The following is a 121,896-nucleotide window of genomic DNA, read 5'->3' as shown; positions in this document are numbered from 1 at the left end:
CTATCTATCTATCTATCTATCTATCTATCTATCTATATATATATATATATATATATATATATATATATATATATATATATATATATATATATAAAGCCCAACCCAAAGTTTGGAACCCTTAAAAGTAGCAGTATGACAACTCACCGCCCCCCCCAGAAATTGGTCCTGGATCCGCCCCTGCCCGCAGCCCGCTACTGGCGAAGCGAGAATGCTACTAAACACGCGGGAAACCCGGAAACGTACGCCAATTGTTATCGCTCTAACTCGCTTTGCACCGGATGCACTGCCATCTAGATTTTTATAAATACTAAAAAGATCATAAAGTATATCTGAGAATTCGAAATTCGTCTACGGATAGCCAACCAATGTTCAAATTAACGGAAATTTAGGACGTTGGGGAGACGTGATCCGTCCACTAAGGGGAAAAAAATCACGGTTACGTAACATGTTGAGACTCGAATGTGTTAATAATATAATTGTTTAATAAAGAGAACAAAGAATACATCCCCTGGTAAAAAAAAAAAAAAAGAGGAAATATAAGCAAAGAAATAGAACAAGAACATAAAAAATAAAAAAAGAAAGATATCCCAATGCCTTATCAGGGAGAAAATAAAGATAATGCAAATGGCGACTTGAACCGAAGTCAATGCCAATATACATGTTTTCATTTTCAGGAGAAGAAGAAGATGAAAAGTTATATTAATGTTTTCTTGAAAAAAGTAATGTTTGAAAGATATGAAGAAAGAAAATAATTAGTTTATTGTCTAATTCACGTTTAAAATGTTTACATGTCACTTTCAGATGTGATATAGAACAGATGTGATTATATAGGTGTATAATACAGTTCATAACATACGGTAAGTTCGGTTAAGAATTTAGTAATGAGGATATACAGGATCTCTATGAAGCAGGGATGATGACATTCGGTGACTGGATGATGCATCTTTTTGTTTGACAAGTAGCAGAATCTACTATACTGTGGCAAAAATGAAATTAAATCTTTTAGTTTTACGTCTCATATTTATCATCTTTAGGCTAAAGGGCAAGGTGAGAATGAAAATGAATAAAATGGTGGAATGAGAGAGATACATTCTAGTGGCTTGTGTGTAGCCCGCTCCCCTCAGTTCTTTGTCACCGGAACTGGAAGAGTCACAGGTCTGAACAGGCACTTTATACCATTTCACTGTGATTTTTGTCGAATTCACAATGAATTGGAATACAGTGCCTGTTCCGACCTGTGACTATTCCAGTTCCGGTGACGAGCGAACTGCAAAGAGAATATCAGTTTTAGGGATTAGGATTAGGAATTAGAATTCTGGGCTTTCAACATCTAAGGCCATTTAGCCCGTCTCGTTTTGAGGGATGACGTCCCTCGGCGAGCACACTATCCGGGGAAATGGAAGAAAGAAAGGATTGGGAAGGAAGGAAGCGACCTGGGACCTTTTAAGTTAGGTACCATCCCGGTCTTTTAAGTTAGGTACCATCCCAGGAAAACCTAATTCAGGGTGGCTGGCCTGAAAAAGCGTTTTACACCTTTCCCGAGTAGTCCCACTGGGAATCGAACCCGGGACCGACTACGCTATGGGGGGGCACCAAAATATCAGTTTTAATGACCTATGTTTAGCAGAAGGAGTCCAGCTCTTTTCTCTAAAAAAAATGTTACAATTTTGGTAATTTCTGTTCACATTCGGTTAGTTTAGAATGTTAGTTTAGGCTAGCTTAGGTTAGTTTAGGTTAGGTTAGGTTAGTTTATGTTAAATTAGTGTAGGGGTCCCGCATAATTTTCCAAAAAATGATAGAATTTTGCTTATTTCTATAATATTAGGTAAGTTTAGGTTAGTTCAGGTTAGCTTAGGTTAGTTTATGTTAGGTGAGGTTAGATTTGGTTACGTTATGATACGTCTAAGTACTTGCATCATTCATTTCTCCTGTAAATTTTGTTTTTTACGTGCTTCTAGACCCCTTGTACTAAACATACTCCGTTTCAATATACCTACACATATAATAATACCTATGAGCTAAACTTACTGAAAAGTGCAATGAGTGCATTTTTAAGATCATTTTAGCAAATTTTTGCAAATGTTACGAAAAGTAGTTAACTACTTCTAATGCGGTCAAAGAAAGAATTACCTAACCTTAAACTAACCTGACCTTAAACTTACTTTAAGCTAATAACTATTGCTATATCTAAAATCAACAAATCAAGATTTACCTAACAACATTTAACTCAAATGCTATTACTTCTTTTAATTTATTCTATGAAGAAATGAAACAAAAATTATGCATGCAAACTTTTTTCATAAAGTAAACGCAAACATCACATATACATTAAGTAAGCTACCGTACATGAAACGTTATCTGACAAAAAATCTTCCAGTAGTTAATCATTCCCAGAATAAATCTCTCCGGCATGTTTCAGCAAAAGCAAAAGCTGATCACTAATTCCCATATGTTCGCAAAATTTTCTCCTCCACAAATAACAGCTGAAATGTAACATGAGATTGTCGCTTTTATAAGTAGAGGGAAGACATCTTTTCAGCTGAAACCATACTTCTCTATATTTTGTGGGTACGCTCCTGTACTAGGATCTACGAAGTTCATTGAATGATTAACTGTGAGATGTTGCCAACATTCTTTCCTGAGGGAGCTGTATCCTTCCAGCAGCATTCGGTAATAACTGTCGATTTTTTTGTTTACGTGTCTTGATATAATATCGACAAGCAGGCACGTAGCCAGGATTTCGTGAAGGAGGTCCGTGACATGAAATACTGTGTTCATCACACCAGGGGCTCGATCATTCTAAACTATTTTACTGCAACAAATATTGGTTCGTTTAGCCAGGATTTCGTAACGGGGGAGGGGGGGGGGGGTGATATGAAATTCGGAAGGCTCAGGAGCTTGATCAATGTAAACTAATTTACTATCAACATATATTGGTTTGTTAGGGCAATAAAATTAGGATATGTTGGTAAGTATTTTAATAACAAACTATGAAGAAATCTCGAGTAATAAAAGAATAAAAAGGAATTGAAAAAGATTTTACAATTTTTACGCTCCTTTCTTTGTTCATTCAAATATAACAATTTTCCTTTCATTATGATCTCAACTAGTATGAAAAGTAAACATATTCACTATTATAAAATGTACATACTCAATAATGTCTTGTAAAATATTTTACAATATCTGCGTTCTTTTTTTTTTGTTGAATCAAATGCTAATAGAACTCCTTTTCCATATAAATTTTTGTTTTTATTATTCCGTCAACTACTGTCGGTTCCAAATGACAGGTTAAAGGAGCAGTAGAAAATTGTTTTTGAAATAACATGTTTGATTCTGCAAGGATGCGATGACGAAAAATTATGATAAAGATGTCCAGGCTGTTACTAAACGGCACTATGCTTTCGGAAGCTTGAAATCTCCCTGACTAGTAGCAGAAATTCTGAGAATTCTATAAATTTCAAATTCCCTAACTCTTCCAGAATATCTCGCTCACCTCGCCACCATGTATTGCAAGTAATACAAATTTCCTCATAAGAAAGAGTAACCAAAAGCTTCCTGTAGTTTTTTTAAATTATTATTTTTAACTCTGATCTTTCTTTTTTCATTTCATTTTGTTTCATCCTTCCTTTTTTTTTCATTTCTGTCTCGAAGGGGGGAATCCGGACCCCCCTGGCTACGTGCCTGTCGACAAGGTTAATCGCATTTCGGCTATTATTGGGACATATAAATAGAAAAATTTCATGTTTCCCGACATATTCCACCTACACTCCAGGTTTGCGATTTCATTCTGCGGACGTTGTATTTTCTACGAAAAAAAAAAAAAAAAAACCTTCGTCGATCTCAACAGTGTACCCTTCTCCACCAGTTACTTCAGATGAGTGTCGCACAATAATTTGCAAGCAAACTTCTCTACAAAATATGAGCCAGTCACTAACAGTATTATGCGATAATTTATTTACAAACGAACATTCTTGAATGATATTATCATATCTATGAATTTGTGTTAAATATAGCAATATGCAAGTAATAACACCTGCCTTATTTCAATATTTAAATGTGCTTTAAAAAAAGAGAGAATTTCTTCTAATAGATACCATTTTGTTATAATATGAACACGAACGATGATAATAAATGAAATGTAATGTAAATCTTCAACTTTTCTCCGTATGACTTTTTAAATTGAATTCATTTTGACAGCTTTTACATACCTTTCCAAATTTAAGTAATTCAGTTGATGCACAAAATCTATATGTTGTGCATTCATCTTGAAGAATTTGCGTCGATAATGTGAAAAAATATAATTTTTGAGTTGTTTTAAACCAAAAGGCTTCTTTAACTCTACAATATCCATTTTGTTTATTTAAAATATGACAATCGATAAATAAAATAACACGAAAAAATAAATGACTGTCGCATTTCCTAACTAGAAATTTATTATCGTAATCATAAATCATTACAGCAATTGGCTTGTTTCGAATTAGAAACAAAACAAAACAAATGAATAATGATTTTTCCTTTAAACATTGCAATTCCGATTCATGATTCGTTAAAAATCACTGGGGGAAGGGGACTATACTCAATCCGAGATAGAAAATGAGAGAACCCTGAAAAAACCTACCCCACATTGTGTTTGTTCGCCACAAAGTCTACTTGACGTAAGATGGGATCGAATCAAGGGGTTAAGTGCTGTATCACCGGACAAATTTTAGGAAATTTACCAGGTCAATTTGATAATTTGTTTAAATTTGTGTGGAAGAATGAGTGAAGGTCAGGAAAGGCGAATAGTAAAAGTTAAGAAAGTGGTTGTTTTTGATGTAAGGGGCATTGTATGTGGAGGCGGATTGACTATTTCGCGGATAGCTACACTTGTTTTACTATACGGATCCATAGATTGTAAAATGTACAACAAAATTTGGGCAAGTCTTTAATTTGCCTATTTCATGTCGAGAACAGAAGCCAACCAACCCCTGCAGGGCTTCTAACCCGTTCTTACCACTACTACTACTATTACTACTACTATTCTTACTATTACTTATACTGTGGATCCGTTTAGTAATATTGCACGCCTAATGTAACGTAATCTTACGTAATTTAATGTAATCCAACTAAATATAATCGAATGCAGTACATTTTAGTAACTTTTTTCGACTTTCAAATAGGTCCGGCGATACAGCACTAATGCCGAATGAAGAGATCCCACGCACCAGAGGCTAATGTTTAGTTGAAGGGGCCGGCCTTTTTCCGAAAAAATATTCTGTTAATGTTTCTTCAGGTTTGGTTAGATTAGATTAAGTTAAAGCTAATGATTTGAAAAATAGGAGAAAATATTGGGAGTTAAAAGAGGAAGATGAAGATCGACAAAAGTGGAAGAAACATTTCCAGGCCCAAATCTAAAATTGAAAAAAAAAATCCTTATTTGTCCCAGGACCTGCCAAAAGGCAGAATACATAATAATAATAATAATAATAATAATAATAATAATAATAATAATAATAATAATAATAATAATAATAATAATAATAATAAGGCTAAGTACTTGCATCATTGTATTTATGTGAGCTTATGTGAGCTTCCGGTAAGTATATATATTATCTCTCTACATTTCTCATTTCTACACAATGTAGTTCTATTGCACTCTTAAGTAAGTAGCACTTCACTAGAAATAATTCTCGTACACCAACTTAATATTTTAAAGCCCATTAAATAACAATTAGTATCTAAGGATAATTTTCTTTCATGGTTACTGAGTTGCGTGAAAACGAAGTTGACACAACGAAGTTATTTTTTTTTCTTCATTTCAGAGAAAATGGGAAAGATCAGAGAATTTACGAAAGCTGGTGTAGAAGAGAAAACAGATGAAGTTTGTTGCATTCGAGTGACGAATGCTTTCAAAGCGTTTGGAAAAGGGAAGTCTAAAGTTCCTGTTCTTACAAATCTGAATATGACTGTGAAATCAGGTCACATGTAAGTAAATGTGTCGACAAGGCACGTACGCAGGAATTTATTTCGAAAGTCATCCAAAGCTTTGAGGGGGAAAGGTTCAAAATCAATATGAGGATAAAATATATTAAAATTTGTAAAATTACCCCTAAAATTATACTAAATTTACAGAAAAGTCGAGATTTCGGAGGAAAGGATCTTGAATCTCCAGAATTCACTCCCTGCGTACTTCCTTGATGTTGACACAAAAACAGAACTCTTCTTCCTTATTATTTTACCTGTCTACAATGTTCGGTAATGTTTGTGTATCTAAGTTGTTGATACGCGATAGTTGCGATGTAATGCAGCTATTTAAGTGTACTAGGAACTTTGGTAAGGATTCATATACATTTAGATTTTTAAGATAAAATTCTTAGTTACTGGTCTTTAATAATTTGATGCAATACGTAAATACTTTTTCAGAAGCTGATCCGTTTGCGTCGGAATAAATTGAGTTGTTTACGTAAGGTACTGGTATTCCCCTTGCCATCCTTGACCATGCTCTAAGTGATGGTTACCAGTGTGTATCATTTCACAGTGCTGCCGTTTCCACTGCAGCAGACTTCCTTCCAGCTGGTATGAGGAGTATATAGTCCAACGCCTGCTAGCAGAATTTCCAGAGGCCATTTAATATGCGAACTCTAAAGCAAAGGATAGCCTCGAGCGGAATAGCATGGATAGCAGTTGTAACTGCGATGCGTTGATAGGATGCCAGTAATGTTTTGACCATGTGACTTGAAGCTTAATCTCGGCACAACTCCACACGATGAGTTTCGTCGTTATACAATACTGGTATTTTGTGTATGTAGACTGGAGATATGACATATTTTTGATAGTAAGAAGCATTGATATGCCTATATTTCGACCTTACAAATCTAGAGCTTCCATTTGCAGCAAAACCCAGAAGAAACAATAAAACATTTTAAGAAACTTTCTTGGCATTTGCACAAAGTTACATCAGCATTTTTATGAACACCTTGTATAGGTGGTGGCCTGATTTTTTCAACAGTCACGTAGATGTTTCGTCCAATGCCAGAACGAATTTCCAGCAATTACCAGCTAGGTGACGCTCGTACAGCCTTCTGTTCTTGCTCGTTTGCTCCGTGATGAACGTACACATACTTGACTTGAGGTACCCTCAATTTGTGATGGATTACATGATTCAGCATGATTGGACCATATGTAATCATTTGGACATAACTTATTGTTGTAATGGATTCTTACAGGGCGCCATATGCCGTATTTCCTTTACCACATTTCTTGTGAGTTTCACTAACGCCCTCTTTGGATACGATTTCGTTTATGATATGAATCGGGCAGAAGGTTGCTGTTCATAGCGTTTAACTATCATTAGTTCATTCTATGGTAAAGCCATTGCTCCGACACTGTTCTACTAAGCGGGAAATGCTACAGTTTGCACAGAAAAGAGCCATGACGTATCCTTTCCAAAAGTAATTGTCTTCGGCGGCGACCCGCTACAACACTTTCACTCTGCTACATAAAAGCTTAGATATTGATACTTATGTGTGTAGAATTTCATTGGTCTTTGAAACCCGGTTTAAGAGGTGTTGCTCTCTGCAAATTGTTCTGATCGAAACGAATCAGCATTTTTATGTAAGTACTACGCACCTTAACCTATGAATTTAAATATGACATTAGCGTTGGCTTTGTCTATAGTTCTTCTGAATTACACATCTATTTAACGTAAATACAATTATAAAGTTTGCTTAATGGTTGTTTTACAGACTGAAATGATACGAGGAAGGATCACTAAATAACATACATTTTCTTAACACAATATTGTACTAATCTCCAAAGTGGGAATTGAAGAAATAGTGCTTTGAATTTCACATTGTAGGCAGCAGTTGTTCGATCAGGCAGAAATATAAGTGGCAGAACCGTGAACTCCTAGGAAAGATGCGTGTATTACAGTCGTCAACTTGTGAAGAGCAGAAAGGTGTAGTTCGTTTTCTGTGAGCAAAAGGACAAAACTTGAACGAAACTCAGAAAGAAATGGTGTGAATGTATGGAAAAGACTGTATAGATTGTAGCCAAATGGTGCAAATTCATTTTCAGGTGGTGCTAATTCTTTCAAGAGGGCCGAATATATCTTGTGGATCGCCATGTGCCGGGCTCCAGTAACAGCGTCAAGGGAACATAATTTCACGGCAATTGAAGATGCAACTCGTAATAACCTGCGAAGCCATATTCGAAAATTGTCGAAGATATTCAACATTTCGTATGGTACAGTGTACGATGTGGTGCATGAAAACTAAAATTTCGTAAAGTGCTCGGTAAGTGCCAAAAAATCTCGGTAAGTGCCAAAATATCTCGGTAAGTGCAAAAAAATCTCACAGAGGTTCAAAGTGTCAGCGAATGATGACATACCTGGACTAATTGATATGTATGGTACGCTGAAGAGCATGCTTTCCTGGAAGGTATCGTTACAGATGATAAATCTTATGCATACCACTACATGCCTAAAACAAATCGGACATCCGCGGAAAGAAATCCAAGGTGACTCATTCTGCGAGAAAAGTGCTAGCGACTATATTGTGGGATATTCAAGGAAATCTACTCATGGATTTTCTAATACACTGGGTGACTGTGAATGATACATCGTATAAAGCATATTGACAAAGTTTCGTCGTGCGCTTCGTGACAAACACCCTATCATTAAAGTGGATCACTAAGTGTTCCCAGTGTTATGCTAAACGCTGCTTAAATAGTGTGGCGTTGCCAGATAGTGTCGAGTGTTCACTGATGCCAGATAATAAAGGAGGGAATCATGGAATTCTGCTTGGATACTTACTAGAGAAATTAGTTTTCGACTCTTACCGCAATTCCACTTCTCGAACTGCAATGTTATAATCCAGGCGTGTTCTTATTGTGACTACTACAGTAAACGTACAAATCTGGCAACAACGCATAATGGCGTTCTGCGCAAGTTTCGTCTCAAAATCTATTTCCTTAGATGTAAATTAATATTTAAATAAAATATTAAACATAACACGAAAAACGGTCAAACAATATACCTATTTCGTAATAACATCGTTACTTTAAAATACTTTACATATTCAAATAAACATTTCGTAAAACTGAGCACTTCTTGTAAGATCTTACAGCAAGTGCCATCTTGTGTGCTCATTGTAAAACGAATCAAATATTTTCTTTTATTTGTTGCATTTTTCGATATCAGGAGACCCAACCAAATGAGTCAGTGTCTTGTGCTGTAGCTGAAACATTACTCTATCTTATAGTACAATATTTATAATATGTAACGTTTCATTGCACAGTAGTTAAGGCAATGAACTAAAATATGTACTGACTTCCGGGTGGTGATGCAGCTTAATGCTGGAGATATCAAACTCCTTTAAGACAATCCACGAAAATACTTTATAACAATCCTGTGTTGCTGCGCCTATTTGTGATGAGCTACAGAAATTCGGCTCCTTACATACTTGATACGACACTCCCAGCCTATCATCAGTAAAGACATTCTTGGCAGGCCAACTTTTAATTCCGATGACAAAGTCTAATTGGTTCCCGAAGATGACTATACTATCAAAAGACGGACATCTATGAAAGGGTATTTTGAAACTTGTGCTACGATGGGAGAAATGTATTGAGAGACTTGGCGGCTATATTGAAAATATTCTTCTATAAAAATTGTTGTGTTACCTGCAGATTCGTCCTCGTATATATAATAATACTACAGATTTTGCGTTTTATTTATGCTGCCTTTAATGTTTCTTCCTACTGAAACTCAAATATGTTATATTATATAGAAAATATATATTTAAAAAGTGCAACTGATACTGTATGAGCTTCGGTGTTGCCTTTTGGCACAATTTTCGCAACACTTAATCGTAACACATAACAAAAACAATAACTTGCATCTACTCATATCATCTACCAAAATTATATGGTAGATGCAAATCCTTATGAGGAATTTTCGAAAAAATTGGGAGACATTTTTTAAATCTAAAAATTGATGCTGTACCATAACAAAGCCATCCATTCAGAAGAAACAGATACTAAAGTTTACACTAATCAAGTATGGAGTATGGTTAATGAGATAAAGTGAAAGAAACTATTAATTCTTTAACCTAATTTTTCTTTAACTATAATATTGTGTAAAACACTGATCTGGTAGGACCAGAAAGCAACGATTTAATAAAACACCATACTGCTATTTCTGTAAATATTTGTGAGACAACGTTGAAACCCAGTATGAGTCCGTATGGAGAGTGCTAAATTGGTAACATGAGTTCCGGTAATTTTTTTCAACTAAATGATAGGTCTAAAGATTAGAAATGCTATTCTGTGAAGATTACTAAATACTACAGTCTTAACTGAAAATCTAACTCCTGATTGTCGGCTCTCTTACTTACTTACTTACTTAAGCCGTCCTCTTCTACCTTCTGGTGTAAACGGGTTTCCAGAGAGCTTTCCAATCATCTGTTTCGTGCTATTGTCTGCACCGTCTTCCTTGGAAACTTCTTGTTCTTTACAATTTCTCGAATATCTTTCAGCCATGTTTTCCTCGGTCTTCCTTTTGGTTTCCTATAAGTTTCGCCTTGTATACTTATTTTACTATTCTCTTTTCATCCATTGTTGTTAAATGGCCAAACCATCTCAACTTTATTTTCTGTATTTTATCTTCCAATAAAGCTACTTTCAACATTTCTCTTATTTTGACATTTCTTATCTTGTTCTTCTGATTTTACCCTCCATTTTTCGCATAAACCTCATTTCCGTTGCTTGTAGTTTCTTTTGTTGGTTTGTATTTAAGGTCCAAGAATCACAAAAATATGTTAATATTGGCTTATGTATAGTTTTGAATACTGTTCTTTTTGTTTTTTGTTACTTCCTTTCTGTTCAGGAGCTGGTCTTCAACCCATTGAAACATCTTCTTGCAGCTGCTACTCTGTTAGAAATTTATGTGTCTATTTTTCCTTCTTTGTTTATTCAGGTTCCTAGATATTTGAAGTTATCCACTTGTTCTATTGCTTCATTTCTTATTTTGATGTGGTGCTGTTTGTCCTCTTTAGAAATTATCATCGATTATGTTTTGCCTATGTTTATTTTTAGATTTTTCTTTTTCAACTGCTCTTCCCACAGCTTTAAGTTATAATTCAACATTTTTTCTGATTTGGTTATTAGAACTACATCGTCTGCAATTGCTAATTCTGCGATTTTTACTGGTTTTATTTTCCAAAGCCTACTTCGTACCATTTGTTCTTGTGGCATTCTTACATAAACGTCATCTAGTACTAGGTTGAACAAAAAAGGACTCAATACACAGCCTTGTCTTACTCCCGATGTAGTTTAAAATTCTTCAATGTTCCATTACAAGTCCTCACGTAGTCCCTTGTTTGTCTACAATAACGGTGAATTATATTTGCTAACTTACTATTTACTTTCCTGTTTTTGAGGCTTTTCCATATTTCTTCTCTTCTGACAGTATCAAATGCTTTCGTTAGATCTATAAAGCAGAGATAGATTTCTTTATTTTGATTTATCCCTTCTTCTACGATTTGTCTTGGCATAAATATTTGATTTGTGTACTTCTGTTTGCTCTAAATCCACTTTGTGAATCTTTCAATTGCGGTTCGTTTTCCTTCCTTAGTTTTTCATAAATAATAATTGCAAAGATTTTAGCTACTGTACTTAGGAACAAAATCCTTCTATAGTTATTGGAGTCTTTGTTATCTCCTTTCTTATAAATGGGTACTATCACTGCGATTTCCCAGTCACTGGGCACTTGTTCCTTCTTCCGAATAAAGTTAAATAACTAGTAGCATCTTTCTTCCAAACGTACTACAACGATAACGAATAATTCTTATGTACTTTTAAGTATTATTTGTATTTACGGTCAAAATGAGCTATTTAAAAAGGCACAAGCTATCAAGTAGAAGAAGAAATTATATAAAAAATAATTTAAATATTTGGTATTATATTGATATTTTGTCTTATCGTTCCTATGACGATTTACTTGCTTGTTTTAATGTCGTTGCTATAGTAACTAGAAAGATATAGATGTAACGAGGAACCATCTTGTGTAAGCTGTATGTACAATATTGTAAGGAGTCGAAGAAGTTCTACGTTCAAGGATAATAATATAAATTTGAAATGCATTATTGCGTTGAATTATTCCAGATAATCTCGTGTATTGCACAAACATTTAGAATCAGGGCATATGTAACATAGTTCACGCCAGAATTGGCGTTACATATTATATGGTGCCGGAACCATGGACTTTGGAGATAAGTTAGAAGTAAAAGTAAACTATCTCGCATCATCACGGATTATTTATTGCTTCGTAATAAAGGGCCTATAATGAAAGTGAATACCGGAATTGAAGAAGTTGCTCCTGGAAGTGAAACTTCATCAGACAACAGCTAGGACAACAAATGAATTCCATGTCACAACAGATGGATACTAGGTTGCAACAAATGACAAAAAACATTGATTTCAAATTGAACACCAGATTGAAACAAATGGATTCAAAATTAGACACCAGGTTGGAACAAGTGACATAAAACATTGATTCCACATTGAACACCTCATTGGAATAAGTTACACAACAAATAGGATATGAGTTGGATACCAGATTGGAACAAATGGACTCCAAATTGGACACCAAATTAAAACAGATAAATTCCAAATTGGAAGTAACTGACAATAGGATGGAACAGATTGTTCATACCTTTGCATTAGTGAAAAGTACTGTTGACGTAGTTGAAACCCAAGTCAACGTACATGCCAATCAAATTCGAATACTTCAGGAAGAAATCCATACTGTTAAAGAGAAGATCAGTGCGGTCAACTGTAATTCTGATCCTACCCTCAATGCCGTGCGTGATGAATATACGAGACCTGAACCAAGACACTGAAGAACACAATAATTCATCCGAAATCTGTTCTGAGAGGAAATACACCATTTCAAATACGGAGAATGAAGAAAGGAGGACACCTCGCAGGAATCATATGTACAGAAAACGACATCTAAAGGTGAACTTCAGTGAGATAAGGTCATTAACCAAATTCAGTGGCAGATCAGAAGATATTCCTGCAAGTATATTTCTATAAAAAATTGAGTAAGAGTGCGAGTTAATAGGCATAGATAAGGCCAATTTTCTTAAGATAATACCGCATATTTTGTTACCACCCTGTTCTGTATGGTTTAAGGCAATTAGCGGTAATTTACGTGACTATTCTTGTTTTAAAAATGCCTTGCTAGCTAATTTCGAAAATGACTTTATGTTAGCAGACAGGGATGCTCAGATCCGGAATCGACGTTTTCATCCAAAAGTCGATAAAAGCCTTACCGATTTTGTGATCGCCGTGTATAATGATTTGAAACAAATCAATCCCTACCAACAGGAGTTGCGTATTATCGCCTCAGTACGAATATCACTGCCGTTTAAGCTTCAGCAAGTATTAATCTCGTCACAATGTATAAATTTCAATCGTTTAATTATGATTGTTCAAAATTATGAAAGTCAGATTAGATTGCAAAGTAATAGTAATAGAAATCAAGCTAATTATATTCCTGTTCGAAATATACATGTTAGAGAGAATTTTAATCGTAGTACAAGAGATAATGTTAGATTTACTCGTAACGACAATACGACAGAACCTAACTTCAGAAAAAACAGAAATAATAATAGTACCGTTTCTAGAAATAATGTAATTAATCGAGTTAATTACTCACGTACTACCAGATTCCGTAATAATTACCTAGATGGCAGGACTGTAATCAAGATTGTGCTATTCAATGTAACCTAATCGAATCTTTTAGTAATGTCACTTAACCTAAATGTAGTTGAATTGGATTGGATTAAAGCCACGTTAGCAATGGATTCGCAAGAATATAAAAACAGTAATTTAAACTTAAATGACAATGTTTTAAATCCTTTAAATGATAGTAACTAATAATAATATATATTTGAAAGTGTTATTCTTTTTGTGACATTAATTCGTTTTTGTTTTGTTTCACTTTGAATATTGTTCTGATTTCATTGTAATTCTACTTCGCTCATATTCTATGAATTACATCAATGCATTGATTCAAATATTGTCTATCAAATTTATGCTAACTATGCCCGAATAAATTAAATAGGTTAAGTTGTATTTTAATGTACACCAACTTTGTTGTTAATATGTTTAAATGCCATTGAATTAAAGAATTTATTTAGGACCTAAAAATAATCAACAAACATACCACATTTTGAATATCTCCTTATCGTCGGTAATTTTATAGACTTAAAATAAAATTGATTATTTAATAAATATAAAAATGATATTGAGATAAAATGAAAATGAAATGTTATTTTATGAATTGTAATTTTTATATATACGAGGGTTATTCAAAAACTAAGGTAACTATTGTATGTGAAATGTCTAACGGTCCAGAATTCTTTCTTTAATTATGAACAATGTAAAGAAGTTCCAGTAATTCGGGAGCCATTATACAACGATAATGTAAAATTCTTATGTACTTTTAAGTATTATTTGTATTTACGGGCAAAATGAGCTATTTAAAAAGGCACAAGCTATCAAGAAGAAGAAAAAGAAATTATATAAAAAATAATTTAAATATTTGGTATTGAGATTTTGTCTGTTATCGTTGCTATGACGATTTACTTACTTGTTTTAATGTCGATGCTATAGTAACTAGAAACATAGATGTTACGAGGAACAATCTTGTGTAAGCTGAATGTACAATATTTTAAGGTATCGAACAAGTTATAAGTTCGAGGATAATAATATATATTTGAAATGCATTATTACGTTGAATTATTCCAGATAATCTCGTGTATTGCATAAACATTTAGAATCAAGGCATATGTAATATAGTTCACGACAGAATTAGCGTTACAGTACCTAGATGCTTTAACGTTTCTGGAGCAATTCCATCATGTCCTGATACTCTTCCGGCTTTCATTTTCTTTATTACTCTCTCCAGTTCTTCATGTTAGATGTTATTTTCCGTTTCTTCTGTTTTGTCTGTCATCTTCTTGTGTCTGTTTTTCGTTTCCTTTATGCGCATATTTCCTTAACCTTTGCCATATGTTTTCTACTCTTCTATTTCCTTCTTATATTGGGTCCTCCTGTTTCAGTGTTTCTTCGCAGTATTCTCTTCATGTTTTTATTATCTCCTCTTCCTTAACTAATACTTCCCCACTTTATCATATATTCTATTAATTATTGTTTCCTTTTTTCTTTTCTCCATAGAATAACTTACCAGGTAGTGTACCATAGAATAACTACGTTTCCTTTGTAATTCTCCAGTAATCCTTTCCCAAAACCTTCCCAAGCTTCCTTTTTTACTTTGTATTAGTATATCTTTAACATTGTTTCTCTGTTCTTTGTATCTTTCACCGTCGGTCTCACTTTTCGTTGATAGTTTTTCCGTCTCTTCTTCTTCTCTTTGACTTCCTCTTGGATTTCTACAATCCACCATGCTGTTCTTTTAATTTGTGATTCCCCAATTTTGGATTTTCCGCATATCTGCTCTCTTCCTTTATGATTGTTGTTTTAAACTGCTTCCAAAGTTCTTTTACGTCCTCTATTTCTTCTTCTTGTAGTAATCTTCCAAGCACTTCTACTGTTCCTTATGCGTATGCTCTTCTAAGGCCTCCTGATAATTTCTTGATCTTTATTTTCTCTGTACCTTTCCTTTTTCTAGTGGTTGGTTTTCTTGTATCTTCTCTAGTAACTATTAATTCCAGTGCTAAAAGATAATGATCGCTCCCTATTTCTGGTCCTCTCATAACTCTTACATCCTTGATTTTTTCCAGTTTTCTCTAGACACTAATATGTAATCTATTATAGACTTCTGTTTATTTGATGGTTCTTCTCTTGTATACAGATGGATATTCTTGTGTTTACATTTTGTATTTATTATTACTAGGTTGTTTTCGAAACAAAACTCTATGATTCTTGTTCGATTGTTGTTTAGTATTGTTTCACTATATTGCCCTAATAGCCCATTATAATTCTTATAGTTTCTCCCAACTCTTCCATTTAAATCTCCAATTACTATTGTTGATATGTTGCTGTTGTCTTTTGTTTGTTGTAATGTGTCCAAAAATTCTTCTTTCTGTTCTACTGGGGCATCTTCACTTGGTCCGTACCCTATAACTACTTTTTGTGGTCTATATTTTTCCTCATCTAATAGGATTGTAAGTGTCGTAATTTCGTTCACAAACTACCAGTCTTGTGTTGTTTAGTATGTCCTCTTGTCTATACAACCTACTCCTCTCCTTGCCCTTTCGAATTTTAACACTCCTAAGCGAAATAAAGTGTGCCCATTCCCTATATTTTCTGCACCTTGTCCTTTCTATAATTTTCATTCCTATTCCTATAATTTTCATTTTTAGCTCCTTTGCTTATGCTGTTAGTTCTTGTTCTTTTCCTGTTAATCGTAGGACATTCCAGGTTCTAATCCTCTCTTTGTTGTTATCAGATCATCCAAACCGGCTCTCTGTTTCCTTGTTCTTTTGATGGTTAATGATTTCGGACATACGGGATATATTATCCTATCGTGATGAAGGGGTTGCCTTCTTTGGGTGCTCATGCTCACCTTTTTCTGGCTGTTGGTCTGCAGACTTCTTGTTTTACAGGGAATTAATGCCTAATCTCCCTCTTTTCTCACCCGGGCTTGGGACCGGCAATGGTGGAGTTTTGTCGGTTCTCATTTGGCTAAATCTTAGATTAGTTTTCTCACAGAATACTGCTAGAAATAAAGTGCAATGAATGGAATACGAAACTGATAATTGAATGATAAGTTTTAATTCCGTTAACTGTTTTCAGCATAATGAGTGTGAAAAAAAACTTGTGCTTCAGTTATGAGGCAATGAATCTAAAACTGTCAGAGGTGGTTACGGAAAACGCAATTACATTGTGTTTCTCTCTCTGTCTGATAGTCTGAAGTCAACTTCGAAGGAAACGACTTGTATAAGTAGGCCTATAAACGAATAATAAGTCATTAGTACTAAAGTGTGGATAACTGAATCTTTTACAGTACTTTAACCAGTTTTCTCGATTTCGAGGAAGGAGGGTCTAAAGTTCCAGGGGAAGACAATATTCATCACCTTCATGCTGGAAAATATCTTCAAAAATTTTGGGGAATTATAGAAGTTTGTGAACAAATTTCCCCACCCGGATATGTGTGGGATTTAGGATTTAGATTTCTGGGCTTTCGGCATCTAAGGTCATTTAGCCCGTCACGATTTGAGGGATGACGTCCCTCGGCGAGCACACAATCCGAGGAAAGGGAAGGAAGGAAGCGACCTGGGACTTTATACTCACAAATTACAATAATTTCTGGTTGTTTAAATTTTGATGCCCTACAAATGTATATTAATCGATAGATGCCATCAAAATGAACAAAATGACTGTTCAAGTGTAAATCTCTGCATAGATTTTGAGAAAAACTGATTTCATTACCGTTAAAATTATGTCGTTCGTTGCCAATCTGATGCAACAGTTTTTATTCTGTTGGAATCAGGGTAAAAGTGGATTTGAAAACGTAAGAGGACACATGACGTCACTCCGTCCTCCGTGCCGATCTTTGGGTATTGTAATTTTTTTAGGAAGTGGAGGGATGCTATAGATATCTTTTGGAAGCGGGAGAACGGCATCCCCCGTTCATCCCCACTTTTATCTCTGGCTGAAATAGATTATTCATTTATGTATTATTTATAAGAAGTACTAGGAGAAGTCAAAAAGTAAAGAGACCTGCAATTTCTCGCACTAGGGTTTGGTAACACTGTTAGTATCCAGCGTTGACCTAGTGTCTCTGCAACACGTTTATGCAGCGTGTTACTCTTATTCTCGCGTTAGTCGTTGGAGTGAGGAACACCGTTAAACATTGCAGCTCCATTGCCGATCTGAGCCAAGGAGGAAATGAGGGCAGTGATCACTTTTTGTTTGCGGAAGGTGTTAAACCTGCGAAAATTATTCGTCGAATGCAAGCGCAGTATGGTGGTAGCTGTTTATCGCGAAGCAAGATCTACGAATGGATAGAGCTTTTCAAACAGGGAAGAACTTCTTTATGTAACGAGGAAAGATTGGACAGGCCATCGACTTCAACGACTGAGGATAATTTGAAAGTCGTTGAGGGTATGGTGATGGAAAACAGACGAATCACAGTATAGGAAATCGCAAATACTTTACATATCAATCATGGTCATAAACAATTGTCCGCAAATTGGTCCATATAAAATTTTCTGACCGCAATGTTCTCTCTAGCCTCACTCTATTCTTAGAAACTTTTTGGTGATTATTTAATATGCCTTCTGATTAGAGGACATAGTCTCCCATTTGAGGAAAAAATCATTCTTCATTTAGTTCAGCAAATATTTATGACAAACTGTATAACTTCAAATTAACATTTATGAGGTACATTCATGTTTCTCTCTTAACTTTTGATCTAAACCGCAATGATTGAGATTTATTTATTTGCACGAAAATTTAACCGGATCCTTGATGGCCGATAACTGAAGAACCAAAGATCTGTCCAGGAAAAATCTCACATATGTACTAAACAAATCAAGGTCCTACCTGTATGCGAAGTTCAGTCAAGATTGGTTGAGATATGTAAAGAGCGTACCATATACCATACTTTATGTTCTAAGGTGAATGGTGCTAAGAGTACATGCTTAACATTCTACACTCTGTAGAAAAGGTACTTTTGTTAATTAGAAAATACAAAACCATGAAATATTCTTTGATCCTTGTGATTAAATATATTAGTTAAACACATGTCACAAGTATACATTAGTTACACACGTCACAGAAAATAAGAAAATATATTTATATGCAAAAGGTCCAAATTCGTACTCCTGGACACATAGAGGGGTAGGGGTATTATAAAGGTCTGGCAAGAGTACGCACTAACAATTGCCACACACACACACACACACACACACACACATATATATATATATATATATATATATATATATATATATATATATATACGGCCCATAGTTATTACACTCTCAACATTGCTTATACCAGCATTCTTGACACACCTTATTCTGAACCTAGTCGTCATCAAAGGTTTTTAAAGCAGAAAAACTTTTATTGCCTTCATTCACTTACTGTTTCTTCTTAAGGTGGAAGGAGATGAAAAATCGAAGGAGATTCCTTGGGTATATTGATCATTTTCCATTGACGTGTCATGAGTTTCTATTGATGAGATTTCTATAATCATTTTTATTGTTATTTTCTTTTTTGTCTCTGCTCTATCCAAATCAATTAATTACATGGATACAGTAAAAATTTCTGATGCTTCTGCATCGCTAATCTTGAAGGTTAGTCGATCTATCTGTAGGCCTATATGATTGCAGAAACGCCTTTGTATCTTTATTGAAAATTTTATGAGCACAATCTTACTGTAAATTATTGTAAACAATATTTTTGTACTGGTAATCAAGGATGAGCTAGTTCACAAAAGTATGTACGTATTCTTTGACTATACAAACATGAACTCTTGCCCTCCCTTTACACTATCAAACTTTTTGGGCGACATAGAGAAGTAATTGATAGGTACCTCTAGCACAGCCATACGTAGGCCTAAACCTTGCCTAACAACAATTGCTTTTAATGGCATTCATTATTACTTAGTTCCAATGACACACCTTGTATTAATACTTGAATTACCGAAATATTATACAAGAAATAAAAAAAAATCTTTATTGACTTACAGTAACTATACGAAATTCGGAATGACGATATTCTATTGTATATTATGGCTCTCTAAGATAATTTAGTCTTATGTCAGTTGTACAAGCAGTAGCACTTTTAAGCGCCAGCGTACTTCCAGTCTGTTTACCCTGTATCTTAAAAAAAAATCGAATGGAGGGCGAAAACTATATATGCGATAATATTTTATTTTTGTATAAATTGATTAGATTTTTGTACAATTTTTCAGATATGGGTTACTCGGACCCAGTGGTACAGGAAAGACAACGCTTATAAATTGTATATTAGCCTTAATGAAATTAGACGCTGGAGAGATTTTTCTTTACGGAAAGAGACAAGGGGATCAGGAATATGCAATTCCAGGTCCCGATGTTGGTTACATGCCACAGGTTGGTTGCCATTTCATATATTAGATGGTCATTGTTATATACACATTCTAATGATAAACACATTTGCATCTTCAATATTTTGCTCTGACGTCTTTGAATATATTCCGTCTTTGTGAATGAAACATTCGTATGACCACGTTACTTGTTGATCATAAAATTCTCCTGATCTTCCTTAATATAGGCCCTACTTATTTTATAGATTGAGATTTTAAACCTAGGAACATTTAAAAAATAGTGTGGAGTATGTATGATATATCTCTTGTGGCATGCATATATGGTATGTATGGTAAAGAAATAAAGCACGAAGTTTACGTTGCGACTCCAAGATTTGATCGACAAAGGAATTTGCAATATCCCAAAATATCTCAAGAATAAGTATATTAAAGGCACAACATAGATAATTATACCTACCTTACTTATTTAGACATATTTGCAAAATATATAGTAATTTCTGAAAACTATGATTTTATGTGTAGAACCATGGTACCACGAATCTCAATGAGAAACCACGGTAAGATTTAGAGCGATAATATTCATTTCCAAGGGCGATATTGGAGAAAAATAAAGATAAATAGTATGCAATTGTATAAAGATATAGCTTATAGTTGAGTTGATTTTAGTTTAGCGTCCCTTTAATCAGCGAGGCTATATGAGACGTGGTCCTACTGATTAACCCAAAAAAATTTCTAGAGAGGGGCATCTCCATGGTTGCTGTATCACGTCTGGTATATCTGGTATTTAATATTACGTATACATTTTTGTGAGCCAGAGGGGCGACCCCTGCCTTCCCATCGGGCGCCTATGGAAAAAAGGTGTTCACCATTTGAGTATATCAAAGAAATCTAAAAACACGGTGTATTTAAAGAAATTATTACACAAGTTACAAATCTCTCGCAGGACTTAACAGTTCGTCTAGTTATAAGGTATTATTTCAGATTGCTACACGACAAGCTTTTATGTATAAGTTTAAACATGGGAGGAAGGTAAATTAAGCAATTAGTTTACGTTTTAGTAGCTTACAATAGGGGGAAAGGTAAGAGTTTGTTTACCTTTTGGATTGTTCAGAGTGAACTGCATTGTAATTGGTGGGATTAGTTGAGAATAGCCAATCAGATGTAAGGGATCTCAAAAGCTGTCTTTTATCATTGACATTTTTTTTTCATTTTATTCATAGAGTCTTAGGAAGTCTAAAAAGTAGATAGTTAGCGAAACTGTTACACGTTTAAGTTTTTCAAAATAAAATATATTACTATGCTTAGTGGGTAATTAGATTTGAATCAAAATAAGTACAGAAAACAGAGCTTTTCAAGAAGGGGGATATTACAACTGGATTTTCAATAATTACATAAGAATATACTTTTCATGGAAATATCCCTGTTGTCTCGTTAAGTTATTTGATATGTTTTATGTCAAATCTAACTCAAAATTAAAATAAGTTTTATTTGCACTCACAGTAGAGAAAAAATATATTTGACGAACAGTATCACTGGAACGTACGTATTTTATACCAAGGTTCTTCGGGCGCTAATAACGCCAGAGGCAAACATACTTTACGAGAGGGAATCATATCATCTTCCATCATCTCAATATAAATGAATCGGTCGCTTATAGGACAGAAAACAATTCCTGTCGCTAATAGGACTGTCGTTTCTGGGACTAATTCTCGATCAGAGCCTTAGCTAGGGGGGAGCAGGGCGGTTGCCCCGGGCGCTGAAAGCAAGGGGGCGCCGAACGAATAAGAAGAAAGAAAAGGTGTCGAAAAAGAGTAAACGATGCGGCGCCCCGTAAAAGAATTGGCACCCTATTAAATCAATATTGTTATCGGTTTGCAAAGAAATACATTTGTTAAAAGTTTTTTTGCTCCCTCCGTTCGCAACACAAAATTTTCAATAAGGGTCACAGCAAGTTTTTACTTATTGCATCAAGAAAGTTATTATATATGATTTGTTAATGACGATGTGATATACAAGGAGTCGAGTAATGACTTATAGTGTACGCAGGAGCGTTTTCAAAATCAGAAACGGCAAAGTCTGAAATACGTGTTCAGCATTGTGGTGATGAATTTGCTTAGTTAATACGCTTTTCTACCCAATCGGATTAATCACGATGGTAAGAATGAAGGTATGAAAATGAGAGGAGTGAAAGGATGTACGCAAGCTGCTGTTTGCGCGGGAATACTAAAAATGAAAATAAACAACGGGAATAATAACATATTCGAAATCGTAAAGTGTGAACTAAAAGGACCAGAACTTAACCCAACGAATTTCGTCTTTTTCAAAGACTAATCACAATCAGTGATTTTTTTTTATTCCGTTGACATATAAAATCTTCCAGTTTGAAAGAATTTATTAGGATCATTTCTCCATCAATTAGTTGTACTACTAGGATATGTTTTCTGTGCATACCTATCAGTTGTGCTCTGTTTTATCTGTCTACATACACTGTAAAAATCGTTGTGTTATTTCAACGACATGCTTATGTGTTAAGACGATTGTGTTAAAATCTAACACAAACAGATGGTTAAACAACTCACCATTTGGAGTTGTATGTCAAATGCCGGTAGTTGAAATGACACACAGTCTGTGTGGTTAAATTAACACAAGTATAGAATCTTCGGTATTGTTTTCTGCGTGATTGCCAAATATGTTGGGCATCTAATTATAAAGGCTTATGAACTGAAGCTACAGACAAGCACAGTAAAAAGAAATACATAAACAAAACCACGTATTCGCAAAATTTCAACATGCAAACCGCGTGATGTGTTCTCAATTGTTTTACATAATGTTTCTGAAGAAATATGTCAACAGCAGAAACAACACGCACTATTGCTCACCAGTCAACACCGGTGACTGTTTCAAAAATGGCGAAATACAAGCAGAAACACGATTAAAAGGCAAACATATTATAAGGATATAGGTAACAGATTCCTATTATTCTTGAACAATATGTTGGTGAAGGTTGTGTTGGTGAGGACGACAAAAAAATCTTACGAAGATTGTCTAAATGAAGCATTCTTTAGTTTACTATTCTTATTTTAAAATTAGAATCATCAGTAAGCGTAAGCATACACACCACAAGCTTTCCCAACACAGAAATATGGTTACATCAACACCACACACGGAGTTATTTTCAACACCGAAATAGGAATCGTAGTAACACTGAAGTGGAGTCGAACTAACACCAAAAACGGTATGAATCTGGTGGTCTGACCTTAAATTTTAACACAGGGAGTGTTGAATTAACACCAAAATGGTGTTACTTATACGGCTTTGACCTTGAATTATAACACAGATTGTGTGTGGAAATAATAAGAAAATGATGTTGAAATAACACAGGGACTGTATTATCTTGATACTTGATATGGTGTAATATTAACACAAAATAATTAGCACAGTACACACTGGGTAACTTTCTTTATGCTGGTGCAACACCGCCACAAGTAACACTCAACACTTTTCCCTACAGTACCGACATTGACATGGTGTGGAATCAACACCAAAAATACTGACACAGATCCGAATTTAACACCGCTCAACACCGATTGTGTGTTAAAAACGTAACACACCCCGTGTGTTAAACGCCAACACCGCGGGGTCTGTGTTGAACTAACACCGCATAGTGATAGTCACGCTGGAACCACTGTCCTGTGTTAAAATTGAGTTGAATTAACAACCATTTTTACAGATAAAAAATAAACCTTCTGAATTTACGTTATATTGCACAAAATATTTTTTACAGTAAAAGAAGTAACTCTAAGCCTATAGAACTCGGAGGTTCAATGCCGCGTTCATAAAACCTTTCCAATGACATCTGTCCTTACCCAACTGAATCCAGTTTCTACTTTGCATTCCTTTTTTTGCGAAAACCATCTTAATATTGTCCTTCCATCTGCGTCTAGGTCTTCCTAATGGTTGTTTTCCGATTGGATTTCCAGTCAAAATTTTGAAGGCGTTTCTACTTTCTTTCATTCTCGCTACATAACCTGCCCACCTGAATCGCCTGGATTTGATAACCCTAACAATGTTTGGTAAAAGGTGTTCATTATGCACTTCCTCGTTATGAAGTTTCCGCAATTCCTGATTGCCGTTCCTCTTGGGTCCGAATATTCGTCTCAGGATTTAATTCTCAAATACTTTCAGTTTGCGTTCTTCTTTTCAAGTAAGCGACTATGTTTCGCAACCATACACAATAACAGGCATGATTATCGTTTTATATATTTTCAGGTTCAAATTCCTCGACACAATTCGCTACGACAAAAGATTTTGAACTTAATAATAACACGAATTCCCTCGATATTTAATTTCTTCGTGAATATGATTTTGGTCTGTTAATATTGATCCTAGATACTTGAAAGTATCTACTTTATCGAAAATATTATTTGATACTTTGACGCATCCATAATTTGCAGTATTACGATCCTAGTGAACTTCCATGTATTTAGTTTTTTATGCTTTTACTTCTAAACCTATAAGCATTTACTAATGTCTCCGCATTTCTTTGTATTGTTCTCCTATCATCTCCTGTCAGATTTACATCATCAGCATACGCCATAATGTGGTAAATACCATTCAGCTCTAAGCCCTGGTTGCTATCTTTGATTTTCGTTGTAGCGTACTCCAGAATAATGCTGAATAATAATGTCGACAACGCATCTCCTTGTTTCAGGCCATTCTCGACGAGGAAGCTCGTGAACAAGAATTTTCCTACTCGGACTTTATTTTAGGGATTCGTTTAAACATATCTTAATTAATCTAACTAGCTTTTTCAGTATTCCAAATTTTGCAAGAATGATGTATAATGTTTATCTCCTTATTGAATCTTAAGCCTTTCTAAAATCAATAAATAATTGATGTACCGGGGTATTGTATTTCCATTTCTTTTCGAGTATTTGTCGATTGGTAAATATCTAGTCCATAGTCGATTGATTTCGTCTAAATCCACGCTGATAATCTCCAATAATTTCATCCGCGTATGGGATCAATCTTGCTAATAAAATGTTTGAGAGGATTTTATAGAATGTTGACAGAAGAGAAATGCCTCCATAATTATTACAATTTGTTTTGTCTTCTTTCTTGTGAATTGAAACAATGATTTATTCTTTCCATTTTCGCTGTAGTTCCTCCTTGTTCCAGATAATGAGAACGAGTTTATATACCTTGTTCTACAATTTTCCCCTCTAGCTAAAAATAACAGCCGGAATTTTGTCTACACCCGTAAATTTGTGTTTCTTTAATTTCTTTATAGCAATTTCTACTTTTGTTTAGCTAGGCTCTGAAATTTATGTTTCTGCTGTGCATATTTCACTTTCCCCAAGAACATTAGTTTTCGAGTGCGTATTAAGCAAGTCGTGAAAGAAATCTTTCCATCTATTCAAGATGCTATTTGCATTACTACGAATTGTTCCGTCGTCTCGCGCGAGGTTGATACCCTTTCATAATTCGTTGATGCCCTTAAACATGTCTCGATTTTTTCATTTATTATTATCTTCAAGTTCATTAATTTAAGCTTTCAAAAAATAGCGTTTTTCTCTTCTAAACATTTTGGAAGTTTCTCGTCTGGCATCAACGAAATTTAGTGTAGTTATATCTTTGGATTTTGTAACCAACGGACTTTCGCCTATTTTCCCTTCTCCGTTAGTTTGGTGCATTCCTGATCGAACCATGATTTGTTCCTACGTATTTCCGCGTGCCTCAATTTTTCTCTTGCTGAAATTTTAATGCCATCCCTAATTTGAATCCAAGTATCCTCAACAATAGTGCTCTCAAAGCCTTCTAAAAACGAGAATATATTACACTTTAATCTGGTATTCCCCTCTCGCCTGGTTCTCCTCTAATTTCTTTAAACTAAACCTCTCCATTTTCAGATGATGAATATTCTCTTTATTTAAGATAATCTCTATCTCTTGTTATTTATGCTACCAGATAGTGTGATCAGTGTCAGCCGGATTATCTGAACGAACGTACATAAATTATGTTAAACTTTCTTCTTCTATCTACTAAAACAAGACAATTTGATTTTATATTCTTCCACCTGGCGAGGTCATGTCCCATGTGTATTTATGAATGTCGTGATGTGGGAGTTTGTACTCTTCACAATATGAGTTTTGAATGCTCCGAAGTTCACGAAACTAACGCCATTGTCATTGCTTTCCTTATGCAGATTTTCTTTCCCTATAACCAGTTTGAAAATATCCTGTTGCCCTACCTTCCATTGTAATCCTCTAATAGAATTTTCATATGATATTACGGGACTTGTTCGAATACCCGTGATACTTCTTAAAAAGTGTCTTTTATATCTTCATCCTTCTCTTCTGTTGGAGCATGTACATTTAAAACAATATGACACCAACGACCCTTAAGAGTAATGAAAGAAAGTCTATCATTAACTAATTCAACCCGTTTAATTGCTGATATTAAAAGAATCGAAATTAAAATGCTATTTGTGTGGTTACATACAGAATAAAGTTACAAAAGTTTACATTTATTACTGGAAATCAATGTTGTCACCCATCTGGAACATTTTAAAAGCACATAGTTTCTAATGTATTAAAATTTAATTTCTTTTCGATAGTATGAAACGTTACAAATAGATACACTGTAAATTTCCATAACTGATCTCCATGTGGATCCGTATATCAAGCAAAGGTAGTTTTGTGAAGTTTCACAAAAAGTCCAAAATACGTCTCTTGAAAACAGCTCTTATTTGTAAAAGAATACATAATGATCGCTTTTGGCTGTTGCAATGGTCTCTCCAGGCAGCTTGATAAAAAATCAACATAGCATAACAACAAAAGCTGCTTATTTTATATGCAAAAAAGAAAAAAAAACTTGGTGTGGTGAGTATAGGGAGCGTCGAATTCTATTTCGCCCCGGGCGCCGAAATCTCTAGCTACAGCTCTGGTACCGATATCAACTGCAGAATATGAACGTGAGTTCAGTGCAATGAATAAAATATTGAATGATATGAGGAATCGCATATAGAGATTGAAACACTTATCAATATCCTTTTTGCATCCACAAATGTTCCACTTTTGCCTTTCTTTAATGCCGACAAATGTGCGACAATGTGGATAAAATCGAGCTGTCACAGTGGTACAGACAATTATATCGGAAAAGCAGGAAATGTCGAAGAATTTTCACATGCATCTCGTCGTTTCAACAAAAATGTAAGTAATGGTTTTCTTTAATTTGTTGTATGTACATGTATTTTTGTATTACTACCTGTTTACTACATTTTCTCTTACTGTTTTGTTACTTTTGATAATTGATTATTTTGTTTGGGTAAATCCAGACTTTGTACATGAAATCAGAGGAGGCTCCAGGAAAGATACTTTTGGCCATCTCAGAATTTTGGACCCCTACTGCTCGTAATGTATATACAAATGCACTACACATTGTAATGCACCCATCCTTCCTCTGGTAAATTAACAAAATCGAACCCTGCTACCACGTGAAGTTATTTATTTCTTATTTTATTTTATTTTTACATGTGAATAAAAGACTTTAGAACTATAGGCTCCTTTCTCACAGTCGTTTTACTCTGATTAACATTCTACTAAATGCTTGAGTAATGTGTAAACTTCTGTATTCAAGAACACCTTCTAGGGTCTATCCACGGCTTAGAGCCGAAATGGACCAGCCATGATTGCTCCGAAGGCTTGTCTAAACACGTTCGGAGAAAGCTAGGTAAGGGAGAATATTAAGTAACCATAAGCTAGAAATTAATGTTTCAATGGAAATCAGCAAAGGAATAGTCTTAAATGATAAAATACAAATATATACAGAATAATAATAACTTGTACTTTATACTAAAAGTTTGAACTAAAGTGCAATCAACATACTTGCATGTCATTTAATTGTAATATTACATCCTCCTAGAAAAACTATGAGCTATATTTCACTGATATAACATAATAAAACATTCTCAAATGACACCGTCTCACGGTAGAAAATGCAAAGCTTTAACGGGTGAAATTTGGGTAAAGTTTTCTGAAACTGGAGCTGTTGTTGGTGCCACTTCTACTTTCCTTGAATAAATTAGGATATTTTAAAAATCAGTTCGAATATGATGTATATTTGACCCTACTTCAATTAAAGTTTTTGAGTATTGAATAAGCAGCTATTATTATCCTGGACTTACTTGCATTTTATCATTTAAGACTATTGCTTTGCTTGATTTCCTTTGAAATATTAATTTTTAGCACCATGCTTGTTCAAAATACTTTCTTACCTAGTTTTCTTCTAGTGTATTTGGGCAATTCTCCGGAAAAGTCTTGACTGGCTTTTTCGATATACATTGTGGATAAGCGTTTCTAAACCTAGAAATTATAATCACGCATAAGTCAAACTGTTAGTACGACGTTATTAACACAAAATAACGTCTTGAATATGGACCATAGTGTCTTATACAGGGTATCATTCATTATGTAGCCAAAATCCAGTGGTGAAATCTTCACACCTAAACAATAAAAAATACCCATAATGAACATAGGGCAAAAATCGCATTGTTTCAAAGTTACGAGATGCCGAAATCGAGAAAATTGTAACTTTGAGGCTGCCTAGCTCGAAAACTATGAGAGATATCAAAGTTGATTAAACAAATATTAGAGGAACTAGTACACTATCTATCTAAATAACCAAGTTTCAGATTTGGTACTTATCGGTGCAACGGATTTTATACAGGGAGCTGTGGTATAGATTCCTCTCTTCCACCTTTCTCTCCCAAATCATGTGCACAGATACGTCCCGAATCTGAAACATGGTTATTTAGATAATGTGCTAGTTCCTCTAATATTTCATTTACCACCTTTGCTATCCCTCATAGTTTTCAAGCTAGTAGCCTCAATGTTACAATTCTCTCGATTTCGGCATCTTGTAACTTTGAAACAGCGCGGTTTTCGCCCTATGTTCATATCGACTTTTCTTAATTGTTTAGGTGTGAGAATTTCACCAGTGGATTTTGTCTCCATAATAAATGAATACCCTGTATATACCTTGAATTTCATTTGGTACTACTAATTTTTTTCCCCGTAGGAATTGGCACTTTATGGTTCGTTCACAATACGAGAAACTTTACGATTTTTTGGATTAGTTTATGGTTTAAAGAGAGTCTATGTAAAGAATAGGATTGCGTTCTTGATGGAACTTCTGGAGCTTCCAAGAGGTTCACGTCTTGTAAACACTCTCAGGTAAATCAGTTTGTTTCTCGTATCAAGTTATCGTTACCATTATTTATTTATTTCAACTATTTTTTATTCTAACAAGGTACCATAGTTATAAATAGCTTTCGGAACTAATATAATTTTTCATAAATTCGTTTAGAAAGGATTTACAACACACTTGGAACAATACACTTTTATACGTTTATTTGCAGACAGTTAGAGGTATTTTTAAAGAATAATAAAATTTTAAGTAATAATAACTCACGGTATATATATCTTCATTTAATTTACCTTTACATACAGCACTCCATGTAAAATTTATAAAACATTATTTAGAAATATCCTGTTATATTTTCGTTTACCTAACGAATACTTTGGACCATGTTGATAAAAATAATTCTTATTAGGTCGTATGGTATCTGAAAAATCAAATCTTTCTTAATTAACAGAACCCAAACAATACAGAATGCAAAACATGATACGGATATTTGTACACAAGAGAGAATCACAACCATTTGAATTAAATTTAAAATTATTTCCATCTACCTCAGAGAAAAAACAGAAAATGGCCAAAGTCTGACATATGTTTTGCCATCATTGTATAGATTAACTCTTGATCAGCTATAGAAATGAAATATGACTTACAATGATGAAGTGAAATTAGGTATTTCAACGGATTTACACGTAGAAAATTCCACACCAGATGTGTTAGGCGTCCTTATGCAATTATCTTAAATTTTGATTAATATTATGTATAGGATACCTATAGAACCTGCATGAATTTCTTCAGAGTTGTGTAATCAAGTGGAATCACCAAAGTATTGACAAAATTTTAGAAACTCTATTGTTTTGTGGTACAAGAACTTAACAAAGCATATAAACCGACTTAAAGCAAAATATAATTTAACGAAATACTGTAATAAGTCTTCAGATGGAGACATTCTTGTTACACATCCACAGATACTTCCGATTTATAATATATAAGAAAGCGTGAAGAAAGTGGATAACATCTTAATACTTCATCCAAGATATTTTAAGAATAATTTGATGAGTTATAAGATCTTTGTTAATATATTATATACAATGTGTTTCAAAACAACACCGACAACGTTTGGGAGGTGATTCCTGGCACCAAGATAAGACAAAAAGTATAGACCAACTTGGGTGCACAAATACTTCCTTCCGGGGTTATAGGCTGCCAAAAACATAAAAAAATGAACTTTAAAGGTAAATATCTCCAAAACTATGGGATCTACCGTAGTCGGGTGGTCGGGTCAAGACTTCACTTAGAAACTAATATCTGCCCTATCCAAATATCCATGTTTCATAATCCTGCGGTACTTCCGCAACAATTTTTAGAGAAGGAGTTTCGCTACGGGCAAATAGTTTGAAGTACTTGCCAAATACTTCTATTAAAATTGTTGTGAAAGCACCACAGTATTCTGAAACATGGATATTTTCATAGGGCACATACTAGTTCCTAAGTGAAGTCTTCATTCGACCACAGTAGGTCCCATAGTTTTGTAGCTATGGACCTTTAAAGTTCATTTTTCATGTTTTCGGCAGCCTATAACTCCGAAAGGAAGCATTTGTGCAGCCAGGTTGGTCTATACTTTTTGTTTGATCTTGGTGTCAGGAATCACCTCCCAAACGTTGTCGGTGTTGTTTTGAAACACCCTGTATAATAGGAGTTCATCAAGATGGGTGATATTATTCTCAGATCAACATTGATGCTACATTGGGAAAAACATACATGTTGAAATCAGAGAGCATGATATGGGTGATAAATACCATGATGTCCCTGTATCTAGATTGTTGAAGCGTATGAGGCAGATAAGGCTTACAGATAATCTACAAAGCATTGATAAGACTTCTTGTTCAACAGGAATACATATTCGAAACATTCCTCATTAGAAATACAAAATCAACATTAATTATGAATTTACAATAGGCACTTTGGATAAGAACATAAATGATTGGCGCGTTCACAAAAATTTAATAAGTAAAGATAAGATTTTTTTAAGTAAATGGAAGAAATATAGAACAAAATCTTGCTGCCGGAGCATCGCCACCCAAAATCTCGAAGGACAAAAACTCGCGTGACCAAAAGCTCATCTTTCAAAACCTCGCCAAAACACCATGCATGAGTTCTATTATTATTATTATTATTATTATTATTATTATTATTATTATTATTATTATTATTATTATTATTATTATTATTATTATTATTATTATTATTATTATTAATGTTATAAGTACTTCAGTAACATTAAACCAGAAATGCTTACTTTATATACTAGGAGCTAAAACAATGACCGGTTCAAAATGAATGAATAGGTAAAGTAAACCCAATTAGGGGAAATCTTACGCGTTAAGTCGAACAGTTTTATTTCAAGTTTCGCTTGAGTGAATAGAGCAAGACTCTCCGATATAAGTAGAATTCCACGTTTTTCTTAACTTATTATTATAATATTGATTAAAATGTATTAATAATACATTTTATGTATGTCCTAAACTTTGGGTGTAATAGTCATCCCCTCATTGAATCGCCAAATTACTCTCCTGGTCGAGTTAAATTGTTTGATATAAATGTGAACTGCGAATTGTAACGGGCTTCAAAATTTATGCCGAAGATCTAGTTTCTCCCGGGTAAAGTGGGTTCCTATACACCTATAGCATCCTTAGATTGAGGATCGGGAAGGCCTCTGGATATAGAGGTTACTAGTGTGCGAATATACTGAATAACCAGTCGCGGACAGACGATAAGGAGTGGTCCTCCAGCTTAGGGGTTTTGTGTGAGGCTAACGTTATTTTTTAAAGAACATTGCTCAGGAATATTCACAGAAGCCTCAGCCCAGAACTTTGCACAATCTCAACAAAGTAAAGTGGTAAATCAGATTTGGAACATGGAATATAAGAAGTTTTTATAGAGTAGGTGCGTTAAAATCCGTAACGAGTGAGTTAGAGAAATACAGGATGGACTTAGTAGGAGTTCAGAAAGTTAAATGGGAAGAAAAGGGAGCAGTAAAGTCCGTAAATTTTATGTTCTTTCAGGGGAAAGGAAATAAACTAACTAGGAACGGGGTGTTTCGTTCACAAGCGAATAATATCAGCAATTAAGAGTGTTGAATTTGTTAATGATATAATTTGTTTTATTACTCTTAAGGTTCGGTGCGTGATATTAGTGTTGTGATATACATGCTCCAACAGAAGATAAGGATGACAATATAAAAGATAGTTTTTACGAAGAAGTAGAACGGGTCTTTGACCAACTCCCGCGATACCATCTGAAAATTGTGTTCAGGGATTTCAATGCGAAAGTAGGACGAGAGAATATTTTTAAATCCATTATATGGAATGGAAGTCCACATAAGGAAAGTAATGATAACGGCGTAAGACTCGTGAATTTTGCAACATACAAAATTATTGTGGAGAGTGCAAATTTTCCATATCGCGATGTTCATAAATATACTTGGACCTCATCAAATGGAAAAACACATAATCAAATTGATCTCGTTTCAATAGATAGAAGAAGATAGTCGAGCATAACCGATATTTGGTCGTTGAGACCGGTTCGGAGTAACACTGATCCCTACCTTGTAGCAGCGATAATACGAGAGAGATTATCATTCAATAAAGGAAATATTCAATATCTGAAAACGGAGAGATTTAATTTAAAGAAATTAGGTCAGAGTCAGGTGAGAGGGATTATAAGATTGAAGTGTCAAATAAATTCTCAGTTCTAGAAGGTTCGAAAAGCACTGGTGTTGAGAATACTTAGATTGAAATTAGAGGTAGCAACGAAATCTCACAAAAAAAAAAAAAAAAAAAAAAGCACGCAGAAGTACATAGTAACAAACATGGTTCGACCAGGAGTTCACTAAACTAACAGAGAAGAGAAAACAGGCAAAACTGCAATAGCTACAAAATCCAAACGATATAACTAGACAAAATATCGTAGACACCAGGTGAGAAAATTCCAAAACTTTTAGAACAAACAAAAGTGATTTTCTGAAAGCTAAAATTAATGAACTTCAAGATAATAGTCAACAGAAACACATTCGCGACATGTATAAGAATATTAACAAATTTAAGGCTAAAAAACCTAGCGCGAATATACTTGTATTAAAGAAAGCCGATGGAACAATTCTCACTGATGCAGATAACATCTTGAATAGATGGACAGATTTTTTTGGCTTACTTAACACGCAGTCAAAAATACTGATGTTCGTGGAGAAAGTGAAATGCACACAGCAGAACCGTATATTCCAGAGCGTAACCGAACAAAAGAAGCTGTAAAGAAATTAAGGAAACACAAATCTCCGGGTTTAGACGAAATTACGGCTACGTTAATTTTAGCTGGAAGGAAAAACTGTGGAACAAGATACAAAAACTCATTCTTATCTGGAACAAGGAGGAATTGCCACAAGAGTGGAAGAAATCAATCACTGTTCTAAGTCGCAAGAAATGCGACAAAACTTATTGTGATAATTATCGAGGCATTTCTACAAATCTAATGAATTCAGTTGGTTGTTGACTTTCTACTCATATGTTTCTTTGTTTTCTTTTGGTTCATTTTAGTTCCTTGCATTTGTTGCAGTCTTGAAATGCTATCCAATTTCTTTATGATTTTTCTGAGATACTGATGATGACTGTATCTGGACAAGAAGAAATATGTTGTGCTTATAAAATGCTGCCATGTCAAAGATTACTAACATATATAATATTATATTACATTGATTATCCTAAAATATTTAAAAAATAAAAAAAGTAATTTTATTAGTTTTGTGAAAAGAATCAAAGAACAATGGACATATTTTACACAAAGACCATCCTTGGGTTTCACAATAAAATTACTTTGAAGTACATATATATATATATATATATATATATATATATATTTTTATTCCAGAAGAATTTCAGAAAATGAATGTAAGAAACCAGTGACTAATTGCAAAGGAATTCACATTAACAGAAATATAGAATATTGAAGTATAGTGGAAGAAAGATCTATGTCCAAAACAAAAACTCATATTTCGTAATGCAACTTTGGTATATTAATGCAAGTTTGAATGAAGTTATTATCTGTTGCTGTACAGATTTAGCTGTTTTCGTTTGGGCGGATTCACAATACATGATTCAATGACTCTTTATGACCAATGACCAAAAACAAGATAATGGTGGTCATTTTGTGTGTGTGTTTTATAGGTTGATTTCTTCTAAGGATCGTAAATCACACTGACTCTCTTGTCAGATATTTAAATGTCAGATCTGGTCAAATATTTAAATACAGTCACAGTAAATATTTAAATACAGTAAATACAGACACGCTTAAAGATTTTAATAACAATGAGTAAAGTGCTGCCCCCAACAGAATGCATGAGACCTCCCCAATTTTGGTAACCGGTTTTGATCTTACCTTGACTGAAGCTTTCAGGAAATATATACACCACCCCTACTTTGTGGGTAAAGGTTCAAGTGCATCCCGGATTAGTTCAGTATTAAATACAAGACGGATTATTGTGTAAGGCACGTATTCTATATAAATACATTTTGTTTCTTTCAGTGAAAAAAAAAATCAACTATTATAAAATTTTGATCACTTACCCAATTGTCAAACTTGTATAAAATTTAAAATATCTATTTTTCTACAATTATGCAGTGCTAGTAATTGATGTATAAATAGTACTAAGTTCTAGAATTATCAATGAAGAAAGAATTTATATAAACAAAATATGAATATTGTTTTCTTTTTTTAGTTCTGGACAAGCCAGGAGAGTTTCTTTTGCTGTTGCTATGCTGCACGAACCTCGGTTAATGGTTTTAGATGAACCAACGGTTGGAGTTGATCCTTTACTTCGAGAAAAGTAAATATATTTTTATTCAATTATGATAATGCGAATAGGAATAAATAAAAGTTAACTGAGTATTAGTATGTAGCATATATGTATAGCTATAGCTATATAGCATATACGTATATGGCAGGGATATGCCAAACTTTTCACAAGTGGAGATAGGGGCATATCAAACAGATAATATTTATGATGAGCAAATAACATCTTGTATGTAACCAGAAGGAGACTCGCACGATGAAAATCAGTTGAAGATATGTGGAACTGGCCGGACTGGACACTTAATGTTTTATCCGTACCTCTCATTGGTACAGACTGGAAACTTCCTCTCCATGGTAAAACTTACACGTTTCACTGATGATCAAATGGAGGACAGGGAGGCTACAGAAATATACCTGGCCAGTAAAGTGAGTTAAGCAATATATATATATATATATTTTTAAATTACTAATCATGACAGGACACAACAAGCCAATGCCTTCATTCTACGGAAGTCCAACTCCATTTGAGCAAGGGTGCTAAGGGTCCTCAAGTTGTGAACTAGGTTGCCGTTTAAAACTGATCATGAATATGAATTACAATATCTCCTGCATCGAAAGTAATATTCTAGGTGTTAGAAGAAGCTTTACAGAGGCTCAACTGGTATATCATGGGATTAAGCAAATTAAAAAGAAAATCGAATTGAATTAAAAAGCAGACACCATCTATTACAGAGGATCGGAATGTGGTAAGACAGGCGATTTTGGATTTCTTATAAACGTAAAATTGAAAATCAATGTTCTGGAAGGTAGTACCTCTAACCGAATACCAAAGCTTGTTGTCACTTTTCTAGAGATACACATTAAAGAAGGAAGCAGTTCATAACACTGAAAAAAATAATGGTATGACCACTCAAAACCCTGGAGAGATGCTTAAGGTGATTTATCTACTGTGCAGAAAGCTAAATTCAAGTAATGAACCAGAAAGAAAAGAAAGTGAATGTAAAGACGGAACAGAGATAATCCTGCACTACAAGAAGAAATTGCAAACGCTATATATAAGTGACATAAAAAGAATAAAGCCACCAGGAGCTTTAGAGTTATATTACTGAAGGAAGCTAGTGAAGAAGTGGGAAAAGTCATAGCGCAGCTTTATATTAAATGTCTACAAAGCCATCAAATTCCCGAGAGGTGGGGAAGTGCCATTATCATAGTGCTTCATAAGAAAGGCCACAAAGAAAATCTACGCAATTATAGACCTACTAATCTACTCCATGTAGTTATAAATTACTAAAATATCGACGTTCAGATTAGAAAAACATATGCCTTAGCCAATCAAGAGAACAGGCTGGATTTAGAAGTGGCTACAAGACAATAGATCGTATTCAAGTAGTGAGGAATCTGTTAGAAAGGTCAAACGAGTATGAATTACCGTTATGTGTTACGTTCACTGACCATGAGAGCTTTCAATTCAGTGAAGTCTTCTACGGTTATTAACACTCTTAAATTAAGTGATATCGAAGACTCATTAAAAGTTATAGATAATATCTGTAAGCAATTCAGTGCAAACATCCAACTTTTTTGCTGTACAAAGTCTGTGAGAATAGAGAAGGAACCACAACTAGATAATTCCATTTTCCCCCAAGCTTTTTACAAACGTACTTGAGTATGTGATTCGATTTTTTAACTGGGAGACTAAATGAATAAACATAAATGGGACACTTCTGACCCATCTTCGTTTCGCTGATGATATTGCTCTATTCACAGAAAGTATTGCAGGCCTGCAGTATAAGATGGAAGCACTTATTTTGAAAAGAAAGGAAGTCAGATTGAAAATGAATATGAGAAAGATTAAGGTTATGCTCAAGAACTTTGCAAAGAAGTCAAGGATTGAAGATGAAACAGAGTTAGTAAAAGGGAATACCTACGTCTATCCGCCACATAATACATTCATGGATGACAACTTAATAGAAGTAAGTTAAGCTGGATTACATTTAGAAGAAATAGCTTCATATTCAAAAGACAATTGCTAATGTGTCTAAGGCGTAAAATTTTGAAGAAATGTGTTCTGCCACATGGATTAAAGACATTTGCTCTAACAAAATCAGACCACCGTCTGTAGACTACAAAAAGCCAAAGAGAGTTGTATGTTGTAATCACTTCGAAACGATTAGCATGGATCACAAAAATGACAGGAGTGATGTATATTAGCATGAAGGCGCTGAAGTGGCAATGAACTGGACATATTGCAAAATAGAAAGGGGGACTTATGAACAAAATCAATTCTTGACTGGATACCAAGAATCAAGAAATGACCTATGAATGTCTTCATACAAGGTGACATATTGAAATCAAGAACCACTGTGAAATAATCTATGAGTTGTCTAAGATAGATATTCGTGAAGTATAGTTAGAGAGAACCTCATCCAGCAGTGAATTAACAATGATTGAATCTCTCTCTTTCTCTCTGTGTATATATATATATATATATATATATATAATTTTTTCCTTAGGCATCCCATTTCATAAAACTCTCTTTTACTGTGAGTCTATGGTAAATCGAGAATATTTCTACAAAATTTCAAAGTTCTACACTTTTTTTTAAAATCTGGTGAATGGCTAGAAACATTCAGATCCTTCTTTCCCCACCCACGGATCTGATTTAGTAAACCTCAATCTCATCATCAGCCAGGATACATACAGAAAGTTTATGCAAAATTTCATGTTTCAATCGGAAGAAAACTATCAGAGTTGGGAATAAAAAATTAAGCTCCTTTCCCAATTTTAGAATCGCGTTTCGCAAAATCCTGTCTTACCTACAATCTAGGACGCAAGAAGATTTACACAAAATTTCAATTTTTAACGCCTACGGCCTTGGAGGCCTAATGAACACAATACGATCCTTAAATCATTTTTTGGATCGTATTATTTTATCGAAATCATGTATGATTGCTACCATGAATTGAATCATTCGCAATTGTTAGAATCCTATTCATACTACAAAAACGTGCCCGTCTGAGCGTAATGAAAATTCTCAATAGTTCACAGTCATGATAATAGGTGTCGTTATTTGTACTACTTACCTTTCTGGTGCCAATAAATGCAGCTAGGGTGCAGGAGTGCAAATCTAAAATTATTGTAAATATTTTATTGTAACTTAAAAACTGTATTTCATCAATTTAAGTTCAAAATAGAATAAGGGCGTAACCATATTTTCAATTGAGCATGGAAATTTGTTTACTTCTACAGTAATATATCGTGGTCATTTAATTGAAATTTAAAACCTCCGCCACCGTCCACATGAGTACTAATTATCGCATATCGTATGCGGGGAAAGGGACAGCTGAAAACGTTAAAAACGGTCTTAAGTGGTTCCTTTTTCTCGAAGGACCTTGACAAATACAAGAATTCATTGTTCTTTATGAGATATTTCAGTTTAACGACCCACGATTATATCATGCAGACTAAAGGAGATGGTTTCCTTCCTTATGTTTCTTCTGATCAGAACGAATTTTCACTGTATAGGAGAGAGAGAATATTCAACAAAAATATTTTTTCTTTATTGAAGACGTCGATGCAAGAAGGGGACATTTCCAATTTTACATTTGGTTCAGGATTGAAAAAGAAAAATAATATTAGAAATCTATTTACTCTAATTTAGCCTCCAAATTTTTTTGCAAAGAAATTTTGTCCCCATAATATCACATTTCTTTACAAAATGTTTGGAGGCTGAATGAAAATAAATTGCATTTTAACAGTTTTGTTTTTTCAATTGTGAATCAAGTCTGAAATTGGAACTATCCCCTTCTTGCACCGAGGTCTTCAATTCTTCTTTGAATGCTAATGATTTACCTTAAAATATTTTATAATTTTTGTACCACTTTCTATTAAAACAATTTCTAAAAGCTGCGGCTATTAAAGCGTTTCCATAATTATTTTTAGGATTTGGGAACATCTAGTTTCTTTATCGGAACGCAACGTCACAATGGTGTTAACTACACATTACGCAGAAGAAACTAGGCAGGCACATATGGTAAATATTAATTTTTATTTTGGTTAAATAATAATTAATTTAATTTCTTTTACAATTTCTATTTTTTTTTTTTTGTATCATGGAAAGCTACAGCTGTATCCAAATTTAGAATCTTATTTTTCTAACATGTTTTGTACTTTTTGTTCTTCTTTGATTTATCTTCTCAAAAATCAAAGACACTATCTATAGTACGAGTTCAACCGAACTAATCCGATCTGGATCAAACTTGACAGGTAGTATATATGCTATATAAGCTTTTAAAGTATTATGGTGTTGTTTCATTTCCGAATTATAGACATCAAAATTGAGATTTAGACTAGTCACATTTTTGCCAAAACAATTTTCATGAAGATTTGCTTTTAAAATCAATGAAGCGTGACTTTTTTCAGCAACTGGAAAACTTACGCTTGTTACTGATACATGTTCATGTTTGTAATACCATCTCAGACAACTCCAATAGATGTAATATGTTTACAGTAGATATTTATCAAGGTTCGGTGAAGTAATTCTAGTCAAAATATACATGGATTTTTTAAAATATACCATTTATTTTGAAATTACATATAAATATATAACATGTATATTATGTAATATTCCAAATAGGTGTAACATTACATGTCTATAGTCACATATACATAATAAGCATATGGCACATCCCGATATCATTAATATATCCATTTTAGAGTACCTTGTTTGGAAAGCTAGTTGCATTAATGTAATACCTCAGATTGTATCCCCCAAATTGCCGTCATGTCATGCATAATAACTTACTCTGGTCCTCTGGTCACACACATTTTGTATCATACATGCAGTACACTAGTTAGTATCTGTACACACACACACACACACTTTACAAAAATATAATTATCAAATAATATACATTATTGTGATAAGCTTTGCAACAGCACTTTCAAACTTTCGCCGATATGATTACAGAAAAAAATATCTCCATTTCCTTACCAGAGGGTAGCGTTCCCAAAACTGATGCAACGTTCCCTCTTTGTACTGTCATACTGATGCGTTGTAGTAAAAAAGAGGTTCCTCTAGCGTCTCCTGACGATAAATAAATGCGGTGACCGACTTCTTTTATAACATTAAGGCCTTCGGGACCCCATGAACCACCTGATTCGATAGCTATAGCGACAAAATGATAGTTGACGAGTAAATTGCTGTACTTCTTGCGTTTTTCTGTTTCACGGCGAGCAGCCAGGTTGCCAGCTTGTACTGAGGAAGAATGTAGATTTGAAGGGGCGAAGGTGTCGGAACAAGTAAAATTCCATAGCAGTGCTTTTCCTTTCTTCCACGGTATTAGGGTCATACCATCTAGCCTTTTGCCGTCTGCACGACTGCATTCCAACAGTTCGCATATAGAAGGAACGCCTGCTGAAATTAGTGCCCCCATGATAATGTCTTTGACGGTGGAGTGCCGAGAATCTGCCCGCACTATTGGCACAGGAGAGTCCATGAAGGCCCTTCTTGTTTACAACAATTCTACAGGCAGGACATCTGTGTTGCTCGCAAACATCTGTTCCCAAACGCAGTGCACTGGCAATTCAAAAACTGTCATTGGGAAGATGTAATCCTAAAGAAGGTGACGGGATAGCATGGAGCCAAGCGCCTGCTTCTAGAGATTATGTAGCTAGGAGTCTGGTTTTATCTTCTGGGTTATCGGATGACTGAAGTAGAGCTGAAAAGTGATTATTTATAAAAGGATCGTCCCAAGTGGATTGTAGTCCTCTCTTATCAAGATCAGGGGGATCTGATCCCACTATAGATGACCACTTAGCAATGCTATCATTGACATCCGAATCCGATACTAGGCTAAGATCTTGTTGGAGAATGGTCTCGATCAATGGCTTAGCACAGTAGAATGAAGACAGAAAGGATGAAATAGCCAGGTCCACGGCGCGGCAAATGCCGAGACCTCCGTGGTTAACAGAGAGGGACGCCTGTAACCAAGAGTTATTGTTGAGGGAACAATTCAGGATAGATTTTAGACCGGTTTTCAAGGTGTTGTCATAGCATTCCAGAAGATCAGCATCCCGCCAAGAAGAAGCACAGCGAAGAAAGTATAGCAGCCTTGGCATGGACAATGAGGCACGTAGTAGGTAAAAGGCAGAGTGAGCTGAAATCAAGGAAAGACGTGTAAAGAAGAATTTGTATTATATTAATGTAAAACTGAATGTAAAATATTTTATAGTTTAAACATTTTGTGTAATCAGAAATACAGTATCATGTATTTGTTCATGAGTTGTCGCAGGTAATTAGTTTGTATGCAATTTTTTTTTGCCTATTTCAAGTAATTTTTGTGCCCTACAATTTTTACTGAATCTGGTGACACAGCTTTGAAAATTAGCCCCATGGGCACCGACTAACATCATGTTCCAATTAGCTCATCAGGCATACAGCTTAAACAGACCTTCGAAACAGTGTTCGTACCATTACAAACGAGTCAGATATACACTAGCCACTGTCGTTGTCCGCGCCATCGATAAGGCGAAAACTTAGATTGACACTAACCAACAAGAATCGCCGTCTGGTGTGTACCGTTTTCTAAGTATATGGAATAACTTGGAAGATTTCATACATCGGATGTCATTTCTCTAGAAATATAGATCTCCTACGACAGTCGTAAATGGCCAGGACAGTGTCTGGGTCGTGATCAACATCTAGAACAGATTCCCAAACCACCCCTCTACCTGCAGAAGGTATTGCCGCTGCTTTGGTAGATGTGATTTCATGTTTTTCTTAGTCGAGGCAAAACCACCAATGCCGATTGTTATACACTGCATCTTATTTAAAATGCAACATCATGAAGGAAACATTGAAAAAATCCCAAATTTGCAGAATGTGTAGAGCATGGAAGAATAAAAATTGATAAGCACGACAGCACTGTGAAGAAACAGTGGCGCCGATTATTCCATCTGGTGACAGTAAGCAGCGTCTGGCCAGAGAACCACAGTTGAGCAGTAGACGAAGATTTGTATGACGTGAGTATGTATATACGGTCAAAATGATTCCTCGTCATCGATGGCTGTAATCTTTCAAACAGGTTTCGACCTTTGATCTCGGACGTATAGTTGTGTATCGTGAGTGTAATTTATGTTCATGCAGCATTTGTGCCCATACTGGACTAAATGCGGCCACAGAACAGCATACATGGACTTGGTTGCTCTATGATTGTAGTACACAGCGATATGCCTGATTCTAATGACTGCGCCATGTAACGAGCCGCGCGAACAAACGGATTGTGCATACAGCTCTGACGGATCGGACGCCACATTGCACACAATGGCGCAAGCACTAGATGGAGTGGTACAGCGCTCATATTCCCACAAACAGTTCTATATCGTCAGGCAGATGAAATATATTTGTACAAGGCCCATTGCTACGGCTTCTGCTAACTGCACAGCACAGCATAGGTATGGGAGACTACAGTAGTGTCGTGAACATCAAACATGGAGAGATGAATGAGAGGACATTCTCTCTTCGGAAGAATCCCGCCTCTGTCTGCATCTTCAAGATAGCCATCCGTATCTGCGCTACTGTGACATTACACTGGGTAACATTCGCATTTTGTATCGCCACGTTGGTCCATCAAGAGCTGTTATGGAGTGGGGTGCTATTGGATTCCGTGCTCATTCGTGTTTTCCACTTATTGGCGGCATTTGAGCATCCAGCGGTATATTGAACAAGGTGTTGGACTCGATTGTAATCCCTTTAGGAGGCCCTTCCGAGGATTACATTCCAGCAAGATAACGAGCACCTTAATGTTGCACATACTATCCTATGCTTCTTGGCTAGACACAATATCCCTCCGCGTGTTTCCAGAATCTCTCACCAATTGAGCATGTCTGGTCAGTGGTTTCAGAACGTCTCGCACACCTGCAAATCCCGCTAACTGAAGTTGGTGAGCTGTGGCATCGTGTCGAAGGCACATGACTTACCATATTCCAGAAGGACATCCAAAGGCTCATTCTTTTGATGTCTTGCCGTGTTGCATCAATTCTGATTGCATATACTGGTTGCATCCGGCCCTGCTCCGCTCTCGCCACGTTGACGTGTCTCACACAGAGTAAGTTAGTCGTTTGCTACTTGTACCATCAGGCTGTTGCCTACCAATATTGCCGCTGCTATCTTGTCGTTGGTAAGGTGTTGGGGCTCCTCCTCTTTCAGAGAATCTAAATTTTTTGACAGAGAAATTGTGCCAGAATGTAGGGTAGGGTTCGAGTCAAGACATCTGACAAGGTCAGGTCCAAGATCCAATTTTCAAATATGCCCCTTTGAAATTTTGAGAGACGTCTTGACCCGGATCAATGTACCCCATAAAATTGTTGAATCAATTAACTGTAAGTTGACAATACTACTATTTGTTAATTAATGATCAAGTTCGTGTGAAAAATTTGTAAACGTGCAATCGTCAGATCGTTTTAACATACGCTAACTCTACTTCGCAACTAAGTAGAACTTAGTTTTTATCGTTCGTCTTGCAAAAAAAAAAAAAAAAAAAAAACTTTTTCCAATTCACTTCTTTTTCTTCCTTTTGAAACAGGTAGGTGTGATGAGGGGCGGTCGTATGATAGTGGAAAGTGAACCGGATATGCTTTTGTCTCGATTCCAGGTAGATACTCTGGAAGAAGTATTCCTCAACATTGCCCGTGAAGAAGGTGATATTGATGTAGTTCCTTTAGGCAGCCGGAAGCGTTCGAGCTCTCTTAAAATACTGCCAAGTACAACCAAAAGAGGCAAGAGAAAGAAAGGCTCTTCAGATAAAGTTAGAAAGGTGCTAAATATTATTTTAAATAGTTAATCTTTACGTATTTGTGAATACTTTTATTATCATTGTTTCACTAGTTTAGTGCAATGTACATTTTATAGCAAAACTAATAAGTATTCCTCGTTTTACCGTGTACAAAAATATGTACTCACTTCTCCCCTCCGGTCGTTCATGTCTCATAAAATTCTGTATAAGAGATTATTTTATTCTGAAACCAAAATTTTGTGCCTTCACGCCCAATAATTTAGTAAAACAATCTAACCCGTTCATTAACATGGATTCCCCAAAATTACTGCAAGTTAATTAGCTAATCATTTTATGTGTAGTCTTTATGTCGAATGGTTTAAAAAAATCCCTTTCTTCCTTGTTACTGCCATTTTGAATTCTAGATCCATGCTATCCAATGGACGTCGAGTTCGCAACTTTTGTGCAAGTGATTGAAATATTTGTATATATACAGGCTGTCCTATTAATGTGTACAAAAGATTTAAGGCTAGATAGCTGATATCAAACCAAGAAAATAAGTCCTTTGCAACTTTCGCCAGAAGTCCATAGTTTCGGAGATATAGGGTGCCGTGGGAAAATGAACTTTAGAGATCTATATCTTCACTATCCTAAACGATAGAGCAAAGCCAGTGTGGTCAAGTCAAAGACATCGAATGTGCTCTATCCAAAAATGCTTATGTCGCAATCGTGAAACCCGTGTGCAAAGGATTCCCCAAAGGAAGTGAGGAATCCTCGTCAACTCTTTTCAGAAAGAGAGGTCTAAATTAGCGTGGTTCGAAGACTATAAAAACAGCAAACAGTAACTCGTTGTCGACAATGAGATATCTTCAACGAATTCAACATGGCGCGGGAATTTTCTAAGTAGCTATGTGCGGTTGCATAACTGCAACATTAGTAAGAGGTAAAAACATGTCCTTTAGTTACCATTAATGAGAGAGGAGGGCCATTCGAGGTGAATAGCAGCAGCACAGTGTGTGTATACCTGCAATAGGATTGGCGTGGGAACATGAATGAAAAGAGGGTGCAGTAACCCCCCCCAAAAAAATAGGGAATATGAGAAACTACTAAAAAGAACATGCAAATGAGGAAAAGTGCATACTAATCAGCATGCAAGTTGTACAGCCGGGGTATACAACTTGGAACAGTGGGCGAGCCAATCACAGAGCACTAAATGGCGACGCGGGCTTCACTGTAGGTATGCCATTTTTACGACAATTGAATAGTATAGTGTTAAATGATGGAACATGTTCATCGTAATTTACATCACAATGACACAAAACAACTGTTATACTGGTAACCAAAATATTTACTCACTAAAGAGGAGCAAATAATGTATTTAGTACTTTGTCGGTACATCTAACATCCTTATACCGAGGGAAATTTCCCCCTAGTACCTGCGCTTGCCAAGTGCTTGTCTTCAGAGTGTTACCACGCTTCGCACTGTGTGATCGATGGAAAATTTCCAGTTCACTCTTAACAGGTTTTGTAAAAAAGAAAACTTATAATAATTATTGCTTTAAATAACTGACCAGCGGGCCAGAAGATAAGGTTAGGCGGACCGCATATGGCTCGTGGGCCGGCTGTTGCACACGGCTGTTGTACTGATGAACCAAAATAACGTTAAACTGTGGTTGATGTAACTAATGGGTGGATGGAAATAAAAAGGAAACTTGCTTTCTTCGTATGCAGAGAGAGAAATCGTCCAGGAAACCCAGAAGATAGTGGCACCGAAATACCAATTGATTTCGTCCGAAGAAAAGAAAAACACAAGGAAAGCAAGCATTGATATGAGAACACCTTTCCTAAAAACACTCATTTGCTTGGAATGTAGTTATAGGTGGTACTGAAAAAAAAAACTTGCTGGGAAAGGCAACGAAACTAACGAAATTGTGAAATACTTATACTAATAATAATAATCACAGCTTTTTGCTTACTACCATTACACACAACCTTATACACACACACACAGAGCGTCTGTTCCAGCCAAGATTCGAATACACGGCTCTGTGATTGGAAGTCTAGTGACGTAAATCTTCCAATCACACAGACTAATACCCACGCGGGAGTCTTACAAATGTGTAGTTGTGTTTAATTGGGCTAGTGTCTTAGACCTCTTTTCACTTTTGTTGGATTCAAGTACACAAGCAGTTAACCTGTGAAGTGCAACTTAGAAGAACAACGAGGTGGCAGAATTTGTTCTGAAAGAAACAGATTGCAACCGTCGTATGCTGTTGTCCCACACGCGTAGAACAGAAGCTCTGTATGTGTGTAAAACATTAGTGAAAGAGGTTTTCTTTAACGACACGAAACACAAAATGTGCCTGACAATAACTGAATCATTTGCTCCTATAATAAGTAACATTTTGGCCCGATTACAGTGCAGTGCTGTGGTTTTCATTGTGTGAGTGGTGTACTATGTAAATTCTGTGATTCGAACGAAAGGGTAGTGACATATTCAGTGCTACAAGATGAATGGGTACTCGTTTAGTAAGCTAGTCGATATGCACGTAATTTATGGATGTGCTGAAGGTAACTCGTTGGCAGCACAACGCTTATACCGTGAGACGTTCCCAAACCGTCGGGTTCCAAATGATCGGACATTTGTTTCCATTGATAGACGTCTCCGGGAAACAGGTAGTTTCCGTGGAAACACGGATCGTGGAAGACCACGTGAAATGCTTCGACCTGCCGCCGAGGAAAGGATTCTTAACCAAATAGCACTGCAGCCAGAAATCAGCACACGCCAACAGAAGAAATATCCCACAATATTATTTGGAGTTTGTTTCGTGAACAGTTGTTATATACATGACACTCACGACGTGTACATGCTCTTAAAATGAAAGACTATTCCTCACGACGATGATTTTGTCGGTGGGTACTGAGGAAGTGCACGCGCAACCCATTGTTTCCAGCCTTCATTCTTTTCACAGATAAAGCTGGCTTTACGAGAGATGGTGTCGTAAACCTACACAATCGCCATTTCTGGGCCGAGGAAAATCCGCATTAAATTGCCGTAGGCCGCCACCAGAGACAATTTAGCGTAAACGTGTGGGTAGACATAATTGAAAACCAACTTTTAGGGCCATATTTCTTCCTATTGCGTTTAACTGGCGAGCTGTATCTCAATTTTCTACAGCATGAAATTCCACAACTAGAGAATGTACCTCTGGAAGTAAGAAGTTCCATGTGGTTCATGCAAGATGAGGCTCCTACTCATCTTCAGAGGCACGTTCGCGAACATCTTGATATTGCATTTCCAAACAGATGGATAGGAAGGGGTAGTCGATATGCATGGCCTGCTCATTCTCCCGATTTAAATCCATTGGATTTTCATTTGTAGGGACATGTTAAAGAAGTCCTTTACCCAAGGGAAATTCATGATATAGACGATTTGAAGCAACGTATCCAGGCTACTTTCCAGTCGATTCGTGATACACCTGAAATACTCGACAATGTTCGTCAGTCATTGCTGCGCCGTGGCCATACGTGTGAGCGAGTTGGTGGAGGACATATTGAGAACATACGACGAGTACACAGGAACGACTAAGGCGCATATTGGAAACATGGAACAGCAATTTGGTAAATAGAACCTGGTAATGGTGAGTACAATGTAGCTATAGTCTATCCCTATTTATTTCGTTTCTTTTGCCACATACTGGATACACATTTCTTTTCATTTTGTATTTACTACAGTGTTCATGTGCATGTTCTTTTTAGTAGTTTCTCATATTCCCTATATTTTTGGTTACTGCACCCTTTTCATTCATGTTCCCACGCCAATTCCTATTGCAGGTAAACACAAACTGTGCTGCTGCTATTCACCTCGAATGCCCCCCCCTCTCATTAATGGTAACTAAAGCATATGTTTTTACCTCTTACTGATGTTGCAGTTATGCAACCCCACATAGCTACGGTGGTGGATATACATATAAGGAATGGTGGGTATACATATAAGCGAGGGTAGTGAGAAGAAGTGGGTTTTGGAATGAAATGAGTTTCAATAGCACTTGTCACAGTTCCTACTAGTAACGCTCCACTTGTAAACATTATGTACAACTTTTGTACACTATGCAGAAATACACTGCCAGTGGAAAATAGCATATAACAGTCACCTTTCATATGTACTCACTTATTTTATCCTTCGTAATACATGTGTAGTGATTTTACACTAGTGATCATAATTGTAAACCTAAAATACAACTGTATTACGTTGTATTTAATTCTGTCGCTTGCAGAAATTTGTTACTTATAAATATTTCTTTTCATGCAAAGTATTCAAATTTACCTCTAAATCTTCCAAAATGTAGTGCATCAAAATTACACCAGCACCCCTTAATCCATTCTAGAGTGATATTATCTTGGTGCATGTTCAAATAATTGTACAGATCAATAATATGTCTACAAATTGATACGCCTTAAAAATATTGTGAAAAACCTGCATCAACCAGAGGCATCATTTAGGGGTGACAGGAAGGGACAATTGCCCTCTCCTGAGTTTGAGATTTATATAGATTTTATCAATAGAATAGTAGTAAATCATTGAAAAATGCGAAATTTTGCTTTTATCAAGGGGTCTTGCCCCGCCCCGAAGTAAAATCTGAAATGACGCTCCTGGCACCAACTCTACAATAATTGTATATATAGTTCCCTTCACGGCTGGACGAAACTTGGGAGCCTGTGCAGAATTGAGCCTGTAGGGAGCAGAAGCAAAGCGACAGTGAATTTTAGCGTAAACGAAGATGCTTTGGTAACTACAGTAGCTACTCATAATATGACTTAAGTACAAAAAAAAAAAAAAAAAAAAAAAAAGGAAGCTACAAGTATCACTCAATTGGCTCACAGAAACTGAACAGAATGCTATATCATACGATGCCTTATCAGATATAAAGAACAAATTCAGACAATTCATCAATCTTCTTTGTCAACATCTCTACAAGAATTTTTATCACGTGAATCTTTTATAAACCTGAAAACCCCGTGGGAAACATTTTCCAACTGTACCCGTGGACCAATGTTTATACTGTGGGAATAATTTCTTCACATATGTGAGCTGCTTTTTGGTTTAATAAGAGCAGTCAGACAGGCTGACTGGGATCTTTATTTGTTTTGTATAAGAAGGATAATTCCTTACATGTTTGAGTATGAACACCATAATTATGCCAGACATTTGACTTATTACTAGATCACAATGACGTCTTTACCCCTCACGCATCCACAAGCTGATACCTACCTTCGAACCTGTGGGTTGTCTGCCCACATCAGTGCTTTACCCTTCAGTAGTGTTGCAATTGATTATGTCGGGGAGAGAGCTAACAGAAGCATGAAAGATATAGGAGGCATCAAGAAATTCAAATTTAGTAAAAATGAAGGTGCTCTAAATCGATGGATTCTCTCTCAACATGTGCGTACTGGAGCACTCCAACGTTGTCGAAAATTCGCAGGAATCTGAGTAGACGGAAGTGAAGACACACGTGCTGATCTCAACCACAGCCGAATGAAGCGGGACCAAACTCATCTACATCAATTAGTTCAAGTATGTTATGAATGGGGTGTAAACCCATTTATACCATCATGTGTTACTGTCCTCAGTTCTGGAAGAGAACTTGATAGCACCGCTTCAAATCTTATTCTTGAAGCCAAGAGAGTAGGAGAGAACCTGGCTTATGAATTTATTGAGAACCGATTACAACAAAATGAAATCAACTTCTATGCTCCAACAAAGAAGACAAGAATACCATTAGTTAGTATGGCAGCAAGTAAAAGCGTAAAACTGAAAGAAAGATCTGTGCAAGTTAAAGAGTGACTGTGAATTATTTGCTCGATTAGCTATTATTGGTCAAAACCAGAAGCCCGACATGAAATATGTGACGAAATTTCCACTAAGGTCTGTTTCTCCATGTTTCACCACAAGTGATGGTGAAACGTTCAAGTGTAAGAAATCTGCTCTGGCCATTCATATTGAACAGAAATGTTCTATATTTAGTTGTGAAAGTCTTAGCACAATGCTCCTCTGGAATATCACGCTTTACAGGTTTCAATTCAGTAGAAGCATTTGTCGGAAAAGGAAAGATAAAACCGTCCCTTTTAATGTAGAAACACGAACAAACTCTTAAACGTTTTCAAATTCTTGGAAATATTCTGGAGCTGAATGCATTATAGAAATTCTTTCCGTGTTTCGTGAAGTATATGAGGGTAATATATAGTATAACTAATAGTAATGACGTGGGTACAACAAGGTAGAGTCTCATTTGCATGAGACAGCTTGTGCCACATTTGCTTCCACCAACTAATTATCAACTATGGCAGCACCTGCTGCGATCAAACTACCAAACACTCTTTAGAAACTCAGAAAACTCTTGTGGGTCCAGTGGGACGTGGCTGGGAAAGAAGCTGTGACGATTTTATCATAAAATAGACAACTGAAGACATCACTCCAGAAGAAATATTTAAAATGGTTAGCTGCTCTTGGACAAAGACAGAAACCTGTAGAAGAGAGGACTGTCAATGTGTGTGCGTCATACAAAGACTTCAGTGTACTGATGCAGGCACTTGCGTGTCATATAAAATCCAGGGACGTTCTCCGTCTCCAGGACCAGACTGTGCCACTGATTCATCCGCTGAGTGACCCGTTTGTATTACAAATTTGTAAATAGCTTGTGCAGATAGGAAATGCATTCGCTATTGTGTAATACCTATTCATAATGTGTCGGCGGCCATCTTGTTTTACAAGATTGCTCTCAAACGGAGTTTCATAGCATAATAACATACATTCTATGGCTTTCAAATTGTTATCACTGTAATCAGTGACAAAAACGTGCTTTTAAAAAAAATGCAAAGTAGATTTCATCATAATCAATGGTCACGAAATTCAACACTTTGCTCTCCTTAAAATGAGATGCTTTCCTTAGTTTCAAAGATAGGGAAATAACATTATTATCGTTACAAAGGCGAGATTCCAATCTATAATGTTTACTTCGATGCGATTTTCCATATCTCTAGTAGTTTCAAAGTTACTCGCCATGAAACAAGTTTAAGGAAACGAAGAAACCCAAATTTTGTAGATAAAGTTGCCATATTTAAAGATGGCGGCACTACATAAGAGTTAAACTTACTCAAATAACTTTCGACATTCATTACCTTTAATTTGACATCAGTGTGAAGATTTTATCTTCATTCTGTGATGAGATATAACTATTTAAGCATAAATGGGTGTGTTCGCGCGACCGCCATATTGGTGACATCATTTTTGGGGTGAATGGACATTTTTACAGGATGGTAATATACTAATTCTATTTCACCGTATTTTTCTCTATAAGAATCAGTCATAAAATTCAATTGACAAAGAAGTGCAACCTAGATCCCACCTAGCCGTCGGTCAATGAATTCTATTCGTATTATTTGAGAGTGGAACTTCTAAAATCCATGCACTGGGAATAAAATGATTTTTATTTGATGTGTATCAAAAAGCACTTTAACTAATTTCCATACATCCAACAGTTAAGACAAAATTACCCTCTTACCCTAAACCAGTATTGAGTTGATTTAAAGTTTCAAAAGAAATGTACTTTTCAATTATGAAAGAATGGCTAGAATTGAATAATGTAGCAGATCCTCTCGGTTAAACACACAAACATCAAATTCGCAAAGAGTTTCTGCAGTTAGGATAACTTATGAAAAGAGCTGTAGTCAATTTTCATGATCTTCACTTTTGTCCATTTTTTAGTTAATCCTGCAGCATTATAATAGATTTCAAGTCGTATTCTTTGACAATACTGAACACATCGACAATATAAGGTACTAGCCGATTACCCGGCGTTGCTGAAGATTTATCCGAACCTGTATGTTTTGTAACTTAGATCAACGTATACGGGTCAAAGATGAGATAAAGTATATAAAAGAGCTATAGAATATTATAAAATTGTGTGAAAAACGTAGGATAATGTGGTATTGCCATATTGATGAATAATGCGATGCTTGTTGGCGTTTCGTCGAGCCCGGAAACGCGAGCAAGTATTCATTATATAGTTCCTAACACAAAGCTATTAACATGGAGTATTACAACTGTATTCTGGAATGACATCTTCGCCTGTTATAGCAAGAAAACAAGGAAGTAGTGAGTTTTCGAATTCCTATGTTCACTTGGACAAAAATATTCAGTGTTGCACTCCTGCTTTTGTGATGAATTTATTACAACGGTGGCTGTGGATGTTTCTGAACATTTGAGCTCAGCAAAAAAGAAAAAAAGCACTGAGAAAAGTATTGCCCATGCAAGAAAAATAAAATTTGACACTTAATTTATTAGTATTATTAGGATGTAAGTGGAAACAACTCTGTTATTTGTATTCAGCATTTCCTTATGTAGCTGAAATTGATAGATGATTATAATATAACAGTCTGAAAACTGGTTCTTGTTTGAGAGTAAATGGTTTTGTCAGATTTCATAATTTTGCTAATTGCGTACTGGACAGGACACAGACTTGTAGTTATATAAAAATTAGTCTTAATAGATGTTTTAATTTCCATTGCACAAGCTTTGCGTTTAGTAATTCGATTTAAACTACTCGCTGAGTAAAACAATACGTTTATTATAAAATTTATTAACATGTAACAGTTTCGACGACTATTCACTTGGCTCGATAGTGTCTGATGAAGTGAATTGGCGAAACTGTTACACATTAATAATTTTTACAATTGACGTATTGTTTTGCTCAGGGAGTAGTTTAAATCGACGTTAAGGGTGTTGTAATATAAAAACATATTTATAGGGTTGTTAAATTGAATGGACCTGAACTAAACTAGAAAAATATTACCATCACATCACCTAAGAAATGTTCCTTAATTCCGTTAGATTCTTCTATCTTTCAAATTCATAGATAATGTAGTCGAATTTATTAAGTTACAAAAGAATGTGATGAGATTTTTATTTTCCAGAAACTAAAAATTGTACAATGTCGCTGTGCTTCATTAATTCATTTCATTGCACTGATTTGGAAGAATATACTTGTGATAATTCGTAGTTATGGGTAAGTGAATATCTTATTATGTTGTTAACTTCAGTTTTGCTAAAAATTAAGCTATCAGTGTGGCAGATTCAACTGAATAAACATTATTAGGAATTCTACTTATTAATTTAGCTGCTTGATATAGCATAGTGAAGAATACCTAAAATCGTATGTATTCATAATGGATTTTAATGTATCAATCTGAAACTAAATCATAGAAGAAATACAAATAATTTTGAAAATTTTGCCAAGTTAAACCACTACCAAGAAAATTTTAAATATATCTGTAAGTAGTTAAAATATAAATCCTTGTTTCATTTGATTGTGTATAGAGGTTAAATTTGAGAAGCATCAAATGCTTTTTTACAAAATGATCAGACAAAATGCGAAATTCTCTGGCAGAATATGCCTAATAGCCTATGCACCTTCCTGAGACCAAATAATAGTTAGAGCTAAGATATAACATGCAGATGAAATCAGTAACCTTCCATCTATTTTCACCATAAAAGACTCCAACTTAGGCAGAGTATTCTGATAGAGCTAGGGTTATCACACTATGAAATGCTAAAATATGGACACACTTTCATCAGGCTAGCTCAGTCTTTAAGTATTTAACTATATAGAATAGAAGATTGCACAGATATAGAAGAAACGGAGGAAGAAGCCAATGCAATGCGTTACAATTAATATTATACCGCACAATACATTCACAGAAAAAGTACCTGGAAGTTGCTGACAGTAGGCTAATATCATGTGAATATTCCTGTGACTATGTGTGACTGCTCATCGTCTTTTTTATTACACTTCTAGTCAATGTTGATTTATCCCTGAACAAGATATTTATAAGGAGGTTATGTGTTGACGCGATCATTCACAAAGAGATGTTGAATTCGTTGGCGATGATAAACGTAGTAACCATCCTTGTGCAATATGCGTCAAATTGAGTTAAAGACATACCAGTTTATACACTTATTCGTCAGTACTTGTAAGAGGGCTTCTTTGCACTGTTTCTATTACTGTATCGTCATCAATATCATGCATTAGATGTTCCTTCAGTGCTCTGGGAATGTATAAGATTCCTACAGGGTTCTAAACACATTATGAAATGTTGTGTGGTGGGAAATGTACCGATTGGGAAATCGTATTTGATATTCCTCCACAGCTTCGCTTACGCTACCATCATATAAAGGTAATCAAGAAAGTTCTGTCACTTTTTCACCCACCAACTTCGAACATCGGTATGTCACCCAAGACGTACCTGGAAGATTAAAAGTGGTCCCAATCAGCATCGACGACCTTCTGCAAACGTTCTGGAAGGGCATGGATTCCATCGCTGTAGAACTTGATGGGCCGTTAAGCGAAGAAAGTACTAAGTGCATTTTGGACTTCTACTAGGGATTTGAACTGACGTCCTGTAAGGTGATTGTTCAAGGAATAGAACAGATGATAATCGGACGGTGCAATGTCCGGGGAGCATGGTGGATGCAATAGTGTTTCCCATAAAAGGCGTAGAACCGGGTCATCCTAGCCAGGTGAGGCAGAGCGTTGTCCTGTAAGAGGAGGACGCACTTGCGATTCAGAAGTGCTGGCTCCAGAGTTTTTAGTTTTTCTTGAACGTGGCTCAAATACTGACAATACACAGTTGCATTGATGTTCTGGCCAGCTGGTAACAGTTCCCAATGCACGATGTCGCGAGCAGTCCACTAAACACACAGGAAGACCTTCTTCTGGTACAGTGCTGATTTCGACTGTTTTGGAACAGGTTCATGGGATGCTAACCAATTATGACGGCGGCGGGGAGTTTCGTACAGGACCCACTTCTCATCACATGTCAACACCCTGTCCGGAAAGGGCTCGTTCCTCAGACGAGACAGCAAAGAAACACAGGTGCCTGCTCGCATTGTCTTCTGGCCCGAATTCAAACCATGTTAGACCCATCGATCCACCTTGTAGTGCTTCCCAAGTTGATGGAAGTGCTGCCCAATTGTTTTTCTACTCACACTGAATTGTAGTCCCAGCTCCTCAGATATATGGCCACTTTTCGCCTGAATTGCTGCCTGAAGAATTTGATTTTTTTACATATGTTGGTCTTCCGGCATGTGGTGCTTCGAGTGGTTCGTCACCGTCCTAAAACTTGTTAAACCACCTCTGCACTGTCCACGTAGTGATAACATCCTCACCAAAGGACAGGCATATCTTTCGCCCAGTTGCAGCGACGTTTGACTCTAGTTTGATCTCGTACAGCATACACGCTCTTATGACGCTCTGTGGAGGTCCCATGTTCACTCTGCCCTTACGCAAGTTTATGGTGTAACTGAACTGCAACAGCCAGGTACCTCTACAAGGATATTGGACTTAGTCACACCAACAACTGACCTTCACCTCATCTCCATTCGCATTCAACTCACGGTGTGAGGATCAAAGACCTTCATAAAAAGCGACAGAACTTTCTTGGTTACCTTTATTGTACTCGAAAATGAAAACATCACCCGATTCTTCGTTGCTGAATTATCCCTCCATTTGAAGTGTAGGACACTTTAATTGCGCAGCTGCATCTGTCAGCATTCGACTACTTCTACTTACTTCCAAATGTTTGTTTACATCTCAATCGAACTCGAATAACGTAATGGCAGCTTGATATAACTTACACAATTTATTGGTGTTTACACCAGGTGACTTTACAGCTGAGTAATACTTGGTAGGTTCTGGATCGTTCATCCGAGGGTTAAGGTTTCGAGTCCGAGTAGGACCAATTTTTTTCGCAAACACGGGTAATTTAATTCTCCTCTTAGTCTTTACTATTTTATGGTTTTGCGTGTTTCACCTATACAGATATTTTATTTTGTATTTTGAATGTTTTATTAATTTGTCATACAGTATTATTTTTGTTGTTTGCATTCCGACCAAATTTGCAAATAAACTTTTTTCTTATATTAAACATCTTGAAATATGCGAAATATGTTGGTTGTTTTGTTAAGTGCAGCAACTCTAAAACCAATTCCATTAATTAATTTAAATTGGCTTCATCTCCGTCATTAAATTTTTCCGACCAAAGTCTGAGATAAGCTTTATTTTGTTCTGAACACGAATTTGAAGTTTGTCGCTGTACTCCCGGAATACACTTTACATTATTTATTCACTTTTAGACAGAGTCATAATTTATTCTTCTTTTCTTGTGATTCACTTCAAAGAAATGATACTTGGTCATGGATATCTTATTCTGTCGATAGGGAACATCCTCGCCTCTTGTGTATACACATCTCACTTGAATAAAAAGGTAACCAAGAAAGTTATGTCGCTTTCTGTGGAGGGCTGTGTTCAATTGCTCCTCACACAGTGAGTTGAATGCGAATGGAGAAAGGCGAAGGTCAGTTGTTGGTGTGCACCACCACTACCTGGTTGTGGCGATTCAGTTACACCATGAACTTGCGTAAGGGCAGAGTCAACAAGAGAACTTCACAGAGCGTCATTAGGGCGTATGCTGTACGAGTTCAAACTGGGGTCAAACGCAGCAGCTGAGCGGAAGACATGCCAGGCCTTTGGTGAGGGTGTTGTGACTACGAGGGCAGTGCAGCGATGGTTTAACAAGTTTAAGAACGGTAACAAAACACTCGAAGACGCAACATGTGGCGGAAGACCAACACATGTACAAAATTAAGATCGTCAGGCAGCAATTGAGGTGAACAGTGGCCAGACATGTGAGGAACTGAGAATACAATTCAGTGTGAGTGGAGGAACCATTCGCTAGCACCTCCATCAACTTGGGAAGCACTACAAGTTGGGTCGATGGGTCCCACATGATTTGACTTTGGGCCAGAATGCAACGCGAAATGCAACCTATGTTTTTTGCTGTCTCGTCTGAGGAAGGATCCATTTTTGGACAGGGTGTTGACATGTCTTGAGAAATGGGTCCTGTAGCTCCATTGTGCCATCATCATTGATTAGCATCTATGAATCGGTTCCAAAACAGCCGAAACCAGCGCTGCACCAGAAGAAGGAAAGAAGGTTCAGAAGAAGGACTGCTCGAGCCATCGTGCATCAGGAACTGCAACCAGCTCGACAGGGCATCAATGCAACTGTGTACTGTCAGTATTTGAACCATGTTCAAGAGAAACTCAAAACTCTTGAGCAGCACTTCTAAATCGCAGAGGCGTCCTCTGTTACAGAACAACGATAAAGCCCCACCTGGATAGGATGATCCAGGACACCATTCTACGCCTTGGATTAGAAAGACTTTTGCATCCGCCATACTCTCCGAACATTTCACCGTCACCATCAAAATGAAGATCGTCAGGCAGCAATTGTGGCGAACAGTGGCCAGACATGTGAGGAACTCAGACTACAATTCAGTATGAGTAGAGGAACCATTCGGTAGCACCTCCATCAACTTGGGAGCAATACAGCAGGAGCCATTTCTGGACAGAATGTTGACATGTGATGAGAAATGGAGTCCTGTACGAAGCTCCACTCTCCGTCATCATTGGAACCATGAACCGGTTCCAAAACAGCCGAAATCAGCACTGCACCAGAAGAAAGTCTTCCTGTGTGTTTAGTGGACTACTCGCGACATCGTGCATCGGGAACTGCTACCAGCTGGTCAGAACATCAATACAACTGTGTATTGTCAGTATTTGAGCCATGTTCAAGAAAAGTAAAAACTCTGGAGCCAGCACTTCTGAATCGCAAATGCGTCCTCCTGTTACAGGACAACGCTCTGCCTCACCTGGCTAGGATGACCCGGTTCTACGCCTTTTATGGGAAACACTATTGCATCCACCATGCTCCCCGGACATTGCACCGTCCGATTATCATCTGTTCCATTCCTTGAACAATCACCTTACCAGTTCAAATCCCTAGTAGAGGTGCAAAATGCACTTAGTACCTTCTTCGCTTCACGGCCCATCATGTTCTACCGCGATGGAATCCATGTCCTTCCAGAACGTTTGCAGAAGGTCCTCGATGCTTACGGGGATTATTTTTGATCTTCCAGGTACGGTTTAATTGACATATCGATGTTCTTAGGTGGTGGGTGTAAAAGTGACAGAACTTTCTTGGTTACCTTTATAAAAGGATATGTAGAAAACAAAAATCAAAGACCTACTAGGAAAATACTCTTTACAGTCAGAAATAATTTTCAGTGACCACATGATAAGTCTTGTAATTTACTGTGCCTCGACTGACAATTCCTTTCAACTTTCTTAACAGCACAAGGTAGGCATGTGCCACTTAGGTGTCCCAGCTACTTTATAGGTAGCTGACACTTCGCACATACGGTATTCATGTGCTAAGTATGCGTTTCAGCTACCTGAAGTTTTAGGTACTTGTTACACCTAATTGATATTTGCGACTATGTACCACAGATGTAGCATTTATATACCTTGCTTAGTTTCGCAGTGTGACAGTTATTTGTTTCTTATGTCCTCACTTGGGACATATATCTTTAATGTTCTAGGAACGTCCTCTAGGTGCATACTTTCTTAGATACTGACGCATAATTGATATCTGCAGCGACGCACGAATAACAACCCTAACAGCACGAGATGTGCTAAGCATGTGCCATTTAGGTGTCCCATCGACTTTTTAGGTACCCGTCACTTGCCACATATGATATTTATGTGATAAGTATGTACTTCAGCTACCTACAGTTTTAGGTACTTGCTACTCCTAATTGATATTTGCAATATCTACCACAAATATAGCATTTATATACCTGTCTGTTTCGCACTCTAACAGTCACTTATTTTTATGGCGTCACTTGAGACATTTATTTATCTGTCATGTACTAGGTACGTTCTTTAGGTACATACTGTTTCAGATACCCCAAGAGTACTAGATGTGCTAGGCATGCATGCGCCATTTAGGTGTTTTAAATTCATCTCCACCATTTGAAGCATTTGTTGCTTTTTTTTTCTAAGCGATTGTGTACTAGAAGGAAGAATCACATCAACTTTATTAGGTGACAACTGTCGGCGATCATTTGAAAGTGAATATGGAAGAAAGTAAATAGACGATCGTCATTTTGTTATAAAATTACATGGCGAGCAGATTTTATCTGATCCCAAACGGTTATCGTCGAATATACGCGGTTAAAAGAGCACTCTGATTAGCTGAATGCAAAAGACCTCAAGAATTTACCCCTCTACAAGCGATGTTCTCTTCATCACCTCCGTGTTCAAGTCGGAAGAGCACGCGGCTAGTAATCTAAAGATTGGTGGTTTGCGTCCACCTTGGGGTACGTTTTTTAACTTGTTTAAAGTGTTTTTTAGACTCACCTTATTGTAAACACATTACGCATATAGGCGATTTACTGGTAACATATTTTGGGGGAGTAATTTTGTGGTTCATTGACGCTGACGGCATGGGAACATAGCTAGAACATACTAGACACGTTCCTCAGGTACATGTCAGGCATGTGCCTAGGGGTGGACATAGACTATGACTATCACTTGCCATCCATGTGATTTCTCTCGGAGGTGCGTAAGGCACATGCTGGACACATTTCCATGTACCTGAGAGAATATGATGGGCATATGCGTGCTATGTAATTGTGCTGTTGGGGAGTCAGATTTTTGCATTTACTCATGTGCAGTAACATGCAACGGTTTCTCGCGCTTTCTGCTCCACTTCCTGTTCCTGTTTCAAATGGCAAGCAATAATACGTATCTGCGTGTCACTGTGAAGTAAAAATAACAAGCCTATTACTATAAAGTGGTTCGTGCCTGTGCAAATAGACAGGGTTGGTAGTGTAAAGAGTCATTATACCTCTTAATGACATACTTGTTTTATACCTGTTTTGTTTTTGCAGTGTCAAATTACTCTTGCACTCAGGTACGCACTTTCTACAACCATCTCAAACACCCGAACCCCTTCCCTTAAATAAGCAATACCCTTGGTGAAATTGATAATCTTGAGTACGTTCTTATTCTTTATCTCTAACATACGTAAATAGTTAACTGATCACATATGTATGAAAAATTCATCTTAATTTTTATTCATCAGTTATGTCATATATTTCTTCTAAATTCATCTTCCAAATTTAATGCATTTTTTGTTATTTTTCTCTAAGCGATTGTGGCCTAGAAGCAACAAATGCATCAAAATTAGGAAAGGAATTTAGAAGAAAGAGATGACATAACTGATGAATAAAAATTAAGATGAATCTTTCGTACGTATGTGATCAGGTAATTATTTTAGGGACAAAGAATAAGAACGTACACAAAATTATCATGCTTATTTAAGGGAGAAAATGTACAGGGGTACATTTAACAAGTGCCAGTTATATTCCTTCGATGTACTTGAGGTATATAAGATACATACCAGGCACATGCATAGCATATACTTAACAGCCCAAACAATGCTCTGTACGTGACTGGAATGTAGGTAAAGTGCTGCGGATGATATTCGCTTCTGCCAAAAACATACCTAGAACATACTACGCAAGTTTCCCAGGTACATGCCAGGCATGTGCTAGGGGCGGACATAGACTATGACCATTATTTGTTATCTACTTGATTTCTCTCTCATAGGTACATAAGGCACATTCTGGGCACATTCACATGTACCTAAGGGAACATGATAGGCATATGCCTGCTATGTAATTCTGCTGTTAGGATTAATTGTCATAATGTAAATAAAGCGTAAAGAATGCAATGTAATTTCAACTTATCAATGTATAATAAAACTATTAAAATTTAAAATAAAATAAACAAACATTTTGAGGTTCGGTAAACGCACTTTCAAGGAAGTGAAATCTAAAAATGAAAGTTAAAATGTCAAAATGTAAAAACAAAATAATGAACTTATACAGGTGAAAAGTAAAAAGGAGGGGTATTTAAACTAAACAAATGGTAAACAAAGTGTCAGTCATTGGGACAGTTAATTGTTGATCAGTCAGAACGGGCATTGTGAGTCGACCTTTAGACTGGATCCTTGTCAGTATGGACCTCAGCGTATACCATCAAACTTTCCTGTAAGTACTTCATTAATTATGCTAAGAAGCAACACATAACAAGTTCGTGCATGGAGGTCTTCCTCCATGACAGGCGTAAATTGTTAAAATTTATAATTTCTATATTTATATTTGTAATCTTTTCTCTATATGACTTGTTTCAATAATAATCGAGATGCATCTGAAGTAGTATTGTCCTTCTACCGAGGATAAACAAATAAGCAATATCCTATAATCATTTATTCAAATTAGCAACAAATCTCTTCTTTTAAAGTTACGAAACAAGGGTAAGAATTCAGGATGTTATAATAAACTAGCATCAATTACCCGCTTTGCTGGTTTATATTAAGAAAAAATAGTAATATGTTCGTAATATGTTTCTACTATTACTAAAGCGCTTCTTGATATTGGTCATTTTGATCATATATATATATATATATATATATATATATATATATATATATATATCCCCTTCCACAATTTTTGCGGGGCTGGATTTGGATTTAAATGGCATCAGAAATGTCACTGTTCATCTCAGCGACCTCAAAAACTATAGATTCGACACTAATATCGGTCATTTTCGAACATTTGTAAATGTCTTTCCCTTTCTTTAAGTTACATCGTCAAAGTGATATGACAAAAATCATATCATATTCGAACTTCATCTAGCCTGAAAATTTGATCGAGATCGGTCCGGTGGTTCAAGAGTTATTAAGTTTTATATATATATATATATATATATATATAAAACCTTCCTACCTCCTTCCCTAAGTTCTCTCGTCAAAGTGAATAAGTGAATAGATAAATACCATCCCAGGCCCGAACCTCATCTATGTTGACAATTTGACCGAGATTGGTCAGGTGGTTCAGGAGTGAAGTTACACAGACAGTCACTTTCATTTTTATCTTTTACATATATCTCCGCCTACCACTAACCCCCAAGTTGCACCGTCAAAGTTAAATGATAAAAATTATCTCAAGCCCAAACGTCATCTATGTTGAAAATTTGATTGAGATCGTTTGGGTGGTTCAAGAGTTATGAAGTTTTATTTATTTTTATATATTTGTCCCCTGCCCTACCGTCAAAGTGATAAGATAAAAACCACCTCGTTTCCGAACTTCATTCATATTCAAAATTTGATTAAGACCAGTCCTGTGGTTAAAGCGTGATGAAGTCACAAAGACGGTCACATTTATTTTTATTCTTTATATCCCCTCCCCCTCTCCGTCGTTGCTCCGGAAAAGTGAAATAACGAAAACATCCCAGGCCCGAACCTTACCTATGTTGAAAGTTTGGTCGAGATCGGTCCGGTGGTCCAACAGTTATTAAGTTTTATAGATTTTTATAGATTTCTCCCCTCCTCTCTTCCGCCCCTAAGTTCTACAGTTAAAGTGATATAATAAAAACCACCTAATATCTGAACCTCATCTACGTTGAAAATTCGGTTAAGATCGATCGGGTGGTTTAAACGTGATGAAGTCACAAAGACAGTCACTTTTATTTTTACATTTTTTTTACATATATTTCCCTCCTCCCCCTCTCCTTCGTTGCACTGCAAAAATGAAAAGAAGAAAACATCCTAGGCCCGAACCTTATCTATGTTGAAAGTTTGGTCGAGATCGGTCGGGTGGTCCAACAGTTATTAAGTTTTATATATTTTTATAGATTTCTCCCCTCCTCTCTTCCGCCCCTAAGTTCTACAGTTAAAGTGATATAATAAAAACCACCTAATATCTGAACCTCATCTATGTTGAAAATTCGGTTAAGATCGATCGGGTGGTTTAAACGTGATGAAGTCACAAAGACAGTCACTTTTATTTTTACATTTTTTTTACATATATTTGCCTCCTCCCCCTCTCCTTCGTTGCACTGCAGAAATGAAAATAAGAAAACATCCTAGGCCCGAACCTTATCTATGTTGAAAGTTTGGTCGAGATCGGTCGGGTGGTCCAACAGTTATTAAGTTTTATATATTTTTATAGATTTCTCCCCTCCTCTCTTCCGCCCCTAAGTTCTACAGTTAAAGTGATATAATAAAATCCACCTAATATCTGAACCTCATCTATGTTGAAAATTCGGTTAAGATCGATTGGGTGGTTTAAACGTGATGAAGTCACAAAGACAGTCACTTTTATTTTTACATTTTTTTACATATATTTCCCTCCTCCCCCTCTCCTTCGTTGCACTGCAAAAATGAAAAGAAGAAAACATCCTAGGCCCGAACCTTATCTATGTTGAAAGTTTGAACGAGATCGGTCGGGTGGTTCAAGAGTTATTAAGTTTATTCATTTTCACAAACATAATCACTTTCAATTTTAAAATATAGATTATAATTGCGTTAATGTCTTTTAAAATTACAGATTTATGTTGTCAGCTCTTCTTTTACCTGTAATACAAGTTACTTTGTTTTGCGTTTCTGTTGGCGGTGAGCCCAAGTTTGTGACAGTTCTTGTAGTGAACGATGAAACCACTGCAAAAGAGTGTGCCAATAATGAAACTACCTACTATAGTTGCTGGTTCATCAATTGCTTCAAACACGAGCATGAGAGAACAGTAAGTAGCAGTAAATCTATTTGAATCTTCACAACACAATTTGAATTATTAATAATACCGTATTTCTAATACTTGTTATACCATTTGGGTAAGTAAAATTTCATCAGAGGTGGGGCTTCAAACGCTGAACGTCATATTCTTTGCAGGACAAGTATTTGTTTTAAAAATATATCTTAATATAGTAAATGTTTTATTTCTTCCATATTGTCTTGCTTAAGAGGGAATTTAAGCCCTCAAACTCACTAGAAATCTAAGTCTACTTTTTATACAAATGCTGTTTAATTATTACAGGTAATTTAAGGTAGACCTATATATTGAAATGTCTTTATATCTAGCTGCAACTTAATTATATTATGAGTATGGATATCACCATAATATAATTACTTATCAGATTACCATTGGATTGTCACTAGCTTTTTGAGAGAACAATACTAAGTATATTATTATTATTATTACAAAGAGTGTTATTACTACTCAATTTGATTTATTATTTATTTGTCAGAAAATACGCTTTTTCTTTCATTGAGTGACTGCATATTGGATGAATTTTTGTTGAGTTGCTGCTCTTGTATTAATGTGGTGTTATTTGGTGAAAGGAATATTGGGATGGCAGACGTGGGTAATTTTATGTGTTAATTTACAGGGTTGCCAGACTATATGAACAGTAGAAATCACCATGCATAGTCCAGTTCTCGTTTTGTTCTGTTATTGTGTACGATCGTCGTAATTTGAGCATGAAAATTAAAACACTGGAAGAAATGCCACATAAAATAATTGAATATATGATCGTAGAAAGTAGCTGAACTCATATTGTATAGCTTTGAGATGTGAAAGAAAAAATAATTAAACATCTTCAGTGGCCATCTTTCAGCACTCGGTCTCTACTACATGGTGTAAAAAGTTTACGGTCTCACATAAGATCCATTTTACTGGATCATTTTGGTATGAAAAGGATATTTGCGGATGGGTGCTGCATTCTCTAACAATCGATCAGAAGGAGCAGTAAGTTAATAATTTGGAGCATGAGTTGGCGTTGTTTCAGCGTAATCGAACGGAATTGATGAAGCATTTACACACTGGAGTACAATAGTCAATCTGCAGAGCGGTAGCAAATGGATGAAAGCCGACCAAAGCACTCAAAGACATAGCGTTCGCCCGGCAAGATTATGGCTAGTATTTTTTTCGGATACCCATGATATAATATTTATGGGCTATATGGAGAAAGGAAAAAAAAACAATAGCTGGTGAGTACTATCTTACGTCATTGGATAAACTAATCCTGGAGATCAAGAAAACTCGACCGCATTTGAAGAAGAAACCAATCTTGTTGCATGCAGACAAGGCACGTGCGCAGTCATCCATAATTGCGATGGCGAAATTGGATTCTTTGGATTACGAATTGCTTCCCCACCCACGATATTCTCCAGATCTGGGCCTCAGCAACTACTATTTGTTTCCTAACTTGAAAAGATGTCTCCAGGGAAAGGGATTTTACACTATTGAGGAGCTCACATTGAAAATGAAGCCTATTTTGCACTAGTAGGAAGCGGATATTTCACCCTATACAGTAATCCAATGTTGCGTTTACAATGTTGTAACCCTTTAACTCCGGTCTCTTCTATGCAGAATATTGCGCATACCGCCTAAAGAATCGGAAAGTATTCATAAACCAATTTCATAAAGAAAATTGACTCAGGTCCTTTCTGCAATGATAGATTTGATTAAGTTCGATCTAAAAGAATTACATGAAAGTATTGAAATCAAGTAAAGAAGAAGATCTCTAAAGTGTAGACATATTAATGTTAATCCTTTTCAAGATATTCTGTAATTTTTAAAGAATACACAATTGCTATTACTTAAATGTGATTAAGTTAACCTTACCCTTTTTCTTTACAAACATATACATGTAAGAACTTTCACGTAAAAATACAATTATGACAACACTTCTATTGATCTGGTGTCTCTTGTAAACAACAAAATTAGGTTGCAATCTTACCATTTGCACAAATATATCAGATACATTATACCTTCAAAATTGAAGATGTCAGAAATTATAACTAGAATATGATATTACTTGCATAAAATAAGTTCTTGTCAACCAAGAAATAAATTCTCAACAAATGAAATACATAACTTTAGAGTAGCTACAAGCTCTATTCATTAAATTTATACTTCGGCAATTCAGATAAAAGAATATATTTGCATCACTGATTCAGACACTGAAAATTTAAAATGCAGATAATAGGAATATGAATGTACCTTACAGACAAATTAATAAAACACAGCTTAGTTGAATTGAAATTTAAAAAGAAGTGTATTATTTGCTAAGTATTTTTTTTTTTTGTTGTTAAATTTAGCTCTGCTTTTATTTCCTACAGTACATTTCCTCCTCACAATATCGAGTGAGCCTCTACTCCAGTGGTTTCCTCTGCTGACACACTTTACTGAATGTCCTCCACATTGCTACACACGGGACGTTTGTTTGATTTTTTAAAGTCAATACTTGTACATAGTGTAAAGAAGGTTGCTTCGCGTCTGTTTGAATAAAAGCGATTACTTCCTCCCCTGCGCTCAGAATGAACTAATCCGATCTTGATCAGCACGTCTGAAGTATACTATGTGAAGTATGAGAGTGTGTTTGTGTCTTTTCGCTGGGTACTTTTTTTTACAAACGCCATTCTAACCTCGGTAGTTTTCGGAAGGAGCATTCTAAAACGCTCCCAAATGTTTGTTTTCTTACTGGTCAAAAATGCCGCCAAATCTTTCAGTTTCGGGAGGATTATGTTGTAGCCCCTTACAACGAAAGGTTAAGTGTTTCAATGATGAGGAAGAAGTGCAGCATTAACGGTTGTGACATTAGTTTTACTTTTCTCAACATGTGATCGGCAATGTAAGGATTCCATGGCCCCAGCATCCGATTCTCCAACAAAAGAGATGAGAGTACGCCCGTGCACATGTTCGACCATACAGGCGAAGCTTCACAGAATGGCATGCAAGAGAATTTCCCGACCCAAGGACAGATGTCGAAACGCTTAAATGTGTTTTTAGGAGCACTCAACTGCACCTTCTGTAAAGAATTGAATCTTGAAAAGTCGTTCACGGCTAGCGATCATCACCATACCGACACCAACAGACGCGAACGCAAATGAAACGCTCGGAAGTTGTATGGGCGACTTCTGGTAAACCAACAATAGCGTTATATCCTACATTGAATGAAAAGTAGGTGTATCTTTCCGACTACGGCAAACCATCATGTAGCCTACAGAGACAGGTCCGATGCAAGAACCATTCCCGGAAGGGTACATTGTGGTCGCCGACTACTGTCACTGAGGCAAACAAAAGATTCATCGCATGCAGAACTGTAAAATCACTCGCAATACTGCCAGTAGGATACCCTGAGAACGATCTAGGAGCAGGAGCTGCCAGAAATGAGCGGAAACGAGATTAACATAGTTTGCATCCATGAAGACAAAGCTTTTAACAGACCTGAAGATCGTCCCTCGTATTTTTACCAGGATACGGAGGAAGCTACTGGAATACAGGCTACTGGAATTTCAACGAGAGACTTGTAAAGTATTCAGACTTAAGTCCAATGTACTTTTCTGGATTAGGACTGCCCAAAGCTCTTTGGGCAAGAGAAACGCGAACAAACTCTGCTAGAATTGCTACTTTATGCTACACTGCTAGATATACTCGACAACTAGGAAACAATTGGAAATTAGATATTTATAAATTTAGAAGTATCTAAAGAGAGAAACTATGTATTAGGTATCCAAACTACCTTGTGAAAAAAATTGTTAGTTAATTTTTTTTATTCTGTCTATAGAAATATCGTAAAAACTTTGATAAGGCAGTGGATAAAATTAGAGATGGAGATGCAATTATGGCTATGTATTTTGGACCTCTCTATACGAAGACATTGGATTCTATGACAGATCTAGGACTTACTATAGGTGATACTGTACCTAAAATTGAAGATATGCAAGTAAAAATAGTAATAGATCAATCAGGTACTTTTTCTTTCTAATAGTTCAGACTATATTCAGTAAATTTAATTATAACAGCGATAAATGTTAGCCCATACAAATTTTCATTATTTCTTTTGTTGAATTAAGATGGGAGTTTTTTAGTTTCAAACTTCCAAACTTCGCTATGAGTAAGTGTGGAAACTGAAAAGCCTTATAGTATAGCGTGTCCGTCAGTTTGTGTCCCGGCAGATGTCAGACCAAAAACAGTAAGACATAAAGATATTATTTTTTTTTTTTATCCATTCACCATTCAAAGAAGAGACTCAATTTCCACCCATATCTCTGTAATTAAATTGGAAGTTCTAGAAATTGATTTCTACTTCTGGTTTCAATATTGATCTGCATAAAATGGTAATAGGGTAATACAAACCATTTTAAATATGAATTCAGGACACCAAATACTTAGTATTTACTCTCAGCTTTTATTCTATTAAAACCGCAAGTAATAAATGTCAGTATAACCTCCAGTTTAAATATTGCTTCCTATATAATAAATAATTGAGGGACATTTTTTTAAAACTCGATAGAGCACAAAACATCTTTTTTACAATTGCATTTTTGTTCTTATTGTACATAACCTCTATCGAGTTCTGACAAAACGTTCATGATTTAGTATTCTATATACATGACACATTTCGAGATTTGTCAATTCTGGTTTCACAGCTGGATTGGTAGCATAAAAATCATACCTCTGTTTCTCAAAATTTGCTCTATCGAGTTTTGAAAAAAAACGGTCCTCAATTGAAAGGTACGGGGAAAAAACAAGGAATGTCCATTTATGTGCTTTTTCGGGTGCTTTGCCCTATTTGTTGTTGATTATTGGTAATATTTGACTGTATATATATGCATGTGTAGATGTAGAAATGTCCATGTAAAAAGGGACAAAAGATTTAATTAACCCTATTCTTTTTACGTGTTTTCAATATTAAAACACCGTTTTCTCGAAAATGCAGTTTTGTGACATTCCTTCTTTTTCCCCTTACCCTTCAATTGTTTTCGATGTGGGTTCGGCGTCCGAATGACATGTTCCATCTCTGACCTTATATCTCTATTGTAATCGGAAGTTATACAATACATTTACTACTTCTGATTTCAGTATTGAATTACATAGCTTCTAGTCTAGTCCACAGAATAGAGACATATCTTATTACAAAGGGTCAAATAGTTCTATTTTTTGATACGTTCTATAGGTCAGTCCCGTGGTCCAGAGTCCAAGCTTTCGACTTCTTAATCCTTGTGCGTTCGCCATGGTGCGTCTAAAACCTTGTGGCATTCGTGAATTCAGCTTATATGTCATATTTTCCTCCAATGTATCTTAGAGATAAACTTATGATTTAAAGATGTAGATTATCACATTTGTTACAACTTCGTAGGCAAATTGTTTTTGTAGAACAATTATATAGAGGGATGTAAAAATGCTATTTAAAAAAAATCTGTGGAAGTTTTTCGATCATACATCCACAACGTTACCTCGCGAGGTCCTGGAGAAAAATGTTTCAAATAAAAGTTGTACAATCTTAAAGTTGCTACTTTTTGTACAAATAATTATTTTGTACGAATAAATCAATGGCACTACGCTGTTCAGATGGGCTTTTTAAGTTGAAAATTTATACTAATTTTTATAAGGTAGGGGTGAAAGTAAAATTAACTTATTTCCTTAAGATCGAATAACTTATATGAAAAATAAAACGCACATTATAGGTATCATAATAGCACTGGAAACGTAACGGCAAAGTGATATTTTCAACTGTGACCTTTGTTTTGATTAAAACTAAAATTAAGTATTTTATTTCTAAAGAAAACTAATTTTAATTATCAGAAATAAAGATGATGAAAACCAATGTGGTGATCACATGTCAAATAACTGAAATCCATCTCGTTGATCATAGCTGTTTACGAACTATAATGAAAGAGAATTTAATTTAGTTTCAGCTGTAAACCTTTTCCTAGTTTTTAGTACTAGAGAAATCTAAAATTTTCTTCATGCATATAAAATCCTACTTGATCCTGTTCACTTGATATAGAAAGAAAAAGGCACAGAAAGTCGAATCATACGTAAAATTGTAATGATATTTTTCCTTTTGCTATTGTACTATCTAATCAATGAAAAAAAGCAAGGCGTAACGAAGAATCGAGCACCGTCGTGTAGATGTAAGTTCTGTATGGATCCAATGAGCAATGGAACAATATGTAGCAGAGCTTGTCTCGTGTACTGTGTAAATATGTGGCTAATAACAGTACATTTTAAGTTGTGAAAGAGCATAGTACTATTTTGCTCTATTTGTTAAGTTTCATGGTATTTCTATAGTGTCTTGTATGAACTGCAAAGAGAAAGATAATACTTTTATCGATTTTGTTAGGGATTAATACTTTAAAGCCTTTAAACACTTAATTAAATCGCGAGGTGGTAGAAAGATACGCGTACCGATTTGATTCACATAGTAAGGGACAAAATATACTATCCCGCGATAAACATGCACTTGGGCACCTGTATTGTGAAATATAATATACATTATGTTTTGCTATCGTTGGATAGGTATAATGGAAGACTTAAGCTCATTTCAAGATCTAAATTCGAGTCTTTATTGAACTTTTCTCTTCTGCTGGATACGGAAAATATACTAAAACTGATTTGGATACCCCGTAAAAACATAGTAAAAATACATTAATAACAAATTTAAAGATGTCATTCAAATTGAAGTATGGCATGGCACAGTCATACAGACCTATATATGGTACATTTTTTCAAGTGTGCAGAACTAAACTGCGATTATACTACGATTATTGTTTTTATGAAACTGTTTTTATATTAAATATATCCTGCTATATTCGAGTCAACACAGCCGTTTTTTTTTTTTTTTTTACCTATTGTTATGTTACGCCTAATTTTCATCAATCTGCATTACGTATTCTTTTACAAATAAGAGTTGTTTTCAAGAGACTTATTTTGGACTTTTTTTGGTTAAACTTGGCAAAACTATCTTTGGCTGGTATGCAGATTCACTTGGAGAACAGTTACGGAAATTTACAACTCTTTACAACGTTTCATACTATTGGTAAGAAATGAAATTTCAATACATTAGAAAATATGTGGATTTAAAATGTTCGAAATGGGCAACAGTGTTTTCCAGTAATAATTGTAAACTTTTGAAATTTTATTGTGTGTGTGAACACAAAAATACCATTTTAGTTTCGGTTCTTTTACAGTAAAAATATTTTGTAAAATGCAACAAGAATTTAAGACTTTGACAGTTCCTGCTCGCCATCTTGTATCTCACATCGACATTAACAAATCATATATAATATGTATATATTTTTGTAAGTAATAAGTAAATATTTGTGACTCTTATTTAAAAGTTTGGATTGCGAACGAAGTGAGCAACAAAATTTTTACCAAATCTATTTTTTGGCAAACAGACAACAGCATTGATTTAATAGAGCGCGACTACTTTTACTGGGAACCACGTCGTTTACTCTTTTCCAACACTTCCTTTCTTCTTGTTCGTTCGGCGCGCTCTTGCTATCAGCGCCCGGGGCAACAACCCTGCTCGCTCCCTCCTAGCTACGACTGCGAGTCAATACAGTAATTCGTATCTTACTGTGGATTAATCAGTTCCTGTGTTACGTTAAGGGGTCTCAATCCGCAGAAATTCACGGCAACGCAATGCAAAATATGCGTTTTAGTTTGCAAAAATCGGTATAGCCTTTGCAATTGTTTCTTCCAACTTTTATGTTGCGTTACAATCCAAAACATTTTGCGAAACCATACGAGAAAAAGAAGGATAATAATGTTATTTTTTTTTCCTTCTGTCAGCGTGCTTGACATTTTAAACAATAGTAACTCATCTACTAAGATCAGTCATATTAGATAATACTAGTATACTGAATTTTTCATATTTCTTTATAAGTAATACAATTTACCGACTGATTTCAGATATACAAACAATGTTTTTCATGAAATTCATGGTGTTCAAAGCATTTGAAAATTTTAGTATGCTACTTGGGAATCATTTTACATCCAAAGTAAAACTAAAAGTGCTAAACCAGTCAGCTGAACTGAACAACATGATTAAAAAGTACTGGAACTCTCCGTTTCTTCCTAGTCATATTAAGGAAGAATTTACGAAGTTAAAAGGAAAAGATGTATGTGATCCAGATTTTGAGATATCGCAGAACCTAACTGATTTTCTTACTAATCCCGCAATAGCATCACAGCTTAGTGAAGATGTAAAAACACTGTTGACTCTTCTACCTCACCGAAGAGATCTTTGTGAATTGGCCCAAGGAGACTTTGATTTACAAAATCTGAAACCAGTATACGTAAGTATTGTTAGTTGTACTGTACTCTGCTGATTCGTACAAATTAAATTGCAATGAAACCTAATCTTACTTTTAAATCCCAGCTAATAGTGCAGTAAATAAAGCTCAGATTTTAATGAAGAATGAAACAAATTAGTAACAAGCTGAAAATTGGTACAGATGTTGGGAATGATGTCCTAAACAACAAAAGTCCCTTGAAATCCCAGATGACCTTCGCCGCCATATTGGAAATGGCCGCCGGATGTGTCAAATGAACAATACCCAGATAAAAATAGCAATATCTTCGCTATGGTTGAACATAAAGAGATAAACTTAGTGTCGTTTTATAGAACATAGAAAACACAATATTTTTTAAAGGGAAACAATTTTTCATAAAACGCATACTCTTAGAAATATTTAGCTCTAAATTCTAAAATTACGAAAACTACCGGCAAATTGATTTAAAATTTTATTCAACTTAGGATGTAATTATTAACAAGTTAAAATTTGACATAGATGTTGATAAAGATTATTTAAATGACATGCTAAAATCCCACAACTTTTTCGTTCGCCATATTGGAAAATGTACAAATGTCCGAAGTAATTGAAAGACAATATTTTGTTAAGTGAAATACAAAATCTGGACCCGGCTAAATATTTGAGAAACTGTAAATGCAGTCGATCCGAAGCCAATTGGGAGCAATGGTGGTACAAGAGGGAAACATTATGACGTATTTAAGGTTGTTACTCCGCCATCTTGGTGACCGATATCTTGGAATCAACTTGTTTATTTTAAATGGCAACATGGTCGTGTGACATATTAAACAACATCCTCGTTCAAAGAGAAACCCAATGGTAAGGCTATTTTTCCAAAACCTACAACTATTTTGAAGTTGTGAATAGATTTACGAAATGTTATATGTGAAATACTGTGAAATGTGCTGTGCGAAGTTTCGAATTGAAGGATAAAGATAAAGTAAAAAGCAAGCTTTGTAATATCTCACATTACGTATTCTTTAATAACCAGGAAAAGAGAGAGCTAACACACATGAGACAATTACAATCACATGACATGTTCAACATGCCCATCGTTCTGTTCTATGCATATTCTTAACCTTGAGACACAGTGCTTGTGCACTCTGCGAAGCATAGTTGGTGATATTTGTTCACAGACAGTAAATATTCTCTTTTTCAGGTAGCCAATGTCAATAATTTTACACTGGTAAACAATAGCTTTAAAGTGCCCCCCAAAGATAGAAATCCAACCGAGGTAGTAGTCGGGGGATCTTGCTGGCCACTCAACTGGTCCATGCCGACCTACCCAACAACTGGCAAAGTGTTCATTGAACCATCGATTACATTAAGACCATAATGCCGCGGTGCCCCATCTTGTTGCCAATATTGATGAAATCACCCTTCCTCGTCCAACAAAAGTGGCACAACAGTGTTTTCAAGCATATCTCCATATTGTGCAGCAACCAAAGTCCCATCAATGAAAACACGTTTAATAAGTTTTCGCCCCATATTCGACACCACACCATTACCTTACCTGCATCTTGCATCTTTGATGCATCTATCCAATTAAGATTTCTATTGTCACAGTACCGGACATTTTGTTTGTTAATCTCACCTGTTACATAGAAATTTGCCTCATCACTAGAAACAATGTTATGAGGAAACTCTCGGTTACGAGCTATCTGGGTCAACGCCTACTTACAAATCTCCATTGGTTTATCTGAATCATCCTCTGGGAGCTTTTGTTTCAACTTTAATTTTTAGGGGTGCCACTTTTTCTTTTTTAACATTATTTGAACACTTTTGACACTAACATTATGTTCACTTGATACATGTCACACACTCTCCGTAGGACTTTTCACCAATAACCCAACACAGCTGCTGATATGTCTAGAATAGTTGCATTTCATGGTCGTCCTGATCGAGGTAAATCATCAATATTTCCCTTTGCCATGAACTTGCGGATTAGTTTTCGTACAGCACTGTCTGTCACCGGCTCGCGATTAGGATGTCGCTCTTTAAAGACGGATGTTATTGCTGAACTGCGTTCTCCAGTCAAAAGAAATATTTCGATTCTTTCCTCTCGAATTATCATCCTGTCCTACTTAGAAGGAAAAAAAGATAAAGAGTCAGTCGGTTACAGTCTATACAATGTTCCACACATAACAAAATTTAAGTCTAAATGATAACATATTCTAGCTTAAATCCATTCACAACTTCAATCGTTGCAGATTTTGAAAAAAAAAATGCTTTAAAGTAAGATTTCTCGGTATTGGGCAAAATGTTCAGTATAGAGCTAGTACAAATCTTAATTGGATGGATGCATCAAAGATGCAAGATGCAGGTAAGGTAATGGTGTGGTGTAGAATATGGGGCGAAAACTTATTGGACGTGTTTTCGTTGATGGAACCTTGGATGCTGCACAATATGGAGATATGCTTGAAAACACTGTTATGCCACTTTTGTTGGACGAGGAAAAGCGATTTCATCAATATTGGCAACAAGATGGGGCACCGCGGCATTATGGTCTTAATGTAATCGATGGTTCAATGAACACTTTGCCAGTTGTTGGGTAGATCGGCATGGACCAGTTGAGTGGCCAGCAAGATCCCCCGACCTACTACCTCGGTTGGATTTCTATCTTTGGGGGGCACTTTAAAGCTATTGTTTACCAGTGTAAAATTATTGACATTGGCTACCTGAAAAGGAGAATATTTACTGTCTGTGAACAAATATCACCAACTATGCTTCGCAGAGTGCACAAGCACTGTGTCTCAAGGTTAAGAATATGCATAGAACAGAACGATGGGCATGTTGAACATGTCATGTGATTGTAATTGTCTCATGTGTGTTAGCTCTCTCTTTTCCTGGTTATTAAAGAATACGTAATGTGAGATGTTACAAAGCTTGCTTTTTACTTTATCTTTATCCTTCAATTCGAAACTTCGCACAGCACATTTCACAGTATTTCACATATAACATTTCGTAAATCTATTCACAACTTCAAAATAGTTGTAGGTTTTGGAAAAATAGCCTTACCATTGGGTTTCTCTTTGAACAAGGATGTTGTTTAATATGTCACACGACCATGTTGCCATTTAAAATAAACAAGTTGATTCCAAGATATCGGTCACCAAGATGGCGGAGTAACAACCTTAAACACGTCATAATGTTTCCCTCTTGTACCACCATTGCTCCCAATTGGCTTCGGATCGACTGCATTTACAGTTTCTCAAATATTTAGCCCGGTCTAGATTATGTATTTCACTTAACAAAATATTACCTTTCAATTACTTCGGACATTTGTACATTTTCCAATATAGCGAACGAAAAAGTTGTGGGATTTTAGCATGTTATTTAAATAATCTTTATCAACATCTACGTCAAATTTTAACTTGTCAATAATTACATCCTAAGTTGAATAAAATTTTAAATCAATTTGCCGATAGTTTTCGTTAGTTTAGAATTTAAAGCTAAATATTTCTAAAAGTATGCGTTTTATGAAAAATTGTTTCCCTTTAAAAAATATTGTGTTTTCTATGTTCTATAAAACGACACTAAGTTTATCTCTTTATGTTCAACCATAGCGAAGATATTGCTATTTTTATCTGGGTATTGTTCATTTGACACATCCGGCGGCCATTTTCCAATATGGCGGCGAAGGTCATCTGGGATTTCAAGGGACTTTTGTTGTTTAGAACATCATTCCCAACATCTGTACCAATTTTCAGCTTGTTACTAATTTTTTCCTTACTTTTTGCTAATTTGACTGCACTACAAAGGAGACGGAGGGTTAGTGAATATGAAAAAAATTGAGTGAATTTCTAAATGAAAATATTATCGCTCGGAAACGAGAAAATCAGAAGAAAATATTGTATACACTAGCATCAATCTTGAACACCATGTAAAGGTCTGCACGAGCTTAGATCGAGCCAGCGGGCTTAAGTCCAATCCGGCCCGCGGACCGGACTCGGGCGTGCAAAGCTTATATCACTTCGGACCCGGGCCGGGCTCGGACCGTAAATTTTTAAAGATATGTCCATATTTGTGGTACCTTTTCGGGCCTAACTTTGTAACTTTGAATATACAATGAGACATCACAGTTCTTTCTGGAGAACTTTTAAAGCACAGCTGCAAAATCAAACCGCTGTAAATTAAGTGCTGTAAATAAAAATACGATTTTGCGTTAATTATTATGTTTCTGGAATTTGGGCTTATTTAGGGCTCATTTGATTACCATACGAGGTTGGGTCGGGATCGGGCCTAAATCCTGAAACGTATTTCGGTCTCGGGTCGGGCTTTGCCGGATCCGGGCTAAAAATTCCGCCCCGTGCAAACCTCTTACTCCATGCCTGAGATCAAGCCAGTGATTCTCTCTCGACAAGTGTGCGGTGTTCACTACTAATCGATTGTGTTCGTCGTGTTGGTCTTCTAATTTTGAATGGTAAAACTCTATTTCAGTAGCTTGGTGAAACAAACGACATTTACACAGTGGTGCCCACCCCCCCTTATGTCCATGACGCACCCCCCCCAACTGTCTATCCGTAGGTGTTCTTCCATGAAAAAATCTTCTTTTCGATTAATTTTACCCCCCCCATCAAACATATTTATATAGATTTTTAACCCCCCCCAAATATTTCAATGACGCAGTTTGCGTCATAGCCCCCCCTTGTGGGCACCCCTGATTTACACATCCTTACAAAATATTGCTGTCATGTGATGTGTACTATGCAAACTACAGTATGTGTGATATCTCTTTGTTTGCGGCGTCTATTATCGTTTTATTCTAATGACGCTACAGTATTATAACAAGTTTTTGGATTTACTGAATATGATCAGAACATGCTGGACAACCTGTTTTTGTTCGATGAGCAGCATTTTCATTTACAGCATTGCAGGATGTTAATAAACATAATTTCCCTGCGTGAGTTGCTGCATACCACAAAGGTGATAATGATGCGTAATTGTTCGGTACACACCCGCGTTGCAAACATTGCCCTGCCATGTTGCACACCTGAGATAGGTCGCCTAGTCATCTGTGGTTCCAACAGGACGACGCAACAGCATATTTCGCACAAATGTCAACGACATATTTTGAGAAATGTATCCTGGCAAGATAATTTCGCGCTTTGGGGATATCAACTGGCCTGCCTGTTGGAATGATTTATTGATACCGGATTATTTTTTTGTATGACTTTCTGAAAAGTAGAGTGTATGAGATATATACAAAGCTAATGATTAATTTAGAGAGCGAGTATGCTCAGCCATTCGGGAGATTCCATACGAGATGTTATAGTAAGTTATGTCGTCTTTTCTGACAAGCCTACACGAGAACATTGAGAGGGATGCTGGCCACTTAAGTAATGAAGTATTCAAAAAAATAGTGCTGTCAATGCTTTCTTCATGGGTACATACTATATAAATATATAGCTAATAAATTATTTGATCATTATTTTTTTCTAAACTAACAGGTATTTCTTGCGCTTGTTGTAACAACATTGCTATCAATGATTTTTGTTTATTCTTCAGTAAACTGAGAAATGTAAAATGAGTTTTGCTTAACAACTTCTTTGAAGAAGAAATCTTTGAATGAAGGAAGTTCCAGATTTCCTCCTTTAGATCATACGATTGTATATTTAAAAGTATGGTTATTTAAGTGAGGTTTACCGATTTAGGATACATCTTAATTGAAACGTTTTCTTGTTTTTATACTTTGAAGTTTACGAAACCAATCTATGGAGGAAGTTTTGACTTCAGGGACTTTATTGCTCCGGGTTGCTTGGCAAGGTAGGTTATAGTAATACAGAAACTTATAAAAATTATGTTAACATTTTAATTAATTGCAAATATATATATAAATAAATACAGAGTAGGATCAATTTTATCATGTAGTACAGCTTGTGCTCATCTTGGCACACAGTTTAACCCTTGCCTTGTCTCCAAATGAATAGTGGACCATTCTTTGTGCAGAACAACACTCCGGTGACACATTTGCACCGGACTCTCCGCTTTGAAACTAATCTTCAATGATTAATAATGTTGTAGTTGGAGGATGAATCAGGATTAAAATATCAGAATAAGAAATTGCCTATAGAGGTCTAATTGTGTTTCTCACTGTTGCGTATTTTTATACTGGAAGACTGCATTATTTTCTGGTTCTATACGATCATTACTTTCGAGATATCCAGCACTTTAGCAATCCGAGATGAGCTTGCTGGAACTAACTGTGCACCCATAACTTGCTCCTTTGAAGATTAGAGAAGTTTCTGCTTGCCTGGCATGTTTCACTTAAGAATCTGTACTCAAACATCTCGGGCACTAAGCACTAGAATTCAATACAGTGCAGATAGAAGATAGTTGCAGTACATAGATATTCAGAGTTGTTCACACAATGATTACATGCTCTAGTGGTTGGAGCAGATGAAAATTTCCATTATTTTGATAACTACCTGTTGATTCAGCATAAATCTTCATTATTTCTAAATACAATGGACATCAAATAATATCTGAAAAGTAATAAATATAACTTTTAAAGAAACCTGTGTAAGTCGCAAAGTTTTTGCATCATGATAATTTGTAACGCTGTAGATCGTTATGTGTCACTGTTCTATCAAAGAATTTTCATTCTGATTCTTTGCTCCATACTTGACTTGGAACAATTTAGCAAACAACGAAGATAAACTAATGTTCCATACAGAAAGTTTCTATGGTTCTCCAAAGCTATTTTTAACACTTACTTCATATACGAACCAAGCATCTCTTCTCCGTTGAACCCTTCGGATTTCTCCCGACAAGTTAGTTGAAGAAACTATGGATTTCGTATCCAAAATAATGTTTTATTGGAAATAAATAGAAGTGGAATATTATTCAAAACCGTGAAATATTGCGATGGGAATATGACTTCATATACTTGCATACGAAAATAACTACGTTATTTTAATTTTTTCTATGACTTTCGAAATGTTTTTCTCTTCTGCGTCCACGCTTAACAGCATGCACAAACACGCATACAAATACAATAAGTTGGTTGTTTATGCTTATCACATAAGAGGAAGCCAAAGGAGCACCGCATATCTAACTTTGCACATGGTCAGAACGAAACTCATCTTGACTATGTGTCTGAAATAGTAACAGTGTTTGAAAGCAATCGTTACTAATTGGGTCACGGCACAAATTCAGAACAATAAGTGCACTTCTACCAAAAGTGCAGTTTTTTAGGTTCTAGCTTAAATTATTTTCCCAAATTTTCAGTTCGTACTTATAAACTTACTATCGTAATCGCATTGCGTATAAACTTTCAAAATGGGGGAAAACTGAATAAAGAAACAAGTAAAGATTCATTAAGAAAAATGCAATAAGATATAAATTCAAATTTCATTTTCTTTTCGTTTTGTGAAACTTTTTATAATTTTTTGAGGGTTTAATCAGGGCAGGATACTAGGAATAATTTACTTCACAGCGTGGGGAAATTTTTCGAAAATTTTCAATGGGAACGTGCCCTGGGCTGATTAGTTGCTAAGCTGATATACGTATGCTCATGTTCTTGGACGACTACCAGCTGTAGCAACAAGATGAAACATGCCTTTTCCTCTTCTTTTTCTCATCGTGTATTGGCTAGTTATTTCAACCCCCCGCCCCTCCTGCGAAGCTAAGAACGGAAGCTTCTCGTAGGTTATGAACTGAAGCTGTGATAATCAATGATCGAAGCTTCCCACCAGATTGTATGAAATTGGTCTTAGTTGCTAAGGTGAATATTGTATTTCATGATTTTTTGAAAACGTGGGATGAGAAACCGTATATTCAGGTGGTCTCATAGACTGGACGCTGAGTGGTTAGTTTCTAAACACATTCCATAGAAAACCATGATTAGTAATCAAAATAATGAAAAATGTTATTGCTAAGTGTTAGGACACCACTGTGGGAACATTTTCGCCCTGGGAACGTTCCCTGGGCGTTGGGTTGCTAAGATGAATATCGTAGTTTATGGTTTTTTAAATCGTGTTGGATTCCATTGATTGATCATGATCTAATAACGGAAGCTTCTCGTAGCATTTCATAAAGTATTGTATACTTATATATTGATTGGACTTGAGTCCTCTGTACTATAGTATATGATATTTATCGTTCGAAAATCCTAATTTCGAATCATTATAATGTTTTCAAGTATTCAATTCTCTCTCTCTCTCTCTCGAATCGAACCCGGACCCCAATGTAAGTAAAGATGTGTAAATAAGTATTCAAAGTCACTTTTGCAGATAGGACAAGTATGAAATTACGTTAATCGAGCTTAAGAAAAATATCTTAATGGTTGTATGCGTAATCGAACTCCCTAATGCTGAATAAAGTGGTATTAAAATGTAAAAAAGGAAAATATGTTTTTTTTTTCCAACGGGAATCCACCTTAGAACTGTATGTATGACATCCGCGCTAACCACTAAAACATCAAATTTTCAGCGGTAATCGATTAGCCTTGGATCCCATCTAAATCCCTAATGCTGAAAAAGCGGTATTAAAACGTTAAAAAAGAAAATGTTTTGCTTTCAACGGGAATCGAGCTTAGGACTGTATGTATGACACCCGCGCTAACCACTAAAGCATCAAAATTTCTGCGGTAATCGATTAAAATTAGGTCCATGTATTATAGTATATGATATTCATCGTTCGAAGCAATATAACGCTCTCTCTTTCATCGAGAATCGAACCCGGACCCCATGTAAGTAAATATGTGTTAATGGGTATGTGTATAATCGAACTCCCTAATGCTGAACAAAGTGGTATTAAACCATAAATATCAAACATAAAAATAAAATACAGCATAACATTATTATTATTTTGGGGGGGGGGTGGAGTGGAGTGAAAGTCAAGCAGAGAACTAACCTTGATTGTAGCTTCGTTAACTTACGATTTAAAGATTCAGTGCACAAAATCCATTTTGGTGGGAGCTGCGATCGAATTTGGTACTTCACGATCTAGAGTTGAATTAAGTATCACTGTGGTGGGATATAATCATGGGACGTTCATCTTCAAGTTAATTTATGATATGAAATCTTTCAGTTTAAAATTCCACACATATGTCTTGCCACGGATACGATGTTGTCCATCATAAATGTACTCGCTCGGAAATTGAATCATTGACCCTAAGCATCAGAGAGAAGCACACTTTATTATTGAGACACCGTGCCACTTGTACTAGAGAGAAAAGGTTGTCTGCTTAGATTAAAAATTGGTGTTCCTTTCTGGGTGTTGTATCGATATTAAACAAATAAAATAGATATATTAATGTAGCATATGTTCTTGCTTACAGAAGAATTATACGTATATAGCATTTTAGATTACATGCATTGTTTTGCTGTTGTGAGAAGTATACTACTTGTTCTCTTCACACAAAGACACACGAACATACATACGTGTGATTGTAGATGATGTAATCTGAACGCGTAAACGCAGAGATATGCGTAATGTAAATTAAGTTCGTTGATAAATAAGATTTACTGAAAATGATATTTTGATACAACTATCGAATAATGTGTGAAGAAGAAAATGAGTTAATGTTATAACTTTGTTTCAGATGTGGGACTGAATGAGGATGTGAAAAGTAGCAGGGTTGTATTCACTTGGAAAAGTCGTGTTCACCTCTGGTGCTTGGGGTCCCTGGTTCGATCCCAGCTCGCGCCGTTTGGACTTTGTGGTGGACAAACACCGTGCTCGTGTGTTTTCTCGAGGTTCTCCCGTTTCCTCCCACTTTCATCATTCCACCATTTCACTCATTTCTCATTATCACCGTCTCCTTTAGCATAACCGGCATAAGCGTGGGACGTTAAACTTAAAGATTTCATTTCATTTTTCACTTGGAAAAGTCCATATGGTTTTTGAGAAACTTCGATTTCATATATGTTGTACTTTCTCTAAGTGATCGTGTTGCTTCGCGATTGCGTTTACCTTTAATGTATATGGGATTTATGAATTTTTTGTTCGTGTTTCCGAGATATCATATTTTTGCTGAGCACCTTTAGGTTTGTATCACGTTGCATGAAGAGAGTGTGTGTGAAAGAAGAAGAAGAAGAAGGAGAATGCAATGTCATAGCATTTCCAGCTGCGAATGAGTAATAAACATATCTCGTTTCTGAGAATTGTTAGATCCGTTAGTTTTATCTTGCTTCTCATTATCAGCGGTAGAGCGTTCAATTTTCTTACATGAAATCCTTGGTTCGATCCCAGCTCACTACAAGTGAACTTTGTGATTAATAAACTGTGATCCTCATTAAAAGCTTCTCAGCTTAACTTTTGCATCGAACTGAAATACTTGCTCCTCCTAAAACTCAAATCCAGATCCTCGTGAATGCTGTCCTTGGCTCCTGAAGACTTCTTGAGAACCGAGATCCACTGTCAACTAGTTTTTAGTATTCAGATACAAATCGCTTATCTTTTATGGTTATACACGTTGTTGTAATAATAATAATCAGGAAGCAAATATGGAATCTCTCTCTCTCTCTCTTTTCATCCTACCACGAAACAAGGCACGGTGGATTAGTGCTAAAGCGTTCAATTTTCGTGCATGGAGTACTTGGTTCAATTCCAGCTCACGACAAGTGAACTGTGTGGTGAATAAACATCGTGTGCGTGGGTGTTCTCGTTGTTTTAATTTTCTTGTCATCATTTCATTCATGTCTCATCATTACCGTCTCCTTTAGCCTAACATGTATAATCGTGTTACCAACGACTTATTCTTTATACGGACACTTAGTGTAGTAGAGCAATGTTCCGCAACCCTTTTCTACTCGCAGCACAGAATAGATTATCCATGACAACTCAAAATGTTATAACGACACTGTTACTTTAAATACATACTAGAATAAAATTTATCGAAACTATCACAAACACTAACGTAGTCATGTGAAAACCCTTCTAAGCCTAACCGTCTAGCTTGCTATTTTCGAAATCAGTAGCATGAAATTAAGTGTACTACAATGTTTATTTCTTAAACACGTACAACTACCTTTCTTTTCGCTAATTTCGGTACACGTTTTCCACCTTTATGAATTCCAAGATTACAATACGAGATGACAGTGGCTGGCTGAACTCTGTAGTTTCACAACTTTAATAAGTGCGATGTGCCTTCGGTGCGAGCTGTCCCGGGTTCGATTCCAGGTGGGGACACTCGGTCGAAAAAGTGTAAAACTTTTTTAGATCAGCCACCCTGAATGAGGTTTGTACTAACGGTGTGCACGAACGAGTTTTCTTTAAAACTCGACTCGATTTGAAATAACCGTACCCAACTTTCCTGTAAATTTTGTTTAATGTAGAAACAGTATCTCATGAACGATCAGTTTGTTTTCCCTTCTTCGCAAAGGAATTATGACCTATCTAGACCTAAATTCCACTACCAAACTAACTTAATTAGTTCATGAAAACAAGAAAGAGTAAATGCTAATTGCCTGGAACTTTGTCATAATCAAAGCAGATACGAATTATGTGACATCAAATTGTTTGAAGTACGTAGATATCAAACGAAAGTGGTACAAACTAGACTTGAAGAGTTAATATTCGAAACAATTTCTGAGAAGAAGACCTTGAGCGTTAACTTGGGACTGCTGATACGCAGTGTGACTGCTGATAAGTGACTGCTGATAAGCAACTAATGGAGACGTAAGGAAGTGTTCATTCCGAAGTAGATACTTTTAATTTACAGATGGAATTAAAAAATATATTTCATTTTTCTTTTTCTTTTTAAATTCTGAAGATTCTATAATTGTGAGTCTTTGATATGATCCATGGATAAGTAAGTTTGTGGTGATAGATATAAACTAAATACTAACAATTTATGTAAACTTTTGCCGCCAGAGAAAAAGAACGAAAAAAAAGTTATGAAGTTTCATATCCCATATTAATCTTGTTTAATACTTACAACGAGGGACGTGAACAGGAAATCATTTCGATTAGGGAGATGTTCACATTAGACAAAATTTACAGAAAAGTCGGAATATCAAGGAATGGGGGTCGGACCTTGAACACGCCTTTTCATCACAGCAAACGAAGAACAGGAATGAGCATGAATTGTACTTTTATTTTACTAATGGCATGACTGTACGAAATAATCCTCCAAGGAAACTTCCATTACCATGTTCAACTTGACGACAATAAATATATCGAGACAACCTCAAATATGTACGGACTCCGGTTCAGTCCCAGCTCTCGTCAATTGAACTTTGTGGTGTACAAACATTGTGTGTGCGTGGGTAACGTTTAAGTTTCTATTCCATAGAATTTCAATACTTAACATAAAACATGTTATGAGCTTTTTCTCAACTACTTATTCAAAGATCCACAAAATATGTTATTTCTTATTTTAAATGCTTCTTTCGGCATTCTTACTCTATCTTTGTTTTTAAATCACGTTCACATTTTGTGTCTTATCTAATAACTACCGAGATATGAAAGCAGAAACAAAATGTACAAATGCAGGGGAATGAAAGACTTGCTAGGAAACCTCAAAATACTAATACTAATACTTCTAGTATTGTCAATGAAAAGAGAAACTTCTCGACACGAAAAGAGATAAGACATTCGACAAGTACATTTTGAAATTCGATACGATACAGAAACATCCGAGACTCGTGGGCAACACTATACATTGTTCGGCGTAAGCTCTAAACTGCGATAAACAAAGCCACGTGAAACTAAATCTCGCTGATTTGCTGTTGTCCTACCGACGCTTGTACTCCTCCGCAAAATAGTTCATGTGATTGCATTATTACTTTTACTATGAAGCTTCATATAAAACTCCTATAATATTATAAATGACAAAAATATAATACGGATTATCTAATAATACTGCAATCGAGTGTGGTTAATGAAACAATAGAAATAAACACTGAGCATGCGCAGTAATTATGGCACCAATTCAACTGCGGACGCGTGTTCTGCTTTCAAGCCTAAAAGACGGCATGAATCCCGGTTGCGCGAGTGTTGTGGTGAAACACCAACAAGGCAAACCTTTACTCACTAAGCAACAATTGTTTACGAGCGAAATTCAAATACTTTTTTTTTAATCTTTCGAGTTTCTTTTCTTTCTTTTCTGCTGCTGCTGTAAGTATCTGGACAATACGAGACAGTATTGTCAAAATGCACGTGTATAATTTGCTCCTCCCCGTGGGGAGTGGGAGTGATACATCACTAGCCAATTGTATTTGTGATAAGCGGAAGGATACAAATGTTTTGTTTATCGGAGTTTAGAGTTTACGCTGAACAATGTTTAGTTCAGCCAAGTTTTAGATCTCAAACACTGTTTTAACGTTACATGAGTCATGTGTAGAAAGTATAAATTGATAACGTAATTGTATGAACACAATGAAGAGCATTTATCAAGGTTTAAAGATACATTAATCACTACGCGATACACTCCAACAATAAACGCAACTCGTCTATATATTCTTATATCACGCCCTTCGTGGACCTCTAATAAAGCGAATAGATACTGCTAACTTCTAGATGAAATTAGGGTCATACATTTTGTACATAAATTTCCAAAACGAGACAAGACGACAAAAGAGTTTTGAGAATACTTTGAGAATCAAGACTCGAAACGGTAAGATCGAAAACTGATTTCTTTAAAAACAATTCACCGTCCCGAGAAGAGATTCTGTCATCTCTTTAATTCTTTTTTCAAATTGAAAGGGATAGAAATTATCTCAGGTTTTAACGCTGATTATCATAGAGCATAAACGATAATAGATAGCGAGACGTAGTTTCCAACTTCAAATATTTCATAGAACAAAACGGTAAGATCGAGAATTGATTTCTTTGAAAACAATTCATCGTTCCGAGAATAGCCTATATCGTATCACCTCTCTTAATCCTCTTTTCAAATTGAAAATGGTAGAAATTTTTTATTTTAACGTTAATCAACATAGAGGAAAATCGGTAATAGATAACGAGAATTCATTTCAGCAAGAATATATTTAATGCTATCCGATCTTCATTTTTCCGGGAAATCACATGCTGTAGAAAACTGTTACATTTTACGTTTGAGGGGGTGCAGTGCCTCAATGGTAGAGCGTTCACCTCAGGTGCTCGGGGTCCCTGGTTCGATTCCAGCTTGCTCCGCGTGGACTTTGTGGTGTACAAACATCGAAAGATGAACGTCCGACGATTATATCCCACCACAGAAAAACTTAATTCAACTCTAGATCGTGAAGCACCAAATTCGATCCCAGCTCCCACCATGGATTTTGTGCACAGAATCTGTAAATCGTAAGTTAACGAAGCTACAATCAAGGTTAGTTGTCTGCTTGACTTTCTCTCCACCCCCCAAAAATAATAATAATGTGATGTTGTACTTTTTATTTTTATGTTTGTTATTTACGGTCTAATACCACTTTTTTCAGCATTAGGGAGTTCGATTATACACATACCCTTTACCACATCTTTACTTACATGGGGTCCGGGTTCGATTCTCGATGAAAGAGAGAGAGCATTGAACACTTGAAAGCATTATATTGCTTCGAACGATGAATATAATATACTATAGTACATGGATCCAAGGCTAATCGATTACTGCTGAAATTTTGACGCTTTAGTGGTTAGCGCGAATCATTGTTTTCTATGGGAATGTGTTTCGAAGCTAAGCACTCAGTGTCCAGTCTATGAGACCACCTGCATATACGGTTTCCCATCCCACGTTTTCGAAACAAAAATCATGAAATGCAATATTCATCTTAGCAACTAAGACCAATTTCATACAATCTGGTGGGAAGCTTCGATCATTGAATACCACAGTTCCAGTTCATAACCTACGAGAAGCTTCCATTCTTGGCTTCGCAGGAAGGGCGGGGGTTTCAAATAATTAGCCAATACACGACGAGAAGAAGAAGAGGAAAATGCCTATTTCATCTTGTTTCTACAGCTGGTAGTCGTCCAAGAGCATGAGCATACGTATATCAGCTTAGCAACTAATCAATTAGCGTCCAGGGCACGTTCCCATTGAAAATTTGCGAAAAAATTTCCCACGCTGATGAAGTAAATTATTCCTACTAGGATTAAGGGGCTTACGGGAGCTGCAGCAACGGGCCTCCAGGTTTACAGGGGCCTCTACTCTGATCAAAATTTCAAGTGGCTATCTAAAAAGAGTCATAAAGATACGATCATCATCATAAAATAAAATATGAACAAAAGTATTAAACATATTCCCTTAACTTTCCTACTGTTTTTCACAGAAAAGAGTTAGGCGAAGTTAGCAGGGCCAGATATTTTTTCTAGCCTCGGGCATCCAAATTTTTAAATACGGTCCTGGGTTTTATAAGTTTAACAACTTAATAAAAAATATTTATTTGAAAATATTTTGCATCGAACTTAAGTTTGTTATACACCATTATTTGATCTATTAACATGCTTTGCAAGTGAATATTTTATTTCCATGCATTTCAGTGAATATTTTTATGTGTTCATGTTAGATTAGAGTGTGTAATATTGGATGTCATGAGCATCTCAGATAAAGGTTTATGTGCTTCATTCTCTGGTTCGATGGTTAGTTGGAGCCTTGAAGTGCTGGTTATTTCGCTGGATTGGTAAGCATACCAACAGTGGTCATCGAGTTTACTCTTTGAATTACTCATTACCAGTCACATCTGAACTCAGGAAACAGATCTAGGATTCAAATCCCGGTACCCTCACGAATTTTCTATACCTTCTTGTAGGAAATATTTGAAATTTAGCAGAAAATGGTATATATCAGTGTGAAAATATTTAATGAAACATTCAATTTATTTTTGAATACACAAAATTTTAAAATATAGGATTATTCAAAAAGCAAGGGTTCTGGGTCGTCTGGCAAATTTTTGTTTCTCAGTTGCCGGCATTGTTTTGTATTGTTGCTCTATCCACAAACATTTCGATTGTCGCCTTAGTCTGAATTTCTCGCATTTCTTCAGTCTAGCCATGGAGCAGTTTACTATAGGGCAACGTGTGCTAATTGTGAAAACATTTGATCAGAACGAAGAAAGTTATCCAGCAACTGTCAGGCGATTTCGCGCGGTTCTAGGGCGAAATGAGGCACCGAATGAATCAGCAGTTTGCAGACTTATGAAAAAGTTCATTGAAACGGGTTGAACAGTGAACATTAAAAGTCCTGGGTGTCGTCCTGGTGGTCGTCGGCAAAATCCAAATGGAAACTTGTCATGCAGTCATAACGAATTTCACGAACAGAGTTATTGCATGCCAGCGCAATAGAGGAGGTCATATGCCCGACGTCACTCACCATACCTGAAATCAGAATGTATGATAAACATGTTTATGAATTTTGTTTGAAAAAAACAAGTTCATAATTTGATGTAACAATACCAGCGCACTTTTTGAATAAATATATAGTAGCACAAGCATCCAGAGTACTGCAAATATACTGGTGTTTGTGACAACTGCAACACCAAGAAAGGATGATGGAAATGAGTCAAATTCAATGCTCATATCTGTAAGCAAGAGTACGATGTATAATTACGATTTCAACAAAACGGCACGTCTATGGTCTCAGGTGTCCCAACGGTTTATCCGCGTAGTGAGGAGGAAATACACAGCACCCAGTAACAAAACAAATACAATGAAACAAGTAACATGTGCTCAAGTATCACTACGGGCGTTAAAGGAGCTGATATACAGGTTACTACTTCTAAGTAGGTTGCACGAGAAAACAGGTACTAGTATAAAGGTAATCAAGAAAGGTCTGTTTCTTATGTGGAAGTCTGTGTTCAATTGGCCCTTAAACTGTGAGTTGAATGCGAATGGAGATAAAGCGAAGGTCAGTAGTTGATGTGGGTATACCCAACATGATGCCTGGTTCTGTCAGTTTAGTTACACGGTGAACTTGCAGAAGGAAAGAGTGAACATACGACCTCCACAGAGAGTCATAAGGGTGTGTGTATGCTGTAAGAGTTCAAACTGGAGTCAAACACCTCTGCAGCGGAGCGGAAGCTATGACATTCGTTTGGTCATGGTGTCGTGACTAAGAGGACAGTACCGCGGTGATTTAACAAGTTTATGGATAATGACGAATCATTCGAGGACGCACCATGTGCCGGAAGACCAACCCATGTACAAAATGAAGATCTTCAGGCAGCAATTGAGACGGAACAGTGGCCAGACATGTGGGGAACGAGGAACTAGGACTATAATTCATTATGAGTGGAGAAACCATTCGGCAGCACCTCCATCAACTTGGAAAGCACTACAAGTTGGGTTCCACATGATTTGACTCCGGGCCAGAAGGCAACGCCAGCAGACACCCGTGTTTCTTTGCTGTTTCGTCTGCGGAAGGAGCCATTTCTGGACAGGGTGTTGATATGTGATGAGAACTGGGTTCTGTACGAAGCTTCACGGGGCCGTCATCATTGCTTAGCATCCCATGAACCGGTTCCAAAACAGCCGAAACCAACACTGCACCAGAAGATGGTCCTCCTGTGTGTTTGGTAGACTGCTCGCTGCATCGTGCATCGTGAACTGCTACCAGCTGGTCAGAGTATGAATGCAACTGTATACTGTCAGCAGTTGACCCCCTGTTCAAGAAAAACTCAAAATCCCAATCTAAATCGCAAAGAGGTTTTTCTGTTACAGGACAACGCTAAGCATCATGTGGCTAGAATAACCCGTGACACCATTCTACGCCTCAGATGGGAAACACAATTGCATCCGCCATACTCCCCTGACATTGAACCGTCCGATTATGATCTGTTCAATTCCTTGGAGATTCTTGAGTTGACTGCATGGCCATGACGGAGAAGTATTGCTTTACGCATTGGGTCATTTGGATGCTGGAACACGGTAATGTGTAAACTTGCCTGCGTCTACGGTTGGATGGCGCACAGTAAGACAAAAGCCCATAAAAGTTACTAAAATTATTTTTTTCTTCTGACTAATTAGCTGTACTAGCAGCAATTCATTGTTCATTACGTAGAAACTGGTGTTCAGGGAACAATTAGGAGTCGCTAATATCTTCAAAACAAGATTCTAAAAGAATTAGAATTTCATACACTGTCAAGTAACTTTTACAAAGAATCACTTGCCACTATCCAAACACATATTTAGGCGTATAGAAGTAGTCATATACTAGTTTTTTCTTTTGCATATTTTCTTGATATGTACTCTTGATATATTCGCCCTTCCTATCCCCTGCAGATAGTCTATCCGGTGATCGGTGTCGTATTCTTTCGCTATACAAAATGCTATGACTAGAAACCTAATACTTAAGAAATATAGATTCATTAATCTTGACATAATAAACCAAGTGCAGTAAAAAGAGTATTTTGTCTTGCAAAATGAACGAAAATGAGATACCTGATTATGTCACTGGATTGCATTTACAGGAGTTACGTACCAATGTATAGTATTTTGATTCCATTAAAGTACTCAAATAAGGAAACATGGAAACTTATTTTAGTGTATTTTCGTTTAGAAATATCAAAAATAAAAATTGATAGGCATTCAATCATTGAATTTTATAACGTGTATAGTAAATAATATTGATCTAAGACACCAAAAGTAAATTAAAGTTATAAATTAATTTAAATTTATTCTTAATTATTCTTGATAACTTTATCAAGTAATCATGATTCCAACTTTCGTGCTGTACTATGTCTAAAGAAATAAGGTATTATGCAGGACAAAGTTAAGCAACGTTACATAATATATATTTTTGAGTTGGAAAATAGAAATCATTACACTTGAATAGTTTAAGCAATGTAATGTGTATAATTACATTTTCAGTATGGCATATTTCTTGGCTGTTGGGTTAACAACATTATCATTTATCGTGGAACAAAGACAGAATTTGCTGAATCGTTTGTATGTCGCTGGTAAGTACCGGTAGTTACTCGTTGCAGCATTTGCATGCTCAAGCTCTTTACTTTTATACATATTTCTAGGCTTACAGTGGTGATGCCAGAAGGGCGACTGCCATCTCCTGATGATTATTGGTCTGAACTGTCCTCCCCCCCCTCAGGAACATTGTATTGTAATGCAAATCAAGTAGTGTAGAAATAACTTTTCGGTACACAAAAATACATGCTCTCCCAAAATTTACTCTACACCTCCATTGCTTCCCCTAGAAATAAAAGCTGGTGTCGTCACTGTTAGGCTACACTCCTTAATAAGTAGTATCCTGGCTTTGAAAGATATAGTGCATTCGTGAGTATAATACGAAAAAGGAAAGACTGTGCTAAAGAATAGTCGATATAACTGGAGCAACCACTGATGCTTAACCCTGATTCGTATGAGAGTCAGTTATCCTAAGAACGAATACTTATTATTTGAAATAAGTCTTCAATTGAAATTATCATTGTTAAAAGAGAATATGTATATACATTCCATTTGAAATGGAAGATATCCGCTTTTAGCAATGACCGATTCAATTCGTAAGTAGCATTAGAGCTCCCTCGTGGCTATGTTTAGCTTACGCGCCTTCAACGCAGGAGACCGAGTTTGATTCTCGTTGAGAGCTCGTCTGATTCGGATCCTATATTAAACTGTACATCTACGTCTCATGTAGCCTCGATACTGAACAGGACGCTGAACTTCAAATTAATCAACCAGCCATTGTAAGTAGAATTAACAACAGACATAATTTAATCATCTGTTCGAAATCTTTGTGATAATCATAACATCAAAATATACTATCAATACCTTTAGTTTTCTATGACTGAGCTTTAGATGATGCATCCAAAGTAGTAGTTCATTAAATAATTCCTGATGTAGTTTTCCCAGGCCGTAATTTTACAGCTCATTATTTTGGTAAGGTACAAGGCAAACGTTTGCATTACCATAATGCAGACTAACTTCATGCAGAGCAGTTGTATTGCGGCACATCTCATTTCATCTCTGAGAAAATATTTTGTACATGTGTCTACACAGCATTGATACAACGTTAATATTGCATCTTCTGATCTTTCATAGGTCTGCTTTCGGATTTCTACATCTCCTTCTGATGAAACAAAAGTCTGGATATAATATAGATCCCTGTCACTTGTCTCCATGATAAGAAGAAAGTGTCAGCTGTGGAAATTCATCGTCAGTTGGTAGATATCTCTGTGAAAAGCGTTATAGGTCCTCAACATGGTGCAGCCAATCTAGAACCGTTAGGATGACAACAGTAAATCGTGCGCGTAGTAGCAGACCCACAACAGTTGGGGTGGAGCATGCGATCTTCGAGAACGTGAAAATCACTATCGCACGCCTAACGCATGACTTGGGTTTTTACGTGGAATAGTTCGCCGCATTATTGCGAATTGGAATTTCACCAAGTGCGCGCTCGATGGGTACCACGAAATCTTTCTGAAGACTATAAAGCACAAAAGATGGCATGTACTTCGTCTTCTTATAGCAATCTTCCCTTGATGACCAAGATTTCCTTGAGTATATTGGCGCTGGTAACGAGACCTAAATTCATATACATGCTCCAGAAATAAGAAAGGTAACTTTGAAATGGATGCATCCAATTTCTCTATGAAGCAAAAAAATTCCAAGCCGTAAAGTGGGCAGGTAAAGTGGTGGCTCATGTCTTCTGAGGTCAGAAGGGTGCATTACTTTTCGACTTCTTGGAGAAGAGAACAAAGATTAGAGCAACTGTCTATGGTGCAAAATTAAAACGTTTATGAATTGACGTTTATTAGAAACGTCCTGGGTTGCTGTAAAAGGGGCACTACTCCTGCAGAATAATACTGAGCCACACCCTGCCACTAATATTCAAAAACTATTGGGAGTATGTATGTGGAACATCCACAATACAACACTACAACCCAGAGTTTATAATCTCTTCCCCGCTTGTAAGAACGCCTTGGAGATCACAAATTCCACTCTGTCGAAGGTTTTAAAAGAACAGTGCAACCCTGGCTCAACAGAGAGGACCTCACATTTTACGAAAGTGGTACCGGCAAGCTCGTCTCACGGTAAGACAAATTCCTCAACCGTATTGGCGATTATGTTGAAAAATAAAGTGTAGACTGTTCCACACTATAGGAATCAGTTTATGTGCAACACAAAAGATGATTATTGCAAAATATGCCATTTGGGCCACTCCTCTTAAGTAATGAATGATTATAAAGAATATTGACCATTGTTCATGCTGTGTATCACTTAGTTCTTTCGAAATGTTTGAGCTCCAGAACTTACAATAAGTATTCAATAATGTTGAGGTGTTGAACTTAAGCCGGTCAAGGAAGTGTTGATGTTCGTCCCGACTGTTATGCAACCAAGCCTGAACGTCTCCACTAATTTTTGATGCATTGTCATCGAGACCTGCGTCATTAGCTGGAATAAGATATGGATTATATGGTGCACATAAGCACCAAGAATGTTCACATAATAATTGAAGTATTAGTTCTCTGGGCGCAATCACAGGGTCTATAAAATACCAGTAAATTGTCGCCCGCAGCATCACAGAATCGTCATCATGTTTCACGGTAGGGATGAAGACTACGGTGCATAACCTTCTTTGAGTGCCTGTCATATACAAATATGATCTGTTATTGGAAATAAAGCAAAAGACTCATCGGATCACATTATGCATTATCGTCGATTCACTTGTACATTGTTGGGACCATTTCCTTCGTGCTAAAGCGTTCTGGCTTTTATCAGCAGTTCGGAAATTATAACCCTATTGTGGATGTTCAAGTTATGCAACTCGCGTCGAACGTTACTCGTATTGTCACAATCCGCGATTCCAGGTGCTGACTGAGTTCCGTAGTCACTTTTACTGTATATTCGAGTGTTCGCATATAAATACCACATATAAATACATGGTCAGCGTATTCCAAGCGTACGCATGAGCAATCAAAACGCATTGCGATTGCTTCAAATAGCCGGGTACTAAATGTGGATGGCTAATCATAAACGCGAAAGGAATATAAACGCGGAGAAAATGTCAGCTCGAGCGTATTTGGCGCGTTTCGGAACAATAGACCACCTGCTGTTTGAAGGATGTCAAAAGGAAGGAAAAAAGGAAAGACGTGTTGCCAGGCAAGGGGATTTTAGCAAGAAACAGCTGCTTGAAAGATGCTTTGTGCAGGGTACTGGAACTCCGCTTTTATAGACCTGGACTTTGCAAGAAAGACCTGGAAACCCTGACTGGCTCACAGTATGATTTATAACTCTGGCAAAAGTAAAGTTACCAAATAGCCACCTTGGTCGTGTTCGCTCTAGGGGGTAACGCTTCGAAAACGCATTCTGAAGTAGCCACAGACTTACAGGAAAAGCAATAAAATTAGTTTTGTATTTAGGACCACAAGATTTCCGACAAAGATCCAAGTTGTGTATGTCTCTGCTTATCTTTATAAAACGCACCCTGTATCCCAGACAACAGACCGACCTGTACCTTTGACCATCAACGTACACCGCATCCTCTTTCTCTAGCACGCTTAAAGTTCACTGAACTTTATTAAGATAGATGTTGCAAGACTACCAGATGTGGTTAAAATCAGAGTTCTATTCCCGTTGTTATTCTAGAAATTTTTCGGACTTAAAGACAGTTTACAGTCGAACATGTTATAATAATATCAGCATAGATAACACAAAATATTTAATAACTGTCCATTGCCTAAGAAAGAGCCGGAATCAGTAAGGGACAAAATATATGAACATATCTGAACATGGTATGGGGTATGAAGAAGACAATTTCTTCGCAAGATATGTCCAATCCCATTTGTCTTCCTACGAAGGATGCTGGCTAAAAGCGTCCTCTTCTCTTCCATCCGTTTTAAAAAATCTTTGTATGTTACTCTCTATCTGTCCATTTTTATCTTTTCCATTTTCTTCCAACACCACATTTCGAAGGGACTTAGGATTTAGATTCCTGGGCTTTCAGCATCTATCGTCATTTAGCCCGTCACGTATGAGGGATGACTCCTCGTCGAGCACACTATCCGGGGAAAGGAAGGAAGAAAGGACTGGGGAAGGAAGGAAGCGGCCTGGGACCTACGAGTTAGGTACCACCCCTCATTTGCCTGGTGTGAATGAGGAAAACCTAATTTAGGATGGCTGGCCGGAAAAAGCTTTTTACACTTTTCGACCGATGAATCGAACCCGGGTCCGCTCGCACCAAAGACGAGAGTGTTAACGATACCACATTTCGAAGCTCTTTAAGTACTTATTTTCTAACTTCCATAGTGTGCAAGTCTCTGATCTATATAGTCCAATACTCCATATATAGCACTTGGCCAACTTCTTTCCTAGTCCAATATTATGCTTACTAGTTATATTTTCTTATTGAATGCTTCTTTCGCTGTCACAATTCTTGACCTGATCTCTCGTCAAAATACTTCCCACAGACTTCAAATTATCGACTTCTTCATGTTCTCTTTGTTCTACTCTGACCCCCAAGGTCACTTTTCACGGGATGTTCTCATGACTTTCGATTTTTCAATCTTGATTTCCATTCCATATAGTTTCTCAGTGTCCACTACTTTGTAAACCATCTCATGTAGTCATTTTATGGTTCTCGTATAATAGCCGTTTCATCTGCGTATCGGATCTTGTTAATGATCTGCCTTCCAATCTTGAAATCTCCACTTTCCATTAATGTTTATTTTTTTTCAATAAACATTCACTGTAAATGTTGAATAATTAGGCAACATACTACATTCTTATCTGATTCTTTTCCAATCTCTACACTATTGGTATCTCCTTCGTTCAAACGCAACTTCACTCGTTGTGCTCTGTAGAGGTTAGGAATGAGTTGCCAGTATCTCCACTTGACAATGATTTATTCAAGTATTTTCAGAAGTTTCGCCCAGCCAGTCGATAAAACACAAACACAACTCTTCCTTTACCTCACCAACTTGATCTGCTGTAACTTTCATCAGCCCAATAGCACCATTAATGCCTTCTCCTTTCCGGAATCCAAATTGATCTTCCTCCAAGATTTCTTGTATCTTACTTTTCAGCTGGCTTTTCAGCATGCACACAATAAGCTATCCAGTGTGGGAAATAAGGCTAATGGATCTATGATTCCTGCACTTCTTTGCTTCCTTTTTCTTGGGTTATGCGATCACTGTAACATCAAAAAAAATCCTTTGGCCATTCTCCACTGAGGTAGATCTTGTTAATAAGTGAAGTCAGTCCGTGGCGTAACAAGGCCAGGCGGGGCCCCGGGACAGATATTGACCAGGGGGCCTCCTCAGAAAAAAGTAAAATGTTGGTCATATTAATCACCTTTTTACTTTTGACATATAAGCACATCATTTAGCAGTACCTTTTTGAGGTACATATTTTGATAGCACTTATAGTTTTAAGTTGCAGTGTTTGTGAAATTATATTTTTTAACCGGACAGAAGAAAAGATAATAACGTTAATCCTGGAAAATACATATAAATATATAAATTTAAATAACATATTATAAGAATTTTCGATTTATGTAATTAATTACTTTTCAAGCAGGATGAAATAAGTTAAAACTTGGTAGAAGTAATCCTAAAACTCCATTCACATTAGCCTTGCACCGAAAATTAGTACAACTAATTATTTTTTACCCTGTATTTAGGGAGGGGGGACGAAGTTGATTTTTTCGTCTTTGAACGTTATTCTGTAAAAAAAAAACTTGATCCTATTACGCATAAAAATAATTAACCTTGCACGAAATTTTGATGCTAAGTTATCGCAAATGAAGTATAAATGTATTTGTTTAACAATCACATACAGCTAAATGGCCATTTTACACAGGGTATTTAACAATAACAACAAAGGAAAGGATTTGGGTAGTTATCGGCTAGGGCCTATTTACTAGGTATCATCCTAGAATTTGACTGATAGAACTGAGGGAAACCCTAAGCAGAATAGTCGGCAACGGGATTCGAACCCACGACCTACTGAATGCGAAGCCAACGCTCTACCAACTGAGCTAGTTCGCTATAGATACATTAGAGTGTTTTAATACACTCTTAGCGTTTATTTCCACAACATGAACTTGACAAAATACATTTCTCGTACTCCGTCATACCTTTCAGAAACAACATAAGTCACAATATTTCAACATGCCTTTTGACAACTCCGCATCAATAAAATTGCGACAGCTAACACCGTGCAGTTAGGCCACCCAATATACACAATCTTATCCCATAATCGTGTCAGGTAAAGAGACCCCCTCTCTCTCCTCCTTTCTTCTCTCCCATACTAAAATTAGCTAACAACATGAGCGCAATTCTAATTCCAAAGCACACACGTATTAGTTTTGAAACAATGAAATAATAAAAACGAGGCGAAACAAGATTCATAAGTTGATGTAGCGAGAAATGAAACACACACAATGAAAAATTGAAACCAATGTATGTCTATTACACAGAGATTCAGAAATGAGCCACTGAAAGAGAGAGAGAGAGAGAAGAAGAAGAAGAAGAAGAAGAAGAAGAAAACGAAAAGGGAGAACAGATAAAAACGTGGAATTTAAACGTAGTAAGAAAAGAACCTAACATTATAAAGTTCCGTTTTCAGAAATTCTACAGTAAGGTAGAAATAACGTTTGTTTCTACATATTTTTCAGAACTATTCGAATATATAGAGAATGCTTTTAACACTCATTAAGTCACTTTCATAAAGGATAGCATACTCAATTTCCAATAGAACTATAGATCTCCAAGACACATCTAGGATAATGTCAAAAGTTTAACACACATGCTTTGTTTCCGCGTGGTTCGATTGCAAATTCAGTAGTGTTCATTGGACGTACTGATCCAAAATACATTCTAATAAACCCAGTAGGAAGCGTTGGTCATATCCCTCTATTTCAGACTACTATTGCAAAATGAAAGAAAAAAAGAAAAAGAAACAAAAAGAAAAAAGAAAGAAAGAAAAAGAAAATTGAATAAGTGCTATTTTACTGCTAAATTTCTATCAGATATACCCTATATTAAAAGTCCAAACTTATCATAATGAAAAGTTACAAATGTTCGAAAGGAAAAGTTTATGATCCTCATGTTTCAAATTTCAACGTAAATAAAACACATTGAACTATAGGATGGAAACAAATTTTGTGTCAAACTAGTACAAATAAAAGTTTGTTTTCAAATAACCAAAGAGGTTACCATTTTCTAGTCTTTTCCGAAGATTTATCTGTTTCGAATATCCACCATCGAATTCCTGTCTCGCGGATAGAACGTAATTTCCACAGATAAAATGAACAGGCTAGAGCTCAAAAGGATTATCTTGTCAGTCGGATGATGTTGGTTAGGTTACACCCACCACTGGGTCGAGGATTCAAACTCGTAGTGACCAAGTAATTCGACTGATACTCGGTAACCTAGAGAATGAAAAAGAAATTTTTCTTATTCACTTGCTTTTAAAAAGTATTTCTGTCAGAGATGACCATTACTGGAGATGTTATCTCCAGAGCAGAAGTTCCCAGTTAATTACATTTTCCAGAACTATCGGGCTCTTGCTCCGTTTTAACATTGGAACACGCGCACGCACATGAAGTGAGAGAGAGAGAGAGAGAGGAGGGGAGAAGTGAAAGATGCAAAGACAGGATATGAAAATGTTAAGAAAGAGAGAGGGGGACAAATATAAATATGAAACATACTTATCATTCCAGTGTACGATGTAGAATGCACACACTGTTTATTGGAAATATCGCCAGTGATGCCTTGTAAATTCTCCAACAGAAGATGAATCTCTGTTTGCAGCCATTATTTTATGCGAAAAAAATCATATTACCTGATGGGCAATCGAACCAAGATTTTCCAATTGGAAGTCTAGTACTTTACCACTACACCACCGATGCTTTACCCAAACTGTGTTTTACAATTTGTGTAGTATTTCTTTCTGATAATGATGACACTAAAAGTGTATACTGCAGATCAACGATGTGTTTTGAATGTCCTGGTAATTCCCTTGCCCTTTCCCAACCAATATTCGTAAATCGTCTCTATCATGATACAGGTGTTTGCTTCCACATTCTTACGTACTGCTAGTCCAGTATGATAAGTCGATTCTTCACAATCACTTTGTAAGAAAAATCAAGTTTGGCGTGAACAGGATTTGAACCTATGTTAGATAGCTGAATTATTCATAAGTTCATTACCCTACGCCTATACTACAATATCACCTGTAAATTCAAGCCAGATATTACTTACCCTACTTACAAGCCCCATATTACTTACAAGCTAGCCCTGATCCTTGGAACGAATCGACTTCTTCTTGTAAGGTTATTTACACCAAAGTGTATAACGAAATTCATTTATTCAACGGGCTAGAGAGAAATTAGTGCCCACCTATAAAGGAAATAACATACAATCCAGGAAAATCAGAGAAATAGAAAACAGATTATGCAGTAATTTCAGCATCTAAGTTCAATAGCACGTGAATACTAATATTGATACTACTACTACTACTAATAATAATAATAATAATAATAATAATCTATATTATAATACTGAAATTATCTATGTTTGTGGCTCCTAATTTCTTGAACCACCCTTCCGATCTCGATCAAATTTTCAACATAAGATAAGATTTGGGCCTGGGAAACTTTTTTTATCATTTCGTTTTAGACAGAACTTAGGGGGAGGAGGGGGAAGGAGGGTATATATATATATATATATATATATATATATATATATATATATGAAAGCAAATAAAACGTAATAACTCTTGAAGCACCATACCGATCTCTATCAAACTTTCAACATAGAAAACGTTCGGATCTAGGACGAAATTTGTCATTTCAGTTTGTCGGTGCAACATAGAGGCCTGAGAGAGAGATAAATATGTAAAAAAAATGAAAATGAAAGTGACTGTTTTTTGACTTCATCACTCTTGAACCACCCGACCGATCTCGATCAAATTTTCAACATAGACGAGGTTCGGGCCTGTCAAGAGAGAACTTGGGGACGGAAATGGGTGAGGGAGATATATTATAAAAATAAATAAAACTTAATGACTTTTGAACCATCAAACTAATCTTGATCAAATTTTCAATCTAGATGAAGTTCGAACTTCAGATGGTTTCTGTCATATCACTTTGATGGTGTAACTTAAGGGAGGAGGAGGAGGGGGAACGACATTTAAAAAAGAACGAAAAATGACCGGTATTAGTGTCGAATCTATAGTTTTTGGACTCGCTGAGATTAACAGTGACATATCTAATGCTGTTTAAATCCAAATTCAGCCCCGAAACTTGAAGGGGGAGACACAAAAATGATCGAAGTAACCAATATCAGTGTCGAATTTATAGTTTTCCAGCTCGCAGAGATGAACAATGACTGCAAATGCCGTGCCCCACAACATAGTGTGAGGAGGGAATATATAAAACTCATGGAAAATGACCGATATCAAAGAGCACTTAAGTAATACTAAAAAGTCACTGTGTAACGGTACATATTGCTATTTTTTTCTCAATTTAACCCACCGAGGCGGGTAATTGACAATAATAATAATAATAATAATAATAATAATAATAATAATAGTTCACAACTGTACTGTGAATGTGAACATATATTATTATTATTATTATTATTATTATTATTATTATTATTATTATTATTATTATTCATGTACTTTTGAACATGCTCGGCTAAATTAGTGCAAAATATGTTCTAATTCTGTAATTTTTCCTGAATTGCATGTTTTTCCTTTATTAGTGGGTACTAATTTCTCTCTAGCTCGTCAAATAAATGAATTTCGTTGGGCACTTTGTGCAAATAACCTTACAGGAAGAAGCCGGTTCGTTCCAAAGATCAGGGCTAAAGTAAGGAATATTTGGTTTATAATTTTAGATGCCATGATAGTGTAGGAGTAACATAATAGACTTATGAATAATACAGCTGTTTAACATAGGTTCAAATCCTATTCACGCAAAAGTTGACAAGTGATTGTGAAGAATTGACTTATCATACTGGACTAGCAGTACGTAAGAATGTGGAAGCAAACACCTGTATCATGATAGAGACGATTTACGAATGTTGGTTGGGAAAGGGCAAGGGAATTACCAGGACATTCCAAACACATCGTTGATCTGCAGTATACACTTTTAGTGTCATCATTATCAGAAAGAAATACTACACAAATTGTAAAACACAGTTTGTGTAAAGCATCGGTGGTGTAGTGGTAAAGTACTAAACTTCCAATTGGAAAACCTTGGTTCGATTCCCCATCAGGTAATATGATTTTTTCGCATAAAATAATGGTTGCAAACAGAGATTCATCTTCTGTTGGAGAATTTACAAGGCTTCACGGGCAATATTTCCAATAAACAGTGTGTGCATTCTACATCGTACACTGGAATGATAAGTATGTTTCATATTTATATTTGTCCCCCTCTCTCTTTCTTAACATTTTCATATCCTGTCTTTGCATCTTTCACTTCTCCTCTTCTCTCTCTCTCACTTCATGTGCGTGCGCGTGTTCCAATGTTAAAACGGAGCAAGAGCCCGATAGTTCTGGAAAATGTAATTAACTGGGAACTTCTGCTCTGGAGATAACATCTCCAGTAATGGTCATCTCTGACAGAAATACTTTTTAAACGCAAGTGAATAAGAAAAATCTCTTTTTCATTCTCTGGGTTACCGGGTCTCAGTTGAATTACCGGGTCACTACGAGTTTGAATCCTCGACCCAGTGGTGGTCTATAACGTAACCAACACCATCCGACTCACACGATAATCCGTTTAACAAAATTTTATTTATACTAGTTTGACACAAAATTTGTTTCCATTCTATAGTTCAATGTGTTTTATTTACGTTGAAATTTGAAACATGAGGATCATAAACTTTTCCTTTCGAACATTTGTAACTTTTCATTATGATACTGTGTGGACTTTTAATATAGAGTATATCTGATAAAAATTTAGCAGTAAAATAGCACTTATTCAATTTTCTTTTTCTTTCTTTCTTGTTCTTTTCGTTTCTTTTTCTTTTTTTCGTTCATTTTGCAATAGTAGTCTGAAATAGAGGGATATGACCAACGCTTCCTACTGGGTTTATTAGAATGTATTTTGGATCAGTACGTCCAATGAATATTACTGAATTTGCAATCGAACCACGCGGAAACAAAGCATGTGTGTTAAACTTTTGACATTATCCTAGATGTGTCTTGGAGATCTATAGTTCTACTGGAAATTGAGTATGCTATCCTTTATGAAAGTGACTTAATGAGCATTACTGTAGAATTTCTGAAAACGGAACTTTATAATGTTAGGTTCTTTTCTTACTACGTTTAAATTCCACGTTTTTATCTGTTCTCCCTTTTCGTTTTCTTCTTCTTCTTCTTCTTCTCTCTCTCTCTCTCTTTCAGTGGCTCATTTCTGAATCTCTGTGTAATAGACATACATTGGTTTCAATTTTTCATTGTGTGTGTTTCAGTTTCTCCCTACATCAACTTATGAATCTTGTTTCGCCTCGTTTTTATTATTTCATTTTTTCGAAACTAATACTTGTGTGCTTTGAAATTAGAATTGCGCTCATGTTGTTAGCTAATTTTAGTATGGGAGAGAAGAAAGGAGAGAGAGGGGGTCCCTTTACCTGAGACGATTATGGGATAAGGTGTATATTGGGTGGCCTAACTGCACGGCGTTAGCTTTCGCAGTTTTTTTGATGCGGAGTGTACATACACTTTTGACGTGTGAAAGTCAGAGCTTAATATGCATGATTAAACAACGGTTTCATGTTACATTAACAATTAGCACTTCACTTAAATGATGCTTTTTGTTCTTTTGACTGTCACTTTAAAAAAAACTATCGATTATCTCAATAAAAAGGATAGGGTGAACACGTGACCACATTAGAAAACTTCAGCCTCGAAACTTGTGGCTGGTCAGATTGAAGCCACTAGTTTCGGATATATACGGTGCCGAAAGCGTGGTAAAATGTATTTCTCAGCCTATATTTCAAAAACTATCCAGTGTAGATACTGCGGCTTAAAACGTCACACTGAAAGTAGTACCTGGTCTACTTGTAAATACGTGTTTCAAAGCTCTGCAATGCATGGGCAAGGAATTTCCGAAAGGGACTGACGAACCAACAATCAATTCACTGTCGATTTGAGAGTCCCCTTGAAGATTCCCTTGGAAATATATGTATCTGGAATTCATTGTTCCACGCTTTGGACACCTCCGAAATTCCGAAACTAGTTGCATTTAACTAAAGTTTGTTTTTCTTGATTTGATATCTTTCTTCGGCCCGAACAGTGGATCAACATCGACATCAAGTATTTACATTTTTTCTAACATAGTCATGCGCTCCTCTGCATAATTCTTTAGTTACCAGAAGCTAATGAAAAATCACTCCTTGTATTTTCTGGAACAGTCAATAAAACAAAAATCAATCTTCATAGGTTTTCTCTTCACCTCTCCTTCTCCTTCTTTCTTCTTTCTTCGCTTTGCTACGCCACTTAGTTTACCCATCGTTTAGCAATAATTTCGTACCATCTAAACGTATCAGAATTGAATCACGAAATGCGTCGTTAACATTTACTACCCACCTAGGGTTCAGCGATGTGTGGCCTCTTGTGAAAACCCCATAAGAAAAACAAATTGCACAGGACATTTTGCGGCACGCTTTAAATTCTACAAGTTTTAGAAAAAGGAAAAAATAAACTTAGCTGACTCAGAGGTACCACGGTCAGGGTGTGCAGACTGCAGGAGGCATTGACCTCGACATGATAAAACTGCTTTTAGATTCTGACATTACAGATGTGTGCTGACAACAACCCCCCTTCCCTGGCGGAGGGTGGAACGAGGAAATCCTTGGCAACAATCAATCCGGAAGGCAACAAATCATAAAATAGCGTCTCTTTCTCGTTTAAATCCTGATCCCTGGTGCCGTAATTTCAAGGGGCTTATTCCAAATAAACGGCATGTGTATCTTCATTTTAACATGACACACATCATGGGTAGTCTTGATTGAAAAAAGAGGCCGTAATCACATATTGAGCAGGGAGGTCGAAAATGTAGTATCATTATCACGTTTTCTCAGTATACCTATATTTCGTTTTCCCAAAATACTTTTTTGTGACACTGAATTTCGCATTTGAGTTTTTCATTCACTTTGACGAAGCCGGGGCCCCCCAATCTCTGGGGCCCCGGGGCACCGCCCCAGTAGCCTCGGCGTATTTACGTCACTGAAGTCAGTACTTTCAATGCATTATCTTCTAATCTTATTACTGTATCAGAGTTCGATTCTTGTATGTCCCTGTTCGTTATAAGCCATTTATTACTGTACCGGGTTCAAGTCCCTGTGAGGGAATAGCCGTATATTACTGTATGTGGTTCGTGTCCTGCAGTTCCCTACGAGGGCTTGGGCATTTACAACAGTCCGGGATTCAATCCTCTATGTTTTGTGCGTCTCCTTTAGACTTTAATAACTGTTTTGATCTTCTGCCAAAGCCGACCATATAGCCACTGGACAACACGGTTCAGAATTCGGGTCAGAACATTCTGGGAAATCGACATAAAAGCTGATTCTAATTGTATTCTCAATGCCGATGCAATTTAATAATGCGAAAATTATTATGTTGCATAGGCACTGGTTATTTATGCTGGAAAGAAAAGTAAATTAGGTTATTTCTTAAAACTAGAAAATATAAATTTCTCCCATGATAATTATTTTGATAAAGAATGTGCGAAATTTCACTTTTCACTTTAATAAACAACACTAATACTGCACAAACACATATTACATTACATTTTGGCACTTTAATTTGAATAATTGAATGTGATAATGAAATTTAACACTTGGCCCAATTATTATTATTACAGTCGCGGAAGGCGCGATAGTCACGGGTTACCGGTTGAATTTTACTACTTCGTTTGTTTCCGTGATTTCGCACTGTCACTTTTCACTCCCTTTATGCTGAAAAAAGGCAATCTATGGCGGTTCCAGAGGGATGTCCTTGAGGTAGTGGGGTGAATTCCCTTTCCTTCCATTTTGTCTTCTTTTGGGTAGACTGGAAACTTTACACTGCGCTACTTCTTTAGATTTAACTTTTGAGAGTTTCACTAATGATATTTTATATTATTTTAAGTTATGCAGACGTACGTAAACAGCATTTTAGGCTTAGTTTTAATTGTACTGTTTGTACAATTGTGTTTAGCTGAAGTAAAATATTATTTTATAGGCACCGCGTTACCACACCAGTAACAATTGTCAGACTAACTTAATTTTTCTCCCCGTCTCCTCGCGTTTCTACCCAGCGAACAGGCTCACAATGCAGCCTGGTGATGTCAAAGTTAAAAATAACTATGGCAACCCATAGGCAGGAATTTTTGGAGACGAAGTTTGCTCCCTGTGCTGAATTTTAGCATCTTATTTGGAGAGACGAGAGGGTTTACCAAGATTTCCGTCGCAGATGCGACGCACACACACATATGAATATTCGTTTGTTTACTGAGAGAAAAATTCTTAAGAGTGCCTTTATACGAGGTTTACTTAAAAATTAAAATTTTCTTCATTAATATTCGATCGGCTAGACTATATGGTTATAATATCTTGAGCAACTCTGCTGGTATGTCGTCGGCTTCAGTGGCCTTCCTCGTTCTCATGCCTTTGATGAATTATACTTCTGTACTTTTCATTATACTGGGTCATTTTTTTCATGAATCACCTCTTACTCTGCTTCGATCGCATTATCTTTGGAGTGGCTCTTTTGATAATAGAGTTCTTCCATGTATTCCTCTCAAATTCTAAGGATTCTTTGATGGTCAGTAACTACGTGACGTTGTTGATCTTCGGATCCAAACGTGCACATATTTTTGTTAGCTTCCCCTCCGAAATTTTGTGTTTTCTGTTGCATCAGATCATATCTGCCGCGCAGTTGAAGTCCCATTATTTCTTTACATATCTGTTCCATGTACTTTTCTTTGGCTTTGTCGGTCTCAGAAAATAGATGGAGAACAATTGCTTGTCCTTGGTACTTCACCTCAGTGAGACTCTCAAATCACGCCTCATCAGATGACTAACGTAACGCGAGCACACTAACAAGGTCAAGTAAAGACGTAACGGTGAGCAAACCAGATACAATAACTACGCTACCCCTTTCGAACAGATAAATACAAAAGAAAGAAAAAGGTAATTAATTTTGCTATTTAGTCAACTATAAATTGATTCAAACGTTACTAATTACAAACAATTTATTTTTTAATACTATTTCACTTCTATTTCTCTGGTTCTTGGTTCCCTTCTTAAAAAAAGAAAAATTACAAACTGTATATGTTTTTCTTTCCTCGTGGAATTTAAAGACAATACTTTCGTATTTTGATCTTTCCACTCGAAATAACCATTTTCATTCCTAAAAATACTTGACCATGAGTAACTATTTAACTTTCCTTCCAGTAACATGTAGACCTGATTGTTACATAATATAGTTTCAACATAATACAACCACAAAATATGGACAAAAATACTTTTTTGTTCAAGTCTTTCAGACTGAACTATATTATCGCTTTCCAACTGTATTACTTTTTCAGTGCATGATTAAGGCTAGTGTTATGAACGTATATGAATGTCATATCATAGTAACATATCGTAATTACTTATACGCACCTATACTTAGTAAATACACAGTACGATACTTTACTTTCCAGGTGTGACTAATATGGAAATTCTGATGGCCCATATCGGAGTTTATCTTCTGCTCGTATCCATTCAGATATTCATTTTGATGGCATTTATGTTCCTGATCTTCAAGGTAGCAATTTTGGGCAATTGGTTACTCGTTTTGCTATTGAACCTTCTACTAGGACTTACCGGAATATCTTTCGGTAAGTTTAGTTTTTAGTTTAACGGTTATCTTTCTTCTATCTCCATGCTGTAAGCGTCGGTGAACCACTGATGACCAACTAGAGACATCTCGCAAAAAAAATGGATGCCCCAGAGCGACGACCCGCGGTGGCTCCACTTCCGTGTTGGAAATTATACCACCAGTGGCCCAACGGCTGCAGAGACGCGACGAAACGACAACGAACCACAAAATTACTCCCCCAAAGTATGTTAAATCGTCTATATGCGTGATTTGTTTACATTAAGGTGAGTCTAACAACAGTAGAAAAAAGTATACCTGGATAATCGCGAACCATCAACCTTTTGATTTCTAGGCGCGGCACAGTGTGACATTTTGATGATCTAGGACAAAATCCACTTTTCCAAGTTATTAATATACATATAACTGCTAGTTATTCCAATAATAGAATAATCACAATTTATCAAAACAATATTTATTTCCAATTATGTTATCTAATCTAGCCCATAGATAAGCCCAAACTTGGAACATCTGCTCAGTGGCATCGCAGTGCGCGTTCGAAAATCCGTGATGCGACTTCACTTGTCCAGTGTGGATCACACGAAACATGTAACAGCAAAAGGAAAGTGGGCATATATTGGAGGTCATATTACGTCTGTTTTGAATTGTAGTGTTTCGTTTCAAAACATTTTGTTCGTTCTGAAAAAAGGTACGGGAAACTGTAAATATTAAACATACAATTACATTGAAATGTAAAAAAAGAGCTTTGAGTTTTAGTATATTATTCTGCATTATTCCAGTGTTCAATTGCATGTAAGTTATTGCTGAGAATTCAGACTTTTCAAAACTGAAAAGAGTTGTTGCGCAAATTTGCGCACTTAAAGGATTTTGGTTTTTAATTACAATGGCGCTATAAATTGGCTATCACACTTTATTTGAGATATGGGTACAGAATTCAAGTCGATTAGATTTGATGCCTTACTGATGCATGTTAAGCAATCAGTTGGTTACTCCCCATTATCTGATGATGATTTATCATCTATTAAGGCGACACTTAGGACTTTCAGTCACAAACTTGAAGTGAAGTGGAAGACTGCATCAAGACATCGCGAAAGTTTTCTGCAAAATAATTCTTCCTGGCTTGAAGGAAGTCTTTAATTTTCTGACCTCATGACATTGCAGCCTAGTACATCCTAAGGTCATGTTGGAAGGCCACACAAATTCTTCAGTGATTCCAGCCGAAAGTCAAAGAAACGTAGAGTTAAGAGTCTGATTGAAGAAACAAACCATGAGGAACTGTCGTTGGTCATTTAACTAAAACTTAGACAGGAAGGAAAGAGGGATTCTGCTTCAATTGTGAGTGAACTTTCAAGTGCCTTTCCCCAGAGAGGAACTAAGATGAAGAAGTCTCGTCTTGTATTATTCTTATTGGCGAGCTTTCGGAGGAAGCATAAGAGACCAGAAACAAGTACCTCAGGTAATACAGGGAATTCTTTACGAGGAATACATCAGGAACTAACACAAATATCGATCTGCTACACAGACTTCTCATTATCTCTGAGTCAGTCATTGGAAGTTACCGTACCAATTTCCTCCAAAAACAAAACAAAAAAAAAAAAAGTCGTGTCGAAAGAGAGGTAGTTGATTTACTGGAAGAGCCTTCTTTGCACACTTCCAACCAGTGTTGGGTAAGTTACCTGTAAAAATGTAACGCGTTACAAGTTACTTTACTTTGTCTTAAAATGTAACGCGTTAGTAACGCGTTACTTGCACCAAAAAAGTAACTGTTACTTTACTTCGAAAGTAACGCCTTACTATCGCGTTACTTTTAGGTCCGAATATGTGAAGAGAATTATTACTTCAACTTTCCGTACTACTATTACTACCGCTATTATTATTATTATTATTATTATTATTATTATTATTATTATTATTATTATTATTATTATTATTGCACTTCTGAATCGCTTTATGTAAATGCAAGGACAAATTTTTACTTGTTATATGAACATTTTCATATAATGTAACTTTGATAAGCCATACTACGTTACTCGTAGGAATGGGCACGAGCGAGTTCGAACGAGTTTTCTTTGAAACTCGATTTGACTAGAAACATACATTTTTGAGCTTGACCCGAGAACTCGGCTCGAAAAATTTCCTCCAGCTCGACTCGAATTGGAGTTAAGTTTCGAGTCGAGTCGAGCCAAACCGGTGTGAGTTTCGAGTACTCTCTTCAAGTATATTACATAGACAATATAAATATTATCAATGACACTACTACTACTACAACTTTTATTATTATTATTATTATTATTATTATTATTATTATTATTATTATTATTATTATTATTATTATTATTATTATTATTATTATTATTATTATTATTATTATAACAACACTGTATATAAACATGAAAGATAGGCGGTTTGTATTTGAATACTAAAACACTAGTTGATTGCAAACCTCGGTAGTCGTGAAGTCTAGGAGTCAAGGACATTGTTCACGAGATTCTGAATTTGGGTTGAGGGTCTAGGTTGAGTATTCGGGCTCGAGCCAAACACTGTTAAAAGTTATAGGACACTGGCCAAATATCTTCAAAACTGCTCGGCCCGGGTTTAGAATTGTCATCGACTCGAGCAGCTCGGCTCACAGCTCATTCACTATCGACCCGAACCGAGAAATGAGGCGAGCCAACAACTCACCCAACCGACTCGGCTAGAGCCCTCGGCTCAGTTGAGCCGAACCGAGCAGATGCCTCATCCCTACCAAGCCAGCTCGAGCAGATGGTTCACCCCAAGCAAGCCGGGTCGAGCCATCTTCTCAGTTGAGCCGAGCCCAGCTGAGCTTGTTATAAAAAATCTCATGTGGTCTCGCTATCGAGACGAGACGAGATGCGAGCAGTGTCACCTTTCGTGAGCAACACTAAAAGTATTCCATATTACTGCTTAGCTTACATTTCTTATGGCTTTCGCTTTCCAGTGTAATCAGGCCATGATTGCAAGACTAGTTAAAACGAACGAGCCATCTATCAAACTCGACTGGACTCGAAACTCGAAGCGAAAAACTGATTCGGCTCGGACTCGACTCGAGAATATTACCTTTGACTTGACTCGAAACTCGACTTGAATTCGAGTCGAGTCGAGTTTTATCTTGACTCGTGCTCATCCTTATGCGTTAGAAAAAATGGTTGCTTATTATTATTCTGCTAAACTAATAATAACAATGTTGTTATGTAAAATTAAAAATACAGAATATAGAGAAACATTACATAACTAATAAAATGAGAACACATGAACTGGGGGTGAATCAAAACTCGCCAGTAACTCTAAAATCGATACATGCTTTTTAAAACTAGTTTCAAACTCTATAATCAACGGGACTCTAGGATAAGCAAACTGATCTGAAAGAACTCCAATATTACATACCATCAGCAAATTATTTTCTAGTAATAAAGTAGGCCTGCTCATCAGAACAGTTTATTCATATTAACCCCTTACTGTATATCATTAATTATGGCACCCTAGTTGTTGATATTTTCCGCACCCTAGTTGTTGATATCTTAGGAAAAAAGTATTCTTTCAAATGTTCGAACGGTAAAATATTTTCGTTCTCCATCTTCATTAAAACAACACCAATCAAAGTAGAATATACTACCGGTATCATTGCACTCCTAGTTTACTCACTGAATGTATTGATTTGGAGCTGTCAAAATCTACGACAAAATCTTCCAGGTGCTTGCAATCGGTACACGTGATTTCCCTGAGGCTGTCCCCATCTTCCAAAAACAGTAAGTGGCACTACGAACTTATCTGTTTCTCTGTGTGTCGGTCATTGATATACGTAGTTCATGCTCGATTGTTTCATTCTGAGAAATTCACTTACAGGAAAGAAACATTTGTTTCCGAAAAATAATATACATATATTGTAGTTACTCATCCGAAATGTAACGCGAAAAAAGTAACGCAAACTAGGTACGTTACTTAAAAATTTGTAACGCGTTACCGTTACAGTTACTTTGGAAAAAATGTAACGCGTTACTAGGAAACGTTACTTAAAAAGTAACGCGTTACAAGTAACGCGTTACTTGAGTTACGTTACTTCCCAAGACTGCTTCCAACAAACATCGATCTTCATCAGATGACTCATCGGCCAACGAACTCAGCAGTAGCGGTTCAGAGTGATATGTAAAGAATTTATAAGTCAACATAATGTTTGACTGTCTTGTATAGTTTTATAGTTCAAATTATGTTATATGTTGTGTTGTGTTATATTTATATAAAATGGAATATGTGATAAATGAAAACACAGGGAAGAAACAATTAATAAATATTAAACAAAAATGGTGAGAAACAAGAAATCAAAAAATAGTCAGCATACTAAATAATTGTGTTTTTGTTTGTTTATTTGTTTCTTTGTTCTATTTTCAGCCTGTTTTTTTTTTATTCTCAATTATGCGAGTCTACTTTACATGACGAACTTTGTGTTTTTCCTTTTTCTTTTTTAATAAAAATAATAAATTATAAATTAATAAAATAAGAAAGTAAATGGCATGGCTTAAACTAATAAGTTATCATGCCAAAAAAGAAAAAATAGCAGCCTCGCCTCATCCTGTTGAAGTTTCGAAACAAGAAAAAGGAGAGAAAGAAACGAAATAAAAGAAAAAAGTAGCAGAGAGAGAGAGAACAAATTGATAAGAGGCAATTGCGTGTGCCATGAATAAAACTCTACTCCACCCCATTAATGTTTGAAGGCCTATCGCAAGTTTTCTTTCTATCTGTACAGTGTTATAGGGCAAGTATGGCCAATTTCGCATTAAATTTCATATTTACATATACAGGGTGTTTCAAAACACACCGACAACGTTTGGGAGGTGAATCCTGATACCAAGATAAGACAAGAAGTATAGATCAACCTGGGTGCACAAATGCTTCCTATCGGAGTTATAGGCTGCCAAAAACGTGAAACAAATGAACTTTAAGGTCCATGGCTCCAAAACTATGAGGTCTACCGTAGTCGGGTCAAGACTTTACTAAGGAACTAATATGTGCTCTATTCAAAAATACATGTTTCAAAATCCTGCAGTACTTCCGCAACTATTTTTATATGGGGTTGAATTACTGAGTACTTCAGATTATATGCCCGTAAGCAAATGCCTGTTCAAAATTGTACGTAAGGAAATTGTTGCGTGAGTACCTTAGGATTTTGAAACATGTATTTTGGATAGAGCAGATACTAGTTCCTAAGTAAAGTCTTGACCCGAGTACGGTAGGTCCCATAGTTTTGGAGCTATGGACCTTTAAATTTCATTTTTTCATGTTTTCGGCAGCCTATAACTCCGAAAGGAAGCATTTGTGCACCCAGTTGGTTTATAATTTTCCTCTTATTTCGGTGTCAGGAATCACCTCTCAGACGTTGTCGGTGTTGTTTTGAAACACCCTGTATATTACCAAATATATAATTGGCAAATAACAGCAGACTTAAGATTTTGGAGGTAGTACATATTTATCTGGCTAGGTACATATGTTGTTGATTTCTAGTTGTGTTTAGAAATTTAGTAATGTTCCGTCGTAGTACAAAATACAATTGGTTCCAATGTCGCAGTTATATGTCCTTATTTCGCAATAGGGGTGCCTAATTCCGCAGTACTGCCTGTTTGTTACTAATTTCACTATCCTATAGACCTATTTCACATAAGTGTTATTACAAACTGATAGGATCTGAATTATATATGAGAACACACCGATATTTTTAAATCATAGTTACATTTTATTGATCATTATTAAGTAAACACAGAGTTAATCATTTCACATAAATTAGCTAAGCTAAACAAAAATAAAACTACTACTGAAACCAAATTCAAAAACGTTACACATGATTAAATAGGGCCTAGATGCTATAATAAACAATAGAACACCAAGAGAATTGAGTGTTCTATTAAGGCTATAAACAAACCAGGGTTAGGTAAGCATGACATTTCAAGTGAAGGAGAATAAAATTTTCTAAACACGGGAAAGCTAATCATCTTCCTCTCTGCGTCTGAGGCACATGAACTCAGTCTCACAGCTCGTTAAGCCTTGAGAAAGTTCATGGAACCAATCCAAGCAATGAGGACACTGGGTCCATTTCACATTTTCTTTGCCATCTTTGAAATGTTTTCCACTTGACTGGCAGATGTTAGTTTCTCACTTCTGCATTTCTTCAGGTTGGAGCACGCTTAGAAGTAGCTTCTATTCCGGATGTTCCTTGTGGCACTTCTGCTTATTTAGGTCTTTCACCGAATTTGTAAGGCTTCTGAGCAGCTGTCTGTGTATGGCGCATCATGCCCCCTTCCGCCAGTAAAACTCTAAAATGTAATAATAATTTTGATTGGCGACAAGCGTTTACAGCAGTAAGGTTTCCACAACAAAATATTCCACAATGCTATGTGTTAGGTTTGACAACGAATTCCTCCTAGACAACTTGTTACAACGAAGTCTCCTTACCTTTGTTTTCTCGTGTACCGGGGCTACAAATATCAGTACCGAACTTAAGCCTGTACTGAGCTTTATACGATGACTACGGATATTTTGCATATATCATTACATTCCTTGTGATTCTTTCTACATATTTACATACACGTGATATACTATGCTCTAACATCTATGCCACAAATACCTGGTCAATAAGCAATTGTATTTCCTCGTCTCAACGAGCACGAAAAATTCTACTGCATCTAGTTTCTGAGGACATTTCTTCTCATAAAGGAGTACCTGCCATCTATTACCCATGTGGGAAACTACTTTCATAAACCTTTCCCAAGTTCGTAATTCTTCATGTTATGTGGTACTGTAACATTAGGAATACTGCGAAATTAAACATACTTACCTTATTTTCAAAACGGAGCCTACAAAAATAAAGGAAATTTCAGAACTTGTGCTCTTTATGAAAATTACTGCTTAAGACGTGATGCGCTTTTATCTTAAATATCTGTTGCTATTTTTTTAAATAAGTTGTGCTCAATTGTGCAGAATTTACGACGCATACATAATAGCAAAATCTAGCTGTAGTGCAGTCAGAAATCTTATCCAGTACATAGACCATTTCCAGCACTCTAAGCGATCAATACGTTTGGAGCGCCATGGGTGGGATATTGCCGCTCGAGAAGGCTGCCTATACTTGGAGCCTAGCCTATTTGGAAATGTCATCCCAAGAGGGGCGAGTGTTATTAACAATAAATGAGAAGAAGACGCCCCTGCCAGTAAAGCTGCGTTTCAGTATAAAAGGACGTCATTACGGTAGAAAGAATTTTCGATGGGTGAGCACGATCAGGAGAATGGTAGGTTAGCTAAAAGCGTGAAAATATAAATGAACACTAATCATAAAGAGACATTGCGAGTACAATATATACCCAAAGCAAAACATTAGGTCCATAGAACTAAATTTTAGCCCTTGATTCAACAGGGAGTTGCATCAACGGGGGGGTTGTTTTTTTTTATTTTTAACGCTGATCCTTCTTTTTCTCATTTCATTTTGTTTTATCTTTCCTTATTTTTTTATTTCTGGTCTCGAAGGGGAGGGGGGGTCCGGACCCCTCGGAATCCCCCTTGGCTACGTGTTTGGTTCACTGCATCTTCAAGTAGTCCCGTTACGCAACAATACAATGTTCTCTTGCTATTTCTGGTATGCGTTCTGGAAGTCCATTTCTCGAAGCGTGTTGAGCATCTTTTGTGATTTGCACTGAATCTCCGCAAATTCATCACAACGGCAATCTTCAACCGCTGTAAGAGGGCGAAGCCCGCATGAGTCGAATCTGGAGAGTACAGCGCGTGTGGTAGTGGAGATCATGTTGTGCAGTGGCGGATCTAGCACCCCCCCCCCCGTCAGTTTTCTAAGTGATAAAAATTATTTAAGCTATTATTTATATATTTTTGAAGGTTTATAGTAAACATGATATTCCTATCATAGTTTGGACTCTGACTGCCCCCGCCCCCAGTTTCTTCCTTATAGATCCGCCTCTGATGTTGTGCCTTGTAAGAAACTCTCGTGAAAGGAGAGAACAGTGAAGGTGTAGTCTTCATGGAACAGTCAGTTTCTTATGCGCCATAGCTTTGGTCACTTTTTCAGAATGTCCTTCTACAACCGCGCTTAAACTTCCACTTAACAATAGAACTCGCATTGACAGTCTGATCACTGGGGACAAATTGTCGAAGTACAATGCCTTGAACGTAGATGTTGGTTGAACTACGGACCTGCATCGCTTGTTTTTGGTCGTGAAGATGATAGGATCTTATTCGAAGTTTCGTTACCAGTAATGATCCTTGACATGAAGGATGAGCCATCCATGCCATAATGAAGGAGTTCTTGGTAGATTCGAAGCGATGTTTTTTCTGCTCCTGAGCAGTAGCCTAGAAACATATTGGCAATGGAAGCAATGTTGGGGATTGTTCTCCGATGATCTTGATGAACAAGTTACCGAATGGTTTCAATATTATCCAGTGTTGAGTTGATGGAAGGTTTTCTTGATATCTCGTTGTCTTCCAGTGATACTCTTCTAGTTTTGAAGCACGCATGCTACTCAAAACACCTCGTACGAATCATGGAAACATTCCCGTAATCTCACTACATCATGGGCAATGCTTCGGTGACAGATTTAACGAGTTTCACAAAAATGCCACGTTCGCTCTTTGTTCGAGCTTGCTGTTCTTGTTGGAATAGCAAACTGAGTAACACACGTGGTCAGATTAGCAAGAGGTGCACAGTTACTGATGCTCAAAGTCGCCGCCTTGTGCTGCCATCGTTGGTGTGTTACAGAGCTAGCCTTGAATTTTTTTTGGTAGGTACCACCTCGTAGTTGTAGGTGTTCAGTATTCGTATATGTGTAAGAGTTACGAGAAGATATGAATATATAATAATGTGTATTTCTTTTACAGGATTTTTGATGTCTGTTATTTTTGAAACAGAACGTGGAGCCATTCAAGGAGCTCTTGGTAGCTTTTATCCAGTTATATGTTTAAGTGGTATGTTTCACTTTCATTAATTCAAATTTATTAATTTCTTATTACGTAGTTAACTTTTATTAGTTCATCGAAACGGACATGGCACAAGTTTTCAGAAGTAGGGTGAAAAAGGTGTTACCCATATTTTTCTGTCACTTATGACGTGAATTGTCATCGATTCCCAAGTTTCAAAATAATTTTATTTGTATAGTTTACTAAGATTAAAATATTAAATAAACTTTGACGTGAATGAGAAAAAGATGAATAAAAATTCAGTAGCTATGTTGCACACTCAGTATCTTTGTTTGATAATAGAAAACCCTTTTATTCGTCTGTGTCTCTTTCTTAAATAAAAATCTATTCGTACTCAGCCAATCTTGTGAATATTTTGTAATTGATGATCCCCCTTTCTCACTACATCTTTCTTCTATGTATGGATAAAGTTTAGCGATTACTAAATAGAGACGATAGAAAGCATTGTATGTATGAAAATGCTTCGGAAAATATTGTAAAATAATAATAATAAAAAAAATACAAATTGAGCTCAATTGAGTATATTTCCGCAAGCATGCAATCTTGAATTTCTGTAAGGGGTCGCGGTGGCTCAGTGGTAGAGCGTTCACCTCTGGTGCATGAGATCCCAGGTTCAAACCGTGCTCCCGCCAAGTGAACTTTGTAGTGGACAAACACCATGTGCATGGGTTTCCTCGGGGTTATCCCGCTTCCGCCCACTTTCTTCATTCTACCATTTCATTTATTTCTCATCACCGTCTCCTTTAGCCTAGCCGGCATAACCGTGGGGTGTAAAACTCAAAGATTTCATTTCATTTTTTGAATTTTTGTAGCACCAAGAAGACCAAGAAACCTGGGAAACCGATACTGTTTCTTAATACTACATGTTTCACAGATGAACTCGGGAAGTTGGTATTTAGGGTAAAGGAACGTCACATAAGGCATCAAAATAAGGATGATACTAAAGGAAAGGAAGTTATGTATTAATATGGAAGAGTATGACGAGGTCGGGGACTTAATGCAGAGCCTCTGCGGCCCGTTAACTGGGAATCATTTGTTCATCACATCACTACATACTGAATGTTTTTGTTTGGTAGATAAACAGCCTTGCTCTACAGTGTAGAAGATCTACGGAGAAGTAATTGCTAAATAGTATTTATTTTATAGCACTTTCTGTATGCAATATAATTATATGCTTTGTATGTTCTTTCGCTTGGACGTGACTTACACTTTCAAATGAACATCAGAATAAGTTTGACATCATTCTCTAGATAGCATATTTCCCCCTCATAGTGTTGTTCGTATACCTTGGAATTCTTCAATATCGAACTCAGCGACGTAATTATCAGGGAAATGGTCTATAGATTTCTATGGTGTTATGAAAAAAATTTCATGGCAGCAAGTCCTGACTGGATTGTTCTTACACAAAGTTTGTCTAAGAAAAATATAGAAATTCTTATTTAAAAATTCTTTCTATGAAATAAAATGTTTTCTTGCTTCGTCGAGGAAACGTCAGTTGCAATTATCAAATAATAGGATATGGATTTTAAACGTTTTTGAGGAAAGAGAAAAGAAAATATTAAATTATTAGTTTGTTTTAATTCTTGCACATCTTTCACTAATATTAAATTTTAATTCTTTTAGGGGTGATGTGGCCTCTTGCTGGAATGAATGATTTCTGGAGAAATTTAGCTTATTGCCTGCCAATGACTTACCCCGTGGAAGCAATGAGAAACGTACTACTCCGTGGATGGGAAGCACATTGTGATGGAGTGTGGCAAGGATTTTTGGTCTCTTTTGTCTGGCTAGTAGTACATTTCATTGCAAGTATTATTGTTCTCAGAATTAAATTCGGTGTAAACTAATGGCTAACACGCAAATATTATAAACATAGTTTTGATATTAAGAGCCATCTGATAAATATAACAAGGAAAATGGCTTGCAATATATTTTCTGAGCGTCACTATCTTGTGTTTAATAAAGATGTATACTTCAAAAATTTGATTCTTTTTTTTTTATTTGTAACGTCTCGTACTGTATTTATACTTTCTAAGATCTAATTTCCTTACAACTTTCATATTTAGTTTCTTAACTCGCACTTTAACAGGGATAGATTTCTGAACAACGACGCTATATGAGATATACCTACAGTTTAAGGTAACAGTAAGAGTTTAGAATTATATTGTTAAAGTTCAGCATCTCTCTTTCAACACCGAAGCTATAAGAGATGTGAACCTTCAGTTTAAGATGGAATCCGAGTCACCGTTTTAGCTCTCCAACCGGAATTCGAACCCGGGACCACGTGTTCACCAAAGATGTACGCGCTAGCGTCTAGACCAGCGGGAAGGCAGTTTAGGATTATATGTAATTTTCGTAGAACGCAAGAAAGAAAGAAGGTAAGCAAAATCTACTCTGGAGAAGAGAAATGGATTCTCAGTGTAAGCAGTATGAACTAACTTGTCTATAATATTCAGTTATAGTAATACCTGAAAACAAGTTTCGGAGATATAGCGTATAAGATGTAGTACTTAGAAACAATGGATAACAATATAATATATATGTAAAATTTCTCTGAACGTTGATATATTATTTTTATTATTCAATTGTTCGCTTGTTTCTGTTGCACTAGAGAAGAAACACCTCCTCCAGTTCCCTTCCAGGCGGCAACGTACCAAGAACTGACGAAACGTTGCCACGTTGGACCGCAATGGATATACGTTGGAATAAGAAGGATGCTGAACGAACATCTCCAGAAACGATAGATATGCGTCTGCCTACCTCCCTGATAAAATCAAGGCTTCTAGAACCCCATGCTCCACTGGTCTCGATAGCTATTGGAGCAAATATAAATTTATCGAGGAGATTATTGTATTTCCTTTCCTTTTCTGCCTCTCTACGTCTAGCAACTTCTCCAGCATTCACAACGGTCAACGGCAGGCTTGAATGGACGAATGTGTCCGAACACGTAAAATCCCACACTAGAGATTTGCCTCTCATCCAAGGTATTAATGTCATGCCATCAGGTCGTTTACCATCGGAACGACAACAGCCTGACGGTTCACGAATCGAAGGAATTCCTGCCGTCGTGAGGGCTCGCAAAATGATGTCATTAACAGATGAATGTCTGGTGTTTCTGCTTATGCTCTTCATGCATGAGAAGCCATGCAGGCCGCGTTGGGTAACTTGATCCGCGCAAGCTGGACAGCGATGTGGCTCACAAACAGCTGAACCTAGTCTTAAGGCTACTGCGATTCGAAAGGTTTCATTAGACATGTGAAGACCTAATTGGGGAGAAGGTAACGCATTTAACCATGCACCAGCATGGGGAGATGACGCTGCAAGAAGTCTAGCTTTATCCTCTGGAACAGCAACGGATTGTAAAAGAAGTTTATGGAAATGTACTGCTATTGGTGTGTACCAAGATGCCTGAGAACCTCTTTTGCTGATTTCTGGAAGACCCGTATCTGTTATATTTATCCATTTGGTAGAGCCTTCTTCAACTATCCCATCTGGGTCCAGGTGGTAGCCTTGAAGAAGGAGAGCCTCGATTAAACGACGGGATCCGTGGTAGGGCGCTAAAAAGGTAGGAATCGCCATATCAACGGTTCGTCGAATACCAAGGCCTCCTAATCCAACAGGTAAGGATGCTTGCATCCAAGATTCGTCACTCAAGGAGCAGTTCAAAATTGACTCCAAACCCATTTTGAGGATATGATCATATTTCTTCAGCAGTGGAGTCTCATTCCAAGATGGAAAGCAGCGAAGAAAGTAGTTTAGGCGAGGGATTGACAATGAAGCACGTAGAAGAAAAAAAAGCTCCGTGTGCTGAAATCGAGTCAAAACGAGACAGAAAATATTCTAATTTGGATATTTTGGTTGATAACACAGTTGTAAATGCTTCCTTTGTGAGAGCAGAACCCAGAAGACAAGCATCCTGTGTGCTTAGGAGACGTATTCCTGGTGCAACTTCTCCAAATCTTCTGAATAATTGTTCGGATGTGACTTCATCTGATCCAAGAAAACCAACTTCGCATTTTGAGAAATTCAAATGTAAGCCAAGAGCTGACGCTTTCTCATTTATATGTGTTAACGTTGAAAGGACTGCCTCAGGTTTGTCAGCAATAGTCCCATCATCCAAATATCAGATGTTTAGCTCAGTATTAATCGAATGTACTAAAGAATGTATTGTTATGGCAAAAAGTTCTGGGCCCAAGGGATCATCTTGTTGTACTCCTCTCTGGGATGAAATAGTGCCTTGGCCTAAGAATAGGTTACTGGGTTGAGCGTAACACTGGTGAACATATGGGTATATTGCGGGAAAATATTTCAATACCTCAGTAAGCATGGAGTCCCGGCGAAGTTCATTAAAAGCGTTGCGAAAATCCAGCTTTACGATAGCCTTTGGAGCTCTGTGTGTGGAGGAGAAATATATCCTGGTTGCATGAACGGCTGCTTCGACTCCATTGGGATACAAACTCCAAGTTGATGGGGAGACAAAAAGTTCTTAACAGGCTCTCGTATTCTGAAGCATATAATTTGGCTGATATTCTGCGCCAAATATTCCCTATGGCGATAGGTCTGATTCCACCACACTTCTTTTTAAGAGCGATAAGTCTGGCTCCGAAAAACGAAGGTCGAACTTCTAAGGGTATTTTTCGCGAAATAATGAGATTGAACAGATCACAAAGTGATTTTAATAGCTTTTCCTTCGATTCGAGTATTTGGCAAGATAAAAGATCTTTGAGAATCGAAGAGCGAAGACCATCTAGACCTCCCGAGCTGCCAGATGGAAAAGAATGTATAGCATTTTAAACTTCGTTTATTGAAACTCCTTGAACCCTGTTTTGATCTTCTGGAAGATTCGGTGAAGTAAATGTTCCAGGGTGGGCTGGATGTTTCTCTAACAACGTCTCAAACACTGAAGTGTCAGGGGCTGCTATTGTATCATCTGACATTAGTAAACGGGCTGCTCCTCGGATATCACCATCGGCTAGTTTGTTTTCAATAATTTATAGATTTGACACATTCTGTTTAGGCATAGATTTCTTGATGTTTGGCGATTGTAAGGTTAAGGCGTCAATACCTGTATTGTCCCAAACATGAACTCTTTGTTTTACCCATGAGGTAAGGTTCTTTATATTCTCGGATTGTTTGAGAGCAGTTAATACTACAAATGGAAATACAGTAAACCCCCTTAACACGAATTCTAAGGGACTGAAAAATGAGGAGTTCGTGTTAAAAAAATTCGTGATAACTGGGGACCCAAATTTTATTATTCATACATACACACTACAGTATACAGACTATACATACCACTACAGTATATTATGTATGTCATAGAAAACACTACAGATGGTATCGAGACGAGACTGAGTAGTCTCAGTCTCGTCTCAATTTCGAAAAGCACGTCTCGGTTTGAAATTCTAGACGAGACCAAGGCTATTCTCCGTCTTGATACCATCCAGAGAATGGTATCGAGAGGAGACTGAAACAGTTTCGGTCTCGTCTTGATTTCGAAAAGCTCGGTCTCAAATTCAAGACGAGATCAAGATCCAGACTAGTTTCGGTCTCAGTATCATCCTCTGAAAAGTAAAAAATACTACAGTAAGTTTATTATCCTATCTTCGAAGATAAAAAAAAGTTTACATTGTTACTACGTCCATCAATCCTCTTCATAACATCAGTTTGCAACAACACAGAAAATTCACTTGAGGATAAAAGGTTGTACATTTCAATAATACTGTAATACTGACTATAACTGTATTGCAACTTAAAAAAAATGTACTCGCTGATCATTTTCTGGTGAAAAATTCCAATTGCACTTTTCTTCAACACATCACGGTCTACTTCCTCTAGGATTTTTAGTTTTGTTTGCAGATCTATACTTGTCTGCTTCCTCTTGCCCATAACTTCTCTCGCACTTTTAAAGAATAGAAAAGCACATCTAAACACAGAACTACATTTGTTACCGTATTCGCTCGGAAAATGTCCACACCCTAACTTCAGAGGTGAAATTTACGGGAAAAAATAGCGCCAATACTGCCCAATCCCGAAAGGTCAAGTGGTGGAAACAGCGAGCATAAGCGCCCTGCGCAAATGGAATTTCCACGCAGAAAATCCAGGTCAAGTTATAAAATTGACAAACTCCGCTGGCAGGGTGGGTACCGCTAGTAACGGAAAGGTATTTATGACTGCTTCACCAGTTTGGAGTTACAGGGGAGAGATGTTTTTTTCTCCAGTTGTTGCCAGCTCGTCTACCAAGCACCTTCATGTTCAGCGCTTGACGGAGGACAGAATCAACACCTCATAAAAGAAAAAAGATACCCGTTTCTGGTTTTTCTCTTATTTACAAGGCAATTTTCGTCTGTATAGACTGTATGACAAAAACCGATCTGGAGTGAAATCTAAAATAAGAAAAATGATCTGAAGAAACAACAACAACAACAACAAAAAATTGAAAGTTCGTGTTAA

The 121,896-nt window shown here is 36.4% G+C and overlaps 1 protein-coding gene across 3 annotated transcripts; it reads left to right on the top strand.

Annotated features, from left to right (window-relative positions):
• The first annotated feature begins 710 nt into the window (after positions 1 to 710).
• Positions 711 to 117,417, top strand: LOC145665805 (ABC transporter G family member 20-like). 3 transcript variants are annotated; one of them, XM_081732917.1, is made up of 16 exons: positions 711 to 857; positions 5,802 to 5,964; positions 19,931 to 20,090; positions 29,123 to 29,277; positions 35,013 to 35,120; positions 39,026 to 39,116; positions 43,669 to 43,899; positions 52,831 to 52,922; positions 63,211 to 63,403; positions 67,230 to 67,413; positions 71,366 to 71,751; positions 77,465 to 77,532; positions 90,493 to 90,581; positions 106,283 to 106,459; positions 115,348 to 115,434; positions 117,070 to 117,417. In XM_081732917.1, the coding sequence occupies exons 2-16, from the start codon at positions 5,807 to 5,809 to the stop codon at positions 117,288 to 117,290; spliced, it is 2,400 nt and encodes a 799-aa protein (XP_081589043.1). In that variant the 5' UTR covers positions 711 to 857; positions 5,802 to 5,806; the 3' UTR covers positions 117,291 to 117,417. The 3 variants fall into 3 exon arrangements, with proteins under 3 accessions (XP_081589043.1, XP_081589044.1, XP_081589045.1); XM_081732918.1 differs by lacking the exon at positions 35,013 to 35,120; XM_081732919.1 differs by lacking the exon at positions 106,283 to 106,459.
• The last annotated feature ends 4,479 nt before the right edge of the window (positions 117,418 to 121,896 follow it).

Source organism: Thermobia domestica, chromosome 12 (genome assembly GCF_964235325.1).
Source record: "Thermobia domestica chromosome 12, izTheDome1.hap1.1, whole genome shotgun sequence".
NCBI classification, from domain to species: domain Eukaryota; kingdom Metazoa; phylum Arthropoda; class Insecta; order Zygentoma; family Lepismatidae; genus Thermobia; species Thermobia domestica.
The sequence above is the reverse complement of the archived record's forward strand: the minus strand, read 5'-3'. Positions and strand labels throughout refer to the sequence as shown.

Coding starts and splice junctions, on each gene's coding strand:
- LOC145665805 (XM_081732917.1), top strand. CDS start 5,807: ATGGGAAAGATCAGAGAATTTACGAAAGCTGGTGTAGAAGAGAAAACA. Junction 5,965..19,930: donor ACTGTGAAATCAGGTCACAT/GTAAGTAAATGT, acceptor ACAATTTTTCAG/ATATGGGTTACTCGGACCCA. Junction 106,460..115,347: donor ACTTACCGGAATATCTTTCG/GTAAGTTTAGTT, acceptor TTTCTTTTACAG/GATTTTTGATGTCTGTTATT.